Source organism: Bubalus kerabau, chromosome 8 (assembly GCF_029407905.1).
Source record: "Bubalus kerabau isolate K-KA32 ecotype Philippines breed swamp buffalo chromosome 8, PCC_UOA_SB_1v2, whole genome shotgun sequence".
Classification (NCBI taxonomy): domain Eukaryota; kingdom Metazoa; phylum Chordata; class Mammalia; order Artiodactyla; family Bovidae; genus Bubalus; species Bubalus kerabau.
The window spans coordinates 110,096,010-110,236,385 of record NC_073631.1 but is presented as its reverse complement, the minus strand read 5'-3'; the positions used below and the strand labels follow the sequence as shown (position 1 = coordinate 110,236,385).

The 140,376-nt window shown below is 47.2% G+C and overlaps 6 protein-coding genes and 2 long non-coding RNA genes across 17 annotated transcripts in view; 3 read left to right on the top strand and 5 right to left on the bottom strand.

The window, feature by feature from the left end:
• Positions 1-24,494: 24,494 nt before the first annotated feature.
• FAM131B (family with sequence similarity 131 member B) lies at positions 24,495-32,539 on the top strand. The gene is made up of 7 exons (XM_055591183.1): positions 24,495-24,674; positions 27,136-27,245; positions 27,559-27,594; positions 27,868-27,961; positions 28,557-28,754; positions 30,805-30,948; positions 31,129-32,539. The coding sequence occupies exons 1-7, from the start codon at positions 24,647-24,649 to the stop codon at positions 31,599-31,601; spliced, it is 1,083 nt and encodes a 360-aa protein (XP_055447158.1). The 5' UTR covers positions 24,495-24,646; the 3' UTR covers positions 31,602-32,539.
• Positions 32,540-34,074: 1,535 nt separating this feature from the next.
• On the bottom strand, positions 34,075-72,076 carry CLCN1 (chloride voltage-gated channel 1). Of its 3 annotated transcripts, XM_055591180.1 has the most exons (23): positions 71,877-72,076; positions 68,483-68,603; positions 67,960-68,091; positions 67,258-67,386; positions 66,837-66,970; positions 65,103-65,180; positions 63,984-64,062; positions 57,318-57,443; positions 56,794-56,878; positions 56,467-56,568; positions 56,071-56,155; positions 55,642-55,791; positions 49,223-49,292; positions 48,924-49,034; positions 46,704-46,917; positions 46,320-46,453; positions 42,251-42,495; positions 41,847-41,958; positions 41,432-41,511; positions 41,151-41,189; positions 37,127-37,231; positions 36,943-37,029; positions 34,077-36,424 (listed from the first exon to the last, which is right to left on the bottom strand). In XM_055591180.1, the coding sequence occupies exons 1-23, from the start codon at positions 72,054-72,056 to the stop codon at positions 36,053-36,055; spliced, it is 2,970 nt and encodes a 989-aa protein (XP_055447155.1). In that variant the 5' UTR covers positions 72,057-72,076; the 3' UTR covers positions 34,077-36,052. The 3 variants fall into 3 exon arrangements, with proteins under 3 accessions (XP_055447157.1, XP_055447156.1, XP_055447155.1); XM_055591181.1 differs by lacking the exon at positions 55,642-55,791 and having other exon boundaries at positions 34,076-36,424; XM_055591182.1 differs by lacking the exons at positions 46,320-46,453; positions 46,704-46,917 and having other exon boundaries at positions 34,075-36,424.
• Positions 72,077-73,825: 1,749 nt separating this feature from the next.
• On the bottom strand, positions 73,826-95,134 carry CASP2 (caspase 2). 5 transcript variants are annotated; one of them, XR_008718151.1, is made up of 14 exons: positions 94,931-95,134; positions 91,368-91,518; positions 90,908-91,075; positions 90,666-90,747; positions 90,002-90,096; positions 89,543-89,719; positions 83,568-83,696; positions 83,326-83,416; positions 79,409-79,558; positions 79,156-79,265; positions 78,245-79,009; positions 76,357-76,668; positions 75,320-75,457; positions 73,826-74,281 (listed from the first exon to the last, which is right to left on the bottom strand). XR_008718151.1 is itself a non-coding variant. In XM_055591173.1 (11 exons), exons 1-11 carry the CDS (start codon positions 95,002-95,004, stop codon positions 74,252-74,254), a joined length of 1,257 nt encoding a protein of 418 aa, XP_055447148.1. In that variant the 5' UTR covers positions 95,005-95,134; the 3' UTR covers positions 73,826-74,251. The 5 variants fall into 5 exon arrangements, 4 of the variants coding, with proteins under 4 accessions (XP_055447148.1, XP_055447147.1, XP_055447149.1 ...); XM_055591173.1 differs by lacking the exons at positions 75,320-75,457; positions 76,357-76,668; positions 78,245-79,009; XM_055591172.1 differs by lacking the exons at positions 73,826-74,281; positions 75,320-75,457; positions 76,357-76,668 and having other exon boundaries at positions 76,758-79,009.
• A 253-nt stretch (positions 95,135-95,387) lies between these two features.
• Positions 95,388-98,356, top strand: LOC129659615 (uncharacterized). Its single transcript, XR_008718152.1, has 3 exons — positions 95,388-95,633; positions 97,445-97,495; positions 98,219-98,356. It is a non-coding gene; the product is annotated as an uncharacterized LOC129659615 (long non-coding RNA).
• Positions 96,601-99,712, bottom strand: TMEM139 (transmembrane protein 139). Of its 3 annotated transcripts, XM_055591179.1 has the most exons (4): positions 99,544-99,712; positions 99,361-99,453; positions 98,347-98,596; positions 96,601-98,122 (listed from the first exon to the last, which is right to left on the bottom strand). In XM_055591179.1, the coding sequence occupies exons 3-4, from the start codon at positions 98,577-98,579 to the stop codon at positions 97,729-97,731; spliced, it is 627 nt and encodes a 208-aa protein (XP_055447154.1). In that variant the 5' UTR covers positions 98,580-98,596; positions 99,361-99,453; positions 99,544-99,712; the 3' UTR covers positions 96,601-97,728. The 3 variants fall into 3 exon arrangements, with proteins under 3 accessions (XP_055447154.1, XP_055447153.1, XP_055447151.1); XM_055591178.1 differs by lacking the exon at positions 99,361-99,453; XM_055591176.1 differs by lacking the exons at positions 99,361-99,453; positions 99,544-99,712 and having other exon boundaries at positions 98,347-99,042.
• Positions 99,713-103,150: 3,438 nt separating this feature from the next.
• On the top strand, positions 103,151-134,478 carry LOC129659612 (uncharacterized). Its single transcript, XR_008718150.1, has 5 exons — positions 103,151-103,492; positions 119,670-119,819; positions 122,819-122,897; positions 128,978-129,084; positions 134,127-134,478. It is a non-coding gene; the product is annotated as an uncharacterized LOC129659612 (long non-coding RNA).
• Positions 115,714-121,498, bottom strand: GSTK1 (glutathione S-transferase kappa 1). 2 transcript variants are annotated; one of them, XM_055591171.1, is made up of 8 exons: positions 121,262-121,494; positions 120,683-120,764; positions 120,354-120,482; positions 119,927-120,027; positions 119,717-119,752; positions 117,259-117,375; positions 116,828-116,921; positions 115,714-116,545 (listed from the first exon to the last, which is right to left on the bottom strand). In XM_055591171.1, the coding sequence occupies exons 1-8, from the start codon at positions 121,331-121,333 to the stop codon at positions 116,496-116,498; spliced, it is 681 nt and encodes a 226-aa protein (XP_055447146.1). In that variant the 5' UTR covers positions 121,334-121,494; the 3' UTR covers positions 115,714-116,495. The 2 variants fall into 2 exon arrangements, 1 of the variants encoding a protein (XP_055447146.1); XR_008718149.1 differs by having other exon boundaries at positions 116,517-116,545; positions 117,173-117,375; positions 121,262-121,498.
• A 5,024-nt stretch (positions 134,479-139,502) lies between the features above and the next one.
• TAS2R40 (taste 2 receptor member 40) overlaps positions 139,503-140,376 on the bottom strand; it is a 1,714-nt gene continuing 840 nt past the window's right edge. The window contains exon 1 of the mRNA XM_055589566.1: positions 139,503-140,376. This exon is cut by the window's right edge and continues 840 nt beyond it. Within this exon, the coding sequence (XP_055445541.1) occupies positions 139,861-140,376 (516 nt within the window). The 3' untranslated portion in view covers positions 139,503-139,860.

The following is a 140,376-nucleotide window of genomic DNA, read 5'->3' as shown; positions in this document are numbered from 1 at the left end:
CAGCAGCTTTCCCACTTCCTCCCAAACTTACTCCTCTCTTGGTCCCACTTGCATTTGCTTGTCAGGACAAAAGAATCCGTCATCCGTGGGGCTTCAGGCATGATGGAGGGTAGTAGGGTGGGAGGATGGGGGAGGGTGAAGCCCCCAGAAACACCCAGGATCTTTGTGGCACAGCCAAGGAAGAGCAGCTTCCTGCTGTGCCCAGGGGCACCCTCACCCCACATCCCCTACCCTACCCCCACCTTCCGCCACGGAAGGGATGAACTTAAAACCACAAATACCCCGCTTTTCCTCCTTTCTTCCGGACATCAGAACATCAGCCTCTGTGCACTTTTCTCTTCCATTCCCCAACTTCAGTTCAACCAACATTTACCAATAACATCTTTATTACAGGACACAGGATATAAAGATAAATAAGCCCAGTCCCTACCTTCAAGGCATTCTTCATTTAGAGTAGAAACACTTAAGTAGATATTTTAGCGTAATCAAGTGTTAAGATTAGATTACAAAGTTTTCATCCACCCATTTGCACCAGCTTCACGTGGCTACACCAATTGTAATAGCTGAGTGGCCACCTCACTGTTTAAACCTCATTGTTATTATTATCCCACCAGGTCTGAGCAGCAGGGAGGATTCCAGGACCAGGGAAGCCAAGCCTGCATAGGGTGTTTAGGGAACAGAGGTCAGAGGAGGCATGGAAGTCTCCATACATCCCCAGGTCTGAGCCAGATGGGCACCCAGAGACTCTGCAAGCATCAGCCAGCCAGAAATATGTGGTGGTTGTGGGGGGCAGAGCAAAGCAGATGGTCAGATGGTGAAGAGTCAGCAGCTGAGGGAGCTGGGAAGGGCAGACAGGAAAAGAGACTCAGGGCACCCATAGCAACACAGGCAGGTTGCTGGCACCGAGAACCCAGGGAGAGCCAACATTCAGAGAGAGCCAGGGTGAGAAGCTCGATTGTTTATCACTGAAAATAGCCGACGAAGTCACTACAGGAAATAAACATGTCAGCGAGTGGGAAGGTTAAATATAGATAGACAACCTTGCTGCTTGAGATGAGAAGTCCTTAGCTTTCTCCAGTGGCTCTGCCACCTGGCCGCACTCCCTTTAACACGGTGGTCCTAATGTAAAGAAACCCACCAGGCCGGCCTGACGCAGGAAGCGAGTGCCCTTGAGCCAACCCTCAGAGCTTGCAAGAGCTTCCTTGAGCACCTTCTTGGCCCCCATTTAGTTGTTACTGCCCTTGTCATCCAGACACGTGGTGAGTGTGCCAAATGGACCCTCAGTTTCAGAAAAAAAAGGGAAGGTGATCCACTTAGAGCAGCAGATGGCTTCCTACCAAAGCTTCCCAACATGCTTGAGAAAGCTGGAGACAGGCCTTTGTCGCCCAAGTGTGAGATGCTTCCAGAAGACATTCATGCCACAGAGAAACCTACTCAGTCCCAGCAGTTTAGGAGGTCTGGCAGATTGCCTACCACCAAGCCTGGACCTCATATACATTTTCTGACTGAAACAGATTTCCAGAACCATTGAAATCTCATATTAGATCAAGGGAGACCCTATATTTGGCAAAGTTTAAAGGCTTTTTTGGAAAAGGAAATGGCACCCCACTCCAGTACCGTTGCCTGGAAAATCCCATGGACAGAGGAGCCTCGTAGGCTACAGTCCATGGTGTCGCAAAGAGTCGGACACAACTGAGCGACTTCACTTTCTTTAAAGGCTTTTTAGAACATCTTGGATCATTCACTTGTTTACTCAACAAGTATTTATTGAGGATCTACTATGTGTGGGGACACTTTGTTAGGTGCTGGGGATAGAATACTGAGCAAAACCAGAATACAATCGTAATCTCTCATGAAGGGTCCATGCCCTTAGGGAGCTGACCAGGAGAGATGTTAACCAAATAATCACAGCAAAATGTAAAACTGCCAAGGCCCTCAGGGGAAAGATAGATGATGTAAGTGATAGAGCACATAACTGGGAGATGTGTCATGGTTAGGGAGCTCAAGGAAGGGATGTCCAAGCTGAGATCTGCAACATAAGGAAGAGCTGACCAGACAGAGGGGGAGGGGGCAGCACTTGAGAGCCCTGTGATGGCTGTGAGCACAACCTGCCCCGTGCTTACACAGAGGGAGGCAAGTGTGACCTGGGTGTCTGAGAATGAGGTACAAGCATGCGCTGCCAGAGAGCCGGAGGGGTGGCTGGCTATGCAGAGAAATGGGTCATGCTGAAGGATTTTGTCTTTGTTCTGAGAAGAGTGAGGCGCTGCTGCAGAGTTTCAGGTTGAAAAGAAATGGCATGAAAAGGTTTGAGAGCTTTGAAAACCTCCCAAGGCTGGATATCCTGGGACAATGTGGAAAATAACAGGAAGATCCAGTGCAGATGTGGACAGGCCAGTTAGGAGGCTATGGTAGAGCTCCAGGTGCAATGGGCAGGTTTGTGGAGATGGACAAGGTGGATAGATAGAGGGCTATTTAGGACATGAAATTATCGCTGAAATCTGGTGATACCTCAACCATGACCAGTAGAAATATAGTGTGAGCCCCATGTGAAGTGAAAGGCACTCAGTTGTGTCCGACTCTTTGCCACCCCATGGACTGTAGCCTGCCAGGCTCTTCTATCCATGGAATTCTCCAGGCCAGAATACTGGAGTGGGTTGCCGTGCCCTCTCCAGGGGATCTTCCCGACCCAGGGATTGAACCTGGGTCTCCTGCATTGTAGGTAGATTCTTTACCAGGGAGCCCCATATGTAATTTTAAAAGAAACTGAAAAAGAAACTATGAATTTTAATAGAATAGTTTAAGTCATGTATAGATTTGAGAGTTGGACTGTAAAAAAAGCTGGACTATAAAAAAAGCTGAGCTCGAAGAATTGATGCTTTTGAACTGTGGTGTTGGAGAAGACTCTTGAGAGTCCCTTGGACTGCAAGGAGATCCAACAAGTCCATCCTAAAGGAAATCAGTCCTGAATATTCACTGGAAGGACTGATGCTGAAGCTGAAACTCTAACACTCTGGTCACCTGATGCGAAGAGCCGACTCTTTGGTAAAGACCCTGATGTTGGGAAAGGTTGAAGGCAGGAGGAGAAGGGGATGACAGAGGATGAGATGGTTGGATGGCGTCACTGACTCAATGGATATGAGTTTGAGCAAGCTCTGGGAGTTGGTGATGGACAGGGAGGCTTGGCATACTGCAGTCCATAGGGTGGCAAAGAGTTGGACACAACTGAGTGACTGAACTGAACTCAATATATCCAAAATATTATCATTTTAATATATAATCAGTATCTTTAAATTATCGATAAAATACATCACTGTCTTTGGCACTAAGTCTTGAGAATTCAGTATGAACTTTACCATAAGTGCATCCCAGTTTGGATGAGTCACATGTTGCTAGTGGCTACTTGCACTGGTCCCAGTTCTAGACAGATTTCACACCACTCCTTCACAATCTTAACTTTAAGTAACCTTCTCCCCAACCAACTCCTTCTGTCTTTCCAGTTCACTGCCTTCCTTTACCTTAACCCTAATAACCTTTCGAGCCAGTGAGACCTACACTTCATATCACCTTCTCTCTCTCCCTGCCCCATCATGTTCTCCTTACCCAGTTTAAATTCCTTAGGCAGTCAGGAGACTCATCCCCCTACCCCTGCCTCCCTTGAATCTGTTCTAAGCTCCTTTTTGCCTCTCTCTCACTCTTTGGTACTTACTGGACCAAAGTCAAACCTGGGTTCAACTCCAGTCTACCAACCCCACACCTGCACCCAGGCAGCTCAACGGGCTGGAGGAAAACACACAGACCTCCTGACCAGGCTCATTTGAAATTCATGATGAGTTTCAGGTGCCACCCAGAAAGTCCACTTCCGGTAAACATACCAATTTCTCCTGTCCACCCATTTCCCACTCTTTCGAAAGACTTCTCTCTTTTCAACTTCTCCTTCTTCACACACAGCTGACGATCTTGCCTCCTGTCACATTGGAAAAATTGAAGGAATTGAGAAGACTGCCTGGGCTCCCCTGACATCCCCCCTCCCACCTGCCCTTTGTCTTTCTTCCTGTTAGTGCAGAATAAGGAACTGCCTATATTCCTATTTAAAGCCTTCCCTGCCACCCTTGTATTAGATTCTGTTCCTTCTCACCTGTTTTAGGAGGTTGCTCCAGCAATTAATGCACTGCTTTGAATTTCAGTCTTCCCTCTTTACTGGATCCTTCTCCTCAGTATACTGATAAACTATCTTTTTGTTGTTGTTCAGTCCCTAAGTTGTGTCCAACTCTTTGCAATCCAATGAACTGAAGCACACCAGGCCTCCCTGTCCTTCCCTATATCCCGGAATTGTCTCAGACCCATGTCCATTGAGTCAGTGATACCATCCAACAATCTCATCCTCTGTCATCTCCATCTCCTGCCTTCAGTCTTTCCCAGCATCAGGGTCTTTTCCAAAGAGTCGGCTCTTCGTATCAGGTGGCCAAAGTATTGGAGCTTCAGCTTCACTGTCAGTCTTTCCAATGAATATTCAGGGTTGATTTCCTTTAGGATGGACAGGTTGGATCTCCTTACTGTCCACGGGACTCTCAAGAGTCTTCTCCAGCAACACACTTTGAAAACATCAATTCTTCAGCACTCAGCCTTCTTTATGGTCCAGCTCTCACATGCACACATGAGTAGTAGAAAAACCATAGTTTTGACTGTACAGACCTTTGTTGGCAAAGTGATGCCTCTGCTTTTTAGTACACTGTCTAGGATTCATCACAGCTTTCCTTCCAAGGAGCAAGCATCTTTTAATTTTGTCTTTTAATATTCTTTTATTTTAAAAGTGTCGTTTAATTTAATACTATTGTTTGCCCCACCATAAAAAAAATTTCCTCTCCAGCTACCACTCCATTTCTCTGCTCATTTTTGCAGCAAAACTTCTTGAGTATTCTATACTTGCTACTTCTAATTTATCTTCTATTTTCTCTTAATCTACTGTGGTCATCTTTTACCCCTACTACTTCACCAGAATTACTCTTCTCAAGGTCAGCAGTGACCTCCATATTGCTAAACTCAATGGAAAACTCTCAGTTCTCACTTTTCTTGACATATCAACTGTATTTGATTCAGTTGTCTGCTCTCTCCTTTGTGAAACATTTGTTGCCTGACTTTCTGCATGTCTTATACTCATACTTTTTTTCTCAATCTCCTTGGTCCATATTTCTCAGTCTCTTTGCTTGACTCCAGCTTATCTGCTCAGGCTGATGCCCCTGGGCCCATCAGGACAGAACCCTGACCTGGCTTTTCTCATCAAGATGTTTGGATAGTACCCCGAATCTGAAGTGATTCTGTTTCAGACTTTCCCACAGTCCTGTTTCTCCAAGAAAGGACAGGGCAAATGCATTCCCTTGATAATCTAAAGAAGAGACCAGGAGAGTCACCAGGGAAACATTTGTTCAAGCATTCTTTTCCGCTGAATGGGAACCACAGGATCCTTCCTGTGTAACATAGATGCAGTCATGCTGACCTGCCCGTGGAAGCTTTGGCTCATGCACAGAGGTATGTGTCTGGGGACAGCACCAAGGTGGGCAGGAGTGAGTGGGGAGTTTGCCATCATTGCCCATGCTACTAAGCTTCTTTATTATCCTCCATGCCGGAATGAGCTCACCTTAAATCCCTAACACTTCGCAAAGGTTTCAAACCTCACCTAGAAATCAAACTCACAATGACCTGTGCTGGTGTTAAAGGTTTTATCTTTCTCGATGTCCAACAAAGCGGAGATTGGTCAAATAAGGCCTTTGGGCTCATTTGAAAGTAGAGCATTTCTGCTATGGACTATGTTATTATATATAACTAGCTGCCCTGAGAAGTCCTTCCTTCCTCAGCAAACTTACTCTGTCCAGGAAAACCCTGCCCCAGCACAACAGCCAGGAACCTCATCTACTGATGATACTGGCGATCCAGGGAGGGGGGCGTGAGAAAGAGAGTACCACTGACCACCAGCACAGATTCTGTGGCCACTTCCTACTCTGTGGAAACACAGCTAACACACTACCAACACTCCTTCCTGTTCACTGGGTCTTGAGGAAATTAATCCCTTTTAAATGAATCCAGAATTCCATGGATGTGAGAGCTGGACTATAAAGAAAGCTGAGCACTGAGGAATTGATGCTTCTGAACTGTGGTATTGCAGAAGACTCTTGAGAGTCCCTTGGATTGCAAGGAGATCCAACCAGTCCATCCTAAAGGAAATCAGTCCTGAATATTCATTGGAAGGACTGATGTTGAAGCTGAAACTCCAATACTTTGGCCACCTGATGTGAAGACTGACTCATTGGAAAAGACCCTGATGCTGGGAAAGATTGAGGGCAGGAAGAGAAGGGGTTGACAGAGAATGAGATGGTTGGATGGCATCACCAACTCAATGGACATGAGTTTGAGCAAGCTCCGGGAGTTGGTGATGGACAGGAAGGCCTGGTGTGCTGCAGTCCATGGGGTGGCAACGAGTCGGACACTACTGAGCAACTGAACTGACTGAGACTTCCATCACCTGCCTCAGAGTCTTTAGATTTCCACCCAGACCCCTTGCTATTCCAGGTAAGCTCTGCCAAACAATCCACCCCAGCCCTTTAACCAAGTTTTCCCAGAACCGGCATGCCTACATCTGGTGTCTTAAGCAAATAGGGCCTCCTGTGAGCCACTAAGGGCTGCCCTCAAGTTGAGTAAATTTGATGGTAGTTTGAATCACCTCCTTGTTGCCTCCAGATACAGACTCAGATGTGATACACAGGGGTAATAGGAACCGAGTTGCTCCTGTCACCACTACTTTGTGACAGTACCAAGACCTGTAGCAGGGGCTGCAAGGCACCCTGAGGAACACTCATTGCATTTTGCACCTTAGGAATGTAGATAAATGTATCCCTCTCTTTAGCTAATGGCCCCACCTTAAAAGAGAAAGATGAGTGAAAAAAATGTATATCAAATAAAAGTTCCAGAATCAAGTCACACTATCTATTTTTTAAAAAATGAGTAAACACATAGACAAACCTTTTTCCTATGGCCTCCAGGATGAATTTTCCATCCAAGATCAGATCAGATCAGATCAGTCACTCAGTCATGTCCAACTCTTTGTGACCCCATGAATCGCAGCACGCCAGGCCTCCCTGTCCATCACCAACTCCCGGAGTTCATGCAGACTCAAGTCCATCGAGTCAGTGATGCCATCCAACCATCTCATCCTCAGTCGTCCCCTTCTCCTCTTGCCCCCAATCCCTCCCAGCATGAGTCTTTTCCAATGAGTCAACTCTTCGCATGAGGCGGCCAAAGTACTGGAGTTTCAGCTTTAGCATCATTCCTTCCAAAGAAATCCCAGGGCTGATCTCTTTCAGAATGGACTGGTTGGATGTCCTTGCAGTCCAAGGGACTCTCAAGAGTACTTCTCCAACACCACAGTTCAAAAGCATCAATTCTTCGGCGCTCAGCCTTCTTCACAGTCCAACTCTCACATCCATACATGACCACAGGAAAAACCATAGCCTTGACTAGACGGACCTTTGTTGGCAAAGTAATGTCTCTGCTTTTGAATATGCTATCTAGGTTGGTCATAACTTTCCTTCCAAGGAGCAAGCGTCTTTTAATTTCATGGCTGCAGTCACCATCTGCAGTGATTTTGGAGCCCAGAAAAATAAAGTCTGACACTGTTTCCACTGTTTCCCCATCTATTTCCCATGAAGTGATGGGACCGGATCCCATGATCTTCGTTTTCTGAATGTTGAGCTTTAAGCCAACTTTTTCACTCTCCACTTTTACTTTCATCAAGAGGCTTTTTAGTTCCTCTTCACTTTCTGCCATAACGGTGGTGTCATCTGCATATCTGAGGTTATTGATATTTCTCCCGGCAATGTTGATTCCAGTTTGTGTTTCTTCCAGCCCAGCGTTTCTCATGATGTACTCTGCATATAAGTTAAATAAGCAGGGTGACAATATACAGCCTTGACGTCCTCCTTTTCCTATTTGGAACCAGTCTGTTGTTCCATGTCCAGTTCTAACTGTTGCTTCCTGACCTGCATACAAATTTCTCAAGAGGCAGATCAGGTGGTCTGGTATTCCCATCTCTTTCAGAATTTTCCACAGTTGATTGTGATCCACACAGTCAAAGGCTTTGGCATAGTCAATAAAGCAGAAATAGATGTTTTTCTGGAACTCTCTTGCTTTTTCCATGATCCAGCAGATGTTAGCAATTTGATCTCTGGTTCCTCTGCCTTTTCTAAAACCAGCTTGAACATCAGGAAGTTCACGGTTCACATATTGCTGAAGCCTGGCTTGGAAGGGGCTGAGTTTAAGCTCTAGATCCTTCCCTTTGCAGCTGGGTAATCCTGGGGAAAGAAAGTGGATTGGCCTCGAACCCCAGTTTTCTGAACTGCAAGACAAAGATAGTGGCTTCCTTATTGGACTGTTGTCATAAGAGACTGAAAACTCTTTGTCAACTGTAAAGTAATATTCATATATTATTGATTATTATTTTATTCTGTATCTCCTCCATCCCTAGATCCTACTTTCTATTTCTCAGAGTAAACAGACACCATCAGAGAGAGACCCCTCATTACCCAACATCAAACACACAACCTACCAGCATCTGCTTCAACCTTCTTTCCAGAAAAGAGCAGGACACCTCCATCTAAGCCTAATCTTTCTCCCTGAACTTTGCTTATATCCCTGTGGCTACCTTAGGAATTCTTGCTGAGTATCAATTAATCTTCCTCTCTGATATGTTGACCCTCTCCTCTTGCTCAGACCTCTTCATAATCCCTTAATTAGGATCTAATGTCTCCCATGAAAACGAAAGCAGCACTTTATTAAGCTGTAGAGTTTTAGAGCTGCCTCTCTGCATTTGTTGGGGGCAAGCATGTCTTTGATGTGTCTCAGTCCTGCAGATAAAAGGGACATATCTTTGTCTTGAAGACGTGGTCTTCAAAATGGGATCTCTAAGTATCTTGCTTGGTCCTTTAAGTTTTTTACTATTAACAGGACTGTTTAGCTCTGCAGGATTAGAGACCCCCACTGCCACTATCGGGCTTCCCTGGTGGCTCAGATGGTGAAGAGTCCACCTGCAATGCAGGAGACCCAGGTTTGATCCCCAGCTTGGGAAGATCCCAGAGAAGAGAATGGCTACCCACTCCGGTATTCTTGCCTGGAGAATTCCATGGACAGAGGAGCCTGGTGGGCTACAGCCCGTGAGGTCACAAAGAGCAGGACACGACTGAGTGACTAACACTTTCACTTTTACCACCACTATCACCACCACTTGTCTGAGGCTCAGACGCTAAAGAATCTGCTTGTGGGCTTCCCTGGTGGCTCAGTGGTGAAGAATCCACCTGCCAATGCAGGAGACTCTGGTTTGATTCCTTGTCTGAGAAGATCCCACATGCCTTGGAGCAACTAAGCCTTTGTGCAACAACTACTGAGTCTGTCCTCTAGAGCCCGGGAACCGCAACTGCTGAGCCCAATTGCCACAACTACTGAAGCCCGAGTGCCCTGGAGCATGTGCTCCATTACAAGAGTAGCTGCCACAATGAGAAGCCCACACACCACAACTGGAGACCAGCCTCGGCTGCCAAAACTAGAGAAAAGCCTGCACAGCAACAAAGACGCAGCACAGCCAAAACGAAATAAATGAAATTATAAAAGAATCTTCTTGCTTGCAATGCAGGAGACCTGAGTTGGATCCCTGGGTTGGGAAGAGCCCCTGGAAAAGGGAATGGCCACCCACTCCAGTATTCTTGCCTGGAGAATTCCATGGACAGAGGAGCCTGGTAGGCTACAGTCCATAAGATCGCAAAGCGTTGGACACGACTAAGTGACTTTCACTTTCATCACCACCAAACATGTATTTAGAGGCTCAGGAGTTCTTAAACATTTTTGTGCCCTGAATCCCTTGGCAATCTGGAAGAGACATGGTTTCAGTCTCAGAATAATATTAAATGTGTAAAACAAAATATAGATTACTAAGGGAACCACTTATATAAAACATAGTTATGATAAAATTGTGATATAATATAGTGAACGTGAAGTCGCTCAGTCATGTCCAACTCTTTGCAACCCCATGGACTGTAGCCTATCAGGCTCCTCTGTCCATGGGATTTTCCAGGCAAGAGTGCTGGAGTGGATTGCCATTTCCTTCTCCAGGGGATCTTCCCGACCCAGGAATCGAACCCAGGTCTCCCGCATTGCAGGCAGACACTTTTACCGTCTGAGCCAAGTATTAAATAAGGAAACACAGAGGCAGGTTCAATACTACTATAATTTCAAAGTAGTGATGAATGTAAAGGATATTGTAAAAAAAAAATCTGCAACAAGCATTGTATTATAGTGTCAACTGAAAAAGACGCACAATGTGAGAGTTTCAAGTTACTTGGGGCAAAATGGGGACTGCAGCCCAGGACACCACCTCAGATTGCTCTGAGAAACTGTTTCAAAAGATAGTTATACCCAGTGGGTATAACTGTTTCAAAATATATTTCAAAATCAATATATTTGATTTGGGGGAAGGGGGAGTTCACACAATCAAGTATATATCTTACAGAAGGTTTTCTGCTAATCACAAAGAGCTGATGTCACCATGAAGGGATTTAGTGCAAGGATTGGGATCATGAAATCAGTTCTTAAAATATCTAACTATCTAAGGACCTGTTCCACCAGTTTCCCTGGAGCACAGAGTGCCTCATTCTCCACCCGGAACTCCCTTCAGGGCGGGTCGAAGGTCAACAGCTGCAGCAGCACAGGGTTCAGTCTCCGTAGAGGCAGACGGCAAGTGCCCCTTGCATGCTTGCCTACTCAGTTGCGTCAGGCGTTGTCTGACTCCGCGTGACCCCAAGGACTGTAGCCCACCAGGCTCCACTGTCCATGGGATATTTCTGGCAAGAATACTGAATTGGTTGCCATGCCTTCCTCCAGGGGATCTTCCCCACCCAGAATTAAACCTAGTCTCCTGCACTGCAGGAGGATTGTTTACCCCTGAGCCCCCGGGGAAGCCCCAGATGCCATTGGCAAGTGCCAATTTGTAGTTGACAGGGCCCCCTCATGGTTATAAATTTGACCATACACTGGAAAGCTTTTCATGACCATTCTGTCTGATACTGCTAGGAAGGCTCCTTCCTAGTTCTGGAGAAGATTTTGCCGATAGGTCATGCAATGTGCTATTACTAGACTACGTTTTAATAACCAGAGATCTCTGGACATCTGTCTTCTAGTTATGGGTCAGAAAAACATTCTCTATTATTGCATCTTCCCATATCTGCTGCTGCTGCTGCTAAGTCGCTAGAGTTACACTATTACAGTCATTGATTGTATACAGAACAATATATTTCATCAACTGCTCCAAGTCACCTAGTCATTATGTTCACTGGAGTCTCCATTACATATTTGGTAATTGAAATAAACAACAATCTTGTAAAACTGGCGAAAAAGTAACATAACTGACAGTATTATTAAAGTCATAAGTGAGAATTTAGCCAAGAACTTCCATTATGTGTAGCCCAGTATATCCTTAGATCATTTTACTTAGTGTATTCTGTACCAATCTTTATTGTTTTTAGGAAAATTATATATTGGCACTGTTCATAAGACACTCAGTTTAATTTCCTAGTGTTATTAGGCTGATTATCCTTAGTATAATTTAACTGTTCCCAAGATAAAGGGGGGGGGGTCTTAAAATTTAAACAACCACAGCCTGGTGTAAACCATATAGATCTATCCCATTATTATGGGAGTTTTCCTTTAAATAGATGAAAGGTTACAGTCTTTGACTGAGACTTAGGTCGTTGTTCTGATTGAGTTTGAGTGACCTTAAAAGAAAATATAAATCTATGGCCAGGGTCAGAGCAGGTATTATTAATTGGCCAGGTGGGAGGATCCCATTTAATAATATCATGAGTAGACAAAACAGGACGGAACAGTCTTTCTTCTAAAATAAATTTCCTAAGGGCTATCCAATAAGAGGCTGAGAGGAAAGAAATCCATCAAGGCAACCCAGAAGTACTAGACACAGGTAATTGGCCACAAACCCAACAATTGGGTTGATTTTTTAAAACTAACATAGGATCCTGTCCATGATAGAAAACATTTTATTTATGTGCAAAGGTCAAAAAAGTCAAGAAAACATTATAAATGATCATAAAAATCAGGTCCAGCATCTTGGCTAAGCTGTCTACTTCTGATGTCATCTTCTTCTCTTCCTAGTATAGCGCAGTTTCTTCTGTTTAAGTGTCATTTTAAGGTGAGTTTGAGGTCAGCAGTCCTCTCTATAGACCAGTCCGGTGCAGGGGCCTTTAGAAGTAAGAATTAATGCAACAGTCAAATTCCCTTCAATTTCACTGTGCATGAGCTAGTTAAGAGTAGATATAAAGGTCTTTCCATCCTGGTTGGAGTTTTGGTTGCAGGTCGTGAGGCACCTGATCTTCATCCAAAGATTACTGAGATAAGCTTCAGAAACAAACTTAGAGTGTCCTTTAATAATTTAATCAAAAATTTACATTAATATACAATAACAGGGCTTCCCCAGTGGCTCAGCAGTTTAAAAATATGCCTACAATGCGGGAGACCCGGGTTCTATCCCTGACCTGGGAAGATCCCCTGGAGAAGGAAATGGCAACCCATTCCAGTATTCTTGCCTGGAGAATCCCAGGGACGGGGGAGCCTGTTGGGCTGCCATCTATGGGGTCGCACAGAGTCGGACATGACTGACGGGACTTAACAGCAGCAGCACAATGCAGGAGACCCAGGTTGATCCCTGGGTTGGGAAGATCCTCTGGAGGAGGGCATGGCAACCCACTTCAGTATTCTTGTTTGAAGAATCCCACGGACAGAGGAGTCTGGCTGGCTACAGTTCCTAGGGTCACAGAGTCAGACATGACTAATGTGACTGAGCACACACATACCATAAGAGCAAAGAACTACCCAGGAAATGAGTCTTAGTAGATACACACCTCCATTAACAAACTGGGATTTAACATTCTTTAAAACATCTTTTCTTCCTAAAATTACCCTTGTTTTTACCAAATATCACCAAATTAAGACTAGTTTGTGTGCTATATGTCTGGTTTCAATAAACTCAACCTGATGATTTACATAACTATATTTGATCATAGACCTTTTTTTTCTTTGCTTTGCTGAAACTTTTATAAAGAAGTTCGGACTAAACTTAAAAAAAAAAAAAAGAAAACTCTCAGAGCTGGGAAAATAATGCCAAGGGCTTTTGTCTAACAGATCTAGGTGAACGCCTCCCTTCTCAAGGTCTCCAAAATTCCTTGAGATTTCTGTGGCTGTTAGTGAAATGGCCTTCCTAACTTATAGATATCCTAACTTAAAGCTACTGGAAACCTAACAGTTTTCAATCTCTGGACAGATAAGGTAGAGAGAAAAGATAAATGTTTCAATTTTGCTTACAAAAGTATAAGTTACCAAATTTCTATAAGTTATAATTAAATTGAGAAGACTTTATTACACTTGAAAAACACAGATTCAAACCAGTAATTTTTCAGATAGAAACTATGAAAGTTATAAGCATATTCACCAGTTCATTCAGTCCTTTTGTTAATCTTTGTGAAGCCATCAGGTTTTCCATTAATTTTTTATTTCTTACCTAGTTCAGCATTATGGTCTGAAAGTCAGAAACCTGTATTTATCCAAAGGTCCTTTCTATAAATCTTCTAAAAGAGGGAGCATTTTTGCAAAAACATCAGAACAAAACCATAATTGTCAATAATGACAAAAGACTTAAGAAGGCATGTTTTAAAAATCTGATTACAATGCAATTGACAAAGAAACTTGATTATGACTGTGATAACAGTTTAAGATAGTAACTAGAATTATGACTGATAACATTTTACCAGGATATGTTAGAATTCTAGGAATTCCATATGATTTCTAGGGTATCTATATTAGTAACATTTATCATACTATATAACCTGAGGAGATTTATTACTCATTTCACAATACTCCCATGCAATTCAACATACCAAATGAACCTAATTAGTTTAATATCTCTCTTTGGGATGTTTCAGAGGCCCTTTGAAGCATAGCAATCTTAGCTAGAGGTCAAAAGTACTTCATTAGAATTTGATTAAGGAAGTTTTGTCAATAAATATCAAAAGGGTTTAGGACACTCAGATAGGAGCATGGGTCATTGTGAGAAATAGTTATTCATTTAACCAAAGTAACAATAAATGATTTCAAAGGCAAATACAGAACAGATCATTTAAGAGGTAAAGAAACTTAAAAACCTGTTATCAGTGGCAATTTAAAATTTTGTCTCTTTTTAACAGAGAGAAAAGCCAAATTGAAGTTTTGTACCAGCTTACTTTTAAAGTTCATTTACTCAATTAAACTTATTTTAAACTTATCACTTAATTAGACCAATTTTAACTTTCAATTTGTTGAATATTTGGAGAGATCCTAAAATGTAATTATTTATAAAAGTTCACTTAAAGCTCTTATTTGTATTTTCTTTCCTTAAAGCTTCCTTATCTTAAAAAAAAATTTTTTTTATTTCATTTACATTTCTTTATCTAAAAGTTTCTTTACATTGAATTGTGCCACCACCTACTTGGGGTCACTTAGTCTGCTGATGTGTTACAAAGAGCGTATACTGAGGCTCAAGGTCTAGTGGAAGTCGACTAGGCCACCTATTTTGCTTCTAATCAGCCTATGTAATGTCCTTGGGTTATGTCATACTTACAAAGGTTGTGGCTTGCCCCGTTTCCTCCTTAAAGGCAAAGAAACTCATATAATCTGTTATCAAAAATGGCATTCAAAGAAAACTTTTCTATGAACAGAAAGAAAAAACTAAATCTAAGTCTCAGCTTACTCTCAACAAGATTCATTTACCCTTATAGAGAACAGAATGGAGGTTCCTTAAAAAACTAAAAATACAGCTACTATATGACCCTACAATCCCGCTCCCGGACATGTATCTGAAGAAAAACATGATCCGAAATGACATGTGCACCCGTGTTCATTGCAGCACTGTTTCCAATACCAAGACATGGAAGCAGCCTAAACGTCTATCAACAGAGGAATGGATAAAGACGGGGCACGTATATGCATGTGTGTGTGCTCAGTCCCTTCAGTCATGTCTGACTCTTTGCAACCCTGTGGACTGTAGCCCACCAGGCTCCTCTGTCCATGGGATTCTCCAGGCAAGAATACTGGAGTGGGTTGCCACGCCCTCCTCCAGGGGATTTTCCTGACCCAGGGATTGAACTTGCGCCTCCTGTGGCTCCTGCATTGCAGGCAGATTCTTTACCACTGAGCCACTGGGAAATCCCTGTGGTACATATATGGAAGGGAATATTGGTCGGCCATGAAAAAGAAAGAAATAATGCCATTTGCAGCAACATGGACAGACCTAGAAAATGTCATCAGAGAAAAGAAATATCACATGATATCCTTTATATGTGGAATCTAAAAGAAATGATACGAATGAATACAAATTACTTATAAAACAATAGAGACTCATACTCTTAGTGAGAACCACAAACTTACAGTTGCCAGGGAGAAGGGATAGTTAGTGACTTTGGGAAGGTCATGTACACACTGCTATAGGTAAAATGGATAGCCAACAGGATATATTGTATAGCACATGGAACTCTGCTGAATGTTATGTGGCAACCTGGATGGGACAGTGGAGAAGGCAATGGCACCCCACTCCAGTACTCTTGCCTGGAGAATCCCAGGGATGGAGGAGCCTGGTGGGCTGCCGTCTATGGGGTCCCACAGAGTCGGACACGACTGAAGCGACTTAGCAGGATGGAACAGGGGGGTTGAGAGAGAATGGATACATGTATATGTATGGCTGAGTCCACTTGCTGTTCACCTGAAAGTTCCACAACATTGTCAGTCAGTTATACCCCAATATAAAATCAAAAGCTTAAGGTTTAAAAAAAAAAGAAAAAAATCATATCGGGGGAAAAAAGTTCATTTATCCAACTAAATTCAATCCAGTCTCAGGAAATCCTGATATGCATAACTCTTTTCAGTATATATATATATATATATATATATATATATATATATATTCTTCACCCAGTGTCTCACTGGGTATATATATTCTTCATATCTTCTTTTACTGAAAACACATATCTTAGGTTCCTTAAAGCTTTTCCAACACTGAATTACTTTTTTGTTGACAAATTCATAACAGAATGAGGTCTTATTTGACCTCTAGTAAACTTATGTACAACAGAAATATTATACTTAGTATGGATAACTCTAGACATGTCTATATTATCAAACCAACACTCTTAAGACACCTTCAATAGCAGATATCAATTCAGTACTGAATATTTCCCATATGATGGGTCCTAAAGTTTATCTTGGCCAATTTTCTATATATTTAGATTTAATTTGTAAGCACGTACTTTCAAGTCCATTAAATCTCAACCCATTTTCCACCACAGGCAGAGCCTGAGGCAATAAGGAAGCATTCTCTGGTGTCACATGTGAGCTCTGTCCTGTTAGTTACCAAAGACATCTCAACTGTCAGTGTGAGTACCGACACATATACATCAACAAACATTAATACCAAGTGTCAATTTGATACTGAATATTTCCCAGTTCACATGAACCTGAAATCCAAATTTAGCTTAATTTCTCTTGCACTTAGAATTATTTGCTTTTAAGCGTCGACTTTTCTTTAAGCCAGTTAAATAGAACTCATTTACGAATTAACCTCAGTAACAATATCCAAAATAAAGACACATACTGAGACATGTTGTTCAGTCACCAAGTCACATCGGACTCCTCAAGACCCCATGGACTGTAGCACACCTTGCTTCTCTGACCCTCACATCCCAGAGTTTGCCCAAGTTCATGTCCAGTGAATCGATGATACCATCCAACTATCTCATCCTCTGTTGCCCTCTTCTCCTTCTGCCTTCAAATTTTCCCAGCATCAGGATCTTTTCCAACAAGTCAGCTATTCACATCAGGTGGCCAAAGTATTGAATCTTCAGCTTCATAATCAGTTCTTCCAATGAATATTCAGAGTTGATTTCCTTTAAGATTGGTTTGATCTTGCTTTCCAAGGGACTCTCAAGAGACTTCTCCAGCATCTCAGTTCAAAAGCATCAGTTCTTTGGCACTCTGCCTTCTTTACTGTCCAGCTCTCTTACATGACTACTGGAAAGACCATAGCCTCAACTATACGGACATTTGTCGGCAAAGTGATGTCTTTGCTTTTTAATACACTGTCTAGGTTTGTCATATCTTTCCTGCCAAGAAACAATTGTCTTCTAATTTCATGGCCGCAGTCACCATCCACAGTAATTTTAGAGCCCAAGAAGAGGAAATCTGTCACTGTCCACCGTAATCCCTTCTATTTGTCATGAAGTGATAGGACCAGATACCATGATCTTAGTTTTTTTAATATTGAGTTTTAAGCCAGCTTTTTCACTCTTCTCCTTCACCCTCATCAAGAGGCTTTTTAGTTCCTCTGCGCTTTCTGCCATTAGAGTGGTATCATCAGCATATCTGAGGTTGTTGATATTTCTCCCACCATACATATATCCAAACAGAAACAACAAGAGATCTCATAGCTTTGTTTTCTAAACTTAGCCATGAATTAGATATCACAATACAAAGCTCACTAGTTTACAACAGTTGGAATAAGACAAATTTTTAAAGGCTTCTTTTCCTTCTTTTTTCCCCTTCAGATTCAGGAATTAGAGATGGTCTAGATAAGTGTCCCTGAAAGTCAAGGTCTCAAGGCATAGGGAGAGAAAACCATCTTCTCCTAGTAGGACAACTTCGAAAAAGTTTTAATCAACTTTCTCTGGATCCTAAAGAATATTGTGACCACACTGTCAAAAATCATCTTTATTTTCCTGTGGTCATAGTTTCATAGCCAAAATTTTAGACCAGATAGTGCTCAATAGGCCCTGATAACAAAGGCAGAGTGGTTCCAGCAGGGATTGTCCCTCTGGGGAGGTGGGAGTGTTAGTTTGATTAGCCCCAAACTGTTGATTACAGGAGAAGAGTCCTGGACATAAGAGAACTTCAATCTATTTTCCCATACTGTGGCAATAGAGATCTAATATTTTCAAGCCATTTTTCTTTATCATTGGATCATAGCTATAGGTTGACCAGTCATTTAGGATTTTTCCCAAGAGGCTTCCAGGTGGGGTGTAGAACTTTAGAGGAAGCACTTCTCATTCTTAACTCATATAGTTTGGACCAGATGTCTGTGTGCTCAAACCAATCTGTGTGCTCAAATCAAAGTAGCCAAACCAAACCAAACAAGCCAGATCCTCACCAGCTGGAAGTCACACTCCAAATGAAACAAATGGCAAAGAGATGCCCAGAAATCAAAAGCCAAATGGCAAAAATCCCCCAAACATAACTTCCCAGTAAGTCCTCCTAGACCTGTGACCTGGCAGAGTCAGTGCCAGTGGCCATTTTTAGTTCTGATATATTTTCAAGTAACTTCTTGTTGGTTTCCTGCAAAGAAGTTACTCTATCATTTCCTCCTTTAGGATCTTCTAGATATCAAAGTACGCATTCCGTTCAGTCAATCTTACTGCTGGCTTTTTGTAACTGTGCATGCAAAAATATCAATTTTGGAATATCAAAAAGACCCCAAATTTGGATCCTTTAGGTTGCGATCTCCTTTAGTATAATTTCCTCAATGAAATAGGTACTTGCAAGTACTAATTTTGTACATACATAGCCCTGGCTGGAGTTAATAGCTGCTTGCTAATGCCTCTTGCTTCTGTGTTTGTGGGCCGAACTGAGGAAAAGCATCCAATCAGCCTCTTACCTAACTACTCAGCACAGCCCACTCAGTCTCCTGCAACTGAGCACCGTGATATCTTTCAACCAAGCCCCACTCAGTATCTAGATAATGAGTAGGTATGCCCCAGTATCTTTCAACTGGAAGGTGGCACGTAACCTGCTCCACTGCCAAGTAAAACTCAGGATCATCAACTAAAACAGAAGATCTGAGAACCAGGAGACACTTACCCAAATTCATCTGGTCTCCCTCCCCGAGCAGGCAGATGGATGCAAGGGGCTGCTGTTTTGGGTCACTTCATCAGTCACCATAACTCTTGACCAAAAAATGATACACAATGTGAGAGTTCTGAGTTAAGTTTTATCTGGGGCAAAATGAGGACTGCAGTCTGGGAGACAGCACCTCAAATAGTTCTAAGAAACTGTTTCAAAGAGGTACTGGGGGAAGGTCAATATATGTGATTTTGGGGAAGGGGGAGTTCACACAATCAAGCACATATGTTACAAAAGGTTTTCTACTAGTCACAAGAAGCTGATGTCACCATGAATGGATTTAGTGTTTTTCTAGATATAAGGAGATGTGAAGATTGGGATTATGAAATCAGTTCCTAAAATATCTAACTATCCAAAGACCTGTTCCACCAGTTTCCCTAGAGCACAGAGTGCTTCTTTTTCCACCCTGAACTCCCTTCAGGGCTGCAGCAGCGTAGGACTCAGTCTCCACAGAGGCAGACAGCAAATGTCCTTGGCAAGCACCAATTTGTAGTTGACAATCTCTTCAAGAAAACTGGAGACACCAAGGGAACACTTCATGCTAAGGCGGGCACAATAAAGAGCAGAAATAGCAAGGACGTAACAGAGGTAGAAGAGATTAAGAAGAGGTGGAAAGAATACACAGAAGAACAATACAAAGAAGATCTTAGTGACCTGGATAACCGTGATGTGTGGTCGCTGACCTAGGGCCAGACATCCTGGAGTATGATGTCAAGTGGGCTTTAGGAAGCATTACTACAAACAGAGCTAGTGGAGGTATTGGAATTCCAGCTGAGTTATTTAAAATCTTAAAAGATGATGCTGTGAAAGTGCTGCACTCAATACGCCAGCAAATCTGGAAAACTCAGCCATAGCCACAGGACTGGAAAAAAATCAGTTTTCATTCCATCTCAAAGAAAGGCAGTGCCAAAGAATGTTCAAATTATGGTACAATTGTGCTCATCTCACATGCTAGCAAAGTAATCCTCAAAATCCTTCAAGCTAGGCTTCTACAGTATACGAACCAAGAACTTCTATATGTACAAGCTGGATTTAGAAAAGGCAGAGGATCCAGAGATCAAATTGACAACATTTGTTGGATCACAGAAAAAGCAAGGAAATTCCAGAAAAACATATACTTCTGCTTCATCAACTAAGCTAAAGCCTTTGACTGTGTGGATCACAACTAACTATGGAAAATTCTTAAAGAGATGGGAATACTAGACCACCTTGCCTGTCTCCTGAGAAACCTGTATGCGGGTTAAGAAGCAACAGTTAAAACCAGAAATGGAACAAAAAACTGGTTCAAAATTGGGAAAGGAGTGAGTCAAGGCTGTATACTGTCACCCTGCTTATTTAACTTATATGCAGAGTATATCATGCAAAATGCTGGGCTGGATGAATCACAAGCTGGAATCAAGATTGCCAGGAGAAACATCAACAACCTCAGTTATGCAGATGATACCACTCTAATGGCAGAAAGTGAAGAGAAAGTAAAAAGCCTCTTAATAGAGGTGAAAGAAGAGAGTGAAAAAGCTGGCTTAAAACTCAACATTCAAAAAAACTAAGATCATGGCATCTGGTCCCATCACTTCAAGGCAAATAGATAGGGAAAGAGTAGAAGCAGTGACAGATTTTATTTTCTTGAATGCCAAAATCACTGCAGAAGGTGACTGCAGCCACAGAATTAAAAGATGCTTGCTTCTTGGAAGAAAAACTATGACAAACCTAGATACTGTATTAAAAAGCAGAGGTATCACTTTGCTAACATTTAATCAAAGGTCTCTATAGTCAAAGCTATGACTTTTCCAGTAGTCATATATGGATGTGAGAGTTAGACCATAAAGAAGGCTGAGCACTGAAGAACTGATGCTTTTAAATTATGGTGGTAGAAAAGACCCTTAAGAGTCCCTTGGACTGCAAGGAGATCAAACCAGTCAATCCTAAAGGAAATCAACCTTGAATATTCATTGGAAGGACTGATGCTGAAGCTGAAGCTCCAATACTTTGTCCACCTTTGGCCAGCTGACTCATTGGAATAGACTCTGATGCTGGGAAAGATTGAAGGCAGGAGGAGAAGGGGGCAACAGAGGATGAGATGGTTGGATGGCATTACCGATGCCATCCAATGGACATGAGTTTGAGCAAACTCCAGGAGACAGTGAAGGATGGGGAAGGCTGGTGTGCTGCAGTCCATGGGGTCACAAAAAGTCAGACAGGACTCAGCGACTGTGCAACAACATAGACGCATCTGCACTTTTCACGGCTGATACAGACACAGTGCAGCACTTCTAATACTACCACGATTTGCTGCCTACAACCCTAACAAGCACAGAGAATTTCTATGACAAGTTAGTGAACATAACACCTTTTTTTCCCATCCAAGGTTATGGACTGTGGATTCTGTCCATGGATCCTGGGGCAAGAGTCCCCATTTTCAGCAGTACTGTCTCTAAAATTGGTTTGTTCCTTCCGTCCAAGTTCTGTCCACAAGAGATTAGGAGCACAAAGCAGCAACCACAGTGAAGACAGAAACATAACTTCACCTTGGGGTTGTGCCCCAAAGGGAACCAATAAGGACGTGCCAGTGTCTTACTGGGGCATTCTGCCAAAGTCCTATATTTTTAGACTTTGGAAATGGACTGATTAATATTGTAATTTCATTGAGAGTCAAACTGTAACTGATGAGTGGAATTGGACATTTGTAAAACATAGGCTTTCTTCAAGGAATCCCATAAATTATTCGGGATGGAAATCCTGACAAAAGGCAGGAGAAGAATCTGTGTGTGTATGTGTATGTGTATGTGTGTGATTTTCAAACAAAAATTGATATCCTGTCATTATTATAGCCTGCTTTTTTATAATATCACAATAGATCATGAGAAATTTTCAACAAATACAATTATAAGATAGTATTAATGGCTGCATAATATTCTATTATAGGCATATAGCATGATTTATTTAATTTATCCCTACATTTCAACATGTGTGCTGCGTACAGTCTTTATAATTATTATGAAATTGTGCTCTGATGGGTGTTGTAAATCTTTGTCCACATTCTATTTTTGTTTTCTTAGACTATTTCTATAAATGGAATTGCTGTGTCACAATTTAGTAAGAATAGTAATGCATATTTTAAAGATTTTTTTTGATCTGCACTGTCAAATTGCCCTCCAGAAAGGTTGTTCCTGTTCATAACAGAACTAGAGTCTTTGACCTTGGCTCAGAAGATGGCAAAGAGACTGGGAAAATGTCTTTAAATGGTGAGAAGTAAGATGATTCAGTACAAGAAGAAGGAAGGAAGCGTATTAGTGTTGTGCCTCTGATAGATTCCTTCTCTCTGATGCTTGAAACACCTTTAAGACAGAATATAGGATGGGACTAAATCTTCAAGACTTGGAGTTGACTTGATTTAAATAATCAACTCTGAATATTCATTGGAAGGACTGATGCTCAAGCTGAAGCTCCAATACTTTGGCCACCTGCTGCAAAGAGCCAACTCATTGGAAAAGACCTTGATGCTGGGAACCATTGAAGGCAAAAAGAGAAGGGAGTGGCAGAGGACAAGATGGTTAGATAGCATCACCAACTCAATGCGCATGAGTTTGAGCAAACTCCAGGAGATAGTGAAGGACAGGGAAACCTGGCATGCTGCAGTCCATGAGGTTGAGAAGGGTCAAATATGACTTAGTGACTGAACAACAGCAACCTTATGCAATTGTGCTACGGGCACCCAGGGAAGGGCTTGTATCCATGTTTGGACCAGAGGACTCATGAGAATAGTAGAATCAGAAAGCACTCCAAGGGAAGGACAGCTTCAGGTGAGAAGGCGAAAGCAGAGCTGGCCACCTGGTTCATGACTTCTGACCTGGAGAGTCAGTGCTTTCTTTGCTCAAACAACAGGAGTTTGCGAGCATTACTACAGTAATGGAGGCTGTTTCTTCATCTTTTTTTTTTTTTTTTTTTTTTAAACTATCTTTCTATTTTCTTTCTTTGCAGCTAGACATTATACTTCAGGAGGGCAAAATCCACTTTGTCCTTCTTGTGTATAACCAACAAAAGCTGACCAGGGGGGAAATACTTTCTAATTCCCTCCACTGACAAACTGAGATAGCAAATCTTGCCACAAAATACACAAGGCGATTAAAATCTAAGCCTACTGACCACTGTTCTGTCTTCTCTTTTGTGGTTCTAGAGATGTAGATCTGGTTTATTTCTTCATGCACAGAGACCAAAGATCATTTCCGTCTCCATCATCCTATCTCCCAGATCTGCAATTAAATTATTAGTATCTTTCCCCATATCTCTCATCTGGGATTCCACAGCATGTAGTGGTTATCACACTAACGTTTCGCTTCTGATTCATAGTTAAAGCTTTAAAGATTGTCCCCATGAACCTTGGTCTCTCTCCCTGTCCCGTGCCCACACCAGAGTCCCCTGGTCCACTGCCCTGCTCCCTGTTCAACCTCAGGAGGCACGTGAAAGCCGAGCCTGGGTTAGCATTTGCTTCTGACATTTGTGCTCACCGAGCTGGGCTTACATAAACGGGTCTCTCCTTCCTTTCTCCTGTGACTTTTCTGGACTCCACTTCTTCCCTGCTGTAACTATAGTGCCCACTGACCCTTGTCACCCAGGAAGCCCTCAGTACCTACTTCACCCGACCCCACCAGCCAGACCTCAGTCCTCCGGGCTCTTGACCGCCTCTGACACGGTTGTGCTCATCTGTCAGAGAAGACCATGGCTCAGAAAAGTTACATTGTATATAAAACTGTCTTCTAGCTAGCCTCGAGTCCTGACATTTTTATTTCCCTGGAGATGGGACTGAAGAATCTTCTATTTCCCACTCCCCAGTCAGACCTGGAGTTAGGTCATCTGCACCGTCCCCGCATGCCCGACTTTCCCGCGAGCGCCGAGCCCTGGGAAGTCTAACACGCGATCCGCTAGCAAAGACTTAGCGATCTGTTCGGGCGCATAAAACAGCGAACAGGAAGCTCCAACCGCGTCCAACCACGCTCCCATTTGTCCCCGAGGCCACCCCGGGAAGAAAACAAGTGTTTGCAGAATTTGGCGGCCAAGGCCCAATAAATCCAGGCTTTATTCTCATTCCACTTTCTCTCTAGGCATCCCCAAGCTCGACCCTCAAAATCAATCCCCCAGATCCGAAGGGTGGGCCCGGGGCTCTCCACCCGGCTCGTGAGACCCCAGGCGGGCATCCTCCCGGTTTCCATCAGCCTCCCCACTCCACCCCGCCCCGAGCCCAGCGGGAACCGGGCGAGCAGTCCCCCGCGCGGGGCTGGAGAAGGGCGAGGGAGGGAAGCGGCGGCGAGGCTCCCCCAGGGAGCGCGGCGGGGAGTGCAGCGGCGGGGTCGGGGGAAGGGCCAGGAGGCGCCGGCGCAGCCAATCCCCGGGCCGCCCCCTCCCCGCCGCCGCGAGCCGAGCCGGGGCGGGGGAGCCAGGCGGCGGCGGCGGCGGCGGCGGCGGCGACGGAGGCTGCCGCGGGGAGGGATGGAGAGGGGAGGGGGGAGCGGAGCCGATCGGAGACGGCCGCGGCGCTGCAGAGCGGCTGGGGCGGCGGCGCGGCTCCCGGTGCTCCCCCCGGCGCCCGCCCCGCGTCGGTGAGGGCCCGGCCTGGAGGCCCGGAGCCATGGGCTGCATCGGCTCCCGGACCGTGGGTGGGTACCGCGGCGGCGCGGGCGCGGGCGGAGGCAGGGCTCGGCCTGGCCCGGTCCTCCGGCCCCCTCCCCCACCGCGCCCCGCGCCCCTCCCCGGGATCCCTCTCTCCGCACCCGCCCGGTCCGGCCTCGCTTCCTCACTTTCCCTCCGAACCCTCGCGGTCCCTGCCTTCATCTCTCCCCGCTCTCCTCGCGCGCGCCTCCTGGGCTTGCATCCCTCAGGGCTCTTTGCATCCGTCTCCCTCTAGCTTCCTTCCGTCGCCCTCCTCCAGGCGCGGTCCCTCTCCATCATACCCCCACCGGTATCCTCTCCGTGACTCTCCCCTACTCTCCCGTCCCTGCACCCTCCACCTCCAGGCCCTGCCTTCCCCAGCGCCTCCTCGCCCCACTCCCTGTCCGGAGCAGCCCCCCCTTGGAAGGACCCCCCAGCCTCAGTCTCAGCCCCGAGTCTCCTTCGCACGCGCCCCCAACCCATCCACCCACCGCACCCCGCCTCCATCCGGCTTGGATGTTTTGCCCCCATCTCTTTCCTTCTCTGTTGCCTTTTTCTGTCGTCCCTGCCTCCCCCGATTTGCTTTGTTCACGTGCATTTTCCCTCCGGGGCGGGGGCGGGTTGAGCCTGGTGCCTCCGGGAGGACGACGGGTTCCACGCCCGGAGGGAATGGGGCCGCGCTGGGCTGGGATAGAGGGGACGAGCCGGGGACATCGGAGGAGGCGGGGGGCTGTTAGAGGGCCGGAGAGGGGTCGGAAGCTGGCTCCCCGGAGGGTGGGGCCGGCGGCGGAGGGAACCGGGGACCCGAGTGCACCTGTCGGCGGGGCTGGCGGGGCGGGGCCGGCTCTTTATTTACCTTTGGCTTGAGGAAGGAAGCGCGGCGCCTCCTAAGACTTCTCCCCTCTGCCTTGCTACCACCCCTTCTCCCCCACCCCGTGCACCCACTCCGCTCTCACAGCTCAACAGATTGATCCAACCCTGTCCCCAACCCCCTAATTTTTGCAACTCCCAATTTCTCCCGCCTGCATGCCCCAGTGACCTTAGGCTGAGAGAATAATTCGTATTATTATTGCAAACGAACTCACTCTCCAAAAGCCTGATTTCTCTGAGACCGGATATATTCCCTTGGATTACCACCACCCCCCGCCCCGCTCTGCTTTCACCTCTGCTCGGGGTTCTTTCCCTCCCCCTCCCTGCCCCCCGCGGCTCTGACTCAGCTCTCCCTCTCTTGCAAAGGCCACCTCCCCCCACCCCTCTCTCCCACTCTGTCCTCCCCATCTCCCTTCCCCTCAGAGGTGGTTCCCTGGCAGCCCCATTCCCGCTCTGTTCGCCCAGATGTCCGTCTTTCCCGTTCCCTCCCAGCCACCTCCTCTGCTCTGACCCATGGCACCATTCGCCTGTAGCCCCAGGGAGAAAGTGCCCACTTTGTAGGGGTCCTTCCTCTCTCAGACCTGTCAACCACAGTCCTTCGGCTTGCAGCATCTGTGTCATCCTTACACGCCCAGTACCTCCTGCTGCCGCCCAAGATCACATTCAATTCCCCGCTTCTCAAGTCTGGACCCCTAATCCTAAACGCCGATTTTATGCCTGAATGCCCAGCGTCTACCACCCAAGTGATTCTTCCCCAAGCCTTCCAGGAGGCACACCCTGCCCTCACACCAGCAGCCTCCATGTACTAGGAGCTCTGGCCTGAGCTGAACAATGACTGTCCCCCTAGGCCCTTCAGTTTCCCCATCAGCCCTCAAACCCCATCCACTCCCTCCCATTGTCTTTTGTCTTCTCTCGGACCTGAATTCCTGTTCCCTTAGTTTCTGTTTTTCAAAGTCCCCTGCTCTCTCTCCTCTTTCATTTAGCCTGTGTCTCCCACAGTCAGGTAGAATGATCCCATCTCTTTGCTTCTCTGCTCTCATTGTTTCTAGGTGAACACACCCAGCTCTCACCTCTATCCCCACCAAATCTCCTTCCTCTTATACAAATCCACCCGCTCCCATTGAGGGTCCACCAGGGAAGATGCAGTCCTTCCACCTCACACGTAATAAAGCCAACATGGAGGGAAGCTTGGCCTCGGAAAAGTTCTGCCATTGTTTGTAGAGACCTAATAGAGGAAAAGTACAGAACCCAGGCACTCCCATAAAGAAACCCTCAGAGATCCCTTGGGACAGAATGGAGGACTGTTTTCTGGCTAAAACCTAGCCACTGGCCCTTCCATTTAAACAAGAGCAACAAATAAGCTCATGGGACCCTTTTCCTAAGTGTGCTGTTCTTGACTGAGCTCAGCGTGCCAAAAACTGGGGGTGAAGGGAGATGTAGAGGGGACTAGGCAATTGGAAGAGAGAGTGGTTGTGGGAGGGGAGGGGGGGCTGGCCCCCCACTTGTGGCATCAGAATTCTGGAGGAAGAGAATAATGAGGGGCCATCGAGGTGGGCACAGGGGGTGAAAGGGACCCAACTCACCATTTGGCCATCGCAGGAAATGAGGTGATTGCTGTGGACTGGAAGGGCCTGAAGGATGTGGACCAAATCAACATGGACAGCACCAGCTCGCTGCACGGTAGCAGCCTTCACCGGCCATCTACCGAGGTGAGCGCCTCCCCCAATTCCCGTGCTCAGCTGCCTTCCCGAAAGAGCTCAAAAAGACCCCAGAACCACCATGCATAAACACGGTCCTTCAGCCATCTTCCTGAATTCCAGGATAACATCCCAGACCCGCTCCCAGACTGACCCTTTCACAGAATGTTCCTCCTCTGTTCCTCAAATACAAGCCCAATGCTCCATACTGAGACCCCAAGTTCCCGGTGTGACTCTCAGAAAAGCCCTCCCTACTTCACACACTTCCGGAAGGCCCTCTGAGGAAGTGCCTGGGTACCCACCCCCTCTCCTCTTCTCCTTGCAGCAAACCCGGACAGACTTCTCCTGGGATGGCATCAATGTGAGTGCAGCTCCCTCCACCCCTGACCTCCTCCTCCCCCATAACTCCTCTCCCATAGGCCTGCCATAGAACACAGAGCTCCCTGGTTCCAATGGGCCCTGGAAGCCCTCACGTTCTTTACGTACCCCCAAACTTCCAAGAGTGGTTGGGAGGTGGGCTTCCTGGGTATCAGGGTTTCCTATCACCCGTCCTAGCTCAGATCCTTCCTCCTGAACATACAAGCATCCCATACTTTCTTATCCCTCTGCCCCATCTCCCACGTCCCCCTCCCAGCTCTCCATGGAGGACACCACTTCCATCCTTCCGAAGCTTAAGCGAAACTCGAACGCCTATGGCATTGGGGCCCTGGCCAAGTCATCGTTCTCAGGTGAGACTCCCCACCTGGGGATGCTTTCAGACAGAACACTACCTGTGGGCTCCTGGCCTCAGGCTCCCTGCCGCTTCAGGCCTGGAAAACACACCCTTATCCCCATATTCCGGGCCTGTTTGCCTTTTCTGTCAAGCCCCTCCAACCCTCCAGACCCCCCCTCATATACGGTGTCCTGGGGCATAACCTCGGAGAAGGCAATGGCACTCCACTCCAGTACTCTTGCCTGGAAAATCCCATGGACAGAGGAGCCTGGTAGGCGGCAGTCCATGGGGTTGCACAGAGTCGGACACGACTGAGCAACTTCACTTTCACTTTTCACTTTCATGCATTGGAGAAGGAAATGGCAACCCACTCCAGTGTTCTTGCCTGGAGAATCCCAGGGACGGGGGAGCCTGGTGGGCTGCCGTCTATGGGGTCGCACAGAGTCGGACACAACTGAAGTGACTTAGCAGCAGTAGCAGCAAGGCATCACCTGCCCTTTTCATGAGACAGCATCCCATGGGGCCAGGGTGGGGATAACAGGGTTCGGAAGGAATCTGGTATGGCTATTGTGTGATGTTCTGGAGGATGTGGGGAATGTCTGGCCCCTCAGGGATTTCGAGAAGCATGAAGGACCACGTGACAAAGCCCACAGCCATGGGGCAGGGCCGGGTGGCCCACATGATTGAGTGGCAAGGCTGGGGGAAGACACCAGCCATTCAGCCGCAGCACAGCCACGAGGCCGTCCGCAGGGACACAGATGCCTACTCCGACCTCAGCGACGGCGAGAAGGAGGCCCGTTTCCTCGCAGGTACTTATTCCCCAGCCCCTCGAGAGACACATTTTCAGGATGGCCAAGACCCACTCTTCAACCTGGTCCCCTGTGGTAGGACTGACTCTGTCCATATGATGACCATCAGACTTCATTTCCCAGCTAGCTCAAATTTCAAGGACTCTGACTTGTTCATTCTGATAAGGGCTCTCAAACTTTTTCTTTAATATTTGTTTATTTATTTGGCTGCACTGGGTCTTAGGTTGTGGCATGTGGGATTTTAGTTCCCAGAGATTGAACCCTGGACCCCTGCATTGGGAGTGCGGAGTCTTAGCCACTGGACTACCAGGGAAGTCCCTCAAACTTATCTTTTATTATCATCTCAGAAGTTGAGGGAAATTAACATGAGATTGTGGGTCCACCTGATGCCATCTCTCCCACATGGTAGGACTGTCCAATCTCTGGATTCCCTCTTACAGGGGGAAAAATAAAGCAGGGGCCTTAGACTTCAATAGTCTCTGTCTCTACTTATGTTTTATGATGAAAAAGAAAGAAAAGCCTTGGGGTTCTCTTCTAGCCTTTGCCCATCAGCACTTTGCTGTCATGGATTCACTTACAGACAACTTACTTGTTCAACAACCAGAAGATCAAGGGACCTAGGTGAGGAGAGGGTGTGTACAGAAGAGCTTTTATTCAGGAGAGGTAGGAGGCAGGCATATGATGTACTTACAACACTCAGCAGGGGCATCCCTGGTGGCTCAGAGGTAAAGAATCCTGCCTTTGCAGGAGACATGGGTTCAATTGCTAGATGGGGAAGAGCCCCCATAGAGGAGGAAATGGCAATCCACTCCAGTGTTTTTACCTGGGAAATCTCATGGACAGAGGAGCCTGGTGGGCTATAGTCCATGGGATCGCAAAAGAGTTGGACACAACTTAGCAACTAAATAACATCAATATTGGCCAAGCCTTGGTGGCAGATCTCAATGAGATACTTCAGAAAAAGCTCTGGTCGTGTGCGTGGCAGATGAAATACCAGTGGGGAGGGGACATGAACAGGTAGGGGGTAATGCAGGGCAGCTAGCAAAGTAAGCTTCAACTTACTCATGGCTTTGACTAGCATGGGAACCCCAAATCTATGCACCTTCATTACTCTGTCCCTGCTCCCTTGCCATCCCAGACCTTAAACTTTCAGCCTGATAGCACTGTAGACCTACAATCCCTCCCATTTAGATTCCTCTGGCCTTGACTACCTAGCACTAGCTACCATTCCTAAAAAATTCTGAAGATAAACTTCTGGAAATCCTCAATTTTAATCCCTTATGATACCTCACCAGAAGACCCCCCAACTTTTTCCCCTAGGAATTCTAAGTATGACCTGGGAAGTCACCCATGATTTTTCCTTGTTTTAGGGCATATACAAAAACTGTGCTGTCCGATACAGTAGCTGCTGGCCATATGTGGCTGAGAATTGAAATGTGGCTAGTCCAAACGGAGACGTGCCATAAGTGCAGAATATCGACTGGATTTCAAAGACTTTGTATGAATAAAAGAACGTAAAATATCTCAATAATTTGTATATGGATTATACATTGAAATGACAGTTTTATATAGATTAGGTTAAAGATGTATTATTAAAATTCATTTTACCTGTTTCTCTTTCATTTTAACACGACTACTAGACAGTTTTAAGGGAGAAGGCAATGGCACCCCACTCCAGTACTCTTGCCTGGAAAATCCCATGGACAGAGGAGCCTGGTAGGCTGCAGTCCATGTGGTCACTAAGAGTTGGACACGACTGAGCATCTTTACTTTCACTTTTTACTTTCATGCATTGGAGAAGGAAATGGCAACCCACTCCAGTGTTCTTGCCTGGAGACTCCCAGGGATGGGGGAGCCTGGTGGGCTGCCGTCTATGGGGTCACACAGAGACGGACACGACTGAAGCGACTTAGCAGCCGCAGTAATTTTAAATTGCACAAATGACTCGTGCTATATTCCTGTTGAACAGCACCGCACTGATGCTCCCTCCCCAGGCATGTGTCTAAGGCTTCCTGGAGGTGTCTTGTGCTAACTACCTTTCTTCTCCCAGGTGTCATGGAACAGTTTGCTATCTCCGAGGCCACTCTCATGGCCTGGTCTTCCATGGATGGTGAGGACATGAGTGTCAACTCCACCCAGGAAACACTGGGCTGCAACTACAGTGACAACTACCAGGAGCTGATGGAGAGTCAGGGTGAGGACCGGTTCCAGAATCCAACCCCAGAGGCCACCTCCATTCATCTCTAAGGCTTTGTGTTCACATCAGCTTTCCTATTGCCTGCCACATCCCACCCCCATCTCAATTCTCTGTGCTGCTGTCGCTGCCTTTGATGATGTTCTGGGACCCCACCAACCTTCCTGATTCTCTTTCCAGATGCCCTCGCTCAAGCCCCGATGGATGGCTGGCCTCATTCCTATGTGTCCCAGGGCATGTACTGTCTGGGGTCATCGGATGCCTGGGAAGCGAGCGACCAGTCCCTCATTGCCTCTCCGGCCACAGGATCCTATCTCGGGCCTGCATTTGATGACTCACAGCCTAGCCTGCATGAAATGGGACCTTCCCAACCTGCTTCGGGATACTCTGCTCAGGAGCCGTCGTCTTTGCTGGGGGGAGACACTGACTGGGCTCCAGGGGTGGGCGGGGTGGACCTGGCCAGGGGCCCCGCCGAGGAGGAGAAGAGGCCGCTGGCCCCTGAAGAGGAAGACGATGCGGGGTGCCGGGACCTGGAGTCCCTCTCCCCACGCGAGGACCCCGAGATGTCCACCGCTCTCAGCCGGAAGGTGTCTGACGTCACATCCTCAGGCGTGCAGTCCTTTGATGAGGAGGAAGGCGAGGCCAACAACTAGCTTCCTCCCACTCCTCACCCAGCCGTCCACTCCCGCCTGAGAGGTCTGGCTGCAACCACACCTTCCTCCTTCCCCCAGCAGCGCGCCTGAAACCTGGGCAAGAAGACCCTGATGAGCCCAGGCGTCCTCGCCAGCAAAACGGAGGGCCGAGGTGGAATTTTATCCGGGCTTATGCTGTAGAGACCACAGGTCCAGGAATTGAGGCCCGGGCAACCGAGATGGCCCGGAACTTCGCTTGCCTGCGGGCTTCTGGGTCTGCGGCAGCGGAGCCCCCGTGTGCATCCCGAGCACAGGAGCGCCGTCCCCTGGATCGCCGTTCTTTGCTCCCTGATCTCGTCTTCCAGAAGCCTCCACTGTGGCTGTCTGAAGGCCTCCTTTCTCCACGTCACTCTTGCTCTTCCCGACCCTTTTCTCTGGCTGTGGCCCAGGCTCAGCCCTCCTATGAGGCACGGACCTGCGGGGCTGTTGGATGTGGTTCGATGGACCTGGGGCGGGGGGGAAGCAACGTACAGACCACGTCTCCTTGGAGGCTGGAGAGTCTACCCTCAGAGGTAACTTGGCTTCTGAGATGAGGGGTCGCAGAGGAGGTGGACATGGCAGCTGGGACGCACAGGGGCCCGGTGGTCACTGGTGAGACCAGGGACAAGCACGGGCCGCGTGCTTTGAGATCTTGAGTATATCCAGTAGGTGAACAGAGGACCCCACGGACCTGGGAAAGGACCCCCACAAGGGCTGGCTGCTCCAGCTCTTCTTCCCTTTTTCTGCCTTCTTCCATCCCCTGCTCTGGGAGCCCCGGCCCGCCCCCCACCCAAGGGGAGACGCGGAATGCTGGTGTCCTGGCCAGACAGGAAGCATGAAGCTGCCTCCCTCCATCCAGCCCTAATTCTCTGGAGCTGTTTACACTTTTCTCTTTGCCTTTTCTACATTTTTATAACTTCTTGGGGACTCAGGGTTGAGTGGGGGTGGAGGGAGGGGTCTGGTGCTGTCAGGCACCCCCCTGATTGGGGCGGGGGAGGGGGTTGGTGTTGGCTGAGGAGCAGTGAGGGTGCTTGGCTCCCTTTGCCCCTCCTCACCTCCTCCCAGGACTCCCAGGAGGACCTCACAGGTGTCCCCCCTCCCTCCCCAGACCTGCGGAGGAAGAGAGGAGGACGAGGTATTCTTCCTTCCAGTATGGTTTACAATGAGGCATAAGCCCCTGAAACTGCTTGCCCTCCCACACTGACTCGCCATTCTGGGGTGGGGGTGGGGGTTGGGGGGGGACCTCTGGGCTGCCGGTGAAGCCCCAGGACTAATGTCACAGAGCCTGATGACAGGGGTTGGGTTGAGGGTAGAGTGGAGAGTCCACCCCCGCCCCGGCTGCAGAATGAGGCAGCTGAGCGCTGGGGTGGCTCCATCCATGTATGACCCCGCCCCCCATCAAGCCCCCACTGTCATACACACGTGCCCCTGAAATGCAACCGAGGCCACGTCCCACGTCTTCTGGGGGAGGGGAGGATGGCCACCCTCCGAGGGCGTGGTTCTTGGAGGAAACGGGTGGGCAGGGTGAGCCCAGGTAGGTGATCACACCTCACCCAAAGCGGTTACGGGTTGTGTGTGATCATGTGACCGGACATTGCTGGCCCCACCCTGCACCCACTGCTGCAGATCCTTGGGGTTTTGAGGGTCACGGTTTCCTCCTCTCAAGGGGTCCCTGTCTCCTCACCTTGTGCACCCTGCCCTCTCTCTAAGGCATCATCCTTTTCTCTTCACTCTCACCCGCTTCGTGCCCCATCTTCCACCCCCAGACCGCAGAGGACATCCAGTCCAGGGAGCGGGTTCATTCATCGACAGTTCCTTTTCCGCTCAGGGCCCTGCGGAGTCAGGAAAGGTCATCTAAAGCAGCGTTCTCTCCTTCCTCCTTCCCCGAGGAAGCCCAGCGGTCCCTGCCAGTCCTGCCAAAAGATGGCTAAAACTCTGAAGGATTCTAGCAGGGTTCAGATGTGAGCGTGAGCAGGGGTGGGGCTCTGCCTCTGCGGGGCGTTGGCAACACTGCAGACCAGAGGTCTCGTGGGGCGGGGTCTGCACTTTGCAAGCAGCTCCCCCTCTGCTCTGAAGAGGGAGAAAACCCGAGGAGCCGGCCTGGGACCCTCTTAAGATTCTTCCAAGGGAGGGACTGCCTCTCTGGTGCTGGGGGCCAGGGTGCATGGGGTTTGCTTGTAGCCTATTTTAGGGGGAGGGGAGGGGCATGTGCCGGAAGAGGCTGCTGGGGGTGGGGGAGGGTTGCTTTTTCTTTGGGGTTAAAGGCTGTGCAGCACGTTTTAGGACAGCCCCCAGAATGGGGCTGTCTTTATATCATTGTGAATGAAACTGCTCTTGCTAAATTATTTTCTTCTGGTGGGAGGGGTGCACTTTCATTTTCAATTCACTTTATTAAAGGAAAATCGCAATCTTCCATTCCTCCCCTCCCCCCATCGCCTCCCACCCCACCCCCACACCTTCCTCTTAAGGAGGGAATCTTGGTGAATGAGTTATTACCTCTCCTCACGCCCCCACCTGTACATCCCATACTCCGTCTTCCAGGTCTGGGAAATATCCATTTTTATGGCCAGTCTTAGCATGTTTTCTTAATGTGACATTTCCACCCCAGGCCCAAGAGAGATTCTATGACATATATTACAGAGAGAATTATATATAAATATATATATAAATACTATAGATTATACACACAGGAGCAGGGGCTCCAGGGCCCACGGCTAGGCCCCTCCCCAGCTGCAGCCTCTCTCTCTCGGCCCTGGGGAGACGGAAGGGGTGTCCTGCTGGAGATGGTTCCAGGCTGTGTTCAATGGCACTAAACACTGTGGTGGCACCTTCGGCTATGAGTGTCTTATTTGGGAGGCGGTGGAGGCTGGGCATGGGGCGGGAAGGAGGAGGATGCCAGGGATGGGCACAACTAAAGAATTAAAGGAGGCATAACAGTAGGCTCCGAGAGTTGGTGATGGACAGGGAAGCCTGGCATGCTGCATGCAGTCCATGGGGTCGCAGAGTCCGACACGACTGAGCGGCTGAACTCAACTGAAAAGAAGGGAGCGACGAAAGCCTTGGGGATGGATTCAAGAGCACCTGGGACCACTTGCAGAGAAGGCAGGGTAATGGCAGGCTCCCTGTCACTGGCTTGGGGAGGATAAGGGTCTCTGACTTCCCAAGTGCCTGAGGCATCAAAGAGCTGGGCCATTTCAACACTGAACCTCTAGGAGAGGAATACAAAGGACCAGCCCCGAAGAAGCGTGGGGGTGAACCAGTGGCCCAGCTGCCCTGAGCCTTGGCTCTGGGCAGGAGAAGCCCAGGCTAGATCAGCTCAAGAACAGAGCTGACCCTTGGGCAGGACAGATCAAGGACGACAGTGGGAGAGGGAGTGACCTGGAAACCGGAGGGTGAGGAAGCTGTAATTCGAGATGCCAGAGGGAGTAAAATAAATCCATCAGGGCTGGTGACTGTTGAGCCATAAGGTACCGCCCCTTCCACACAGAGCCTTCCCGTGACCGTGACCATCCCTCTTCTAGGTTCTTCCCCGAATAGGCTCTGTGTGCATGTCTCACTGCCTAAATGGAGGACGGAGGGGGAAGTAGGAATGGCCTTTTCCTGCCGGAGAAATTGAGGCCAGACCCTGGGAGCTCAGATGGTAAAGCATCTGCCTGCAGTGTGGAAGACCCAGGTTCGATCCCTGGGTTGGGAAGATCCCCTGGAGAAGGAAATGGCAACCAACTCCAGTACTCTCACCTGGAAAATTCCATGGACAGAGGAGCCTGGTAGGGCTACAGTCCATGGGGTTGCAAAGAGTCAGACGCAACTGAGCAACTTCACTTTCTAGTAGGAGCCAGAATAGAGTCTGGAGGCAAATTTCAGGGAGTGGCTGCGGGCAAGTGGAGGGCAGGGTGGAGGACTCTGAGAGAAGGCGCTGTGGACGGTTTGCGAGTACATTCAAGGGCCATCAGTCCACAAGGCCATGAGGTGGTCCCGTCTCCTCCTCCAGCATGCCACAGGCAGGACCGCAGTCATCTTGGGTCTCCCTTAACCCACCCCCTGGGGAACTGATGGGAGGATGGGCAAGGCCGGGGAGGCACTGGGACAAGAACACTGGGGGCAGGGGGAGGGCGGGTTGTGGGGGGTGCACGGGAGAGGCAGGTATTCCCCACCCACACACGGGCAAACTCAGGAAGCCCATGGAATATCAGGGGCCCTTCACACAGATCCACCGCCTATCTGGGGTTGGGAGGGCATGGCCCAAATGACTGACCAAGGCTACCCCCTGCCCAAATTCCAGTTCATCCTCCAAGGATCACATTTTTAAAAACTCCCAGGAGAGGCCGTGTATTGATGTGATGCCCACCAGCTTTAGGAAGCACACTTTCCCACACGTGCACCCTGTGCGCACTCTCCTGGGTCCCTGAACAGTCTTCGTGAGGAAGTGCGGGTCAAAGAATCAGTTCGTCCCCATCCTCCTCGTCCGTGGAGCGCAGACTGGGGCCCTGCAGGATGTCGGCCAGCTCCTCCTCGGGCCCTGGCCCCTCCACCAGCTCCAGCTCCTCCAGCTCGCTCTCTGCCTTGGCCAGAGCCCCAGAGAGGGGGCGCTCTGGGAAGGGGGATGGCACGGGGGTCTCTGGGGAGGCAGGGGTCACGTCCCCTGCTCTAGTGGCCCCAGCTCCGTCCTCAGGCAGGCTCCAGCCCTCTGCAGGAGGGAGCGGGACCCCGGTGTTCTTCCGAGTGGAAGTTGTACTCCGGAAGCTGGCAAGAGGGGGGCGGAGCTGCACCCCAGACTTGGTGTGCCCCTCAATGGCCTTCTGCAGCTGGGGAGCACAGGGAAGGGGAGAGAGGGTAGGACACGGGGAAGGAAAGAAGACAAGACAGGAGCAGTGGAGAAATGAACAATCAAAGGAAAAGGAATGGGAAAGGTATGGCGGGGCAGGGATGAATCGAAGGGAGAAGACAGAAAAAGGAAAACGGGGGCATAATGGACAAAGAGCCTCACCTGCAGAGCAGTGAAATCTCAAGAGCCCTGACCCAGGATCTCTTTCGCCGGGTCCCCAACCCCCAGGCCGCCTTTAGCCACGTCACATCTGCCCGCTCTTTCATGTCCCTCCACAGCGGCACACCCATGAGACCGTGATTCAGGCCCTGTGCCCCCATTCCAAGCCCATGCCATCCTGAGAATATCGGGGGGCTGCCACCCCCTACCCCTTCCAGTATCTGCATGAGAAACATGCGGTGGGCAATCCGGACCACCTCCTGGATGTTAGAACCAGCCCCTCCCCACCTCACCCCTTCCTCCCACTGCTACTCCAACAGGGAGACACATTGCTCTTACCTCCTCCAGGGCCAGCACGCCCCTCAGCTTCCCCATGCTGGTCACGTAAGCAAGATGGAGGCCCAGGAGGGAGAAGAGGGTGTGGGTCTACGAGGACAGAGTGCTAGGTAAGGTCAGCATGGTGGCCCCGCCCCTTCCCGTCCTCCTGGAAGCCCTGCTGGGTGGGCGTTGGGCGAGGACTTGCCTTGTGCAGAGTCGTCTGCTCCACCAGCTGGAAGGGGGACTGGTCAATACAGCAAGAGTCAAAACAGACAGGCTGGCCCAGCTGCTCCTGCTCCCAGGCCTCAATCTGCCAGAGAGGAGAGCCGTCACCCAATATTGGAGCCCCCTTAAACCCCAGATCCTTGATCCCAAACTGCCCTCCAATCCCTGGCCCAGAAACCTGAAATAGGCTGTGAAACTATCAATCACAGCTCCTCCAGGTCGCTGGCCCGCCTCCCTTTGCCCCAATAAATTCTCCTCCCTCCTCCAGCCCCAAATCAACCTTCAGCTTCAGGTGCTCAAAACACACCCCCTTCTTCCTGGTGCCCCAAACGTTTGTTATTCCCCATCCATCTTTCCAGTCTTGTTTTCTACTACTCCTGTAATTTTCTTGGGCTCCAAAATCACTGAGGATGGTGGCTGCAGCCATGAAATTAAAAGACACTTACTCCTTACAAGAAAAAGTATGACAAACCTAAACAGCATATCAAAAAGCAGAGACATCCCTTTGCCAACAAAGTCCATCTAGTCAAAGCTATGGTTTTTCTAGTAGTCACCTACGGCTGTGAGAGCTTGACCACAGAGAAGGCTGAGCACCGAAGAACTGATGCTTATGAACTGTGGTGCTGGGAGAAGGCTCTTGAGAGTCCACTGCACTACAAGGAGATCAAACCAGTCAGTCTTAAAGGAAATCAACCCTGAATATTCACTGAAAGGACTGATGCTGAAGCTCCAATGTTTTGGCTACCTGATGCAAAGAGCCAACTCCTTGGAAAAGACTCTGATGCTGGGAAAGATAGAAGGCAGGAGGAGAAGGGGGCGACAGAGGATGAGATGGTTGGATGGCATCACTGACTCAATGGACATGAGCCTGAGCAAACTCGGAGAGAACCAGTGAGGGTCTTGCTCCATCTTAGACTTGCCTTAGCTCTGGACTGAACTCCTCCAGAGTGCTGTGAAGCATCCATCGTTGTGTGTCATGAATAAACCTGCAGGCTGACCTTTTACAAATCAGATCTTGGTGAAACTTTATTGGATTTAAAGAGCTGTTCTGGGTCACATGGCACTTTGTTGACTCAAACAAGCCGCTTTTGTGTGTGTGTTTGGTTGGTTTGTTCTACATTGTATTGCTTTGTCTGTGACCAAAGCAATAAGGCAAAAGTCCAACTGTGCTTTGAATTTTAGATTTGCATGCCCAAATCCCCAAGGTTCCAAATAATCCAGTATCACTGTGGGTCTCATAAACAAATTTTAAATTTTCTGTAACCTCTTCTCAGTTCCCTCCTAATGTGCTAAAGAAAGCTTTCAGGAGTCCCTTGGACAGAAAAGAGATCAAACCAGTCAATCCTAAAAGAAATCAACCCTGAATATTCCCTGGAAGGACTGATGCTGAAGCTGAAGCTCCAATACTTTGGCCACTGGATGCAAAGAACTGGAAAAGACCCTTAGCAGGTATGTTGCAGACAAGGTTTACTTATATGACAGGGAGCGAGACCCTTGCCGATGCTGGTTTGGTTGGTGCTGCCGTTCTGCAGTGTGCTCTGATCATTCCTGGCTTCCCTGGTTCCATTTTCCCTGTCCTTAGGGAACAACAGTAGCAGAACCATTTCCTGTGCACACGCACCAAGCACTTCTCTGCGCCAAGCATCATGCTAATTGCTTCACTCCTTGAGTCCTTTGCCCTATGGTTATCTCTATTTTACAGATGAGGAAAAACAGAGGAACAGAGTGCCTAAGTGTTTGTCCTTAAATGCTTAAGATTACACAGAGGTGGGCATCCAACCTTGCCCATCATGTCCCAGGAACCCAGTTTTCATCTGCTCTAGGTTTGATGTGATTCCACGACTTTAAAAAGCTCAGCATCAGTTACAAACCGAGGCTCTAATGGGTGTGTATTCCTAACAGAGCGGCGGAATTAGACAAGTCATAGCAAAGACTTCTGGTGACCTAGAACTGAATTCTTTGACTATTCCCAAAGGTGTCATCTTGATATTGTCAAGGGTGTCATCTGTATCCAGCCTGAAAATACATTCAAAATATCCTGAAGTTTGACTCCTATTGTATCTTATCCTTCGAAAGAGTCATAGTGGGTCCCATGGGAGATGAGAGCTGCTTAAAGTCTTCCCTGAGACAGATATCAGCTAAAAATGTATCATCTATCTTCTTTTTATCCCTAGTTGCACTTTATTTCCTGTGGTTATTAAATAACCTCACTGATCAACTAGGTGGCTTTCTTTGGTGCATTAAAAAAAAAAGTATTATTGGTTTCAGCAGCCTAGTAAAGCACTCCTTCATTGTAGTTAAGACCCATCTGATTCCTGCTTGTGGATAGAAGGAATAGTTCAATTTTTTTCATCTGTGATTATCCATTTGATTTTTCAGGTCATTTATCCAGAAATGTTGTGTGTCTTGAGGGGTGCAAAGGGGAGAAGGGGAAGACCTGCCTTTCTTTCCTGTCACTAACCACCCTCTCCTCCAATCTTGAGTACTTTTAATTTTTAGCACATATATATTCTGGATGGGATTTTCCAGGTGGTTCAGTGGTAAAGAATGCAGGAGATTCAGGAGACTCAGGTTGATCCCTGGGTCGGGAAGATCCCCTGGAGGAAGAAATGGCAATCCACTCCGGCTTTCTTGCCTTGGAAATCCCATGGAGAGAGGAGCCTGGTGGGCTACAGTCCATAGAGTTCCAAAGAGTCAGACACAACTGAGCAAATAAGCACGCATGGATGCATATATTCTGGACATCCAGTAGATATTTCTTTGAAGATAATATACATTATGGTATTTTATCAGCTACATACTTTTTGTTGTTTGCTCATTTTGCATATCTAATTTTATATTTTAATATCAAGATAAATTTCCCATGAAAATTACTATTTGAACCATTTTAAGTGTACAATTAAGTGGCTTTTAGTACATTCGAAATGTTCAACCATTGGCAACGTCAAATTTCAGAGAGAGAGAGAGAGGGGTGGATGGTTGAATAGGAATTAGGGAACTGGCTTACATAGTTGTGAAGGCTAAAATGTCTGATATTTCAGCCACATACTTTTAAAGCTCTACCTTTCAGCCTTTGCAGCAAGCTTGCCTTCTCTTTTACTAAATGGAATGGTTGCTAATGGATTTTATTGGCGTCTTTCCACACCCCAGGGTAGTTCTGATCTGCACAGCTCAGCCATGTGTTCCCAATCTGTTCCGTGTGCCATGTTCTGGTCACTCAGCACAACCTGCTCCACCCAAGTGCTTGATTTTCTCTCTCATGGACTCAACAGCCACCTCTTTGCAGAAATAGGCATTTGTCCCAAGGAGGCACCACTGTCGGAATTTGCCCTCAGTCTGTGGTTCTTCCCAGTCTCGCTTCCTGGAATCTTCCCATTGTCCACCGTCTCAGGGCCCAGATCAACCTAGCATAGTAACCTCACCAGGCACTGATTTCCCCATTTTAGTTTTGATGCTGTTCTTCCACCTCCATTTGTATAAGAGTTGGCTGCCCGGTGCCATTTTCCTGCAGGTAAGTGTCATCCTTCCCACATAGCGTCTGCCTGGTCCAGAACACCCCTAACGTCTCAAAGCTCTAAGGCTCATCCTATCACCATTGGCCCATCTACACACAGAGGCTCAAAACTTCCTTCTCCTGAAATGACACTGGTCCCCATGAGGACACTGCCATGTTTCCCCACCTCCAAGCAATGTGCCCAGCACCACTCCGTAGTCAGACCTCACTAACAACCTCTCAAAGTGTTCTTCTGCCTAGCTTCACATCTTATTCTTACAACAACACAATGAAGAAGATTGAAAAAAAAAAAAAAGAGCAATATCTTCACTTAACAAGACAGGGAATTCCCTGGTGGTCCAGTGGTTAAGACTCCACACTTTCAATGCAGGTGGCATGAGTTCTATCCCTGGTCAAGGAACTAAGATTTGTGCATGACACACAGCATAGCCAGCAAAACCAAACAAAACAGAAAAATGATTCACCCCAGCTTCCTGTTTCCTTTACTTACCTCTTCAGGAGACATGTTATCCACTAAATCCGTTGAATCCTAGAGAAGAAAGACATAGGTCCAAGTTCCTTCCCTTTTCTTCCTCATAGAACCATAACCGCCTCTCCCTGGCCAAGCCACAGATGCCTCTTTCCATCCCATCACCCCTTCCATATGATGAAGCTTCTCTTCCCTGGCAGGACCTCTTCTCTCCCACCTAAGGATCATGGGTTTCTCACTCCTCAAAGACAAGTTCCCTTTCCCAGACTCCCCCTTGCTGACTCCAACACATCTTCTCTCACCTGGGTCATTTTCTTCTTTTTGGGGCGAGCTCTGCCTAGCAAGCAGCGAAGCAGGGACCGAAAGATGGAGGGTCTTGGACCTGAGAGGAGTGGTGAGTGGATGGAAATGGAGACCAAGCAATATCATCCTGGGAGGAAAGGGTTAGGGGCCCCAAGCGGTCCTGATACTTTGTCACAACAGGTCTGCATTTCTAGGTGCCTCACCTCCACAGAACCTCCCCTCTCCCACTCTCCTAATCCAGCCCTTGCCCTCCCACTTTGGGACAGTAACATTGGACTCAAAGAACAGAAATCCCCTCCCACCATCCCCTGGCCTAATCCCTCCTCATAATAGCAGCCCTTAGGTTGAGGAGCACGCAGAGACAACCCACAAGGTGTGAGGCAAGGGTGAGGTGCATGATGGGAGAATCTTTACTTGTAGACTCCAGTGCTTCCAGCTGCTGTTTGTGGCTGGGCAGGGGCCCATTGGGCTCTTCGGGGGGCAGTGGATCAGTAGGAAGCGGGTGAGAAGGATGCAGAGGAGGCATCTGTAGAGAAAAGTAAAAATTCTCAGTCCTAGAGAAGAGGCTACCTTGTCCTGCCTGTACCAGCTGGTGTCCTGGGAAACCTATCTAACACTCTTGTTCTTTCCAGTTCAGAAGTCCTCAAAGCTCTTTGGGTTCTCGTGGCTCCAAAATTTGCAACCTCATCTCCTTCAGTCCCTGGACGCAGGGGCACTGATCTCTTAGATTTTGTCAATGATCATCATCAATCCTGTCTCTTCCTGTTTTCCCTTTGCCCCATCTGTCCCGCTCCCCTGACCCTTCCCAGCCCACTTACCTCGGGCTTCCCATAGAGATCCTCATCTGCATCTTCATCCACAAAGACAAAGGACTCGGGTCGACCCTGGGGCCAGACACCAGAGCGCCCCAGCCCCGCCGGCCGCACCTTCCCGTCAAAGGGCAGCTCAGACAGCTTCCTTGCCATGTCCTGGGCCAACCGCAGCCTCCGCTCGGGACACAGGTGACGCTGCAGGAGGGACTGAAGTTCTGACCGCTCCACGGAGCCCAGCAGGATCATTGAATCTGGGGGAGACCCAGGCTTGGCCTGAGGGCAGCTCGATCACCCCCGCGGCCCCTCTCTCCACAGGATGGAGTCAGGGACTCAGCCCAGCTCCCGTCTCTTTTCAGCTCTTACCCTCTCTTCCTAAAAACTCATTTTCAAAGTCTTTCAGGATTGACCTCACTCAGTCCTTTTTATTTCACCCATTTAGCACTTAGGGACCCAATTGAGAGTACATTATTGCTGTTTAGTCACTTAGTCGTGTCCGACTCTTTGGGACCCCATGGACTATAGCCCACCAGGCTCCCCTGTCCGTGGGATTTCCCAGGCAAGAATAATGGAGTGGGTTGCTATTTCCTTCTCCATGAGAGTATATTAACTGGTGCTAATTTGTACTTATTTTGATGCAGCCCTTACATAGACAGTTTGCAAACAGGTGAACTAGGTATTAAAATAGGCTCATCAACCCTGTCTCCAAAAGAAGACATGTTAAAAGCCATTCACACTGAGATGGGACTATATTGCGCTGGTCAAAAAGTTTGTTTGGGTTTTCTTTTTTGTTTGTTTGTTTGGGTTTTCTGTATCATCCTATGTGCTGTGTGCTATGCTTAGTCGCTCAGTTGTGTCCGACTCTTTGTGACCACATGGACTGTAGCCTGCCAGACTCCTCTGTCCATGGGAGTCTCCAGGCAAGAATACTGGAGTGGGATGCCAGGCCCTCCTCCGGGAGATCTTCCCAATCTAGGGATTGAACCCAGGCCTCCAGAATTGCAGGCAGATTCTTACCATCTGTGTCACTAGGGAAGCCCGTATCATCTTATGGAAAAACCCAAATGAACTTTTTGGCCAACCCAATACTTTGAAAAAAGGCTACAAGGATATCTGATGTTTAATCACTAAAATACTCTGGGTCCTTCTAGGCATAGACATAATGCTTCCTTTTCCAGGAAAAGTTCTTTTATATTTATTAGAATTCTGTTACTATCATTAACATTTTCATTGCATTCTAAGGCCATAAGATTGTATGCATGCTAAGTCACTTCAGACTCTTTGCAACTCTGTGAACTGTAGCCTGCCAAGATCCTCTGTCCATGGGATTTCCAGGGCAAGAATACTGGAGTGGGTTGCCATGCGTTCTCCTCCAGGGCATCTTCCTGACCCAGGGATCAAACCCACATCTCTTGGATAGACCCCCACGTCTCTTACATCTCCTGCATTGGCAGGCTGGTTCTTTACCACTAGCACTACCTGAGAAGCCCACGATTAAGGCAGTGTTATTGAGATAAGTCTTACTGTTAGTCTCGTGCTGTGTGCTGTGCTGAGTTGCTTCAGTCCTGTCTGACTGTGAGATCCTAAGGACTGTAGCCCACCAGGCTCTTCTGTCCATGGAATTCTCCAGACAAGAATACTAGAGTGGGTTGCTGTGCCCTCCTCCAGGGGTTCTTCCTGACCCAGGGATAGAACCTGAATCTCTTATGTCTCCTGCATTGGCAGGCAGGTTCTTTACCACTGTTAAGAATTAGTCATTACTATTAAAACCCTGCAACCCACCAGCCGTACCCCTGTTCCAATGAGGAGCCCACTGCTTTAGAGGCCACTGAAAGGCATTTGGGATTTGGGAAAATATTAAAACTAAGGTAATTTGGATATTCTAATCATCTAAAATTAGAACTGACAATTTAAATGGCTTCAAACGGCCCTATGATTCCATTACACTAATTCAAACATTAGACAACTATTTATTTAACATCTGGTAAATACCTATAAGGAAGAAGTCTGAGGGAGACAGATGTTATAGTCTCAGCCCTCAAAGGATACCGAATCTAGTGAAGAACATAAGACATGGATATAGAAACCACAGTAAGAAGTAATATGAAGCAAGATTAAGTGTCAGAGGTGGGCAGAAAGGATGGTGAAGGAGGTGAAATCACTACTTATCAAAGATGTTTACTCTTTCGCATGGAACAGTCTCATCTGCTCCTTAAATTGGGTATTAAAGAACAGCTGTCATTTAGCTATGGGGCAAAGAGAGCCACCTCAGGGGGTATAAGATTTACAGCTGAGCCTCATTATTCACAGATTCCCTATTTGTGAAGGCTTCCCTGATGGCTCAGTCAGTAAAGGATCCACCTACAGTGCAGGAGACCCAGGTTCAATCCCTGGGTCAGGAAGATTCCCTGGAGAAGGAAATGGCAACCCACTCCAGTATTCTTGCCTGGAGAATCCCAGGGACAGAGGAGTCTGGTGAGCTACAGCCTATGAGGTTGCAAGAGCCAGACACGATTTAGCAACTAAACCACTACCATTACCTATTTGTGAATTCACCCACTGGCTCAAGTATATTTGTAACCCAAAATCAATACATGCTGTGCTTTCCCCATCATTCACAGCACGTGTAAAGCAGCAAAAGATCTGAGCTGCCCCACGCACATGTTCCCAGTTGAGTCTGAACAGAGTGACACGCTGCCTTTTTTTTTTCTCTAGCTTCATATTATAAACAAGTGTTCCTTTCATGATCCATTGAATGCCATGATTTTTGTATTTTTGTGTTTCATGATGGTGATTTTGTTGTTTACAATTGACCCCAAGCAAGAAGGCTTTGATGTGCCTTATGGAGAAAATACATGTGTTAGATAAGCTTTATTTAGCCCTGAGCTATCGTGCTGTTGGTCGTGGTGAGTTCCAAGTTAATGAATTAACAACAGATATTAAATAAGTTATCTTTAAGGAGAAACACAGGGCTTCCCAAGTGGCACTAGTGGTAAAGAACTCGCCTGCCAATGCAGGAGACGTAAGAGACATGGGTTCAATCCCTGGGTCAGGAAGATCCCCTGGAGGAGGGCATGGCAACCCACTCCAGTATTCTTGCCTGGAGCATCCCATGGACAGAGGAGCCTGGCGGGCTACAGTCCACAGGGTCACAAAGAGTCAGACATGACTGAAGCAACTTAGCACACATGCAAGGAGAAACCCATTTAAGACAAGTGTATGCTGCTTTGACTGCTGCTGCTGCTAAGTCGCTTCAGTCGTATCTGACTCTGTGTGACCCCATAGACGGCAGCCCACCAGGCTCCCCCGTCCCTGGGATTCTCCAGGCAAGAACACTGGAGTGGGTTGCCATTTCCTTCTCCAATGCATGAAAGTCAAAAGTGAAAGTGAAGTCGCTCAGTCGTGTCTGACTCTTTGCGACCCCATGGACTGCAGCCCACCAGGCTCCTCCGTCCATGGGATTTTCCAGGCAAGAGTACTGGAGTGGGGTGCCATTGCCTTTGCCGGCTGCTTTGACTACTTGAAGAAACTGTGACCAGAGGCTTGCAGGAACTTCACCTTGAATTTCCTTTGGGAGCAATGGTTCAGTGGAGTGAAAGTCGCTCAGTTGTGTCCGACTGTTTACGACCCCATGGATTATACAGTCCATGGCATTCTCCAGGCCAGAGTACTGGAGTGGGTAGCCTTTCCCTTCTCCAGGGGATCTTCCCAAGCCAGGGATTGAACGCAGGTCTCCCGCACTGAGGGCAGATTCTTTGCCAGCTGAACTACAAGGTTCATAATTACAGTATCCCTAATTCAGTGTTCATGGCAAGTTTTTAGACCATAACTACAAGGAATAATGAGAATCAACTGTATTTCTTTCAGTGGATTTTTAACTGTCTTCCTGCACTTGTGGCCTGTGCTTTTCCTTCCTTGAAGATGATGGATCATGTTCGCTAAGGAGCAGAGGCCGGGGGGCCTGTAGCGGACTGGGTAGCCCCTACAGACAAGCGCTCACCCCAGTGCTGCCTGCACTTCTGTGGCACCTTTGTTCAGGTCACTAGCCCAGGAATCTGCTTCCTTCCCTCCCACTGACCTTTTGATTCAACCAGTGGTAAAGTCTTGACTGTGGTGGTCTGGAGCAGGTTTCGCAACTCCCCGTATGTGCAGGAAGCTGAAACAAACTTCACATCCCGTACCATGATGTCCTCAACAAAGATTGTAAATTTGCTATGGAGGGAGAAAGCACCAGGGAGGTTAGCCCCACCATATGTGCCTGTCCCTGGCTGTCCCTTCCACTCCTCCCATGAGGTTTTCACCATGCATTTGATCACTCTTAAAATTATTAAGTACACGGGAATATAAAAACAAGTAAAAAAAAGCAGTGCATCCAGACATCGACCCTAACCTCATTCTCAATCTCAGAACCTCCCACCCCCACCCCATCAGATCTGAACTAATTCCAGCTGGTGCCCCTGACCTGAGCTGGTTCCAACCAAGGTCAGGCAAGTAGGGTAGCTTCTTGACCTGGATGATGCTGTCGTACAGGGAGGGCTGCAGGCTCTGAGCCACCATGTTGGCCAAGATAACAGCCACCATCATGGGTAGGATGTGCGCAATCTGACCCGTTAGTTCGAAGCAAATCACGGCCGTGGAGACTGTGTGGGACACGGCGCCAGTCAGAGCTGCTGCTCCTGGAATCAGACACAGACGTGCACCCTGTGTTAGGGCTGCTTCCCTGGCATGGCGGCTACGTAGAGGGGCCGGTGATGGGTGTGGCCCAGGGTGGGGGGATGTGACCCCGGGCAGTGCCAGCACTCCTGAGATGACCCTGTGTCAAGTAGGGGCTAGAATGCTGAGCTGTTAGAAAATCATTTTGATCTCATTCTATGACCTTTGGCAACTTAAAAAATTTTGTGTGTCCAAATTTTCATGTATAAAATATAGTGATGTGCTATCTGTTCCTTGCTTTTAAACAATTGGATCACTCTTAACTGAGCATTTTTAAAAACCCATTTGCAGCATTTATTTTGGGCCTTAGGTTCTGATGCCAACAATTTATGAGCAGACTCAAAACCCAAGAATTGTGCTGTGGGCTTGGAGCAATGAGATCCTGATTCTATCTCTCAACGGTATGAGAAGAACTTAATCCTTCTGGAACCCCATGCTCTCATCTCTAAGGCAAAAGAGGTCATTAGATAAGTTCTAAGGCCCTTGCAGGTATAAAACATTATGATTCCATAAGCTCTTTGAAGATAGAATCTGTCTTACTTGGTTTTGGTTATGATTTCCCATCAGCCAAAGAGTCCCATTAACTTTATTTCTTATTTAAACATGGGAAGATATGCTATGAGAAAAGATGCTGGGGAAGCCATACATGAAAATAGAATAAGAAAAAGTCACGAAAGATAAAGATTGGGAGGAATGGTTTTACTGGATGGTGCATGCAATATACTACAGAACATTAACACAGCCAGAGGATGCGATGGCTGGATAGCATCACTGACTCGATGGACTTGAGTCTGAGTGAACTCCGGGAGTTGGTGATGGACAGGGAGGCCTGGCGTGCTGCGATTCATGGGGTCACAAAGTGTCAGACACAACTGAGCAACTGAACTGAACTGATATATATATCCAATATAGAAGCCTATATATATATATATGGGCTTCCCAGGTAGCTCAGTGGTAAAGAATTCACCTGCCAATGCAGGAACCACAGAATACATAGGTTTGATCCCTGGGTCAGAAAGACCCCCTAGAGGAGGGCATGGCAACCCACTCCAGTATTCTTGCCTGGTGAATCCTATGGACACAGGAGCCTGGTGGGCTACTCATAGGATCACAAAGAGTCGGACGTGGCTGAAGTGACATAGCATGCATGCACGCTAAGGGAAATGTCTACCAGAGAGGTTGAAGGGATATGAGAGGCATGAAGATAGGTAATAATAGCAGATGCAAGAAGTTTTTGTACAAAACTGTGATGGGGGACTAAGGTCACCGTATGTTCTATAAAGCTGATTAGTTCTATATCAAAGGGAAGTGTGGCCTTAGATGCCATGGGAGTTTGATAAACAGGAGAGTGAAGGAGGAAGCATAATAATTCTAGGGAATATGCTAGTCATTTTGTTAGACATGGTTTTTGGGTGGAAGGGACTATACGTGTAGTGGAAAAAGATAATCTCAGACTCTCAAAATGTTAGACATCTCAGAAGTCATTTTGGAATAAAGAAATTAAAGTGCAGAAAGGCAGGTAATCCACCCCATGGTCATCTAGTGACAAGAGGTGGGGATGAGACCAGAGCCCACATTTCTTAGCTCTTAGTCATGTGCTCCTAAGTCTCGTCAACGTGAGCACACCAGGAGGTAGGAGTATTCGAGCCAGTCACAAGCACTGTTTTTTCCATGATTCTTTGGAGAAAAAGAAAAAGCCCTTACCAAACACTCAGAGGCAATCCTAGGTGTTCTCATCCTTATTATCTCATTTAATCCCTAAAATCCCTATTCTGTGTGAAGAAATAGGGAGGCTCAGAGATGTTTAATGAGAGCTAATTAGAGTCAGAGCCAAGGGCTGATTATTTAAATAAAAGTTGAATTAAATAGCATTAAATGAAGACTGTTATTGGATAGCCTGGAATGCAGATGTCATGGGAGAGTCTGAGTGTGGGTGCCCAGGGTTACAGGAGGGTGGAATGTGGCTTACCAATAACTGCGTAGCCCCCAGGTAGGATCTTGTAGATGATGTCATCAAATAAGATACCATCTGGGAAAAGCATGGCCATGATCTCTCCTACTAGCCTTCCGAATGCAGCTCCTAGGGAGAGACCAAAGAAAGGAAGGTGTTGAGAGATCCAAGTTCTTTATCCTCCATTTTTTAAGAGCCAATGCGTCCTTGGGTGCTAACACTGAACACAAGCCCCCAGCATTCCAGGCCTTTCCTTATTTTCACAGTACCCTAGCCTGAACCACCAGTAAGGTCCCAGGCTTCTCATCAGAACTTACCGAGCACGAACACAGGCATGAAACCTCCGCAGGGTATGGGCATGGTGGTGGCCACGATGGACATCCAGAACTGGGGTAAAAAGAGGCGTCAGGGCACCCTCTAGACTGTGCCCAACACACACACACACTCACAACCCCCTTCTTTCCTGCTTCTTGTTCCAAGAGGTACAGAAATCCTGGGAGAGCTAATCCTTCTGGAAGTCATCTTGTCTGTCACCTTCCCCCAGAACCAAAAAAAGCACGGAGCACTGAGGCTAAGATATCACCAAAGACAACATTATAAGAAGGTTCCTCCAGGCAGTTAACCCAAATTGCTCCTACTTGGAGTGACAATATTTGCCTTTAGATAATCAAAACAAGGATTGGGGCCCCAGGGGACTCCTCTGTCACTGCCCCCAAAGGGTCCTAGCCCCTTGTATCCTCTTAACCCCAAAAGGTCACCTCAGCAGAGCAGCCTGAAGCTCTTGAACCTGGAGGATATCTTTTCCTGGCCAGACTATGTTTCCGAAAAAGAGCCTCATTTCCAAGTGGCAGACACCTTCAAGTCATAGTGATTTACTGTGTGACTGACTTAGCTTCAGGAGGGTCATTTACAAAGCCATCTACATTGTAAACCTCACAAGGGAGCCTGGAGTGAAGATGGTCCTGCCTGAGCCATTTGCTTTAACATTTTCCTTTAACATCAAATCACCTTCAACAAAGATCAGAAAATCAGATCTGTCCAGACCAACCTGCAAGAGTACATTGTGAGAGCCAGCTAAGCCAGCCAGTGTCATAGAAAAGAACTCCAAGGCCAAGGTAGTATTCCAAAAGGAATTGGGATGATTTTAGCAGAAGTAATATGTATAACTGCTTTATGATGTTGTGTTGGTTTCTGCCGTACATTTATTATTGTCTTTTGAGGTTAGCCCTGGCTCAAGGGAATCTCTCTAAGGTTCAGAAAATGAGACACTTTATTTCTCATTAGTTTACAATAAAGTTGGTGCAGTTTTAAGTTGTACATATTTTTATCCTGGTAATTTGTTTTGACCCTTAGCTGCTGTAATCTTTTACCAAATTCGTTTCAGACCTTTTTCTAAGATTGGTTTACTTATTTTGGAAGTCATATGTAAACCTGTTGCTTAATTTTTATATTATGTCACATATTTTTGTTTCTTTTATAGATATTTCAAAAGTTCAATCACTGGTCTTTTTCCCATTCTATTTATCAGTTCTTTTGCCTACTCTGCTGCGAATATGGGCTTCCCTTGTGGCTCAGCTGGTAAAGAATCCGCCTGCAATGTGGGAGACCTGGGTTCGATCCCTGAGTTGGGAAGATCCCTTGGAGAAGGAAAAGGCCACCCACTCCAGTATTTTGGCCTAGAGAATTTCATGGACTGTATAGCCCATGGGATCACAAAGATGAAAAACTGCACCAACTTTATTGTAAACTAATGAGAAATAAATTTTCTCAGTTTCTGAACCTTAGAGAGATTCCCTTGAGCCAGGGCTGACCTCAGAAGACAATGATAAATGTACAGCAGAAATCAACACAACATCGTAAAGCAATTTGTCCACAATTTAAAATAAATTAAAAAAAAAGACAATGATAAAGGCTCTGAGAAGCCTTTGTCCCAGAAGCTCTGAGATCAGGCAAAATACATATTTGTCAGAATGCACGTGTGCATGCTAAGTCGCTTCAGTCGTGTCCGACTCTTTGCCACCCTATAGACTATTGCCCTCTGCCCATGGGGTTCTCCAGGCAGGAATACCTGAATGAGTTGTCATTTCCTTCTACAATTGTCAGAACAGAACTGTTTAAAACAGCAAAGTTGAGAACAGCAGAGTTAGATGTACAAATGAAGAGGGTTGCAGATTGCAAATTCCTTGCATGTGTAACAAGAGTTCGCCTGTCTCTGCCTTCTCTCTGTACCAGCACCATGCTCAGTACATGCAGGTAGGATGTAGGTAGGTGGGAGATAGGTAGGTAGGAGGTAGAAAGGTAAGTTAAGTAGACAGGAAGGAAGGAAGGAAAGAAAGAAGAGTTAGGTCAAACAGTATTCATACAAAGCAGAAAAGCTTCTCAGAGCTAATATTTGCTTAAAACACCCACCAATAATGCTTGCAAGGGAACTTGTTTGAACTGTGATGAGCAGACATCACCGAAGACTACTCCACTGGACTGTCTGGAGACGGAGTTCTAGGTGCTGATAGTTTAAGCTTCTTAAGGGATCCTGACTCATAACATTTGGAGACCTCTTGAACCATTCTGTACTATCTCTTTGGAATAAGTACACGAAAGCCATAAGGGATTTTGTAGGCTCAGGTTAATCTGAAAGCTCCAGTAATACAGATAATAGGTGGCCAATGGGTCTGATTTCAGAGGATGAACTTTAGATTATCCTCCAAGATACGCGTAAGAAGAGGCTCAGCATCACAGGACGCTGAAAGTTATCAACTCCTGCAGCACAGAGGTGGACGCTTGAGACTAGCAAACTTTTTGAGTTGTTAGCACACAAAAGGGAAAATCCAAAAGCAGGGCAAGTGATCTGGAACACAGATTACTCCCAAGATTTTAAGCCCCCAGTTCTAGAGAAGTGGGAAACTAGAGACCTCTTCTCACAGATTGTGTTTTCTTTAGATGCTTCACAAGGAGGAAACGCAGGAAGATTCGGCAAGAATTCTCCAGAGCCTCGGGCTGTACTGAGAACTCAATGATGCTAGCTAATAACGTTAGACTCATTAAAAAGGAAATGGAGATGTTGTAATCATATTCATGCTCATTAGAGACACACCAGACTCACAACAAGACGATAACTTTCCATGTCTTAAAATTGGGAAGATGGAAGTTCCCTTCATCAGTGTTACAAAAGAGCTGAAATGAGAATCCTATCTGTGAACACGGATACTGCCAGAAGACCACATGGGCTAAATTTCAAATTAGACTGGAAAAATAGTTCTAGTCAATTTTATGTTTTAATGTGGCTAGGTACCTTTACTGTCCACATTTTGGAAATAAAAAGGGTATCGTTATATGTCCAGTGATAGGAGAGTAAAGATACTGGAAGCAGTGATAACTAGATAATATAGATTTATAGCAGCAGATGGTTTTATATTTAAAATATTATAGAATAGTACAGGTCTACTGAAAACTGTTGGGCTTGAAATATAGCCCAAGAAATGTGGGTTTCTTTTCTTTAAAAAAAAATTTTATTTATTGGCTGTGCTGGGTCTTTGTTGCTGCTCGGGCTTTTCTCTAGTGTGGCAAGCGAGGGCTACTCTCTCGTTGCGGTGTACGCGCTTCTCATCTCTCACTGTGGAGCACAGGTTCCAGGGCACTCGGACTTCAGTAGTTGTAGCTCCCAGGCTCTAGAACACAGGCTCAATAGTTGTGGTGCACGGGCCTATTTGCTCCATGGCATGTGGGATCTTTCCAGAGCAGGGATCAAACTCGTGTCTCCAGCATTGGCAGGCAGATTCTTTATCACTGAGCTGCCAGGGAAGCCCCAAGTTTCTTTTCTTGATTCTCTTATATGTAGACATTAATGAGGATGTAATTAAGTAAGAAATTAGTGAGTGACATACAGCTTAGTCCTTCTATATAATCCAAGTAGGTTTCTCAGAATAAACCTCAGTCTGCAAAGTGGGATCCAGAGATATGCTTGGGAATCTGGGGAAATGAGGCGAGGCATGAAGGAGATGTTGAAAATATATACAGAATTTTGTTTCCCCCAAAATTTTCAAATGCTTAATGTTTCAAAAATATATATGATCCCAAAGAAGCAGTTCAGTCTAGAGGAGTATCACAAAAACAGAATTATTATTATCGAACAAAAAATTCTGAGATGCCATCAAAACTTGGACTTGGTTACTGCAGATGGGTTTGTACGCTCAACAGCTAATTACAAGGAGCTGGGATTTATAAATGAGAGAAGATAAACTCTGTAATTAAAAATCATATCCCTAGCAAGACACTGAGAACTTTTATGATAAAAAAAAAAAAATCAAATCTATTGAAGGAAGAAATGAAAATGATCTAATTAATAAAGTGGATGTGTAAAATATGGATGGCATAGGCCCAATTAGCCCCTGTGGAATGGAATACGAAACAGAATGCATAAATACAGCTCCCAGAAGCCCACAGCAAATCCTGAAAATAAGTGACAGAGTTGGAACCTGGTATGTCAAGCGCTTGGTATCTCTAATCATAAGACCATTGACAAGCACATTAAATGAACAGCAAAAAAACTAAGAAGAAAATTTTAAATAACTTTTCCCAACCCCAAGCATTGGATACGCCAAAGATCAATAATCAAGTATCACATATTTGGCCCACAGTAGGTGCATTAGAACACTTATTGAATAAATGGATGAAAGAGCCCTCTATGGCTATTACCACGTAACTTAGTGACGCATATCCTATGGAAATAGAATTTCACAGTAAGTATGGAGAATAAATTGCACACTGCAATTAGACAGTAGCCTCCACTCGCTGCAACTAGAGAAACCCCACGTACAGCAACAAAGACCCAGCGCAGCCAAAAATAGTTACTTTTTAAAAAAAGATTCTCTTTAAAAAAGAATAACTTAATAAACATGAAAGTTCAATGTGGACAGAACTCTCTATAATTTGGCAAATTATATGCGAATGAAGAAACGAAGAACTGCCTTTTGTGGGTGAATTCTTAATAGGCAAGGTATTCAGTGATAACACCAACCAAAATACTCCTTATGCACGATTCTGAACATCTAGATGCCTCTTGCTTTATTGTGTATATTTTATTTTAAACATATCAACTTTTGTGGATTCATCTAAAGTCTGCCCCAAAGTACTGTCAAACCTACTAAAATGTATGTAAAAAATTGTGCTATAGACTAAAATAGAATTGTTACTTGGATTTGTTAAAAAAAAAAAATCAAATGAAAACCCTAATATATAGAGGAAAATCATGGGCTACTCAGACAAGGTTTAGTCGCTAAGTCATGTCTGACTCTGGTGATCCCATGGGCTGGAGCCCACCAGGCTCCTCTGTCCATGGGACTCTCCAGGTGAGAATACTGGAGTGGATTGCCATTTTCTCCTCCAAATATATACAGAAAAATCATGGGCTATTCAGACAAGACATACTATTAATGATGAGGCAATCATCAAAAAGAGAGAAAAAGACAAACAGCAATTATAACAGATGTCACAACCAGGGGTGGGAATAAAAATAACCTTGTACAGGCAGTAACTGAAAACTCTATAACCATGTGATCCTTGATGGGAAGACATGAGAAAAAACCAATGTAAGTAAAAGAGATCAGCTTTTGTTTCCTAGCTGAAGTTAGAAGAAAATGGCTTAAGAATGGCAAAATCCTCACAGTCTTGCTACCTCAATGCTAATGCTAATGCTAAGTCGCTTCAGTCGTGTCCAACTCTGTGTGACCCCATAGACGGCAGCCACCAGGCTCCCCAGTCCCTGGGATTCTCCAGGCAAGAACACTGGAGTGGGTTGCCATTTCCTTCTCCAATGCATGAAAGTGAAAAGTGAAAGCGAAGTTGCTCAGTCGTGTCCGACTCTTAGCAACCCCATGGATTGCAGCCTACCAGGCTCCTCCATCCATGGGATTTTCCAGGCAAAAGTACTGGAGTGGGGTGCCATTGCCTTCTCCGTGCTACCTCAATAGAGAATAATAATATTGTAAAAATTATTTATAGTCACTAATAAAATGGATTTAAATATTTTATCTCTTTTGTAATCCTAGAGAAGAGATTATCTACCAGACTGGGAGAAAAATGGATATGCAAATCATCTGAAAATGGATAATCAGATGCTGGAGATGAAGTACCTAATTATCTAATATGTGGAGAGATTTGGTTAATTTATCTGAGGTCTTCACACAGTTATTGTATTGCTTAAGCTCTGTCTTGTCCCTATTTACTCAGCGGCAGCAATGTCTCAGTAATTTAGCAAGTGAAACCTTTAGAAGGATTATAATAATTATGACATCATGAAGTTGACATGAATGGAACATTAACCCAGATATTGGTTCAGTTTTCTAGATGAGCAACTTATTAATACTTAGGCTCTGATTTCCAAGTTGTTTCTTTTTAGGCTGGACAAAGACAAGGCCAAGTTTTACCCTTCCCTACCTTATGCAAAGGGGCTTCCCTAGTGGCTCAGATGGTAAAGGGTTTCCCAGGTGGCACTAGTGGTAAAGAATCTGCCTACCGATGCAGGAGACTACAGATGCGGAGAAGGCAATGGCACCCCACTCCAGTACTCTTGCCTGGAAAATCCCATGGACAGAGGAGCCTGGTGGGCTACAGTCCATGGGGTCGCAAAGAGTCAGATACGAAGGAGTACACACACACACACACACACACCCGTTATGCAAACCCTGGTTCCTAGGTTGAAAACAGAAGCTCAGGGAGTCAGGGGTGTAGGGAGAGGTACCTTCATGATGAAGAAGAGGAGGAGGACAATAACAACACTGGCTTTGGGGTGGATCCACACAGCTGACCGGCCCAGGCTCTCAGGGTCCCCGATATGTTTTACCCACGTATTGTTGTCAAACAGGGTACTGATGGCTTCCCGAGGCATCAGCTATGAGAGGAGGAAGCAAAAGGGAGCAGTTCTGCAGGGATGTTCGGTGCTTCCATTTTTTTAAACAGAACCGATTCCCCGGTCTCATTTTTCATGGGTCCCTTTCCTCTTTTTTCTCAGGGAGAGATGGCATCCGTGGGCAAAAGCACGTATGCTCGAAGCCTGAGGGTCACTTCCGCATCTGTTTCCTCTTTTCCACATGGCCGCATCCTGGTTTAGTCTCAGTCATGTGCTTAGTGACCTGACCCCCCACCCTCAAAGGTCACCCTCGGAGCTGACCTCTCCGGCCATGAACTGCCCTATTCCTGGTGGAAAGGTGAAGGAAGCGATGACAAAGGTGACGATTCCAGGATAGAGCAGGCGGCTGGAAAAGAAACAGGATTAATTACTTAGAATTAATCCTCATCCTAATTGGGCCAACCCACAGTGGCTGCCACACCCTGGAAATCTGAAGTTTCCTAGTGTTCCCCTGTGGTCTCAGGCCATTAGACGGAGCATTCTCTCCACCAATAAGCCATCTTTAAAGGGGAAACCACACCGCTCGTCCCTAGTAGGGTATCCGGGCTTCTATATTTTATCACAAGCCACCGAAAGGCATTTAACGCCTTCTGCCAAGATTAAAAGGGAGGAACTCTTGGAGAAACCAGAGAGTAAACGGGTAGGGCGGTGACTCACTGCTTAGCCAGAAACTGGCTGAGGACCTTGTGCTTTCGGACACCGAGCATGACTTGGCGATGAAGATACACAAACACAGCTCCCAGGAACCCACAGCAAATCCTGAGGGTGTAAGCCATGCAGAAATGAAACCCTCATCTCTCGGCCCTGGCCACTGCAGGGAAGCAAATATCAGGCCTCCACCTGCCCTTTCTACCCACCTCCCCCCCAAGAATTTCCACCTTACTCATGCCCACGCCAATTTCCCAGCTTGGGTCCTTTCCAATCCAAAGCTTTGTCCCAGCCCTGCCCCACCCCCCCAACCCCACTCCCAGAGCAGCCACTGACCCGATAACCGCAAAGGCTGGGAGTTCCTGCAGGTCAAAGGGGAAGTCCATTCGGAAGTTGGTTCTGAAGAGGGCTGTGATGGTGACTACAGGATGGAAAGGCCAAGGTCATGGTGGGAGTGTCACAGAAGCCATCGAGGAGGACCCAAGGTCATCAGCCTTAAGGATTAAAGTTTCCTCCAAACCTACTATCCCCTCTTCTATTTCTTTTTTCTAACACTACTGGCAGAAACGGGCTTCCTTGGTGGCTCAGCAGTAAAGAATCCGCCTGCCAAGGCAGGAGATGCAGATTCGATGCCTAGATCAGGAAGATCCCCTGGAGAAGGAAATGGCAGCCCACTCCAGTATTCTTGCCTGGAAAATTCCACGGACAGAAGAGCCTGGTGGGCTACAGTCCATGGGGTTGCAGAAGAGTCAGACACGACTTGGCAACTAAACAACAACCCTACTCTACGACCTGTACCTTTGCCCTCTATATACCCTTGGGCCTTGGTCCCACTTCCCAAATGATGCTTCCCATGTTACCAGCATCCTTGTTCCACACGGCCAGCACTCGGAAAACAAAGGCGCTGAATGTGGCTGCAAAGAATCCTCGCCAGTAGTTCCTCACAGCGAAGTAGGTAGAGGTGACCTCGATGCTAAACAGCACTCCTACAGGGCAAGGAAGTCAGGTCAGGTGCAGGCCAGGGGTGAGGCTCTCTCCCACACCCCCACCCCGGGGACCCCAGGAGCTTTGGCTCCTTGAGCCACGAGGGGGGAGCAGTAGTGGGAATGGATGGTCTCTTGGAGTGTGCCATGCTCTAAACCATATACCTGCCCATGCTAGCAGTTTTTGCTGACTAGAGAGATGGTTCAACAAGACACAGAGAAATGGGCAACCAGGGGGGTGTAACCCACAACACATGATGGTTGTGCCTGCTCCACCCCTTTGAAATCAGGGCTGGGTGGAATTCACGGTTGTCTGATATCCACAGGGATCTGAAAATTTTCTGCAGAAAAGTTACAAGAGGGAAAGCTTCCAAAGTGAGTGCTCATCAGAGTACCAAGCAGAGCTCAAGATTTACCCCATAACGCCCCCACCCCTGCAATCTCTCCTCCCTTCTCCCATGCATCATGTACCCTGCAACTTTTAGGGAAGAAATAAGAAAAACAAAAAGGAAGGGACTTTGTAAGAGCTGACAGTACTCAGTATTCCAAGAGAGGGTTCATTAATATTTTTTTCTAATTAAAATGTAAAAAACCTGACTTAAAAGGACCAGATCCAGGGGGGAGGATACCAAGAAGCTCAAAAAAGTTACAAACCATTATGCTCAAGAAAGGAGGGTGATACTAACGCATATATATGGAATTTAGAAAGATGGTAACAATAACCCTGTGTACGAGACAGCAAAAGAGACACTGATGTATAGAACAGTCCTATGGACTCTGTGAGAGAGGGAGAGGGTGGGAAGATTTGGGAGAATGGCATTGAAACATGTAAAATATCATGTATGAAACGAGTTGCCAGTCTAGGTTCGATGCACGATACTGGATGCTTGGGGCTGGTGCACTGGGACGACCCAGAGGGATGGAATGGGGAGGGAGGAGGGAGGAGGGTTCAGGATGGGGAACACATGTATACCTGTGGCGGATTCATTTTGATATTTGGCAAAACTAATACAGTTATGTAAAGTTTAAAAATAAAATAAAATTAAAAAAAAAAAGAAAGAAAGAAAGGAGGGTGAGGTAGAAGGCAAGCTAATTGAGAGTCCTAAGTTGCCCTGTTTCTGAGAGTAGATGCTGGAGCAGAAATGAGAAGGTAAATAAACAGAAAAATAGCAAGAGCTGGTGGAAACAAAGGAAGGAAGCTAACAAGGGCATAAAGGACTAAGAGATGCAAAGAAAATAATCTTTACACATACCACGAATCGGGGAGAAGACTGTGATTAGATGCAAACTGGAAACTGACAACAGAATTACCTAACACCTGGCTAAGCCTCATCTTTATCAGAGCTGAAGACGGAAAACAAGAAATGCAGCCTATAACTGCCTGAGTGGAAAGAGCCCTGGCCCCAGGAAAGCCTGTGAACTAGGTCAGGTTCCTGTCCCTTGCTCTCTGTGGCTACTGGTCGGCCAAGAACAGCCCTCCCCACCCCCCGCAACCATGCCACCTGCTTCCCATTTCTGGTGGCCTCTCACATCCGAGCCATTTCCTTCCCCCTGTTCTAGGTTCCAAAAGTCACGTCTCTTGATTTCTCAGGATTCCAGCCCTTTCTGCTGCAGGTGACAGTCAATGGCGATAGGAAGTCATTTAAGCCACAGCGAGGGTGGCCTAATGGTTGCTCCCATGTGCAACAGCTGCTGGACTTGGGCAGAGGATACCTTGTGGTTCCCCTTCTCTGGGAACCAGTCCCCCCTCTCTGGGATCCCCAGTCCCCCTCTGCAGGTAAAAACAGTCCCTCCCTTTTCTTGTTTTCTGGGAATTTGGGCCATCACAGCACGTGTTAGCACTTTCAGAGGTAGTTCTCTTTTTACATCTCTGCGGTCCCCCTGGGACTGAAGGTTCTTTGGATTCCCAACACCTAACACCTATGTGCCTGGTACATCACCAGGGTTCAAAGCCTTGTCCTGTGGATGAGAGGAGAAGAGAGAGGAGGGGAGGGGAAGGAGGGCAGATGGGGGACAGGGGAAGGAAGAAAAAGAGCAAGGGATCATAGATGGGTGGAAATTCAGAAGATGGGGAATCTGAGGGACAGCCCTTTGCCAACCACCCCTGGCCCCACCCTGCTCCCCAAATCTCATCAGGTTTGGCAGCTGCTCTCTTGGCCTAGAAGGAGGATTTGGGGAGTCGGGGGTAGGGGGCATCAGGCAGAACAAACTGCTCCTTTTCTTCACCAGTAACAAAGAGTCAGAGACGACTGAGCAACTGAACTGAACTGAACAAAACCAAAGTTGGCTCTGATTTGTCGAAATGTAAACTATCCAACTTACGAATATTTGACGACCAGCTTTTGAAATCCTAGGCTAGATTTCCCTTCCCGAGTTCTGGGACACGTTCTGTAACAGTCTGTCACTGTGTACTTCGGAGCGAGAGTGAATTTTCATATTTGCCTGAGCCAAACAGAAAATGTGCCGCTAAAAGGAAACAAAGCATTAAAAAACACAAACAGCATTTGGAAACTCTCTGGTCTCCTAGGTTCCGTAACGTCGCTCTCTTTCCCACCCTGGAGGCTCCTCTCTGTCTCCTCCTCTGGCACCACGGGCCTTGGTCTCTGACTCTTGTGACTCGTAGATCCACTTTTTCAACTTCATTTATGCCAATGGCTTTAACTACCACCCCCTTGCTAACCGACGGGTTGACAAAGCTATGCTTTCTGCTCAGCATGAAGCTGAGCTTTCCTGGACTCCAGACTCAGCAAGCCAGCTGCCTATTTGACGTCACTTGGAGATGTTGCAGGAACTTCAAACTCAATGTATTCAAAGCGAAATTTATCAACTGTCTTAGACCTGTTTCACTTCCTATATTCCCTATCTTGCTTGCAATACCACTATCCACCGCATGTTCCTCCTTATAAAACTGAAAGTTAGCCTAGATTCCTCCTCCTTTCTTATCTTTCATATAACCTCACATAAATCAGCCACCAGGTCCCATTCATTTTCTTTTCTATCACCCTTATATGTCATCCTGTTCTCTATCCCCTCTGCCTCTGCCCAGTTCAGTCTCTCACCATCTAGCATCATCAGGACTACGACAATAGTCTTCTTGTTAATCCTGGATAAATCCTGTTAATCCACAGGCCAGTTCTGTCTGGCCAAAGCTGGCCGTGTCACTATCTTGTTTGAAACTCTTCCCCGACTCCCCTTCACCCACGACAGCATTTCCCAAAGTCGGGTCCATGAGATACTACGAGTTCCCTAAAAAGGGTCCTTGCAAAAAGGATTCTGCGGGAAATACTGTCTTTGAGCCACACATGGGATATTCACAGGGTATGTCAGTATATTGAACGTTCTGAGAACTCTTCCTGTTTAAAAAACTATCTATTAAACACAGTACTTTCCAACGTATCTGATCTTGGAACACTGTTTATATGTTATGTCTACTAACACCATGAACTGTGTTCTGTACAACACATTCAGGCAAACTCCAGCCTCGAGAATGAAACTGACATTATTGAGCATTTCCTAAGATGACCTTCATGAATCACCCCCCAGGTACCTGTCCAGACTCATTTCCTGTCATTTCTTCCCCTGTGTCCTCTAGCAATGCTAACGTATTGACATTCTATTCCTGAATGTCTTGACTGTGCAATGCTGTTTCTTCTCTCCAGAATATTCTTTGCACTTTGCCCAGGCTGCCACTTGGATGCTTCTCTGAGTGGGCTGTGATGGTCTGCTGGCCTTCCTGTCTACCCTTTCTGCTGTGGGTACTTGCAAGCATAGTAACCAGCATAGCACCCAGAGGTGCTGCCTCTGCTCACGGCAGAGGGCATATATGGAGTCGTTTCAGCCAAATGTTGAAGTAGATTTCATCAGTGTAAGGCATTAAGAGTTGACTACAGAGTGAATAAATTACTCTAATACTATTTTTTTTTCTTTTAGAATTAATCCATATTTGTAAAATATAGCTATCAAATAAGGTTATCTGCAAGTTCATTTAATATTTGCCACTTACTACTAATATCCTAAAAACAAAACATTTTAACTTTTCAATGCTTAACATTTTCTTATGTCAACTTATGTCAAGAGCCATGTTTAATCTGTAACTTAGCTATTTGCCTCTCCCAGTGTCTAGACAGGATCATGAAGAACCTTCCTCATTCAACCCAGAAGTTCTAGTTTTATGCAAAAAAAAAAAAAAAAAAAAAATTCATATTCTCTTCACTTTAAAAGAATCTGGATTAAAAACAAAACAACAAAAAATGCTACCTTCTAAAAGTGTTCTTCAGACCTTTTGGATTTATAAGGCAAAAGACTCAATAAAGGTGAGAGTGGGTATAAATGTAGTGTGAACATGTAAACTTGTGCAGAAATTCCAACAGGCTAGCCTTCACTGCTGGGGACATTGACTTTAATGACAAGAGCTGACCACAGTAGTGCAAGCAGGATGCCAGCTAGCTCATTTGCCAACCTATCTCCCTGATGCTGTGTGCGTTGCTTTAGCATCAGTTCAAGTGAGCATGGTACATTTTCATTAACTGTTAATGTTTATACATGTATCATTCCTGAGCCAAGTCATCTTGGTTTCCCGAAGACTCTTCTATGAAAGGACTGATTACATTTTCATAATTGAAAGATACCTCTAACAGCTGGTGCATTTATGAAGCAGATGCTTTTCCTGCAATTCTGCTTCTCCAATTGTTAACATGGTATCTTTTTTTATCACCAATGAATCCAACCAGTGATCTATATAATCCTTGCTCTGTAAATCTGGTTACAACTGTTACCAATGAGTAAATAAACAGATACAGCAGCTGTCTCTGACCATGCACACTTGTTAGTCATCCAGGACAAGGAAAAGTCTGAAAAGTTGCCCTTGGTTAAACAGTAGGAAAGTGCTAAACTCAACTTTACATTGCAGTCAAGAAAAAATAAGCCTTTAATTCTCATCTGTAGTCCTCATCTAAAGCTGACTGTTGGCACTTGCTTGGTGGTTCAGTGGTTCAGATTCTGCACTGCCAATGAGGCGGCCGGGTTCAATCCCTGGTCTGAGAACTAAGATCCTGCATGCTGTGCAGCATGCCCAAAATAAAAATAAAGCTGACTATTCATCTAAATGTCTTTCCAGGTGGTGCTAGTGGTAAAGAAATAGGATATTTGCCTATCACTTCATGGCAAATAGATGGAGAAACAGTGGAAACAGTGGCAGACTTTATTTTTTTGTGCTCCAAAATCACTGCAGATGGCGACTGCAGCCATGAAATGAAAAGACACTTGCTCCTTGGAAGAAAAGCTATGACCAACCTAGACAGCATATTAAAAAGCAGAGACATTACTTTGCCAACAAAGCTCCGTCTACTCAAAGTTATAGTTTTTCCAGTAGTCATGTATGAATGTACGAGTTGGACTATAAAGAAAGCTGAGCACCAAAGAATTGATGCTTTTGAACTGTGGTGTTGGAGAAGACTCTTGAGAGTCCCTTGGACAGCAAGGAGATCCAATCAGTCTATCCTAAAGGAAATCAGTCCTGAATATTCATTGGAAAGACTGATGCTGAAGCTGAAATACCAATACTTTGGTCAACTGATGTGAAGAACTGACTCATTTGAAAAGACCCTGATGCTGGTAAAAGATTGAAGGTGGGAGGAGAAGGGGATGACAGAGGATGAGATGGCTGGATGGCATCACCAAATCTATGGACATGAGTCTGAGTAAGCTCCAGGAATTGGTGATGGACAGGGAGGGCTGGAGTGCTGCCGTCCATGGGGTGACAAAGAGTCAGACACACCTGAGCGACTGAATTGAATTGAAACTCCCATGCCCTTAACAAGATACAAGCAAAGGTAAGTCTTCTTCTGGAGAAGAAAATACATACAGATGTCAACTATATAGAGATGTCAATTACACTTCAATTTAAAAAATGACAACCAAAAAAATGAATGATTAAAGAGCAAAAAAGGAAAAAAAAATGTACACAGAAGTCCCCTGTTAGAAGATGTAATAAGTGAAGGGCAAAAATATCCAACAATACAAAAGGCTGTCTAGCTTCCCGGGTGGCACAGTGGTAAAGAATCCGCCTGCCCATGCTGGAGACACAGAGACGCGGGTGGATTCAGTCCCTGGGTCCAGAAGAGCCCCAGGAGGAGGGAATGGCAATGGAAACCCATGCCAGTTTTCCTGCCTGGGAAATCCCATGGACAGAAGAGCCTGGAGGGCTACAGTCCATGGGGTCGCAAAGAGTCGGACACAACTGAGCACTCACAAACACAATATAAGTAGGGGTCCCACAGAGGCCACCTCGGTTTTCCTTCCTGGCTCTCCCACTTACTAACAGCAAGTCACTTTCTCTCTTTAATATCAACCTCATACAGCTCTGGGCGGGAAGGGATGTAAAGTCTTTAGAACACTGCGGGCACATAGTAAATGCTCACTAAAAGCTATCTGGCTTTACTCTTGTTTAAACTGGTAATACTCAAACTTGGGGATGCTGGCAGTAACCATTTTGGAAGCAAGGACAGGCAAGTGCACTGATGCAGGAGCAGGTCCATCACTTGCCTCCAAGAGGTGTCCCAAAACAGCAGCCGACTCCCACGGCACAGCCCACCGTCAGCATGTCAGTGTAATAGTATGGCTGCTACTAGGGGACAGACAGACGGGGAGAGACAGACAGAGGGCGAGAGGCAGGGAGAGGAAGGCGGGCAGGAGAGGAAGGAGAACAGGCAAGGAGGGGGGACAGAGAAGGAGAGACTTGAGTCACAGGGAATCCATCACAGGGACCCCATCTCCCCAGTGCCATCCCAGGCCAAGAGAAACTCAGTTAGTTTGGCAAACAGGAATTGATCTCATAGCGCAAAGCCAGACATAGAAAATGAACCGGTTAGGTAAATTTACAGAAGGCAGGTAAGCCTAAATGGTCACCAGAGAGGGGGGCTGGGGACAATCAGGGCCAGAAGTATTAACAGGAAAGGGCTTTGGCAAATGGCAAGAAAGAGCCAGCTGCTTCTAAAAGAACACACAGCTCTCTGGTTTAAGAAAGTGAATGATTCGGGATGTGATTCGGGGTCAGTCCTTGAAAGGCCCACCCCCATCCCCCTTCCGCGATCAGTCCCTCACCCCCACCCCACCCCAAAGCTTATGAGAGCACCCCCCTCCACAACCCCTCAGGCCAACTGGGATAGGGAGGAAGTGAAACTTGCCTCCGACGGGGGCTGCGAAGCAGCAGCCCACGCCCACAGCGCAGGCCGACACCAGGAGGTCAAGCTGCCCAGGCACGGTCTGCAACAGAGGAGCGCGGGGACGAGGCGGTGGAGGGCTAGGGCGCGGCTGGAGCGCACGAGACGCGGGGTGGAGGACCAGGAACTACAAAGGGACGGGGCGGCCCCCGAGGGAATCGCGGAGGGTAACTGACATGGTGGCCGGCGCGGAGCGGACCATGTGCGACCTCCCCCAACCCCGAGGCAGGGGCCGGATAGGGGAGGGAGGGCGTCAAGGGACCAGCAAGGGCTTAAACAGCGGCATCGTGTGGCTGGAAGAGGCGGGCCGGGGGCACGTGGATGCAGGCTGCGGAGGGAGCGGGGGTTAGCGCAGTGCCCGGCTCAGCATCGCGGCCAAGGCAGCCCAGCCCCGAGCCGCCAGCTTGCACAGCCCCACCTCCTTTGCCCTTCTCAGCCTTACCTCATACACCCCACAGAACACCGACATGAATTTGCTGAGGATGGCCGCGCAGATGCTGGCAATGTGAACAAAAGGGCCCTGGGAGAGAGGAGGGGGACGAGGGGTCAGGGGCAGGGGTCGGGTGGGGGGGCTTGGTGGCATTCTTGGAAAGACATCGGTTGCTCCCGACACTACCAGGGACTAGAAATACAGCTAAGATAGAAGTTGTGCCTTCGCAGAGGTTCAACCCAGGGAGAAAGGGAGGTGATGCCCAGCACATTATCATTTCAGAAAATTCTAGAGGCTGTGAAGAAACTGACTAGTCAAAACTATGGTTTTTCCTGTGGTCATGTATGGATGTGAGAGTTGGGCATAAAGAAGGCTGAGTGCTGAAGAACTGATGCTTTCGAACTGGTGTTGGAGAAGACTCTTGAGAGTCCTCTGCACTGCAAGGAGATCCAACCAGTCCATCCTAAAGGAAATCAGTCCTGAATATTCACTGGAAGGACTGAGGCTGAAGCTGAAGCTCCAATATGTTGGCCACCTGATGTGAAGAAGTGACTCATTTGAAAAGACCCTGATGCTGGGAAAGATTGAAGGCAGGAGAAGGGGACGACAGAGGATGAGATAGTTGGATGGCATCACCGACTCAATGGACATGAGTTTGAGAAAACTCTGGGAGATAGGGAAGGACAGGAAAGCCTGGCATGCTGCAGTCCATGGGGTTGCAAAGAGTCAGACACGACTGAGTGGCTGAACACCAGAAGAGAAAGAGAAAAGACAAGGGTGGGGTAGGGAAGGTCACAGCCGAGTAGGGCCTTGATGGACGTGAAGGCAGAAGCCACGGGGTTCTCAGTAGAAGAATGCTCCAGGCTGAGGGCACAGCAAGTACAAGAACCTGGAGGGGGGCAGACTTGGTGGCTGAGTGGCAGAAACTGCCATGTCATTCCAGCACCGGAAGGAGGAGTAGCCCCGGAGGACAGAGAGGTGCCTAATCATCACAGGCTCCGGGAAATAAGTTTAGACTTCATTTTGAAAGGAATGGAGGGACTTCTTGGGGTGGTCCAGTGGTTAAGACCCTGTGTTTCCACCACAGGGGGTATAGGATTGATCCGTGGTCAGGGAACTAAGATCCCATATGTCGAATGGCCAAAAGAAAAACAAAAAAAGAAGTGAAAAATTATTTAAAGTTCCTAACCAGAGGGCAGTTATTTCTGATACCATTTCTAAAAGATAACTCTGGTTGCAGCAGGGCAAGAAGTTATATGTAACTTCTTACAAGGTTACAAGTAACCTTGAAAAAAAAAGCACAGCCTCTTTTAGGTCTCAGTTTTCACAGGGTTTGTCTGGATTGTCTCTAAGGCAGTGGTTCTCAGCTGGGGGAGATTCTGCCCCCAGGGGACATCTGGCGATGTCTGGAGACTTTCTGATTGTCACAACGCGTGGCTGCTGCAGGCTTGTAGGAGGGACAGGCTGGGGAGGTTGCTAATCATCCTACAAATGCACAGGACGGCCCCCTAGAACCAAGAATTACTCAGATGCCAGTAGTGATTGCCCTAAAGGTGACTCTGCTCTAAGCTATTCCCAGCTCTGATGTTTTTTGTCATTGTGCTCCAGGGTGAGGACCCTCCCTGTTACCCTAGGAATTCCAATGGTCCCAACCTCCCCGACCCCACCAGCTCCCTCTAGGCTCTGTGGCGCCCTCTGCTGGAGGGCCTGCCCAGCTCACCCCGCAGGAACTGGATGGAGTCTTACCTCTTTCCCTACAGGAATGCCACTGCCCAGTCCTGCGGTCAGGGCCACTACCTTGGCCACGAAGGCCTTGAGGGTGAGATACTCCTTCAGGACCACCCCGCGAAGAATTGTCTTCATTTCAGGGATTCCAGAGCCTAAAAGCGTGTTGTTGTTTTGTTGTTGTTGTTGTTTTAAGTGATTATGTGCAAGTTTAAGCTGGAGGTTAAAATATGGACATCCAGACAGTGGACATGGGGATGGAGCGAAAGGTCTTGTGGTGGCGGGGGGAGTTGGGGGTTGGTGAGCGGGGAGAGCGGGACGGTGGCAAAGCGGAGAACAGGCTTGGGAGGGAGGGGAGGAGGGGCGTGCGAGGTCTACAGACCCCTGAGATGCTGTGGGTTATGGTGATAGTGTGCCGCGGTGGGATCTGGGAAATTCTCACCGACAGCCTGGGGAGAGATGAGCTGGCAGAAGAGGGCGCTGAAGAGGATGAGGATTAGGGGGAAGCCGACCCAGACCAGGAACTGCAGAGGCAGGCTGGGCTGCATCTGGTAGTAGGACCACTTGTAGGCTGCGGAGACAGGCGTCCGGGCTCAGTATTACGAGGATGGACCGCGTGTCCGTGCGCCCCGATGCCCGCAGCGGGGAGAGCCGTGCTAAGAGCATGCTCGAGTGGCCACTGTCCCCATTGGACCTCAGAAGTGGCTCTATTCTCATTGGTCTCGTGGGGGGATCTGAGCCGGGGGAAGTGACATAACCCATTTGAGTTCCCACCACCTGTGGGAGGTCGAGTGGACCGCAGTGCAGCAAACCACAGTGAGGGCACCTCCTTAGAGTCTGTGAGCACCCAGCCACTTGTTACCCTGGCACGAGGGGCTCCTGGGACTCCACATGTTTCCAGTTGCCCGAACTGCAAAGCCCTCGGAAAACTAGCACAAGCTGGTCACCCTATGAGAGAGGCGCCCACAGCCTGGCTGATAGAAAGGGACAGGGAAAATGGATCTGGGTCTGGTGTCCCTGGACTAGTGTCACACCTGTTCTTTGAGCACCATCCCGAAGCTCCCCCAGCTTACCCTAGGTGGAAACTCTAGAACAACTGCAGTGTGGGGAGGGCTAGGGGGGCAAAGGGCCACGTTACACCTACCCTGAAGCGTTTTGGCACTGACATAATCCATGCACCAGCTAACCAGAGCCATTAGGAGCCCCAGAAGCACCAGAAAGATCCAGTCTTCCCCTAACTTTCTTCTCACCACAAGTCCCAGGCGGTGCATACAATCTAGGAAAAGAAAGAACAGAGAAGCAGGTAACCAGTCGCTGCTCTGGGTGTGCGGCTTAGGGCTGGGAACTGAGGGCCTCTAGGGCTCCGGTCTGTACATCTCATTCCCTGAGTTCCTTCTCACCTCTCTGCCCTTCAGAAAGCACCAGAGTCCAATTCCTCTCTGGCTACTTGATTCCCTTCTAAACTCTGGTTTCTTGGGGCTATGTGGGAGGGATGGTGGGAAGGTAGTGTGAGAAGGACACGGGAGCCGTGTCTTTTCCTTGGAGAAGGGCTTTGGTGTGCAGATGGGGACCGTGAGTCAGAAATACACAACGAGTCTTCAGAGTTACTAACCTAATCCCTGTACCTCTTTCCTCTCCAGACACCTCCATTCCCCTGTCCCCGTCACCTTGACATTTAGAATAGTGATCCTCGTCCTTGCTGTCCATGGAAGCGCTGGAGCCCATCGTCATGGGCATCTCGTTGTCCTGCTCCTTGCCTGAGAACTGCCCTTTGTGATGGCCATAGATCTGGATAGAGGGAGATGGGAAAGGTCTGTCTCGTTGAAGAGTCAAAAGAAATAGGAGGAAGTATATAGAAGGAAATGGCAACCTACTCCAGTACTCTTGCCTGGAAAATCCCATGAACGGAGGAGCCTGGTGGGCTACAGTCCATGGGGTCGCAAAGAATCGGACACGACTGAGCGACTTCACTTCACTTCACTTCATATAGACCCACAGATAAATCGAACAAACAGCTTTTTAAAATCCTGGGTGTTTGGTGCCCTGTGACAACCTAGAGGGGTGGGATGGGCTGGGAAGTGGAAGGGAGGTTCAAGACAGAGGGGACCTATGTACACCTATGGCTGATTCATGTTGATGTACGGTAGAAGCCAGCACAACATTGTAAAGCAGTGATCCTCCAATCAAAAATATATAGATTTTTAAAAATCCTGGGTGTTGACGGCCTCATGCAGGGTCACTTGGGTCATCAATGCCCTCTACTCTCCACCATCCATCCACACAGTTCCCACTCCTCACCCTTGTCCATCCATCCACACTCCTGCCCATCTGTACTCATCTCTCTCAACAGCAGCCTTCAGCAAGGGAACCAATTCCTACTCTGAAGCAGGGATACGAGAACTGTGCTAAGACTGGGCATCTGCGTCAATGACATGTTTTGTGTGTCACTGCTTCCTGCTTCTTGGCCCCTCTGTCGCTTCCCTGGAGCCCCCTCACACTGACATGGACGGGGTGAGGACAGGCTAGCAAGTACTCCTGGTGGCTCTTGGCCTTGGGTATCTAGCTTTAATGAGGCTCCTCAGATGCCCTGCCAGGCTTAGAGAAGACCCATCCACGTCCCCTCCCCGTGCTTATAGGCACAAACTGGACCCAGCCTCCAAAAGGCAGGTCAGTCTACTTCTTCCCAAAGTAGAGCATGTGTGTTTGGGGTGTTGTATATGTGCAAGGTATACTAACTCTTTTTAGCCTGCCCCACCTCCACCACACTAACTCTGTCCTCTGGGGCCAGGGTCAGGCCAGGCCACGTTGCTGGTTCTCGGAGAGCCTGAGTGGAGGAGATCTGATTTCACAATACGAGCAGTTGAGTTTATGCCTGAATCCTGAGCAGGAGGCACTAATACCCTGCTCTGGGATGAGGTTAGTGACTGAAGGGAGCCATGTTTTCCTCCATGCCCTCCCCAGACCTGAGAGAAGACACTTCCCATGGGGGCCAGCACATGGACTACCTCAAGCCACCTCAGGTCCCAGGCTGAAGGAGATGAGAAGTGGGTGCTACACACCAAACCTGGGCTGGGAAACACTAAAAGAGTCCAATCTGGGGACTTCCCCGGTGGTCCAGTGGTGAAGAAGCCACTTGCAATGCAGGGGACTCAGGTTCAACCCCTGGTCAGGGAACCAAGATCCCACATGCTAAGCACAGCTACTGAGCCTGAAGGTGCTCTGGAGCCCAAGCCACAGCTAGAGAGTCCATGTGCCACAACGAGAGATCCGTGTGCCGCAGCTAAGACCCAATGAGGTCAAATACATAAATAAATTTATAAAATAAAAATAAAAGAGCCAAATCTGTGCTGGCTGGACTAGGACTCACCATCTGAGTAGGGCTGGGAGGGGGAAGAGAAGTCAAGGCTGAAAGGGACATATTGTCTGGATTCATGAGTGTAGGGCCAGGGATGGGAGGATGGATGCAAAGATGCCAACAATTGATAATTAATCATTGGGCAAGGGGTACTTGGGGATTCATTACACCACTCTTTCTATTTTTGTATAAGTGTGAAATTTCCATAATAAGATTTCAGCAGAGAAAACGGAAGTCCGAGCTCCCCCTCTTTGCACCTCCCCAGCCTGACTTCCCGAGTCCCTTCAGCTTCGTGCTGGTGTGCTCACTTTGCTCGCCATCACCAGAAGGCACCGTAGCTGCATCTTTACTAAGCTGACATCCTACTCAGACCACGTACCCGGTGACAGACAGCCCAGGACCACAAGTGTGGGGTCTTCCTGTCCAACCCCGCACTGTGTTCCAGGCTACCTTCTCCAGGAAGCCTGCTCTGACTCACCACTGGAGCCTCCCCTGGCTTTTGTGCCCTCGCCCCCCAGCTGATTCTCCAGGAACTGCCCCCACCCACCATCCTCAGGCCAGGTCAGGATTGAGATGTGGATTCTCTGGACCCCCAGCACGGAGATCCCCAGCCTAGCCCTCAGCTCCCCTGCCCTGCCCACAGTCTACCTCTCATCAGCTAAAACATTTTTAAATCCTGATTTCCTGGTCCCCTCCTCTGACAGGTTCCATCCTGTCCCTCTACAGGCACGTTCATGCTGAACTTAACCTGGGTATTTATCTGCAACAAGTTCCCAATCTGTCCTTCAGGGATGCCCCCACCATCACTGCCCTTTCCTCAATGTCTACACCTGAAGGATATTTACCCTGGACTCATTGGAAAAGACCCTGATGCTGGGAAAGATTGAAGGCAGCGGGAGAAGAGAGCAACAGAGGAGAGATGGTTGGATGGCATCATCGACTCAATGAACATGAGTCTGAGCAAACTCCAGGAAGCAGCGAAGGACCGGGAAGCCTGGCGGGCTGCCGTCCATGGGGTCACACAGAGTTGGACACGACTGAGAGACTGAACAACAACAAACCCCTAGTTAGTTCACCAGCACCACCCCCCCCACCCCCACCTCACCGAGATCAGAGCTCTGTATCTCTCCAGGTGCTACCACCTCATGGGACCTCACTTGATGAATCTTCCCACCTGCAAGTTTGATTACATTTCCTCTGCTCATTTGACACTGGTCTGTCTTGGATCACTGAGCACGCTCTTCTGTCCATTTTCTCCCCTTATCCCCACCTTTCTGCCTCTGCAGAAGTGTGGATGTGTGTGTTCTGCTGAGGGTGGGAAGGGAGAATCTGGTGGTGCCTGTGTGCAGGGTGAGGGCGTGAGGACGGCTCGGGCACACAGAGGTGTGGGCTCCTCTGCCAGTCCCCTCATGTAGCTTATGTAAGCACGGGCTCGGCACCCACGTGTGGCTCTGCCTTCTCCCCCACCCCAGATTCGGGGGGTTCAGTTAGTAAAGCTTGTGTTCAGGTGCACGTGTATCTCTGTAGAAGGTGCCCACCAGGCTGAACCCAGACCTTTAAAGAATGTTCATATTTGGAACACATGACCATGTACTATAAGTTAGAAAGATCATGCTGCCCCCTCTCGCCACCTGCCTCTCCATTTCCCCCGATCTGTGGCTCCTCTGGTTCCTGGACCCCACCGCCCCCTCCTCTGAGGACTTTACCTGTGTGGGGTGGGCGGTGGCACGGGGGCCCGCGTCCCTCCGGAGCCTGCGCTGCAGACCCCCGTCCTCGGAGGGCAGTCCGTAGCTGGTGCAGTGCTCAAAGGGCATGTACTGGTATTGGGGGGCGCTGCCCCACCAGCTGGGCTCGCCCCCACGCTGCTGGGCCCCCGACGGCTCCATGCCCCCACCCCCGGCCAGGCCTCGGCCTGCCGGCCCCCACCCTCCCCCCAGAACAGCTCCTTAAGCCTCTCCTCCTGCCTGTCCCCAAGGCGTCTGGGGCAGCATGCCCACCCCCGGCTATTTATAGCCATCTCTCCGTCACATGACCCCCCCACTGCCACATCTGATCTGCTTGGGGTCGAAGCAGGTGTGAGAGCCGTGCGGGGGAGGGGTGGGGACAAGAACCTGGGGGGCAGCCCCACAGGGAATTCCCCCAGCAGGACAGGCACCGGCCCCCTCCTGCGTCAGGAAGAGGATTCCAGCCCTGGGCCACTGGTCTGGCTATAAATACCGTCCAGATCAGGGTGGAAGACTGCTTTGAGGCTTTTGGACCTGCGTGCTCCCCGAGTCTGCACCCTCTAAGCAGTCCCCCTCTTTCTTTCCGTCAGTCCATCCTTCCGTAGGGAGGTAGCAGTTGGGAGCTGGGTGGAGTGATTCTAGGGTCCAGAAACACTGGGGAGTGGCTCACCTGGGCGATTAAGCGGTGCCTCTCTGCCGTCTTCCCCTGTGGGCTCGTCTCCAGCTCTGGGTGCCCCCCAGGTTTAGTCCTCATCTGTCGGACCAGCTCTCCCAACCCAAGCGATGTTCAGCTTTCTCCTCCAGCTCTGCCTTTTCTTGTCTGCCAGAGGCCACTAGTGATGCTTTGGGGTCATACCCTTGACCCCACCTTTATCAGCACTGGGTGTGGGGCGCAGGGGTAATAGCCTTGGGTTCTGGCATTTCTCCTACTTCCCGGACTGATACAGGACAGCCACACCAGCAGCCTGGATGTTCAGGGAGGGACTGAGCTTCCATTTAGAGCACAGAGCATCCCTGGGAGGGCTGTCAGGGCAGGTGAGATAACAGGGGGAGAAGTGGAAGTGGGGCGAGGGATTGGGGGAGCCCAAGAAGAGACAGGAGTGGGAGTTTCTCATGATGAGCCCGACAGACATAAGAGATGACAGGGAAGTACCCTGCTATTCTTCCCTTTTCAGGTCAATAAATAATTTTTGGCCAAGGCCAAACTACTCTATCTGGCATTATGCTTTTTTTTTTTTTTAAGACCAATTTTCCTAGTACAGTCCTTCCCTTGTGAACTATTCACTATTGAAGGAAAGCTATAAACATGAGCCAATGTGTGGTTTGGGATCCATCACCAAGCAAGGTCTGTCCCAGGGACTGCAGGGTAGGGACACTGAAGGTCTGGTCTACAACTGAAATTTGTCCCAGGCTAAATGGGACTGTCCAAAGCAGGTGGAAAGATGAATACCATTAAGAGCACCTTTTCTAACATAAATCTGAAGACCTGTAATCTACCCACAAAGATGACAAATGTGTGATATGAGGCCCTGGATGTTCTGTAACATCTCCCTTCACCCCAGGCAGAAGATAAAAGAAATCTAATGGGTTGGTGTGAGATGAAAGAAACACTTTTAAGATTTTTTTTTTTTTAAATATTTGTCTATTTATTTGGCAGTGTCGAGTGTTGGTTGCTGCATGTGGGATCTTCATGGGGACATGCAGGATCTTCTGTTGTGGCACACAATCTCCAGTTGTGGCACACACATTCTCTAGTTGTTGCACACACATTCTCTAGTTGAGGCACACAGATTCTCCAGTTGTGGCACACAGGCTCAGTTGTGGTGAATGGGCTCAACTGCCCTGTGGCATGTGGAATCTTAGTTCCCTAACCAGGGATCAAACCCATGTCCCCAGCATTGAAAGGCGATTCTTAATCACTGGACCATTAGGACAGTCCCAAAAGAAAAACTTTAATAAGGAAAACAGATCGCTAAGAAGAAAGAAAATAGATTGCCAAAGTGAAATTATTTTCTTGCAGGGAGGGGACTTCAGAAACAAGAGATTTCCACCCCTTTGTGGAGGTGGCTCCCCTGAAAGTAGTCAGTTTTTCCAGGAACTTGATAATTCCAAGAAACAAGTATCTAACACAATTGTTTATTTCTCCAGTGTTCCTGAGACAATCAGGTCCTGGTTGTGGATCCCAGAATTTGAAGGCAAGATCATGGGCATTAAGAAAACCCTCCCAGTCCCCAGGCCACCTGGAAGCACCAGCTGCAATTCTAAAAACCAGACTCTGAAATCAGGAGGGTCAAGGAGCTCTCCAGCTGCTAGCTCTGAAGGGTAAGCATTTGAGAGTAAGGATCTTCAGTCTCCGCTCAAAGATTAAAATCTCCTGGGTTATCATCCTGCAAGAAAACAATAAAATATAAACTGTGCCCATCCCACCCCCAACACCCCATGGGCTCAGTGCTTTTATCTGGAAGGCCAGTGATGGGTTTCTGGCGAGTCCTTTGAAAAGCTCCTAAAGCAAATTCACAACCATGCATTTACCTATGATATGTATACTGAATAAAATATGTATTCTTTGGGGTTTTAATAGATTTTCTTGAGGTCCAAGCTTAAAACCTATAAACCTATAGGCTTATGGAACTGCTATTTGAAGGAAGGTTGCTGAAATGACCGTCCGGGACACAGGTGTGTGGGAGTGTGTTGGGGTATAGAAGGTTGTGAACGACCCAGCTCCTTGGGATCCCCGTATCAATTTAAGCAGGAACTTTCTCCCAGGGTGACACCCTTGTTTTCAGATTCCCACCTCTTGAAGTCTGGGCTTTCCAACTGCTGGACAATACACCATATTCTTAAGGGGCTTGCCCGTTCCATATCAAGCCTAGCATGGGACCCATGACCACCAACTTTCTGAAATTTCCCCCAGGCAACTATAACTTCCTCTGAACACCCTTCTTTGTAGTTGTCCTCACTGGTAGTCATTTCCTCTATGCTCACTGAACCTTGCCTCCCAGATCTTTCAAAAAGGCCTGGTCCCTTCCCTCCCCTGCATATGACACCTTTCCAACACTGGACAGGGCTCTTTCTCCCTCTTCTGGATTTTTGAACATGGTACACTTTTCCCCCTGTTCTCTACCCAACAAGGGCTAAGATGGAATAGTCTTTCTTTTGGTCTCAGGCTCCTTCTCACAACTCAGTGGGGGAAATCTATAGCCCCAAAAAGTAAGGAGGGAGGAAAAAAAAAAAAAACCTTTTGCTAAGAAAAAAAGTCACAGAAGCAAAATTGTTGAACTCAAGCTGACAGATTGTTACCCATCCTGGCCTCTGTTTCCTTAGACATTAAAAGTCAGTGTCTGCAGATTGTTATCCATCCTGGCCTCTGTTTCCTTAGACATTAAAAGTCAGTGTCTGCCCCAAAGTGAGCGCCAAATGTTAACTTGTGTCGTTAAACTGAAGTTCATGCTCAGAAATGGTAACAGCGTCTGTAATTCGTTAACCCCAAGTGATCCACCACGCATCCTCCCGCTTCATCCTCACAGGGTAGCATCCTTCCTTCTTTTAAGGCAACGATTTACCTGTGTTTAAATAAGGGCGAAGTTAGGCACCTTAGCCAAGGTCTCTGATATATTAAAAGGACAAGCCAGTATTCAAAATCTATTTAATTCTGGAGTCTGTGTCCCTAAAGCTACAGCTTTTTCTTCTGTATAAATTGAAGTTTCTGAGCCTCAATTTCCTCTTCTGAAGAACCGGGGTGATGACACCCTCCTGACTTGTGGGAGGATGGTGTAAAGCTGCAAGCATAGGGCCTAGGAGACGCACTGTGTTGAGGCAGCTGGAGCTGCTAACATCTTTGCCTCAGACCACTTTCTCCTTCTACCAGAATATCCCACTTGCTCCATTTCTTCCTGTTATTCTCTTCGTTATCACGGGAGATAGGATGGGGGGAGGGCAGCAAAGAACCGCCCCCAGTTCTAGAAGGGGGATAATTTTAGAAGAGAATCCCCTGGCAGAGGACACGGAGCTGTGAAATTCAACCTGACGCCCTTATCCAAGGGCGGGGCGGGGAGGACAGGGAGTCCAGCTCAGCAGATGCTGCTCTGTAAGCCCTGAACACACCCAGCTCCCACAGGCTGTACTCCCACTCATTGCTCCAGGGCCCTTCCCTCCAGAGGTACCTGGGGCCAGCCTGCTCCTACGGCCTTTGCCCTCAGTGTTCTTCAGCCAGTTCCTCTTTTTACCCGGTGATGCTTCAGCTCAACTTCATCCCTCTTTGCTCTTCCTCCTCTAGGTTCATAGACAAGCTTCCCTCCCCCAGGGTCCTCATCAGCTATCCCACCACAAAGCTCCTACAGAACTTCCCATCTCTAACCCTCTGTAGCCCACTTGCACAGGTACACCTGCCTCTCCAGGTGCAGACACATCACACCTGAGAACTCCCCAGGTTACACAGTCCACTGCCCGAGAATTCTCTTACCATCTACACCCAGCCAGGAAAACCTTCAATCCAAAATGGACCATGCGACATGGGGAATTCTACGATCCTTGGCATCTCCTCCCATTCCAACTCAATGTGTTTCTCTAGCCTCCCTCTCGTCATCTAAACAATCCAGGACCGACGCTACTTGACTCTTCCATCTCTTGTGACCATAAGGAATCCCAGTGCGGAAAGCTGTGTTTGGGGCCGCTGCCTGTGGCCACAATGGAGGTGGGGCCGTCCGAGATGCGGACCTGGTGGCATTAAAAAGACCTTGCGGCCAAACAAGATGTGCCCCGCTCTGGGTGTGCCCTGTGAGGAGGTGGGAAAAAGCAGCTCTAAGAAGTCAAGGAATTAAGTGGGCTTCCCAACATGATTTCTCTACAGACATCAGGCACACATCGGTAATAAATACGAGCATTTATTTGGCACCAGATGGCAATACAAAATCCTGGCAGTGGGAACTGGAAAGGTTCTATCACCTAAGTACTTCCAGCTGACACTGAGCCAAGGGCAGGACTTGGCAACAAGTCTCCGAGCCCCCGGCTCACAGAATGAGTGTTTACTGAGCACCTGAACTACCAGAGCCTGGGCACTGCGCCCGGCACCACGGGAGACACAGAGGAAGTCGCCCTGCACGTGACTTCCGCCCTCAGGAGCTAATAATACCAGTGGATGAAACAAAACACGTGGGAGGACACAGAGTACAAACACTAAACTGGGCATTTTTACCAAAAGGGAAATCTCGTCAAAGGGTAGGATTCTGGCTAGGGTTGCTTCCTTTCTTCAGCAAACATTTACTGAAGACCTATGACGTGCCAGGCACTGGGTCCGTATTAGTGAACGAGAGAGACAAGGTTTCCACCCTCATGGAGTTTAAAGGGGAGATGCGAATGAACACGTGAAGCACGCACGCATATAATGAGTGATTATACAGTGTGATAAGTGCAATGAAGGGATTAAACAGAAGACAGAAATAAAGTTAAAAACAACACTCTATTTTTAATAGAATGGCTTGGGAAGGCCTCCACAAAAAGGTGGCCTTTGAGCTCTGACTTGAAGGATAAAGAAGCCACCAGGGCCAAGAGTGGCGAGGCGTAGGGCTCAGCGGACCCAGGAACAGTATCTGACGGTCTAGGCCAGGAAAGACCTCAGAATGTTTGAGAAACCCAGGACACCATTGAGCTGTCGCTTACAGGGAAATCAGCACTTATGAGGCCCTACAGGCCAATGGAAGGAGTCTGGATTTGATTAGAGGTGTTACAGGAAACCAAAGGGTTCCAAGCAGGGGAGTGAGAGGATCAGATTTATACTTAAAAACAAATCTGTCATACAGAGATTAGATTGTCGTACGGCAAAAAAGGCCTTTAAGAATAGAAGGCTTCATGTAAGTGCATATAAAGGTGGCTTCTAGGGTAAATAAATAACATGTATAGAGCAGTGACCTCCCTGAAATGGACAGTCACAATGGGAAGGGGAAATAACACATAAAATCCAGAGAGGATTTAATACAGAAGAAGAAAGCCGGAACAAAGTACTATACTACATCCTCAAGCAGCCAAACGATCCAATTAAGCTGTATTTTAGACGATTTCGTGGCTGCCGTAAACAGAATGAGACAAAGGTAAAGAGGGGAGAAACAGAAAGCAGAGAGATAACAGCCAGGAAGCTCTTCTAGGAGGGGCACTTCATGGGAAGGAAAACAAGGATAAGGTGGCAGACTGCCAAGCATGAGCAAGCACAGCACCCTTGTCTCCTCCGCTGACACTCCCTACAAGGCTCACTTCAGGAACAAAGCTCGGGGCACCCACAACCCATGAAAAGGTCTTGGAAGCTTCCATGGGCAAAGATCAACAAGTTAACAGACACAAGGCATCCAAATTCTGACCTCTGCTGAAGGCTGAATTCCCAGAGCCCCAAGGAGCCAAGAGCTGAGCTGAGAAGACGGTCCTTCCTGGGGGAGACCCTCTGGAATCGAAGGGGACAAACGCACAGGTCCGGGCCCGCCCACAGTGGCAGAGGGTGCTTGGCCTTTTGAAATCAAATGAAAACTGTCTGCATTGAACTGAAACTCCCACTTTGGGACAAATGGGGCCGGGACATGAAAGGAGACAGGAGGTGTGACCTCTGGGACATCTCAGCTCCTGGAACAAAAGTGATTACCAGGGTGCTTCCTCCAAGAGTGCTGGGGGCAGGAGCTGAACACAAACATCGAGGAAACCCACAAGATACTGCGTGCACAGTGTCATTCGCCAGGTCCCTCAACGGAGGCCACATGCTCCTGGCAACGAGTCCAGCCAGAGCCGGCTCTCCAGGAGAGGTGCGTACAGGAGGAGCTGGTGGTCCGAGGTCACCAGTGGAGACAGTGGGCGTGAGAAAGGAGCCTGGGGGAGTCCCAATCCCTGAGGGGAGGCACAGAAGCTGCGCATCCTGGAGAGAGAGGCTCCACCTCGCCTCCTGAGGCCCAGCGGCCTCCACGTGGCCCGGTGACGAGGTGGGATGCGGGGTTGGGGGGCTGGCATCACGTGGGGGGGTGGCCCGGGAAGAGGTAGAGGTGGCGGCACAGGGTGCTACAGTACTCGGACATCTCCTTGCAGCGGTGGAACTCCGTGCCTGGGGCGTAGCCTTCTCGCTCCTTGATGAGCGCGTTCACCTGCCAAGGCAGAAACCCAGCGGCCGGGGTCTGAGAATCGGATGTTTTCAGAATCCCAGCACAAGCGGAAGGGTGGTGGAAGACTGAAAACCAGTGCAAGGGAGCAGGAGGGTGGAACACTGCGCGGCTGGGCGGAGCCCACTCACCTTCACCAGCATGTCAGCCACGTGCATGTCACAGGCCCTCTCGGAGAACACCTGGGTGAGGGCCTCCACGTACCAGGAGCCCCGCTTGGTGTTGCGCATGGCAGCAGTCCCTGCAACCAGAGCAGCAGCGGGCGCCGGCTGAAGGCCACGGGCACCCTCCCCAGCGGACGGACCTCCCCCACACCCGCCCTGGTCAGAGCCCTGAGTGACAGAGCCTGCCACCTCTGGAATCACTCCTCGGGACACACAGTACCTCTGAGGCAGGCGTAGCCACAAATCATGTCTGAGCGGGTGGGCAGCCGCGTCTTCAGCAGCTCCTCTCCGCTGGCATCGCTCTCCTCGCACTTGGGGGATCGGTCATGGTTCTTCCCGTCTTGCAGGTCGACCCCACGATCTGTTTCATCTGTAGAAAAGCAAATAAGAGTGGACAAAGACGTTATTTCCTCCCACCTCTCCCGGGCTTGTCACTGGCAAGCCCAAGTTCCCTGCAACTGGGATGGGAAGAGCCATTTCCAGCTGTTGCCTCCAAACTCTGGCTGATGAATTAATTTAAAAAAAAGGAAAACAAACACCATTACTCCCGCTCCTCTGCCAGCGTGCACCGATCAGGCGGAGGGTGCCCACGCACACGCACGTATATGTGGTCTGAGCTTTGTCCACTCTGTGTAACACCGGGAAAGTGCTCAATCAAATACTCCTTGTAAACAGAATGAAAAGCCATCTGCGTCCACGATTCACTCGTCCAATTATTAGTATACCTGGAAGTCAAAGTGCTCCTTATTGCAATACACGATAAAATACTGATAGAGTTATACTACATAAAAAAGAGAAACCAGTTAATAAACCAAAAATATAATTACTACAAGTATGCTGTGTGAAAACCACAACCACAATTTCTATGTTTTTGATAAACACATTATAAAACTAAGCATGATCAGGTGTTTCCATGGTGTTTTTGATATTTTTAAACCACTTATTATTTATTAATTTCATAAGCCAAATTGTAGCTGGCACACAAAATTTAAGAGACACTTAAAATTGGGATAATCAACTGTTTTCTCTTAACAATGTAAAAAGGACACTATTATTCAATTATTAGCAGTAGATCCTCAACATCCCCTGAGCACACGCCCAGCCTTCTGACCGGGGCCTTATCTAGCCCCAGACATGTTCTTTCTCTGACACTGTTGTTTGGGAGTGCTGGGACAGCTTGTCAAGCCAAAGGTAACACAGTGTGTAAGCTTTCTTTTTCTTTACATCTCCTGCTCCAAGTAACACCCAAGAGAGCCTTAAAGGGGAGCGAAACTTGAAGGTCTATGCAGAAAATGACCAAGATTCACTAATCTGACAAAAATTTACTATGCAACTGCCATGTGCCAGGCACTGTTTTTGTTTTAAGCCCCAGGGATACAGTGAAGAGAAAGTCCCCATCCTCATGGAGCTTACACTCCAGTTTAGGAGCCAGTCAACCAGGGCAGGGTCCTTTTTCGAGGCATCAGTTATGTTAACTAAGTACAGCAGAAGACAGGTGAGCTCAGACTTTTAAAGGAACAGCTGGCTTACTGGTCATCCCTTGGAAGATTTGACTTTAGAGCAAAGATTCAGTTTAGCCCAGGAGGGCGCTATTTCCCTACCCAGGTCTGGTATTTGTATATAATCTCTGAACACAGGAGAAAATGATTGGGAACATGTTTACTTCACTTTGCCAGTGATGCCTCCTACAGGAAACAGGCCAAGCTGCATGCGTCCCTCAAGAGAAAGGAGACGCCTCTCCCGCCTTTGTCTCAGATCTATTGATCAACGAATGGCTCTTTTCTCACATCCCTGTATCTGTTTTCTGTATTATTGCTCCACTTTTTAGGCAGGCTAATTTCCATCCTAGACAGCGTATTAAAAAGCAGAGATATTACTTTGCCAACAAAGGTCCGTCTACTCAAGGCTATGGTTTTTCCTGTGGTCATGTATGGATGTGAGAGTTGGACTATAAAGAAAGCTGAGTGCCGAAGAATTGATGCTTTTGAACTGTGGTGTTGAAGAAGATTCTTCAGAGTCCCTTGGACTGCAAGGAGATCCAACCAGTCCATTCTAAAGGAGATCAGTCCTGGATGTTCATTGGAAGGACTGATGCTGAAGTAGAAACTCCAATACTTTGGCCACCTAATGCAAAGAGCTGACTCATTTGAAAAGACCCTGATGCTGGGAGAGATTGAGGGCAGGAGGAGAAGTGGATAACAGACGATGAGATGGTTCGATAGCATCACCGACTTGATGGACTTGAGTTTGAGCAAGCTCCAGGAGTTGGTGATGGACAGGGAGGCCTGGCGTGCTGCAATCCATGGGGTTGCAAAGAGTCAGACACGACTGAGTGACTGAACTGAACTGAATTTCCATCTATTGAGCCAGTATTTATGATGTGCTACTTAGTGTCAGGCAGTGCCCTGGGCCTGCGGATACAGCAGGGACATAAAAAGAGGAAGTTCCTGCTCACACATTCTCTTTTTCTCAGCACTGCTCCCTGTAATCATCCTAAAAAAAAATTATCCAATTGTTTATTTGTGCTCCCAATAGCTCTGTATTATTATCTTCTGTGAAAGCCCAAAATCTCAGCTGTGACTACAGGTTTATGATCACTAGGATCTGTCTCACGTGGTCAGCCACATCTCACTACACGTGACTGACGCAGATGGAGAACCAGGCATACCTGTGGCTCAGCCCACTGTGGGGCAGGGGAAGGGGTGTCCTTTTGATCTTGGTGTGCTTGTCACACTGCACTCCTCCTCTTTCCCTGAAAGGCTCTACCTGCTGTTCCACTGCTGCTCTGTGCTATGCATGCGTGCTAGGTCACTTCAGTTGTGTCTGATTCTTTGTGATCCTATGGTCTGTACCCACCAGGCTACTCTGTCCATGGGATTCTCCTGGCAAGAATACTGGAGTGAGTTGCTATGCCCTCCTCCAGGGGATCTTCCCCACCCAGGGATCGAACTTGTGTTTCCTGTGGCTCCTGCACTGCAGGTGGATTATTTACCTCTCTCTACTATGTGTTAGTTGCTGAGTTGTGTCCGACTCTTTGCAACCCCATGGACTGTAGCCTGCCAGGCTCCTCTGTCCATGGGATTCTCCAGACAAGAATACTGGAGTGGGTTGCCATTTCCTTCTCCATGATTCTCTGCTATACCCATGTAAAAAATATATTACTTGAATCTTTGGACAAAGGCACCTTTAAATCAAACTGTAAGTCTCTTAAGGGAACAGACCATGTTCTAACAGTCAGAGCTGGTATTCTGTGGCTTTACCATGAGCCAGGCACTGAGCTAATACGAACCACTTTCAGGTGAACCACGTCACCTAACCATCACAACAACACGACCTTAGGACGTGTGATTACCTACATTTTATACCGAGGACTAGGTGAAGGGACATGGAGTAACTGCTCTATAACTTCACACGACTAGTCAGTAGCAGAGGCAGAATCTGACTCCATGTTTAGCGCTTTCAATCACTACTCTTTTCCTTTGAGATGAGACGCACACCCGCATGTCTTCTGAGCGTAATCAGGGAGTCCTGGCTTTTCAAGGGATGAAAAAAGAGTGCATGCAAGAGGGATGGGAGGAGCTCACGGAAGAGCAGGAGCCCAAGGTGACGTGGGGCCTCCACACTGCTCTCCCGCATGACACAGGAGGGGCCCGGAGAGGAGAGGAGGCGAGAATGGGGTGTGGGGGAGAAGAGGAGGAGGAGGAGAAAGCGGAAAGGGGGAGGAGAGGTGGAGAAAGAAAAACAGGAAGAGGACCAAGTGAGAAGGTGAGGAAGCGGAGGCAGCTGGCAGACCCTGAACAGAAAGAGCGATGAGAAAAGCGCACCAGGGTTAATAATAAGCACAGGAAAAAATGAAGCGTCCTCAGCAAAGAAGGCGAAGGCACTGGCCGACAGCGTTCTGGGGGTGGACGCGGCGGCGCGCAGAGAGCTGACCACCTGGGAGCCAGGGGCGGCCCGAGTCCCAGCACACCCCATGCGTCGGGAGACACTTACAGAGCAAGAGAGGCGGTGGCAGCAGTGAACAGAAGGAGGTGCCCAAGGGATCCGCTAGCACCTGAGAGGAGCAAACAGGAAAGTGAGAGCGGGTGGAGGCTGCCCGGGGGCCACACCCAGGGGCCGGTCCGCCGGGGCACTCACCTCCACGGCAGGCCTGGATGAAGAACATTTTCGGTTTGTTCTGTAGGCTCGGGCAGTTGGCATTGTCAAAGAGCCGAAAAACCTCTTGTAGCTGTCGGAGAGAAATAAGGGAGAAGAGGAGGTTGGTGGTCAGTGGGACCCCTGAGTCCTGTACACATAAACAGCGGCCATCCCTGGAGAGACGGGCAGTGGGAGGTGGCGTGGCCCAGGCTCAGCAGCCGCAGCCACAGACCGGCACGCACCTGGAGCAGTTTGCCGTCCACGCCGTAGACGCCGCCCTCCACGCCGTGGGAGAGGAGCGCCACTATGCAGGAGTCAGTGACTCGGTGAGCCGGGAGCTGGGCAAAATTCTGCAGTTTCTCTTGCATTTCCTAGGAGAAAGATGCCTTTCAGGGTTGCTCACTAGAGTCAGCACCTATACAAGCTTCCTTTTGGTGTCTGAAGCCCTAGGCTATTAGAAAATCAAACGCGTTCTCTACCAAGTCAGAAGCTAAGTAAACACAAGAAAACTACACGACTTTAGCTCAGTCGGTAAAGAATCTGCCTGCAGTGCAGGAGACCCTGGTTCAATCCCTGGGTCGGGAAGATCTGCTGGAAAAGGAAATGGCAACCCACTCCAGTATCCAGAGTAGCCTTGTAGGCAACAGTCATGGCTGCCGTCCATGGGGTTGCAAAGAGTTGGGCACAATTGAGCAACTAACACTCACTTACTTAGACAAAACACTGAATATAATGATTCACAGGCTCATTATAAGCTCATGTGAAGAACTCCTGGAGTGAAGCCAAGTTATTAATGAAGCTAATCATGCAGATGCTAGTTAACTTTACCCATTCTTCAGGCATCAACCAGCTCTTTTTTCAGCGCATGTGCCCTTGTATGTTAATGGCACAAAGAGGACTGCCAGGTAAACTGTGAATGAGTAAGTAACACACTTACAAGAAAGTAACAGCCGTTAAGAACTGTTCTGTGATCACGGGCTCACAGGATCATGACAGCAGAGAACAGCAGTACTTCCATGCTGTTTTCTGTCTCAGAAATGAAGTTCCCAGAGACGATGATGACGTCTGTACAAAAATGCTTTTGCTCACAGAAGAACACACTCTATGGAGGACTCTGGACAGGGTCCTGACTAGCTACATGAGCCAGTGGGTTCATAAATTAGAACAGGTTCTAATATCCACTTTGTAAGAAGACAATTAATAGTAAATTTTCTCCAAGTTTGTAAAGATTAAATGAAACACTGCATTGCTGCTGTTGTTTAGTGGCTAAGTCACGTCCAACTCTTCTGTGATCCCAAGGATTGTAACCCGCCATGCTCCTCAGTCCATGGGATTTCTCAGGCAAGAACACTAGAATGGGTTGGCATTTCCTTCTCCAGGGGATCTTCCCAATCTAGGGATTGAACCCATGTTTCCTGCATTGGCAGGTGAGTTCTTTACCACTGAGCCACCAGGGAAGCCCCGAAATATTGCATAGAAAGGGCTTATCACTACGCCTGGCACATACTGCAAAGATCTGCCTTCATACTGTGCCATATTATTTTTCCAAAGAAACGCTGTAGTCCAGCTTAAGAATCTTTTTGATCTTGCACTAGACTGCCATATATGAGTAACACTCCACCTTAAGCATTTGCTCTATACAATGTAAAATTATAATACATCTAATAGCATAATTATACCAATGTGATACAAATCGTTAAAACCACGTCTCCCTCTACAACTCAAAATGTCTAGATTGTCTCTGAGGTGAGCAGGGAGAAAATGAGTTCATTTTGCTATGAATTTGACCAAAATATAACGAAGAATGCGCTATAAAGCAGAGCAGTTTCAGAACACATGTATCTAACAGCACCATACCCAGGTCCTACTTGTATTAACAGACTGCAGGGGCTCTCCAAGTGTGACCTCTCAAAGAGCAGCATCAGCCTCACCTGGGAATCTGCAGGAAATGCAGTCTTTGCTCCCGGCAAGCTGAGCCTCCACAAGCCCTCCATATGAGTCTGATGTACTAACATGTGAGAACTTATCTGCTGTTTGGAACATATCTGTTTGCAGATAACTGAGATTTCATAAAAGACTTGAAAGTCTGCAGTTTCACTGGAAATGGAGAAACTGGCTGTGTTGAAAGGGCATGTATACTTTCTGAGCAAATAGAACCCAACCATAATTCTGGAGATCTTAAGGTAATAAAAGATATCCAAAATTCATCCAATAATATATAATCCCCAGAGAACACATATAAGTTATGACTGCTCCCCTGGAGTTGACTATAACAGAATTTAACACCTAACAGTGGAAGCTAATTTTGCTCCAAGGGAATAAAAGTATAGGTTTGGCACTCAGGAGCATTTCGAACTTAACTGAGGTTATTTTATCAGTAAACAGAAGACAACAAAGTCCAAAGTAAGAATAGACAGGCTCTGTAACTGAATTTAATAAGACTAAACCACTGAATAAATGGGGGTTAGTCATTTGGGGGAATTTTTCTGAAAGCAGCATAGCTTAAAATATGATCTTGAGATCTATTTTTGATAAAATTACAGTGCTTCTATAAATAGCAGGGTTCTTCACACTTGTATGTGTTTTTGGCTGGGGGACACAGAAGAAGGGAATAAATAACCTGTGAACTCCCTGAAACTACACACAAAATTCTATGGGCAGCTGCATTTTCCAGAGATGACCCATAGCGCTTGTCACTATACTCTCAAAGCCATCTGTGACCAAATGCAAGCTATAAACCAATACCTGGCGAAAAGAAATCTGCCACTTTAAAGGTTATCTCATTGCCTAACATACAATAAACTGTAATTCTAGAACTAGTAATCTCATGAGGTGGAAGCAATGAGAACAGACTCTGATGAAGAACAGAAGCACTGAACACCTCCATGGGCAGGGAAGATACCAGCATGCTTGCCAGCACCATCAGCATAAGACAATTTAAGATTACACCATCTCAGATTTTTAAGTGACATTATCTCTAAAGCAAAAAAAAGGATAATAGGGGGAGAAAAAGAGGATCTAAATTTTCTTGGTTCTGTCTCTGGCCTGCTGAGGACATTCGATCAGGAAGAGGTCACACCCACTGCCGTCATCTGGTTTCAACCATGCCTGCAAGCCTGCCTGGCCACCGTCAGAAACTGGCCCTGCACTGTCCCGTTCTGCACCTCCAGAGCTGCTGAGGCCCAGATACGTGGGGAGGGCAATACCCTCAAGGTTCAATCCTAGCCCTTTGGCTCCTTCTCGAAGATCATAGGCTCTCATTACTTAAGTCTTTTCCCTACACAAGTAGCTCCCAAATTCACGTCTTTGGTCCTGACTTCCTTGGAGGCTCTCAATTCCTTACGTTTTCCTCCTTCTTCCATATGTAGTTATTCAGTCACAAAGCACTGACGGTACAATCATGCCATTATACTATTTTTCACATGTGTTCTTTTCCTTTTAGTCCGCTATCCTGTTCAGAACCCCTGCCATCTCATCACAGCATGTGGGGTCTCAGCTCCCCAGCCAGGGATCAAACCTGTACCCCGTGTGTTGGAAGCATGAAGTCTTAACCACTGGACTGCCAGGGAAGCCCTCTACCTCATTCTTTACAATGGTGTCATATTAATCTTTCTGAATCATCACTGTGAATGCATCACCTTTCTATTCAAAAACTACTAATGATGTTGGAGTGTCAACACAAGGAAGTCCAGTTCCTTTGGGAAGATGTTCAAGGCCCTGGGCACTCTGGTCCCTTGATCTCCAATCTTGTTTTTGGCACTCCTGGGCCCCAGACACTTGGTTCACCACCAGGTCCTGAACATCACACACAGCTCTAACCAGTATGCTGTGCCCCCTGTGTAGGACCCCTTCACCCCTTCTCTCTCCTCAGCAGCTTCCACCCTCCAAGGACAGCTGAAATCTCACACCCTCCTGACCTCTCATTTACCCTCTTGACCACATCTACCCAGGTGGTAGCTTCTTCCTCTTCACTACTGCAGAAGACACTGTCTCTAATCTTTTCTTGTCTCAGGAACATTAGGGGACATGCTGCTTTTTTTTTTTTTTTTTTAAACTGAAATCAAGACTCTCATCTAACTGAAGTGCCTTGAATTCAAGGTTCACATTTTAAAAAATCTCTGAGAGCTCACACAGTTCCCCATTATAAGGGTCTCAAAATTTAGAGTGAAAGTCGCTCAGTCGTGTCCAGCTCTTTGGACCCCATGGGCTATATATAGTCCATGGAATTCTCCAGGCCAGAATACTGGAGTGGGTAGCCTTTCCCTTCTCCAGGGAATCTTTCTAACCCAGGGATCAAATCCAGGTCACCCGCATTGCAGGCGGATTCTTCACCAGCTAAGCCACAGGGAAGCCCGAGAATACTGGAGTGGGTAGCCTATCCCTTCTCCAGGGGATCTTCCTGACCCAGGAACTGAACCAAGGTCCTACACTCAAGGCAGGTTCTTCACCTACTGAGCCATCAGGGAATCTCTGGCAGTTCACATAGTTCCCCGTTATAAGGGGCTCAAAATTGAACTCTGCTGCAATTCAAGTCATGGAACAATGTAATCAGAGAATCAGAACCCAACAGGTCCTTGAATCTGTATCAGGGAATGAGATCTGTGAAGTGGGCTCATAGGCCCATCACGTCACCAAGAAGCAGGAGCCCATAGCTGATGTGGTGATTAGGGATGTATCTTTTAACTATCAGGCACATAAAATCCTTTATCAGCTGCATAAAATTTGGACAACAGAGTTAATCCCTAGTAAAAGGAATGATTAGACCAAAACCACTAAAGAAACGTAAACAGCATTCATTTTGTTAAATGACCTTCTGATAGGACTCCCTCTGAAAGAATTACTGTTGTCCCACCCTTACTCCAAGCCCAGGAGACTCTCAGGAAAGTACCTGATGATCAAAGAACCTGTTCTAGCCATGGCTTTGAAGCAAGGGTGAGTTTACTCCTTTGCAGGAGCTGCTATCACTGAGAAGCTGGCAACAGCATGTAAAGGACAACATTCAGGTATAAACCACTGAAACTGGCCTTACCCAAAGTTTAGCAGATATAATCTATTTCATACAAGTAAGACAACTGAGAAACAAATGAAATCCACAGGCAATGCTCAAGACAGACACGGACTACCCTACCTCAACAGATCAGAGAATCTCCTAGAAACCTTAATTTTACCATGGACATTCCCAAGTTTAGGAGAGTACTGTTTTCCTGGAATCAAATGGAAGAATTAGTATCGATTTACCAATGGACTATTTTCAGTTTCAAAACAGAACTCCCTAAAGGTAAAAAAGTCAGTGGTACAGCCAATAATTGAGGCTAACGGAGACTGACTGATCACAAAAATGCCGATGACCTGCAGGAATCTAGTTCAGAAGTTATCTACCCGAAGATCTGTCTTGTGGTCACACAACTTATAACAGGTCATGTTAATTCATGAAACAGCAACAAAACAGTATTTTACAAGCACAATTCTAGCAAACTTTTATCGGCCAACGTCATCGTGAGAACAATAGCTGGAACCCTAAGCAGCAGTATCAATCAAGAAGTCACTGTCCTGTGTAGTCCTGACTTATATGTACCTTTCCTTGGTTGGCTGGGTGCATATTGGTGTCTCCTCACCTCCTGAGTGCTTGGGAAACAAGTTGCTTAGCTGGGAGAACCCGCTCCTGGACCATTCTTACTCAGGGAGCACAGCCACCCTGGGAGGTCAACACTGCAGCAGCTGGCTGGCCCCAGACCTTTCTCTCTCTCCTTTTAAAACTTCAGGTATTTATTTTGGCTGTGCTGGGTCTTCCTGGGAGGGCTTTTCTCTAATTTAGGAGAACAGGGGGCTACTCTCTTGTTGTGAAACACAGGCTCCAGGGCCCTCGGGCTCAGTGGCTGTGGCTCCCAGGCTCTAGAGCACAGGCTCTGAGGTTGTGACGCGTGGGCTTAGTTGCTCTGAGACACATGGGATCTTCCCAGATGAGGGATCAGACTCACGTCTCCTGCATTGGCAGGTGGACTCTTTACCACTGGGCCACCAGGAAAGTCCCTGTTTCCTTTTTTTAAAAACTAAACTGCAAGGTAGGAGACACAATACAATAAGTAAAAAGTAGGGAGAGAGAATAACTCTAGTAAAGCCCAGCCCGCCTGGCATAGGAGCACGGACATGTCTGGCCCCCACGTGTAACCAGCTCTCTGATGCACACATCAGCATGCCCCACACCTCAGGTACCTACCTGTGCGGTCTGGTCAAGAAGAACGTGAACTTTGTAGCCCAAGAGCTTGAAGAGGGTGACGAGAGTGCTGTGGTCCACATCCCCTCCAGAGCGGAACTCCAGGTCTTTCTCTCCAGTGAAGTGTACATTGCTCAGCACCAGTGCCAGGCCACGGGGCCGAGACTGCAGCCGGTAGGCCTGGGGAGGGGCACCCGATGAGACCATCAGCTTCGTGAGGACAGAAACTATGCCTCCCCCTCCAAAATGAGACATTTCAAGAAAACTAAGATGTCACGTTCTTCTTCGTAGTCCCACCAGGTCAAAATATAGAAATGCCCACAAAAGACAGTCAACAGGCAATGCTTTTAGGACTAAGAAGGCAAGAAGGAAATTATGTACACACAAGCTAGCTATGTTCAGATGCCCAGGAAGGGGATCTCATTTCCCAGTGCCTTTCCTCTTGCCATTTCCAAGACTCACCAGGTGGTGGTGTGTTTGATAAAACTCAGGCGTGCAGGGCTTCACCTGAAGGCAGGGAGGACCATCTCCGTGGTCTAGGGAGTGCTCCACTGCATCTGGGGCACACAAAGCAGAAAAACTAGCTTATAGTCTACCTGACAATCTTAGTATCTTCATGTAACTTCAGGTACCCTTTGGTCTCGCTCACTCCCCTGGTTCGTAAGCACTACGGAGACAGAGATCCTGTTTGCTTTTGCTCATTACAGGATCCTCTGCACTTGACCTGCATATAGTAGTAGATGCTCAACCCACTGAATGACTGAATGGGGTATCTGATACAAGTCTTATTCTAATCAGTACGCTATCACTGTGAAGTAACTCAGCTGTATACAAACACACACCAATCACGTAAAGGAATCTTTTACCTTCACCAGTTGCTCCAAGGGCCAATCACCATTAAAAAAATCATCTGTGATGGAAAGGAAACAGGTCCAACCTACACCCCACCTAAACTGTCCTGCTGGTCCCTAACAAATGCACTGAGGAAACTGTGCCAGTTATAAACAAAAATAGGTATCACACTATGCAAAGTGAGATACCAGTCAAGGAAATGGAAATCAATCTGCAACAGGGGACTGGTTGGGGCGGAGATGGGGTTGTGCTATTTTACATCATCAGTTCTTACCTGGAGACAGGTGGAGCCGCTTGTGGCGGGCACAGGACTCACACACCGGGAAAGGGAGACTCAGGTCATAGTCACAGCTCAACTGTAAAAAAGCAGGACCCACCAAGCCAGGCTCAGGGGAGCTGGTTCAGATCAAGTAACACAGAACCCTAGTTCCCCACCCCAACCCATCCCCAATGTCTCAAAGATGCCCTTCCCACCAAACTAGCCTTTCTCAACACACACAGCCTAGGGCTCCATACCGGTGGGACTACAGGCTGAAGACCAGACAGGGTTCTGAGCAGCAGCTCCTCCAGGTGACTCTGCTTGGTCTCCCTCAGGGCCACACAGAAGGCATCAAAAGCCTGGGGGCCTCTCTTGGGCAGCAAGTTGAGGAGTTCCACGTTCTGGCCGAAACTGCCAGTCTTGGCCTACAAGAATAAAACACGACGTCACCTTCACTCACCCAGCTGTAATCCTATTTCTCCAGGTGAGAGTCCCACTAACATCATCCGTCTCAAGAAGTCCTTTTCACAGAAAGAAATGGATGTGTGAACTCCTTTCCGTTACTCGTGGATTCTGTCTTTTCTGTCAAATGCTTGAGGGCAGAAATGCATTTTCACTGCTTTAGGGAATCATGACATCCTTCCCCCGCTGTATCGTGCTCTGTTCTTGCTCTGACCACCCATGTATTTCCTTGGCTTTCCTCTTTTGCCTCGATACCTGAATGTGCTCTCTCATTTCCAAGGTGATAATGTCCTTCTCTAGGAGGTGTTCCAACAGTTCGCTTAGCAGCAGCTCTTTGGCCAACACCACTCGGTTCTTTTTGAGAGCTTCCTGATGGTCAGGATGCATGCCACAGCCTCTCAACATCCTGCAGATAAAAGGCGGACAGAAAAGCCGTCAATACAAGATCTGGCGCAGAGGAGTGGGGTGCAAGAGGCGTCGGTAGGAAAAACATAAAGAACAGGGCTTCCAATAACTAAGACATACTTTATTCAATCTGCTTAAAATCACAGAAGTATTGTTATTAGGCAGTAACACTGATTATAAGCAAATGATATACAATCCTTTATAGAGCACGTTCAGCTGAGATCATCTTCTGTGTTCCAACTAGAATAACAAATGTCTATCGTGACAAAAATCACACACACACAAGTACACATCTTCACAATAAGGAATACTCCTCTGACAGACCAATTTTAATTAGGGAGTACTTCAGAAAACATTTCACATTACTTATCTAAGTTGCTGACAGTGACTGAATTTAAAATAATCCTCTGTGAGAAATAAAATAATTTAATACAATGGCAAAAACTCAATGGACAACTTTAACAGCAAATAAATCACACACACACACACCTTCTCAAGCCTGTATTTTGCTGTGTGCTGTGCTTATCTGCTTCAGTCGTGTCCGACTCTTCGTAACCCTAAGGACCGTACCCTGCCAAGCTCCTCTGTCCACGGGAGTCTCCAGGCAATAATACTGCAGTGGCTTGCTGTGTCCTCCTCCAGGGGATCTTCCCGACCCAGGGATTGAACCCGTGTCTCTTACATCTCCTGCATTGGCAGGCAGGTTCTTTACCACTAGCGCCACCTGGGAAGCCCACTTCTACCAACTAAAACTATGGTTTTTTAAAACGGTTAGCTCCTGTGACAAAATGACACCAGAAATGACGAGAATCCTGTAAGAACCGCATTAAGTAGAAAGTCTGACAGTGACAGCAGATAAATGTCAACGACAGCAACAATCAACGTTAACCTGAAATCACTTATAGGGTTAATCCCTGTAAAGGCTAAATTATTTTGGTAATTTAGTTTATGAGGGATGCCTTCACTTCAAGGACTCCTTCATTTTGCTATGCATTTGGAAAGAGATGCGCTTCTGTTGATGAACTAAAAGAATCATATTTCCAATATATACCATCTATACGCCTGCTGCTGCTGCTGCTGCTGCTGCTAAGTCACTTCAGTCGTGTCCGACTCTGTGTGACCCCATAGACGGCAGCCCACCAGGCTCCTCCATCCCTGGGATTCTCCAGGCAAGAACACTGGAGTGGGCTGCCATTTCCCTCTCCAATGCATGAAAGTGAAAAGTGAAAGTGAAGTTGCTCAGTCGCGTCTGACTTAGCGAACCCATGCACTTGCCAGCCTGCTCAGTTTCCAAATACATAACAACACTGAGGATATGATGGCAGTAAGAAAGGTAACAGCTTCAGTTTGCAACGTAAAAATCTATTTTAAAATGCATCCTGATTTCAAAGATGTTAAAATGTGTTTGTGTGGGGGTTGAGGGTGAGTGAAGTGAAGTCTCTCAGTCGTGTCCAACTCTTTGGGACCCATGGACTGTAGCCTACCAGGCTCCTCCATCCATCCATGGGATTTTCCAGGCAAGAGTACTGGAGTGAGGGGGACATACATTTCAGAATCAGTGAAATACCATGCATTTGTAGAATGTCCATGGTTTAATTCTAGAATGGAGGAGGGAAAAGCAGCTTTGGAAGAGCTTCTGAGGCACAAGAAATCCAAAGGCAGAGGAACCAGCCAGTAAAACACTCCCAGAGTTGTGTTGTTTAGTCATTGTGTCCAACTCTTTTGTGACCCCATCGACTGTAGCTGCTGGGCTCCTCTGTCCATGGGATTTCCCAGGATAGAATACTGGAGTGGGCTGCCATTTCCTTCTCCAGGGCCCAGGGTTACAGGTAGCCAACTTTCATTGATTTTGGGGTTTGGGACAGTGATGTTTGAAACTTCGCTTTAACTTCTTGTTTCTATCATAATACTCCTATTACCCCATATATTCATTAAAAACCTGCTACAACAATACAATCTAGAGAGAATCAGAATCATTAAGAATCACCTTGGCACCTGCCAATGCAGGAAACACGGTTCGATTCCTGGTCCAGGTAGATTCCACATGCAGCAGAGCTACTAAGCCTGTATACCAAAACTACTTCGCATGTGCTTTAGAGCCTAGGAGCCACAACTGCTGAAGTCAGCGCACCCTAAAGCCTGTGCTCCTCAATAAGAGAGAGTACTACAATGACAAGTCCAGCAACTAGAGAAAGCCCCAATGCAGCAACGAAGACTCAGCATGGCCATAAGTAAATAAATACTTTAAAAAAAAAAAAGAATCACCTTGGAACATACACCAAAGCAGACATGCATGAACTCTGATAAAAATAAGTGTTAATAGGTCAGTCGCAAGATAACATCGCAGCTGGATACTGGGTATTTCCTCAGGATACATACCAATAGTGGGGCAGTTTACTCAACTTTTTTCTCTTAATTTACTGGTATTTTCTCCTTGAAACTTTATCCTCCCTTGGTTTCCATGCCACCATTCTCTCCAGTTTCCCTCTCTCCCTACAAGGTCCCTATTTTCCTTCACAGGACCTTTGGTCTGCCCTTAAACGTTGACAATCCCTCTCAAAGTCTCTCCCCATTCTCTCTCATTCACACAATTCACTAATCGACACTCAGTTCTTAACTCCAAGTTCTGGACTTAAATTTTCCATCAGTAACTCATTAGGGTTTAATTTGAAGCACCATCCATTCTCCACACACCTGCTCCTTCCAGTCTTTCCATATCTTGGGCAGTTTCAAACATGGACTTTTCAGAAGTAACCACAACCACTTAGAACTTTAAGACAGAGGAGGCAGTGGAGAAAACTGACGCAAAGGCGAGTCTTAAAAGTCCTGATTCTGTGTCCTTCTGCAGGTCTGGTTCGAAAGCCCTCCGTTAATCTTCTGGGTCTGCCATGAAAGGATTTACCTAGGGCAGAGACCGAGGCACACTCACCTCCTTGTCTCAAAGTACTCAAATCCCAACACCTCTGTGGAATGCTTTGAAAATCTGGTCATTACACCCAATGCAATACAGATCATGATTTATTCGACCTAAAACAAATGCACACCAGGCAGAGGTCTACAGGTCTCACATGTTTTTAAGAGAGCAGTTTAGTTCCTAAAAAGGGAGTCAAGAAACAGAAAAGATAAAGAATCATTTAAGAGAAGCCGAGATTTGGCGAGGCTGAAAAGAGCTCCTCTGGTTCAGAGACCCGTGCGTTGGAAGTAATGGAGGCTGGGGAGTCTGTGCACGAGGCGGACAAGGCCCAGAAGAGATTCACCCGCCTGCGCTCCCCTCGGTCATTGCTTCCCTGGCTGGAAGCGCGGATATAGCTGCTTCCAGGGGCTCCGAGGTGAAGAGGCGCCAGGACCACACGCCAGAAATCTGCGTTCCTCCCCTCGGACCCACTAAGGACCCCCGGATTCTCCCCACTCACCTGCGCCCCCTATCAGCGGCCATCTGCTCCTTTGGCTGGAGGGGGGACTGGAAGCCCGCGCTCGGCTCCGCCATTTCCCACTTTTCCCGGGCTGTGCGCGCACCCCCCACAGCCCAAACAAACCGCGAGCCTGGTCCCCAGCATCCCTCCCCCGTCTTCCTGCGCGCAACGCGCCTGCGCACTGCCTCCTCTAGCTCCGCCCCCCACCCCCCCCAACGCGAGGCCGACCCCGCCGGAGCGGTCGCCGCAGCGCGCGCAGGCGCAGAACCCGCACGGTGGGCGCGCTGACCAATAGGGCGAGCGAGCGCGCTAGGCGGAAGGGGAAGCGAGGGGGCCGCCCCGCCCTACATGGCCATCCGATTGGTCGACGGTTCCCGCGGAAATCACAGCTCCCTCCCCCGCACCGCCCACTTCTCCTTACCCGCCTATTGCAAGAACTCTGTGGAGATGGGTGTGGCCGGACTTTTCAATTTATTGAACTGTTGGGACCAGGGTAGGGAGATCAGGGAAAGCACTAGAAGGCGCTGCACAGATTCCTTGCGCAAAGACTGAGAAGAGTGGGTCAGCGATGGTTGAGCAGCTCCCTCGGGCTCAAACCTGTGTTACATGCTCAGACCGTGATTACGGAGAAGCTGGCGTTCTGTTTGGATCTGAGGAAGCCGGTCAGGGAGCCTGGGGTAAAACCCAGCGTCACAGCGCAGGGGTGAGGCTGAAGCAATCGGAGACAGCGCTCAAGTAGCTCCAGTGCCTCATTTAATAGATGATTTATGGGGGAATCCTTAGATATTCGAATTCCTTGGTGGCCCAGACGGTAAAAGCGTCTGCCTACAATGCGGGAGACCTGGGTTCAATCCCTGGGTCAGAAAGATCCTTTGGAGAAGGAAATGGCAACCCACTCCAGTACTCTTGCCTGGAAAATCCCATGGGCGGAGAAGCCTGGTAGACTACAGTCCATGGGGTCACAAAGAGTCGGACACGATTGAGCGACGTAACTTTGACTTTCTTTCTTACATATTCCACCACCTCTCTCCAAGAACGTCGGGTGGATCATCATATCCACCCATCCTGAAAATCCCAAGTGCCACCCCCTGGGGCAGTTTAACTCGCTGCTTCCCCATCAGATGGGGACCCTGCATTGGGAACTGCTCTCCAGCTCCCCCGCCCTGATAGCTCAGTTGTTAAAGAATCCGCCTGCAATGCAGGAGACCGGGGTTTGATTCCTGGGTCAGGAGGATCCACTGGAGAAGGGATAGGATACCCACTCCAGTATTCTTGGGCTTCTCTTGTGGCTCAGCTGGTAAACAATCTGCTACAGGATGGAAGACTTGGGTTCAGTCCCTTGGTTGGGAAGATCCCCTGGAGAAGGGAAAGGCTACCCACTCCAGTATTCTGGCCTGGAGAATTCCATGGACTGTATGGTCCATGGGGTCGCAGACTCTGACACGACTGAGCGACTTTAACTTTCACTTTCACTCCAGCCCCCCAGCCCCCCAGCCCCCCAGTCCCACCGTGCAGGAACTGCTCCCTTTCTAGAACAGGGACCGTCCCAGTTGCAATTCCCTCTGCTCCTCTACTACTGGTACACTCAGCCCACCCTGTCTGCAGACACAAGTGGTCCCCCGTTCTGTATACAGAAAGTCCTCCACCCCCTCACCATCCATTGACCAAGCTGGGAACAGAGATGCTTGGGTGAACTGGCTTCTGTTGGCTTGTACTGAAAATACAAACTGAGGTAGATGAACCTAGAGCCTGTTACACAGAGTGAAGTAAATCAGAAAGAGAAAAACAAATACTGTATATTAATGCACGTTTGTGCACGCTAAGTAGTTTCAGTTGTGTCTGACTCTGCAACTCTATGGACTGTAGCCTGCCAGGATCCCGTCCATGGGATTCCCCAGGCAAGAATACTGCAGTGGGTTGTCATACCTTCCTCCAGGGGAATCTTCCCCACCCAGAGATTGAACCTGCATCTCTTGTGCTCCAGTGTTCTTGCCTGGAGAATCCCAGGGACGGGGGAGCCTGGTGGGCTGCCGTCTCTGGGGTCACACTGAGTCGAACACGACTGAAGTGATGCAGCAGCAGCAGCAGCAGGACTAATTCACGTTGTATGGCAGAAACCAACACAACATTGTTAAGCAATTAACCTCAAACTTTTTTTTTTTATATATATACTGACCTTCTCCCCCTACCTCTTTGGAGCAGTTTCTCAGAACTATTTGAAATGCTATCTCCTGGACTATATGCCTCATTTTGTCTCAAATAAAACAACTCAAAAAAGAGAAAGAAAAAAGAAAAGAGGCAATGAGATCTGAAGAGCAAAGTTCAAGACTTTGTGTCATTTACTAGCAGAGTGCTCCTGTGCAAATTACCAATATTTTTTTTTCTGACCACTAGGGTCCTCATTTCACAAATGAGGGCAATAACACCTCATTTTTGTGATCTAATAGAGCCAAAGCACCTGGAATGTCAGAGCATCAGAATGTCACTCAGATATTGTTTTTCTTCTTTCCCTAGATTCTCTGGATCACCTCCTCATGTTGCTCTCAGTCTAACTCTGGATATGGGGTAGGTTGCTAAATAATGCCTCAAGACTCAAATTTTGCCGCCTGCATCTCTGGGATGGGCCACCTCAAAACCGGGCAGGGCTCACCACAGCCCGACTCCACTCTAGGTCAAAGTTTGCATTTGTGATGTCCAGGTGGGGACACAGTTCCTGACACATGACAGGCACTGGGAAGCGATGGTCCAACGAATGAGTGGGTCTGGTGCCAAAAGATCATATATCCTCGGAAAGTCCTTTAGGGGGGTGTCCAGTTGTTTCCATAGAAAACATCATCATCAGAGTGATCACAGCTGACTTCATAGGCAGGGGGTGGAGTCAGAGGTTCCAATCTGGGGGGCGTCCACAAGGTCTGCAAATCAGGAACAGTGGATGCAGCCCGTGACCACCGAAGTCGCAGGCTGACTGGAGGTCTTCTAGGACTTCCTGAGGTCACAGACCCCTCTGAGCCCACTCGCCTGTCCAGTCTGGCTCTCCTGGGCTCCTCTGGATGGTTAGGCTGTCCCTCCTCAAGTCCTGAGGGGATTACAATGCTGCTGTAAGAGGGTGGTTGGTCCAACTCTTGGGGGTGGGGCTGCGGGTCCATCACTGTGGCTTCGACGTAGGTTGGCACCTCAAAGGCTTCATTGTCCCTGAGTGGGGTGGGTGGGGGGGGGGGGCGGGGAGGAAATAAGGAAATTAGTGGCTTCCTAAAAGGAGCCTTTTTTCCCTTTTCTGTCTTCTACCAGCAAAAGACCCCTCCACTCCCTGCTACCAGTGACCAGGGAAAGCAGAATCTGTATGCCTGGAGGCCAGAAGTACAAAGGAAGAATGGGTCCACGTGTACTCTTCCAGTCCTGCCCAGCCCTCAACTCACCGTGCATTGCTGGAGGCCCCTGGGCTCTCGGTCTGCACTGATCGAGACCCCCATTCCAAAAAACAGGCCAGGAGGCAGCCCAACAAAAAGAAGCCACCCAAGCTGAGAAAGAAATAAGCCACAGGGCTGATGTCCGGCCGTATCCCCAGCAAAGCCAGCCCCAGGAGGAAGGAGGTGCAGCACAGGAAGAGAAGCGGCTTCTCCAGTTTCCCCCACAGCTGGCCTGGCACCATGGCCCCTCCCCAGGCTCCTGCAAAAAGACACACAGCTGTTGTGTCCAAACTAGCAGTTGGCATCATGGCTGGGTCAGATTTCAAAGTAAGCCTATCAGACACCTCTGTCTGGCTTTGTTCTTTCCATCTCAAATCAAAATAAATGGCCCAAAGAAATGATCTGCAGGGTCCCCCCACCCCCAGCTCTGGAGTTTTCTCTAGGATCACCTAGGAGTATGATCCTGGGGTATCAATATATGTGGAACAGCCAGGAAACCAGCCCAGGAGTTCTGACTCCCAGCCCCTGTGTAAGTGTATTTGCTGTGCTATGACCTCTAGTTCCTTCCTTTTTCTTCTTCCCTGTGACCTCTCTTCCAGCTCCACATTTCTATGGCTTCCAGGTCCCAGTAGTGGGCAGGCCCTGCCTGGGGCCTCTCCGTGCTCCCGGCATCTCAGGAATCCAGGTGATGGGCAGGCCACGCCCCTTACTTTTGCTGGCTCTAAATCTCCCCCACTCCCCACCTCCCCAGTCCCAAGCCCTCCGTCTGACCTCAGCCTTACCCTATTTGACCCCCGTCTTCCCATTTCCTCCAGTCAGCCCATGCTCCAGTCGGAGGGAGAAAAGTGTACACAGACACAGGCCACAACTGCCTGAGAGTCTTACAGACCAGGGTCTTGAGCGAGGGACCTCGGCCCGCTAATTCTTGACCTCTCCCCGTCCCATGTCTGTCAGGGTCCACCACCCTCTATGGGCCCTAACTCGGTAAACTCAGACTTCAAGTGTCTTGCCTGAAGTTATTACCGAAGGGGTTCCGAGGCTGGTGAGAAGAAGCCTTTTCTTTGCTCTTCAACACAGCAGCAACCCCCAGGCAGCCTGTCAGGAGTCCCCTGAACTCTGCACAGGAAGGAGTCACAGGTTCTAGAAAGGAGCCAGACGCCCTCCTTACACCCCAGCCCCAAAGGCACGACCCTCCCACCCTCTTACCCGCGCTAGGACCTCCACACCTGTCTCAGCGCACTCGGCAGTAAGTAGGTTGGGACAGGGGGAGGAGGAGGGAGGAGGAAACAGGGCGGAGCCCACTGGTTCCACCCACTTTTGTGCCCAGATCCCTACATTCCTGCGCAGGCTTCCTCCTTCCTTTCTGCTCAAGGCTGAACTCCTACTTTTGCCCCACCTGGAATTTTTCTGGCTTAGTTACTCTATCCCCAACCCCCACAGAGCCCTAGAGAGAGTACTCCCCAACCTCACCCCCAGTGATCTTTGTACTTTGGATCAGAGTTAAATTCATCTTTCTCCCTTCTTCTCAAGGCACTTGGTATTCCCAGCAGTTTGCATTATATTTAGCTAATAATGTTTTGTGCCTGGGAGCAAGGTGTTAAGCTGGGCCCTGCGGGGCTCCTGGGCACAGAGGTCTTTTTGTCCCTCATTTCTTAGAGTCAAAACTCCAGCCTCCATGACCTTCTCTGAGTTCCAAAGAGCAGAACAGTGGCTAATCGAGGAAGGAACAGTCAGGAAACCACCTGAGGCAAGATTAAAGGGACCAGAGAGGCTCAAGGTTAGGAGCCCCAACCACCTAAGACCCTGAATACAACCTCACCCTTTTGAAACTTTGCAGAAGAAAGAATGCAAGACTTACTGCCTAGACCCTTATCACACACCCTTGCCCAACTATATAACCTCTCCCTACTTACCCCTGAGTGGGGCACATTTCCTGAGACCCCACTGTTTCTTTGTGGCCAGCCATTCTTTCTTTCTTCTCCATAACTGTCTCCATATTTATGTTTGGCATTGGTGCACAGAGAGCCAAGATTTTGGCAACAAGCAGAGCAGAGACCGTGGTTTATTTAATCTCCGTGTATCACATAGTGCTTTGCACACTGATGTGTCCTGCTTCCCCTACCAAAGTATCATTTCTATAAATTCCTTGTTTTCTGCAGACCTGTAAGATGTGTTCATATGTATGCTGCTTTGCTCAGTTAACTTGTTTTTTGTTTTAAATTTTAATGCTATAAATTTTATTGAGGATGATGGGATAGTACTTTATGTGCTGTGTAAGTATGTGCATGCTCAGTCGTGTCTGACTCTGTGGCCCCATGGACTGTAGCCCCCCAAGTTCCTCTGTCCATGGGTATTGTCCAGGCAAGAATACTGGAGTGGATTGCCACTTCCTCCCCCAGGGATTTTCCCAACCCAGGGAGCTGACTGGTGTATCCTTCATTGCAGGCAGATTCTGTTGAGGAAGCCCCTACTTTGTTACCAAGTCCAAGCTCACTGTGCATTGGCACAACAGACCAATGAATCTGGAAGACAAGATGTTGAGGTAAGGAATATGACTTTATTTGGAAAGCTGGCTTACCGAGACAATGGCAGACTACCTTCCCTAAATTTCAAAGGGCATTTCAAAGAGTTTCTAATTAGGGAAGTAAAGGAATGTAGAAACAAAGGAAGAGCAGTCAAGAAACAATAGTTCCATGATTAAGCCGAGTCCTGGTTCCTCCTCAAGGGATGTAGTAACAATATATCTGGGACTTTTTATTGGAACTAAGGCCCCCACCTAGGTGGAGGATGGTAACTTTAGACCAAGCACAAGTTTGGCCACCTAATGCGAAGAGTCAACTCATTGGAAACGACCCTGATGCTGGGAAAGATTGAGGGCAGGAGGATGCTGGGAAAGATTGAGGGCAGGAGGAAAAGGGGATCACAGAGGATGAGGTGGTTGGATGGCATCACTGACTCAATGAACATGAGTTTGAGCAAACTCCGGGAGACAGTGAAGGATAGGGAAGCCTGGTGTGCTGCGGTCCATGGGGTTGCGAAGAGTTCAACACTACTGAGCGACTGAACAACAACAAAGATTGAAGACAAAAGGTGAAGGGGGCTGAAGAGAATGAGACAGTTAGATGAGCATCACTGACTCAGTGGACGTGAATTTAAGGAAACTCAGGGAGATAGTGCAGAAGACCTTGGCTTGCTGCAGTCTGAGAGGGTAACAGATAGAAAGGCCAGAGATCCCCAAGCAGCAGGAGGAAATAAACTGAAAGTGGCAGACGTTTTTTTTCCTTCTCTACATAAAATTAAAAGAGGCTTCTTTTAATTATGTGTTGATAACAACTGGTTTTGCCTTGAGCTAACCAATGCGTTTTTCTTATGGAAATGTTTTTCTTAAGCTATGGTAATGAAATTATGTATTTGCTTTGGAATCTACTTTTCTTCAGAATGGTTCCGCCTAAGACTAACCTTCACTTTGTGGGAAATAGATGGGGAAACAGGGGAAACAGTGCCAGACTTTATTTTTTGGGGCTCCAAAATCACTGCAGGTGGTGATTGCAGCCACGAAATTAAAAGACGCTTACTCCTTGGAAGAAAAGTTATAACCAACCTAGATAGCATATTCAAAAGCAGAGATATTACTTTGCCAACAAAGGTCCGTCTAGTCAAGGCTATGGTTTTTCCAGTGGTCATGTATGGATGTGAGAGTTGGACTGTGAAGACAGCTGAGCGCCGAAGAATTGATGCTTTTGAACTGTGGTGTTGGAGAAGACTCTTGAGAGTCCCTTGGACTGCAAGGAGATCCAACCAGTCCATTCTAAAGGAGATCAGCCCTGGGTGTTCTTTGGAAGGAATGATGCTAAAGCTGAAACTCCAGTACTTTGGCCACCTGATGTGAAGAACTGACTCATTTGAAAAGACCCTGATGCTGGGAAAGGTTGAAGGCGGGAGGAGACGGGGACGACAGAGGATGAGATGGTTGGATGACATCACTGACTTGAAAGACATGAGTTTGAGTGAACTTCAGGAGTTTGTGATGGACAGGGAAGCGTGGCGTGCTGCAGTCATGGGGTCGCCAAGAGTCAGACACGACTGAGCGGCTGAACTGAACTGAAGACTAACCTTGTTTTCTTTTCTCAAACCATGGGCTGATAATGGCTCAACAAACCAGTATTCATGTCAATTGTTTTATGGCCAGGATGACACACCTTGTGCCATTCTATCTCAAAAATGCATATTGTAGGAGACAGGACTGGTGAACTCCTGCGGCCTGGAGGTGTCTCTCTTTTCTGATTAAGAGCTTGCTAACAGACAGAAAACACCTTGCTAAAGACTAGCAAGGGGGCATTCTTTCTGCTCCCTTCTGATGTCTATGTTAGAAATTTTCTCTCTCTCTCTTATACTTTAATAAAATTCTGTTACACAAAAAGCTCTCGTGGTCAAGCCTGGTCTTTGGCCCTGGACAAATCCTCTCCTCCAGAGGTCACAAATCCCAGCATAGCACACGGCTCGCAGGAGCAACCTTAAAGTCCCTGGGGTTGCAAAAAGCTGAACATGACTTAGGGACTGAACAACAAAAATGAAATCAAAAGATTAGACAATTGTAATTGTAGGTTTGCAGAAGAGAAAAAGCTAAAAGATTGGTAAATAGCTCTAGGGTTTTTCTGGTGGCTCAGTGGTAAAGAATCTGCCTATCAATGCAGGAGACACGGGTTCCATCCCTGAAAGGAGAAGATATCCTGGAGAAGGAAGTGGCAACCCACTCCAGTATTCTTGCCTGGAAAATCTCGTGGACAGAGGAGCCTGGAATGCTACAGTCCATGGGGTCGCAGAGAGTCTGAAACATGTACAGTACAGACTTGTGTACTGATCAACAATGACAACAAAATTCCTGGAGCACCGCCCTGTTACCTCACCACCAACCAATTAGAAGGAAGTCACACACCCTACAAAATTCACTGCTTATTTTGCCTTTAAAAACTCTTTCCCCAAACCATCAAAAAACCACTGGGTCTTTTGACTATGGGCCGCCCACTCTCTTTGCATGGCCCTTGTAATAAGCCTTTCTCTGTCCCAGATTCCCACGTTGCAGTTTGTCTGGCCTCACTGTGGGTCAGGCAAATGAACCAGTGTTGGGCAACACTTGCACCGTGAGTGTCTCAAGGTGAGTGATCAGTTTCAACCATCTCTGAATCTCTGAATCTAACACAGTTCCTGACACACGGTAGGTGCTCACTGAGCACAGTTGAACGTTCTCGTTAGAAGGCTACCGATCCAGCTGGCCTCGCCACAGCCTGGAGATCTGGGATCCATTCTTTTCTGTTTGGGATCTGGTGGTAAGTCAGGGTGAGGCAGGTGCTGGGAGGCGCAGAGTGGCTAGAGGAGTACTTTGCTCTGGAGGCAAGGTTGGACTCTGAGCCTTCAGAGTATTGATTGTGGACCAACCAGAGGAGTAGCAGTCCTGGGGCACGGCCAGGGCTACCACAGCAGAGGATGTGTGGAGTGTGTGGGCGGGAGGTGGGGAGAAAAGGAGAACAAGAAGGAGATTATGGATAGAGAGTGAGTGTGTCTGGGGTTGTGTGTGTATGTGTGTGTAGTGGTGGGGTGTCAGTGTTGGTTCTGTGTTCCTGGTTGAAAGAGAAGAGAGGGAGGTGATTGATGTAACAGGAAGGTTGTGGTAGTCTAAAAGAACTGTCTCTCTAGCAAGTGGGAATATAGGGTGGGAAGAGACCTGCTTGTTAAAATTGGCTCTCTGTGTCCTTAGGTTCTGTGTTCACTCAGATCCATCCCAACTAGCGTAGAAAATATTCAGAAAAGAAATGTAGAAGGTTCCAACAAGCGAAACTTGAATTTGTTGAGTACTGGCAACTATTTATATAGCATTTATTGGGTATTATAAGTAATATAGAGATGATTTAAAGTATATAGCAGGATTACCCAGTTATATGCACATTACTACATCATTTTATATAAGAGACTTGAGTATCCTCCGACTCAGTGTTTATAGGGTTTCACACCAGTGTGTACTCTATGATATCTAATGAGATGTAAGCTTTCTTTTTTTTTTTTTTTTAAATCTTTTAAAGATTTTATTTATTTATTACTTTTGGCTGTGCCGAGTCTTCGCTGCTGCAGGGGCTTTTCTCTAGTTGTGCTGAGCGGGGGCTACTCTTTAGTTGCAGTTCGTGGACTTCTCTTGTTGCAGACCACGGGCCCTAGGGAGTTTCAGTATGTGCGGCTCTCGGGCTCTAGAGCAAAGGCTCAGTAGTTGTGGCTCAAGGGCTTAGTTGCTCTGTGGCATGTAGGATCTTCCCAGATCAGGGCTCAAGCCTGTGTCTCCTGCATTGGCAGGCGGATTCCTTAACACTGAGTTTCCAGGAAGCTCCCGAGATACGCTTCGAATGAAGGCTTTTCCACATTCATAGCATTTGGGGGTGATTAACCAATACCCTACCAATAAATACTGTTGTTGCTGTTGTTGTCCAGTCACTAAGTTGTGTCTGACTCTTTGCAACTTCATGGACTGCAGCACTCCAGGCCTCCCTGTCCTTTACCATCTCCCGGAATTTGCTGAGAGATGACTATTTTGTTTCCGCTGATTTTCTTACTGTTCATCTCCTAAGGAGAATGTACAGTGGTTGGGATCAGAAGGACTTGGATCCACAGAAAATATGTTAATAGCAGGAAATTGGCTGAGTCATTGGGATGTGTGATAAGTAAGGACTGAGTTAAGGACTGAGTTCTGGATTGGAGGGTACAGGAAGGGTTGGCTGACAGGCAAAAGGTGAAGGCCTGAATGTCTGCAGTGTGAAAGGTCAGACAGTCCTGGTGAGGTGGGACTTCTGTGGCCTAGGGCTCTTAGTTGCTAGTGGGAACGTATGCTAGCAAGATTTGTTAGGTAAGAACTGGATCCAATTCATGGGGCTGGCCTGCTGTCTGGCTGTACCCTACAGTATGTTATCTATTCCAATCATTTTAAATAGATTTTCTAAAAATTCCATTTGTTAAAAAATATAAAATGTCAGAGAATATTTAAAGACTGAAGAAAAAGTATCCACAATCTAAGTATCCTAACATGGTCACTTAAATTTCTGCACATTTCTACCAATCTGTTCACACACAAACCAGAATATACTCTAGTTGAGATCGGAGAATGTTCACCATTTTGTTATCTTTAAAAAAATTTTTTTTTAAATGTTGTAAAAGAGAGTTTGCCTTTTGATATAGTCTTTATTGTAATGATTTCTAATAGCTATATAATATTTTACTGAATGGATATATCATAATTTAACATACCTTTATATTATTCAATAACATCAAGTATATTTTATTCAATTTTTCTTTTGGTCATCAAAAATAATGCTTTAGGAGACAAAAAAAAAAGTAGATTAATGGTTGCTAGGGTCTGGAGAGAGGGAGGATTTATTTTGGGGAGTTAATGAAAATGTCTTCAAATTAGGTAGTAGTGATGCTTGTACAACTCTGTGAATATATATATTAAAAAAACCCACTAAATTATACACTTTAAAAAGGTGATTTATATGTCTATAAAGCTGTTTAAAAATATAATGCTATCTTCTTAGGTATAGTTTTTCTTTGTTTTTGGATTATTTCCTCCAGTTGAATTCTAAGGAACAACATTATTGAGATGAGCCAGGTGAAAGTTTTTATTGCCCTGAACACATGAAGCCAAACTCCTTTCCAGAGGTTTTACTTTCTTTTTTTCTTTATCTACTTAGTTTATCAACTGAGCTTATCACTTAATTCAGTTGTCTTTCTACTTTCTACTTGCCTACTTGCTGCAAACCACCTTGCTGGAGGTTGGAGCACCCTTCTTGGTTGGCCCACTTTGTGGCCTTGTTTTGGAGGGTGTGGGTGCAGGAAAGTGGGCGATCAGGGGAAGAGGGAGAAGGGGAGAAAATGCACAGACTCCTGGGAAGGGTCATGGGTGTCTACTGCTGTGTGCTTCTGCGTCCCCAGGTTTCTGTGGTCTTGTATTTCTGAACCTGGGTCTGCTTGGTGCTTATGGCCAACCCGTGTGGAGTGTTTTGTACCTACTGCTCTCTGTACTTTTGCACATATGCTCTCTTTTGTACATACAAAATAAGGTACTTTAAAAATATAATGGAATAAGGGGGAATTACTATCATTATATCATTTTGTAGGTGAGGTGGGAGCAAGATTTGAACCCGCCATCCCAGTCCAGAACCCTGGCTCTTAACTGCTGTCATCCAGCTCCAAACACTTTTTTTTTTGGCTGCTTGATAATAATTTAACAAAACTCCTATGACTTTCTAAGGTCATTACCCTGGTCCTCCCTGGAGGAGTAGGTATATGCTGTTTTCCCCATTGTTTGGTGTCTTGGGAAAAGACTGATTTTTCAGATAGCAAAGGCAGCAAAAGAGAATATCAGGAGATAAATAAGGTTATCAAGCTATAAAGCAAGATTGGGAAGTTAAGACTGTAGGCACTATCGGGATGCTCATCTTTTATGAGCTAATTAAGCCCGATTATAAAAAGTAACACTTTAACTGAAGAGCTGTTAGAAGCCTGATGTGCAGGTGACTTCTTAAAAAGTGTTGATGGTAGAAACAACAAATATTGTGGAAGCAAATCGCAATGTCATTTGATCCTTAGTAACAGTTGTGGGGTAGATCTGATTATTATTTTCATGTTACAGAGGAGGAAACCAGCTCAGAGAAAGTCCATGATTTCTTTAGTTAGAATCAAACTCAGAATCCTTTTTTAAAAAAATAATTGTATTTATTTATTTATGGCTGAGCTGGGTCTTCGTTGCTGTGAGGACTTTTCTCTAGCTGCAGCAAGCAGGGGTTCGTCTCATTGCGGAGCACAGGCTCTAGGGCACATGGGCTTCAGTAGTGGTGGCAGGTGGGCTCGGTAGTTTCGGCTCCTGGGCTTTAGAGCACAGGCTCAACAGTTTTGGCACATGGGCTTAGTTGCTCTGTGGCATGTGGGATTCCCCCCAGATCAGGAATCGAACCCATGACTCCGGAGTCTCCTGCATTGGCAGGTGGATTCTTTAGTACTGAGCCACCACGGAAGCCCCGGTTAAATGATATAACAGGAAGTAAATCAGAAACATTGATATTTGGGGGGGCGGAAATGCTTTCAAAGAAGCCTCAAGTATGTCAGGATAAATATTACGCTCACTAGCTAATTGTCACGTAGTATGAAGCTCGCTGGCAATGAACTGAGCGAACAGTGGGATTCAGTGCTGTCGCGTGATCAGACCGAGCCACAAAAAGCGATACTGGCATTTGAGAAACTGAGTGTGGTGGTTGCCGAGTGACACAAGAAAGCACTGTGTTGACTAGAAATGTCTACAGGTAGTGGCAACAGTGTCCCGTGTGATATGTCTCCACACCCTGAGTAAACAAGGACGGCTGCTGCTGCTACGTCACCTCAGTCGTGTCCAGTTCTTTGCAACCCTGTGGGCCGTAGCCCACCAGGCTCCTCTGTTCATGGGATCCTGCAAGGCAAGTATACTGGAGTGGGACACATTGTCGTTGATCATGCATTTTGTGGAGATAGCCAAACCAGGTTCCAGATCTAAGTTCTGCCATTTAATGTGTGATCTTGGGTAAGTACTTTACCTTTCGGGGCTTCAGTTTCTTATTTGTAAAGGTGAAAATAAGCCCAAGCTTATCACTCCTTTCCCATCCTGCTCCTCCAGCCTGGCTTTGACCCAGAGACCCACCTCAGGGCCACCATCCTGTCGCAGGGCCTGGATTTCTTTCACTGTGGAGCATCTGTTTGTAACTTAGATTGTACATCACCCTCTGTTAATCTCTAAAGTTATCTAAAGTAATATCTAAAGTAATCTCTAAAGTTATTACTCAGGAAATGTAACACTTAAAACATTTCTTTATTTGTTATTTTTGGTTGCACTGGATCTTTGTTGCTGCTCACGTGCTTTCTCCAGTTGCAGCAAACAAGGGCTCCTCTTTGTTGTGGTATATGGGCTTCTCATCACAGTGGCCTCTCTTGTAGAGCATGGGTTCTAGGGCACACGGGCTTCAGTAATTTCAGTTCTCGGGCTCAGCAGTTGCGATTCCCAGGCTCTAGAGCGTAGGCTCAGTAGTTGTGGCACACGGGCTTCGTTGCTCCGAGGCATGTGGGATCTTCCCAAATCAAGGATTGAACCTGTGTCCCCTGCTGGCAGGTGGATTGTTATCCACTGTGCCACCAGAGAAGTCCCGATATATCTTATTTTTTTATTCATTTCAAAGTAGGCTGCAGAGCCATCAGCACATTTCCACCTAGCTACTTCAGCATGCATAAAAGTACCTAGAGTCAAATATTACCTAACAGTTAACCATTTTTTTTAAAGTAAAATTTGCATGCAATGAATTGCACAGATTTTAAGTGGACCATTCCAGAAGTCTGGCTAAAACTTACATTGGTATAACCTACCTCCAATAAAAATAATAAACATTATTAATGCCCAGAAAGTTCCATCATTCCCCTTCCTGGTCAACCCTACAAGCAAAAAGATACTTCACATTATTAGCCCTTGTGTGTGTGTGTGTGTGTTAGTCGCTCAGTTGTGTCCAACTCGTTGCAACCCGGTGGACCAAAGCCCACCAGGATCCTCTGTCCATGGGATTTTCCAGGCAAGAACACTGGACTGGGTGCCATTCTCTCCCCCAGGGGAATCTTCCTGACCCAGGTTTAGAACCTGGGTCTCCTGCATTGCAGGCAGATTCTTTACCATCTGAGTTACTAGGGAAGCCCCTATTAGTCCTTAGAGAAATGCAAGTTAAAATCACAATGACTTACCATTACACACCAATCAGAAAAGGTAAAATAAGAAATTGTAATAACAAAAAATGCTGGTGAAGATGTGGAGAAACTGTACTGCTCATGAATTGCTGGTGTGAAGGTAAAATGGTAAGGCCACTCTGGAAAAATATAGCAGTTTCTTTACAGAACTAAACATTCACGTACCACATCACTCAGCAATTGTACTTCTGGGCATTTACCCTGGAGAAATGAAAACGTGCACATAAAAACCTGTATGTACATATTCATAGCAACTTTACTTGTAGTAGCCCCTGTGATATTGTGATTGATAATATATATATATGGTTTCCCAAGTGTCTCAGTGGTAAAGAATCTGCCTACCAGTGCAGGAGACACAGGAAATGTGGGTTTGATCCCTGGGTTGTGAAGATTCCCTGGAGGAGGAAGTGGTGACCCACTCCATTATTCTTGCCTGGAAAATTCCATGGACAGAGGAGCTTGGCAGGCTACAGTCTATGGGGTCTCAAAGAGTCAGATAGGACTGAGCCCGATATATATATATATATATATATATATATATATATATATATATATATTCAGATGACCAAAATGTTTCTCATATATATGTGGCTTTCGTCCATAGTCCCTGGGTCACAGCTTCCAAAAGCCTTGAAACTGTGTAACCATTGCTAGTGATAAACATGTCTTTTGTGAATGAAGTGACTTTTAGAAGCACCTAAAGGTGGGGGTTTTCAACCTCAGGCTCCTCTCTCCTCCCCAGAATTCAGGGGGTAGAACTGAGAATTACAACTCACTGATCACTTGGTTGGTTCTTCTGGCAACCAGACCCACCAGCTTTAGGTGCTTATAAAAGTCACTTCATTCACAAAAAGACACCTTTATCATTCTCAATGCTTAGACAAAGTAATGTCTTTGCTTAGCATATTAAAAAACAGAGATATTACTTTGCTGACAAAGGTCCATATAGTCAAAGCTATGACTTTCCCAGTAGTCATATATGGATGTGAGAGTTGGACCATATAGCAGTCTGAACATTGAAGAATCAATGCTTTCGAATTGCGGTAGTATAGAAGACTCTTGAGAGTCCCTTGGACAGTAAGGAGATCAAACCAGTGAATCCTAAAGGAAATCAACCCTGAATATTCATTGGAAGGACTGATGCTGAAGCTAAAGCTCCAATACTTTGGCCACCTGATGAGAAGATCTGACTCATTGGAAAAGACCTTGATGCTGGGAAAGACTGAGGGCAGGAGGAGAAGGGGACGCCAGAGGATGAGATGGTTGGATGGCATCACCGACTCAATGGACATGAGTTTGGGCAATCTCCAAGAGCTGGTGAAGGACTGGGAAGCCTGGCATGCTGCAGTTCATGGGATCACAAAGAGTTGGACGTGATTGAGTGCCTGAACAACAGAGATTTGGTCAATCATGACTATGTAATGAAGTCTCCATAAAAACCCCATTTTCTGAGAGCTTCTACATTGGGCTTCCTTGATAGCTCAGTTGGTAAAGAATCTGCCTCCAATGCAGGAGACCCTGGTTCGATTCCTGGGTCAGGAAGATCTACTGGAGAATGGATAGGCTACCCACTCCAGTTTTCTTTGGCTTCCCTTGTGGCTCAGCTGGTAAAGAATCTGCCTGCAATGTGGGAGACCTAAGTTTGGTTGGGAAGATCCCCTGGAGAAGGGAAAGGCTACCCACTCCAGTATTCTGGCCTGGAAAATTCCATGGACTTTATAGTTCATGGGGTTGCAAAGAGTCGGGCACAACTGAGGGACTTTCACTTCATTCTACATCTGGAAGCTGGGAGGCTTCCACCTGCCTTTGGGCTGGTTCCCAAGCTCCGTGAGGACAAAAGCTTGTTCAGGACTTTGTCCTATGTATCTCTTCATCTGGCTTTTGAATCATATCCTCTAATATACTTTTATAATAAATTGGCAATCTAGTAAGTAAACAGGTTTTATTGAGTTCTGTGAGCTGTTCTAGCAAATTAATCAAACCCAAAGAGGGGGTCATGGGTTATATAACCAGTCTGTCAGAAGAACCAGTGACAACCTGGACTTGCAGCTAGCGTCTGAAGTGGAGGGTGGTCTTACATATGGAATGTGATGCTATTTCTGGGTAGTGTTAGAATTGAGTTGAATTCTTGGACACCTTGCTGGCATCTGAAAATTGCCGGTTGGTGTAGGAAGCTTACACACACACACACACACACACACACACACACACACACACACACACAGTGGAATTTGGTCCATAAACTGATTTTCAGCCCCAAACTAGAAACAACCAAAATGTCCTTCAATGGGTTAAACAAACTGGCACATCCATACCAAGGAACATGATGACTTGGCAGTAAAAAGAACAAACTACAAACTACAGATACATAAAACACCATGGGTGGATCTCAGGGAGTTAGGCTAAATGAAAACAAGCCATTCTGATTCCATTCATACAGCCCTTGTAAAACAAGAACTATATGAGCAGATTAGTGGTTTCCAGGGGTTAGGGAAGTGGGGAGATAGAGAGGTAGCTGTAGCTATGAAAAGCGCATTGAGGGATCCTTAAGTTTGGAAGCATTCAGTATCTAGACTAGACTGTGGTGTGGTCACACGGATCTGCATGCATGCTAAGTCACTTCAGTCATATCTGACTCTGCGACCCCATGGACTGTAGTCCACCAGGCTGCTCTGTCCATAGGATTCTACAGGCAAGAATACTGGAGAGGGTTGCCATGTTCTTCTCCAGCCCATGTGCCTACAGGTGATAAAATTATATGGAACTAAACTCAGACACAGAAATGAGTGCATGCAAAACTGGTGGAATCTGAATGAGGTTGATGGACTGTAACAATGCTAGTTTTCTGGTTGTATTATTGTTCCGGATATGCCAGATGTTGCCATTGGGGAAACTGGATGAAGGGTATATGGAATCTCTGTATTATGCCTGACATTTGGGTTAAAAGACATGGGCATTTTTAAAAAAAACTTTTTATTTTGTATTGGAGTATAGCTAATTAACAAACAATATTGTGATAGCATCAGCTGAACAGGGAAGGGCCTCGGCCATACATGTACCTATATCCATTCTCCCCCAACTCCCCTCCCAGACATAGGCATTTCTGGAAGCATATACAGAAAAGTGGAAAGTAGGAAAGGGATGACTTCACTTTTCACAGTCAATAGTTTTCTGGGTGTTTTTGTTTTACCACATGCATGCCATACTTTGTTGTTTTTAATTACCACTTGTATTTTGGTTCTATAAACAAAATATCCCTTTTAAGAACTTTACCTAAAAACGTTGCATTTTGGAAGCATACCACTATTTAGTAAGCTTGGAATTTGAATTACAACACAAGGAAGTGGTTCAGTATTTAATTCTGAGCACTGACCTAATTGCAAATTTTGTATGTCAACCGTTGATCAGATGTGGAAAGAAGTAACTAGGTATGAAACTGCTTCAATTAGAAGTGTTCCTTTATTGGGGAAAAAAAAAAATAGGTGCATTTGGAGACTTTTCCTTTTCTCCCTGTGATAGTTATTTCACTTGTTAACTGCGCTAACAGATTGCTATGAGTTGACTCATTGGAAAAGACCCTGATGCTGGGAGGGATTGGGGGCAGGAGAAGGGGACAACAGAGGATGAGATGGCTGGATGGCATCATCGACTCAATGCACATGAGTTTGGGTGAACTCTGGGAGTTGGTGATGGACGGGGAGGCCTGGCGTGCTGCGATTCATGGGGTCGCAAAGAGTCGGACACGACTGAGCGACTGAACTGAACTGAACAGATCGCCAACTCAATGGACATGAGTTTGAGGAAACTCTGAGTGACAGTGAAGGGCAGGGAAGCCTGGCGTGCTGTAGTCCACTGGGTGGCAAAGAGTCAGACACAATTTAGCGACTGAACAACAACAGATGCCAGAGAGCTGATAAAACATAATTTCTGGGTGTGCCTGTGAGAGTGTTTCCAGAAGAGATTAGTTTGACCAGTGCTGGCTCACATGATTATGGGAGCTGAGAAATCCCATAGTCTGCCATCTGCAAACTGGAGGCCCAGGAAAGGTGGTGGGGTCAGTTCCAGTCTAAGTTCAAAGGCCTGAGAGTCCAAGTTCAATATCCTATTGATCCTGTTTTTATTCTCTGACAACCTTCACTAATACAATCAGTTTTTATTCTATTTGCCATAAATTCAGACATTGTAATCTAGATCACATGTGAAAGGATTAGTCTAGAAATTGTCTCATTCCTTCCGAGAAGATTAAATTCGGCTATTGGATTAGAAAAATAGGATTCTAGACCCTTTGAAGGAGGAGTGGCCAGGGCTGCAAAATCTACCTCTAAAGTAAGAGATTATCCTACATTACACTGAGATAAGATTTAGGATTAAGTTAAACAATTGATGCTTCCCAGGTGGCTCAGTGGGAAAGAATCTGCCTGCGATACAGAAGCTACAAGAGATGTGGGTTTGATCCCTGGGTCAGGAAGATCCCCTGGAGGAGGATATGGCAATCCACTCCAGTATTTTTACCAGAGTAGTCAATGGACGTAATCCCATGGACAGAGGAGCCTGGTGGGCTACAGTCCATGAGGTCGCAGTCGGACTCGACTGAGCATTCAGCATTAAGCAACTGATACAAATTTAGAGAACAATGAGAAGGGTACACAATTGTATACAAATGTGAATCTATAAATTCTTGAAGTTTTTTTTCTTTTACTGGAATAAACAGTCTTTTAAAAAACTACAAATAAGGGGGCTTCCCTGGTGGTTTCAGTTCAGTTCAGTTCAGTCGCTCAGTCCTGTCTGACTCTTTGCAACCCCATGGACTGCAGCATGCCAGGCCTCCCTGTCCATCACCAACTCCCAGAGCTTACTCAAACTCATGTCCATTGAGTTGGTGATGCCATCCAACCATCTCATCTTCTGTCATCCCCTTCTCTGCCTTCAATCTTCCCCAGCATCAGGGTCTTTTCAAACGAGTTAGTTCTTTGCATCAGGTGGCCAAAGTATTGGAGTTTCAGCTTCAGCATCAGTCCTACCAATGAATACTCAGGACTGAGCTCCTTTAGGATGGACTGGTTGAATCTCCTTGTGGTCCAAGGGACTCCCAAGAGTCTTCTCCAACACCACAGTTCAAAAGCATCAATTCTTCAGCGCTCAGCTTTCTTTATAGTCCAACTCTCACATCCATACAGGACTACTGGAAAAACCATAGCCTTGACTAGACGGACCTTTGTTGGCAAAGTAATGTCTCTGCTTTTTAATATGCTGTCTAGGTTGGTCATAACTTTCCTTCCAGGGAGTAAGGGTCTTAATTTCATGGCTGCTGTCACCATCCCTGGTGGTTTAGTGGTTAGGAATCCACCTGCCAATGCAGGGGACACGAGTTCAATCCCTGGCTGGGGAAGATCACAAATGCTGTGGAGCAACTGAGCCTGTGTGCCACGGCTGCTAGCCAGAGCTCTAGAGCCTGTGAGCCCCAGCTGCTGAATCCCACGCATCTAGAGCCCATACTCTGCAATAAGAGAAGCCATGGCAACGAGAATCCTGCATATCCCTACAAAGAGTGGCCTCCTATTGCAGCAACGAAGGCCCAGCTCAGGCAAAAATAAATAAATAAATCTTCTAAAAACGTATACAAATAAAATGGAAACATTTTTATATATTTTATTGCAGATTAATAGTTCAGATTTATTCCATATTAATGTCCTCTGTAATATATCTTTATGCAAGACATAATTGACATACTATGCAGTTTCATCATTTTTTCCAATCAATATTATATCCTAAGAATTTCCAAAGTTCTGGTAAGTTGCTAAAATTATTCAAAAATCCTCCTGGTGGACATTTATTTGATACAACAAGCAGTGGTGAGACAAGCATCTTTATTCACAAAGCTTTGTCTCTACTCACCCTCAACATGTATGAGAACTTCAATATAGTTGATTATATTTAACTTCAATATATGGAAAGTTCCATTTAAAAAAAATTTTAAGTTTTACTCTTTGGCCACCGCATTTGGCATGTTGCATTTTAGTTCCCCAACCAGGGATTGAACCTCCACCCACTGTGTTGGGAGTTCGGAGTCTTAACCACTGGACTTTCAGGGAAGCCCCTCTTTTTTGTTTTAATTTGCCCTTATGGCTCTCATATTTTTATTTTGCATTAGTTGCACATTGTCACAGGTCTCCTTTGGAGAAACAGAGTGCTTATTTGGGGATATACTTGTGACATTACATTACAGGTATGCATGGTCAGGATGAGTTGAAGTCCTGGAGTGTGCTGGAATAATGGAAAAAAGAGAGGAGGAAGACTGAAAGTGATGGGAGAAAAGAGGGGAACATGGGATAGGAGATGAGGAAGCCAGAAATACGAGATGAGAAGACAACAAAGGGAAGAGGCATCTAAACTCCAAAAGCCCTCTGAGCCATGGAAGTCACCACACAGGCATCCAAGTGTGGTTTCAGCATCCGAAGAGTCTTCTCAAAGAAGTCCAGACCCTACTGAAACACAAGGCATTCTGATGATCTCACAGTGTGCATAGAAAGAGTAGGGGTTCTCAGTGATTAACTGGAGGGAGTGGGAAAGCTATAGGTTTGTTGGGGAGGGAACAGGGATCATAGTGGGCCAGGGAGAGAGGCCTGGCCTTTCCTTGGGATCTGCTTTGTGGGCGAGGGGAAGGCACCCCGAGGGGATGAGCAACTTCTTCAGGCCCTGGCAGCTCTGGCCAGTCTCCCGGCACGGCCTCTCCCAGCCCCTGCTGGTCAGAGTAGCCGGACCCCATTTAAACATCTGGATGCAAGCTCAGCCATGCTGGGGTTCTCGCTAGCCTCCACTTCCCTGGGCTTGCGGCCCCAGCCTGTGTCTCAGGCACCATGGCTGGTCAGAAGACAGTGCCCAACCGGTTAGTTGCAGAATCCATCTGGCTTAGCTTTCTGTCTCTGACAGACTTAAGAAGCTTCTGTAGAAGAGAAAGAGGGACTATTTCCTGCTCCCTTCACATAAGCTGCCCCAAAGTGGGGCAGAGGGCTGGGGGCACACAAAGAACTGTTCTTCTCAAACACCTAGAGTGGCCAGGATGTGGCTGTAGGAACAAGAACAGATAAACACCAGGGAGGACACAGACTGAGAAATATGATGCCTAATGGCATTAGGTTTATTCTGTGGAAAGCAGAGTTGGAGATTCTCAGAGGCACTTGGTGAGACTAACGGCAGATGGTGTATTATCCTGCCCACCGCCCCCCGCCCCCAGCACACTCCAGGGCCGGACAAGAACCTCTGTCAGATAGGAAACCAGAATCCCAGGGCCCCACAGTGGAGGAGGCCTAAGCAGATGGTCTGCTTTTTAATACCAATCGTCTTGCTTCCTCTGGGCTTTGGGCTTAAAGTTTGGCGTTTACAGCTGGAGGCACAGGGCCCATCCACTTTTCTCCTGAATAGAAAAGATCATGAGTCAGAGGGTCCACAAGCCCTTAGGGATTCTCTCCAGGAAGAGCTCCTGGGTGCTGGGTCTGGAAGGCTTCCTTCTCTCCTGCAGAAGAAGGTGGCCACTCCCCACTCCATCTCAAGCACACCTACCTCTGTATGAGGTTCCATTATTGGAAGTGCCTAGAACATTTTTTTTTTTTTTTTTATTCTTGAATCCATCCTTCTGGGCAACTGATATAATGCAGGGGTGGGCTCAAGGGCAGGTCAGTATGAACGTGTAACTTACCCAGCAGGTGCGCCAGCAACTCCATTCGGTCGGAGCCAAAGAGCATGTGGGTTTCATCATGCAGGTGGGCCACAGTGACGGGCAGCCCAAAAGCCTGGAGAAGTAACAGGGCAGAAGGGTGATGGAGCAGGTGGTGGTTTCAGGGCTGCGGTTGAAGGCTGCAAGTCAATACTGGTCTGAGGTCATAGACACAAAGTAGCCAGAGGTATTCAATGAGAGGTTCCAGGGTTCTAAGGAGAGTTTTCTGTCTCCTCTCTCACCATCTAGCGCTCTCCCTCCTTTCTTTGGGCCCAGGGAAAGGAAGGAAGAGGATGAGGGTGATCTTGGAGATTTCGGAGGACTCACAGTTGGGGAGTAACTTTTGCTCAGGAGCTTGGGAACCCAGTCAAGATTCTCTGTCTCAGCACAGGGTTGGGGACAGAATTGCTCACACCATATTTGCAGGCTGCCTCAGTGGTCTCCTTGAGCTGGTTCTTCACTTGTGGTGTTGAGACCTTTTCTAGAAGTTCCTGGGCTTGTTCCATGGACATGCCAGCCTTCTCTGCAGCCTGAAGGGATGTGGTAGGGAAAATAAGTGTGTCTGCATTAGCGCAGGTGGGAATATCAGGAGAAAACTGTGGTCATTTTATTTTCTGCCCCCGCATTATCCACAGCACTTTTACCTACACATGAGTGGAGGTCTATCTTTGCCAAGAAGGGCTATGTTTTTTGCCTTCAAAATCATGAGATTGGTAGAAAGAGCGGGTGGCAAAGAGGCATAAATGTAGAAATTTAACGCCAGAGGAATTGATACTTTTGAACTGTGGTGTTGGAGAAGACTCTTGAGAGTCCCTTGGACTGCAAGGAGATCCAACCAGTCCATTCTGAAGGAGATCAGCCCTGGGTATTCTTTGGAAGGAATGATGCTAAAACTGAAGCTCCAGTACTTTGGCCACCTCATGCGAAGAGTTGACTCATTGGAAAAGACTCTGATGCTGGGAGGGATTGGGGGCAGGAAGAGAAGGGAACACCAGAGGATGAGATGGCTGAATGGCATCACTGACTCGATGGACGTGAGTTTGAGTGAACTCCGGGAGATGGTGATGGACAGGGTTCATGGGGTTGCAAAGAGTCGGACACAACTGAGCGACTGAACTGAACTGAATGCCAGAGGGCATCTTGAGAGGCCAGCTTCCAAACCACTTCATTAACAGGTCAGGAAAGACTTCCTTGGTGGTCCAGTGGTTGAAGACTCTGTGCTCCCAGTGCAGGGGGCCTGGGTTCAATCTCTGGTCAGGGAACCAGAACCCATATGCTGCAACTAAGAGTTCACGTGTCACAACTAAGACCTGGTGCAGCCAAATAAATAAACATTAAAAAAGCCGAAACAAAACAGGCAGGGGGCCTCCAGTCCAGAAACGGTGCGTATTTTGGTCAGTGTTGAAGAGCTGGGAGTAGCAGAGCCGATGCTAGAATCCAAGTCCCCTGACATTAAGCTGGGGGCTCGTGCCTTCCTACTTCTCAGAATTCCTGAGTCCAAGGGCTGGGCTCAAGAATTTCCTGAGGACTCTGGACAGGGCACATGGCTGCAGCCACCAGTGTCTGGCTTCAAGAGAATGTTAAAGGTTTCACTCTGGGGTTTGCTGGGATCAGTGATTCTCAACTTTGGCTGCACATTAATAGAATATCCTGGGGGAGCTTTTTTGAAAATCTCAGTTTGGATGTCATCCTCGAGAACAAATTACATGGGAATTTCTGGGTGGTGGTGTCCGGGTGCTGCAAGTGATTTTAATACACAGCTGGGGTTGACAAGTATTGCAACCTGACCCCCTTGACCTGGAGTGGGAAATATGAAGTCAGGCATGACTTCTTGTCTTTGACCCGGTTACATCAGAGAAGTGTATTTTGGCCAAGTGCTCAACAACAGGGAACTGGTTCAGTAAACAAGTACACCCACTGAATGGAATGCTATGTGGAACCTAACAATCATTCTCTGCAACAGTTTTAAATGACATGGGAAATGATTATTAAATATTAAGTGAAAAAGCAAGCCAATGCATAGACTTTGCAGGAATGAAAACTCAGGAGGATATACTGGCCATGCTTTACACATTTAACTTTTTTTGTGACTTGTCATTTTATATATTACATTTGAATATGCTTCAGCTATCTTTTGTAAACTTAAAGTGAAAGTGAAAGTCACTCAGTCATGTCCGACACTTTGCGACTCCATGGATTACAGTCTATGGAATTCTCTAAGCCAGAATACTGGAGTGGGTAGCCTTTCCCTTCTCCAGGAGATCTTCCCAACCCAGGAATTGAACCCAGGTCTCCTGCATTGCAGGCGGTTTCTTTATCAGCTGAGCCACAAGGGAAACCCTTGTGGCTTAAGGGGGGAAAAAACTTATGGGGAAAAAATGTGGTGTTGAATTTCCTGATTTAATCCTGAAGAAAAACTTTTTTATATCTAAATATGGCTGGCACACATTTTGACATTTGGAGCTATTTCCACTTTTCTCACTCGGACTTTCTGAATACCTTTGGCTTGAGTCAGTTATCTCTCTTTGTCTTTTCAAAGCCTGTTTTTTATGTCTCTTAGATGTGACAGTGAGGTTTGTGTTGCAGTTTTTAGGGCCAAGACTTGCCACTACTTCAAGTCTCCCCATCTGCAGGCACCCACATGTACCACCTCTCTCCTACTGACTTCTTTCATCAAATACATGTTTCCTTTTTCACTCATGATACATTCTTTCGAGAATCTTAGTTCCAACTGTTTAGTAATTTGGCCTCTCAAACATCCTTTCTCCCCCGGTAACTATGACCTCTTCCACCCAATAATAAACAATGTCCTCTCTGCCCCCAGAGGTCAACTGTCCTCAGATTCCCCAGGAGAGGAGTGGGAACACTCACAGCCAGGATGCTCGGGGGCTCCGTGATGTCTTCATCCTGGGAAGAGGACAGTCAGTACGAGAGGTTGGCATGGTGAGGGGTGAGATGGAGGCCAGTGAACCAGGTCAGTGAACAAGGAGGAGGGCAGGACCTGGGACTCTAGGCCTAGAGGAGGGTCACCAAGTCATCCTGGGTCTCCCTGAAAGTGGGTGCCCAGAGCCCAACCCTCACCCGTGACCAGACGCGCATCCACAGTTCTCTGGACACTTTCTCCAGTAGCTCCGGGTGCTCCATCTTCACCGCAGTGAGGAAGCGCATGGCTGTCAAACTTCCTGTGGGGCAGAGGCACTCGGAGGGGGGCCTCCTCTAGCTTGTTTCCCATGAAGACCAGGTTTTTCCTCCTTCTCATCTCCCCCCCAGCCCCCCACCCAGCAGTGCTCCATCGCCCTCAGCCTTCCATTTGCATTTCTGATCACTGATCCATCCTGCTCTCCCTCCCCTTCTGTCTCTACAACCTTCTGCATGATCAGCTCTGATGCTGAGCTTTCCCAAAGTTTCCTTCACTTAACGAAATCAACGGAACCCCTCCTTTCTGGCCCTGCAATCTCCAAATCCACTGCTGAAACCTTATGCTCCATCCATATCCCACTCTCTTCACCTTTCTTAAGAATCACAGAGAAGAAATCCTTGGGGAAGTGGATGGGAACCTGGTGATGCTGGCTCAGGAGCCTAACGTCACTTCTCAAGTATACGGCTTTGCGGGGAAGCATAGCTGGCGGCTGGTTTCCTGCAAGGGGAAAGTTGGGCTTACTGATGAGAGATCACTTGAGGGTCCCAGACCGGGGATGCACCTACCTGGGTTTCAGGCAGCAGGCATATTACTAGCTGCTGCCGCCAATAAGGAGACCCAGTGGAAGGGCCGCATCCCTGGACGTTTGAAATTAGCCTTCCCTCAAATCCCCGCCAAAAACGCTGCTGCCTTCGTACCGCTGTCTCTCATGATCCCTCCAATTAACGTCGGCTGCAGCTGCAGGCTGATGTTCCAGATATTCTTATATCGGCACAGGACCTGGGGAGGGGCGGAGACGGAGAGTGAAGAGGGCTGAGGGAGAGAAGGGTGTTTCATGGCACTGATCAGCCAGGCTATAGGCTCGAAGAAAGGGTTAGGAGGACACCCTAAATCTGGTTTGAAAAGGCAAAACTCTCTCAATTCCTAGTTATCGATTCCAGGATCTCTGCTCCTGTGGACAGTTTTTATCTGTTCTGCACCCCATCCCCCAAAGCTGACATCGGAGGGCTTATATTCTGGATTCTTTGGAGCTGCTCATCTTCCAAGCCAGTGTGGGAAACCCCAACCTTAAGACATAAAGGTTCCACCTGGAGCCAGCGATCATATCCCGTTTATCAACAAAGTGACCTTCAGTCCTGGCTCTTTACCTGCTTGCCCGAAACCGCGTAGGGCACTGCCAGGAAATTCACGAGACCGAGGTCCCCGCGCTCTTTCCTGACCCCTCCCTCTGCCTCTGTCTCCCCAAGCCCCGGGCGAAGCTGCTTCCCCGGCGTCACCTCGAAGGCCAGCCAGGAGTAGGGGGACAGGACATCGTAGAACAGCTCGAGCGTTCGGGGAACGGGCTGCATGCTGCAGACGCGCGATCGCGAAGCGAACTCAGCCCCCGGAAGCCCGCGGCGCCAGCGTCCTTCCTGCAGCGCGCGGCGGCCCCGCCCCCGCTCCCCGCCTCCGAGGAGGACCGCCCGCGACCCACCCGGGCCGCGCCTCCTCCCGGGGGAACCCGCCCCCGGGACAGAGTCCGGTGGGCGGTTAGTGTGTGCGTGGGTTCCCTGAGGGCACCCGTGGGGGGCGAGGGTGGGGGGGGGTCCCCTGGGGAGCTCGCAGGTGTGCTCACCTGCTGTGCTCGGGGGGATGGGGGGCGTGGCTACCCTGCCCTGGGGAGGAGTGTGGGGCAAAGGGGCGAGGTGTGAAATGCTCGCCTCTACTCTTAGCTGTGCACCTCTGGCAAGCATGTTGACTTCTCTGAACCAGAGAAGGCTTGTTACTGACCGGAGTTCTTGGCCTCCTTCGAACTTCTGCGTGGGAGCGTGCGATTCTTTGTGACCCCATGGACTGTAGCCTATCAGGCTTCAATGTCCGTGGTATTTCGCAGGCAGGAATACTGGAGTGGGTTGCCATTTCCTACTCCAGGGGATCTTCCCCGCCCAGGGATGGAGCCGCCTCTTTGGTCTCCTGCAGTGGCAGGCGGTTCTTGACTACTGGTGCTTCTTATGCAATAGAAATGGATCAGAGGCCTGATAAAAAAATTCAGGAAAGGCGTTATTGGGTCTCCTGCTGGCGGGGTGGGGGGAGGGGGTGTTCCAGAACAAAACATAGGTTCCCTTGCTCACTTCCCAAGTGTGCCCCCCCCGCCCACCGCCCCCAACACACACACACCAAGCTGGCTCCTTATATGGGATGAAGTAGGGATGTGAAGAAAGCTGAGCGCCGAAGAATTGATGCTTTTGAACTGTGGTGTTGGAGAAGACTCTTGAGAGTCCCTTGGACTGCAAGGAGATCCAACCAGTCCATTCTAAAGATCAGCCCTGGGATTTCTTTGGAAGGAATGATGCTGAAGCTGAAACTCCAGTACTTTGGCCACCTCATGGGAAGAGTTGACTCATTGGAAAAGACTCTGATGCTGGGAGGGATTGGGGGCAGGAGGAGAAGGGGACGACAGAGGATGAGATGGATGGATGGCATCAGTGACTCGATGGACGTGAGTCTGAGTGAACTCCGGGAGTTGGTGATGGACAGGGAGGCCTGGCGTGCTGCAATTCATGGGGTCGCAAAGAGTCGGACACAACTGAGCGACTGAACTGAACTGAGGGATGTATCCAGGGATCAGGGCGGAGGGGTAGCGTAGGTGGTTTGTCCACCCTTTAGGTGGTGTTGTGTGCAGGGGGCATGCTCAGACTCAGCTCTTGGTTCCAAACTCCAGCTTTTGCTCCAGGCCCTTTAGAAGTGGCAGTTGGGTTTTTTTGGTCTCTTTGTATCTTTTGTCCAGAATTTGCCCTGTGCATACATGCAGTTATGTTTAGTTCCATATAGTTTCTTTGTATTTTTTGCTCCAGGAGAGGTGTGTCCAAGTGCAAGCATTGCAGCACTTCAGTGAACGATTCCAGGTCCCAGCCTGTCTCATCCTCGTCTCTGGTAAAAACAAAACACTTAATACAATTACATAAAATAAAAAAAAAAATCTGGCAAAATCCAGCCAGTCAAAAAATGACTGGGAAAAATATTTGGGTTCGTTTTGCAGTCAAAAAGCTAGTTATCCTAGTGTATAAAGAGTTGAAAAAAATCAACAAAGTAAAAGAACAGAAGTTCCTGGGAAAGCAGGCAAATCATATGAACAGAGCTTTCACAGAAATGGACAAATAGATGGCTCTCAAACACAAACCTGCATGTCTACATGAAAATTGCAAGTTAAAATTACACTATGCTATGTTTTCATCTATCAAGTTGGCAGTGATCAAAAAGGCTTATGACTCAGGGTGTTGGCAGGGATCTGTGGAAAACCATTGTCTTATGTAAGTGGTGGGAGTGTAAGTCAGTTTAGCAGTACCTTTCTGTTTTAAACATGCACACACCCTTTGACCTAGTAATTCCCTTTTTAAGAATTTATACTATAAACATGTTTACTTACATGCAATGTAATGAGCTGTGAGGTTATTTATTACAGCATTGTTTATAGTAACAAAGATTGGAAAACTACCTAAATGTTCATCCATACGGGGCTAATTCATTAAACCAATATTTATAATATTTTCAACTACAAAAGAATTTGGAAATTCTTTGCGTGTTAATATTGGAAGATATACTATATATTAAAAAGGGAAAAACTAGGTGTAAAACAAGCAAATAATTTATCTTTTTTTTGAAGGGTGTAAATAATCTCTAGGTCTGTGAATATACCATACACACATATATGTTCATTGATACTGACAGAAAAAAACCCGATAAAACCAGTTGCTTTTGAGGAGGGAAGCTAGGTGCCTGGGAGCAGGGCAAGGGGAGAGTTTTTGTTGTATCTGATGTAGTTTTTGTTGTAGCTAATGTTTAACACTTTTTGATTTTTGACCCATGTGAGTATATTATCTACCCCCAAAGGAAGACAATCAGGAAAGAAGGACAGAGCGATGGAGTCAGGAAGAAAAATTTAAAAAAGGAAGGAATTTGCCTTTAGGAACTTGTACTGGCCGAAGAGGGGAGATTTATTTATATGATTTATGAGCATTTGTATATTTTATTTTGATTTAAGGAAAATGTCAATTAGGAAGGCCATTGTATTTGCCAAGATACAACAGAGTATTTACATCACTGGTTCTCAGTGCCCGACATTTTCCTAAGGATTTGCCAAGGATGATGTGAAATTCTGTGTGCTAGCTTCCACACATAAGAAACCACATCCAAATGCAAGAGACTCAAGTTGACATTATTGTGGTTCTAATCTTGGCTATGCTGTACTATATTAAAAGAAGTAGATCTTGGCAAACTGGGTATTTTCAACATGATTTAATAACAAATTTAGTTGGAACATCTTGCAGGTCATCAGGACAAACCAGTGTGACAACATCGTAGCTGAGAACAGCTAATATATACTGTCATTATCACTTTGTAAGTAAAATCCCTGGAGAAGGAAATGGCAACCCACTCCAGTATTCTTGCCTGGAGAATCCCATGGATAGAGGAGCCTGCTGCTGCTGCTGCTAAGTCGCTTCAGTCGTGTCCGACTCTGTGCGACCCCATAGACGGCAGCCCACCAGGCTCTGCCGTCCCTGGGATTCTCCAGGCAAGAACACTGGAGTGGGTTGCCATTGCCTTCTCCATTGTGTGAAAGTGAAAAGTGAAAGTGAAGTCTCTCAGTCGCGTCCCATTTGTAGCGACCCCATGGACTGCAGACTACCAGGCTCCTCCATCCATGGGATTTTCTAGGCAAGAGTACTGGAGTGGCTTGCCATTGCCTTCTCCGACAGAGGAGCCTAGTGGGCTACAATGCATAAGGTGGCAAAGAGCTGGACACGCCTGAAGCAACTTAACCTGCACATACCTGCATAAAATACATACATTTTGGACATGGATAAAAGCAAAAACCAGTGGAAAAACTGAAAATATCTGTAGTAGAGATTATACATACTTTTCTTAATTTTTCAGAGTCCCTCTCAGGCTTTGATCATTTCTTTCTTCCCCCCTTCTTTCTAAAACAGCTTTATATTGAGGTACAACTGACATATGATAAATTGTACATGTGTGTGTACATGCTAAGTCACTTCAGTTGAAGTTGAAGCCCTATGGGCTGTAGCCTGCCAGGCTCCTCTGTCCATGGGGTTCTCCAGGCAAGAATACTGGAGTGGGTTACCAGGCCCTCCTCCAGGGAATCTTCCTGACCCAGGGATCGAACCCGAATCTCTTATATCTCCTGTATTGGCAGGTGGGTTCTTTACCACTAGTGCCACCTGGGAAGCCCCAAACTGCACATATTTCAAGTATAATCTTTGATGAGCTTTGACATATGCATGTACCTGTGAAACCATCACCATTGAGAGTAAATACACCTGTCACCCCCAGAATGCCTTGTGTCTCTTGGCAATTCCCCACCGCTCCCCCCACCTCTATCCTGAAATAACCAGTGGTGTCTTTCTGTCACTAGAGGTTAGTATGCAGGAATTTTTCTGTCACTGTTGGATTAGACTTTTTTTATATACATTAAATTTTCTTCATGTTTCAAAATAAATTTTAGAAGCCAGAGTCACTGTTTCCGGGTATCACAGTTGGAAAGTTGACTCTTGGAGATTAGAAAGGAGGAACTTCATTGGGGATAGACTTTATGATTGTCCCCTTTGGAAAGGAAGGGATGAGAGGGGGAGGAGAGAAAGACCCTGTGCTGTGATGCTGTCTGAACAAAGGCCCAGCCAACCTCCAAGAATTCTGAAGCTAGGATGGTCCTTCAGAGTTGCTCTTTACTTGCCATCTCCTGCCCGCTGCCCCCCAACCCTGCAATAAAGCTGTCATAGGATGTGAGCTGCCCTCAGAAGAGGGCTTGACCTTGACTGAGGTGTAGCTGTCTGCTGGCAACACCCCATGAGCTGGGGGTTGGTCATGTCTGAAAGGGAATCTGTGCAGAGCATCACAGGGCCTCTGATGTAATAATTGTGATATTTCTCCCATCCCAGGGACTTCTTTAAAAATATCATTGCTAGAGAGACCAATTTCAAATTGTGCAGGTGTGGAAATACTTTTAGAGATTTTTCTCAGAATTTGAAAGGACAATCCTTAAATTCAAGTCTAGAGAACGATTCGTTGGTTCATCGATTCACACTTCCCAGTAGTGCAGAATTTCTCAACCTCAGCACTACTGACATTTTGGACCAGACGATTCTTACTGTGTGTGTGTGTGTCGGGGGGATGTGGGGGGGTTGAGGGGTGGGGGCTGGGGGGCTGGGGGGGCAGGCTTCTCGTACACTGTAGGCTGTTTAGTAACATCCCTGACTTTTACCCACTAGATGCCAGAGGCATATTCCAACTCCAGTTGTGACAAAAGATAGGCCCAGTGAAAGAAAACAGATGAAAGGACTCCATATCGTGTGATTTCATTTATGTGAAGTTGTCAGAGAAGGCAGAAAACAGAGCAGTGGTTTCTCCTGGAGGCTGGGAGCAGAAGTGGGAACTGTCTGAAAACTGGGGCACTTTCTGAGGTCACACAACCACTAGATGTCTCCTGAGGGCTTTGAATCACCCCATTGCATGGATATACCACATGCTGTTTATCCATTCACCATTTGATGGGCGTTTGGAATATTTGCAGTTGTTGGCCTTTGCAAAGAATGCTGCCAGGAATATTTACATGTTTTAGTATGAGAAAGCTTTTATTTCTCATGGGTAGATGCCTGGCAATGAAATAATTGGGTCTAACAATCAGTTTATGTTCAACTCTTTGAGAAACTGACAAAACTGTCCTCTAAAATGGCTGTTCAGGTAGGTACTATTACCACCATGGTCCCTGTTTTATTGATGGGGAAACTGAGGCATGGAGAGATTCAGAAACTTGCTTACGGTCATGAAGCTTATAAGTGGTGGAGGTGGGAATTGAACCTGTGGAAATTGGAGCTATGATTTCTAAACCCTTCAGTGGTTGAATGCCTTTCTTGGATCCAGGACCAGCTCCTTAGGACAAAATAACATTCTAGCTCCTGACCTCTGTGAACTTAACGCTAAACTGTGGTGGCCGCGTCCTGGGTTGGAAATTACTCTCAAAGAGGGCACCTGATCACCTTTCCCTGACCAGATTTCAGTTTCAACACTGCTAGAGAACTTGTTATTCAGCTCTGTCCGTGGGAACTGTGCCTGAAAGAATGTCTGTGATGTCCTTTTCCTTCTTTACTTCCAAGGTCATTCCCTAAGCACATTTCAGGCCACTCAAGTATTTTTATCTTTGTGTTCCTCCCGTGAGAAAAATGAACAAACCTAGTGAGCATTTTGCAACTGGGATTTCTAAACTCTCCAGCGGTCGAGTCCCTTTCTTGGACCCAGAACCACCTCCTTAAAACAAAATAACATTCTAGCTTCTGATTCGACATGTGTGCCTGGTGGATTTTTTTATTTTTATTTTTAATGCAGCCTGTGGTAGCCAGCAGTGCACAAGTCTATGGTGGCATATGTTTGCCGACTGGCAGCCACTCAGGGCTTCCCTGATAGCTCAGTTTGTAAAGAATCCGCCTGCAATGCAGGAGACCCTGGTTCAACTTCTGGGTCGGGAAGATCTGCTGGAGAACATATAGGCTACCCATTCCAGTTTTCTTGGGCTTCCCTTGTGGCTCAGCTGGTAAAGAATCCGCCTGCAATGTGGGTGACCTGGGTTCGATCCCTGGGTTGGGAAGATCCCCTGGAGAAGGGAAGGGCTACCCACTCCAGTATTCTGGCCTGGATAATTCCATGGACTGTATGTTCATGAGGTCACAAAGAGTAGGATATGATTGAGCGACTTTAACTGCCCAACTGCTCAAATGACCGTTTGCATCTGCCTGGTTATTCCTCCTGATTTTAAAGGCCTGCACAGTCTTCACTCCCTTCTGTTGTCTATTCTGTTCCTTTGCTAAGAATTGCAAAAGAGCACCACACGCTCCAAACAAACCAGTGAGGAAATGTATTTTCAGGCTTTTAGGTTAATGTGCACATACTTGACAATACACAATTTGGGGAATTGTTTTTAAAGAGACCTTTTTTTCCCCAGAAGTTAGAGCTTGAGGGATCTTAGTTCCCCCAACCAGGGACTGAAACCACACCCCCAACAGTGAAAACTCAGAGTCCTACCTCCAGAAACCATGCTGTGAGGAACATCCTCATCTCTGTTCCCCCTGAATCTGTGCTACAGTTTCTCTTGGGAACGTCCCCAGGAGTGCGACTCTGAGCCAAAGCATATGTGAATCTTTTATTTCACCAAGTCCTGATAGATTGCTCTCCAGGATGATGGTACAGCTTCACACTCCAGCTGGCGACACCAAGCTTTCCTTCCTCCGCTTCCTCGCCAACATTTGGTGATTTGGGGCCATTCTGATGAATGCAGAATAGTATATTATTGTTGGGCCTTTCTGGTTATAAATGAGAGTGAGGGCCTCTCCTGATGCCCACTGAGTCTCCTCTGCCTCTGTGTGTGTGTGTACCCTGGTTTTCCTTGTATAGTCTAGCCAGTGGTCTGGTATGTTGTGAACGTCTTCTTGACAATAATCTGTGCTTTTCATTGACTGGAACTCCAACCAATTTTTGAGCTTTTGGCCCACCCATTCGTCGCAAAATTATTCTATATTTTCTTCTATGATTTTGTAATTTTACCTTCCATATTTAGGTCTTTTATCCATTTGGATACCTTTGTATAAAGTAAGAGGAAGGAAGCCAACTTTATTTTCTTTATTTTCTGTGAGCCTCATCCGCAGTATCATTTAATGAATAACCTATCCTTTGCCCACTTATAGGTGGTTCACATTTTATCATATCTTACGTTCCAGTGGATAAATGAGTCCATTTTCATGCTTTATTAGTCTGACTATAACTTAGCAGTATGTCTTCATATCTGGGAGAGGTAAGTATGCCTTACTGTCTAGTGCTCAGACACTCAGTTGTGTCCGACTCTTTGTGACCCCATAGATTGTAGTCCACTAAGCTCCTCTGTCCATGGGATTCTTCAGGCAAGAATACTGGATTGATACTGAATAATGGGTTGCCATTTCCTCCCCCAGGAACCTGGAGACTGAAACCGTGTCTCCTATGTCTCCTGCTCTGGCAGGTGGATTCTTTACCGCTAGTGCCACCATAGATGCTTGTATTCTTCTATGGAAGTTTTAAAGTAAGTTGTTGGGTTCATTAAAAATTGATATTTTATTTCTACAAATATTTAGTAAATTTGTGATAGGTAGGTTCCTTTCTATATGGTTCTTATTCACCTTATATTGTTACTGCTTGCCATAGTATCTCACATATACAGTAGCTCAGTAAATTGTTCAAGTGATTTAGGTCAGTCTCGTTTCTGGGAGAGCGTTTCAGGTAATCGAGTGATGTGATAAGTGGAGTCACATTTGAAGCCATCTTGTCTTCTTTTGAGTGAGAGGAGAGAGGCGAGGAAAGCAAGTATCGGGGGCTGACCCTTCTCTAACAGGAACTACTGTAAGTTTAGTTTTATTTCTTATAAGATTGAAAATAACTTCTGCCTGGAGTTTTACAGATGGCTGCACTCAAGGATCACTAACTGGGTTCCTAATGGATTTTCAAAGGAAAATATGAAGCTTAAACTGGGAGATGAAAGGGGGAAAATGTCAGTTCTCTCCTATGATTGAATTAATGACTTCTTGTGTATTGAGTAGCAAATAACTCTGCAGAAAGGGTTTGTGCTGCGGAAATGAGGAGGTTGCCACCTAGTGGCGGTAAGCCTATATAACACCATTTGATTTTCTGTCGCGAATATAACATGCTAAGGTATGCAAGGCACTATTCTAAGAATTTTGCTTGTTACAACAGTAGCCCCATGAGACAGAGATGTTTATTACCTCTAGTTTAAAGATGAGGACATCGAGCCTCCCGGGAGTTAAGCAACTTGCCCAAGGTCACAGAGCTAGTATTGTGTTGAAATATGGGTTGTGTAGCTCTGGAATCATTAAATTCAATCTTTCTTCTGTTTTGCCCGAGAAGACAGAGTATGCAGGTGTAGTTGATTCCTACAGCAGGAGGGGGTGGATGGCATGCATTTCTTCCCCCAACTTCCGGTCCAGTGACATCTCCTTCTTAGTTCAAATTCCATCATGGTGGGTGAATTTACACAATGGAAATAAAAAAAATTCTACACATAGGGATTTCTTTTCTTTGTCTCCTTCTTCCTTCCCACTTCCCTTCCTCCTAATATCCCTTCCTTCCTTCCTCCCTTTATTTTCCAGAGAAAGACTTTGCCAATATACCCTGGGTGAGAATGTCTAATAATTCAGAGATACAGTCCTAAGCTTTCTTTAGGAAGGCTGGAGGAGAGATTTGGAAAGTAATTAAAACCTAGTTTTGAGAGAAAAAAATGGACAAAGGGATCTTAAGATTTTCCTTCTTGATATTTTTATATGAGAACAGAAACAGGTAGGTTAGGACTAATGTAGAACTCCTTAAAATAAAGAATAATGTGAAATTACCCAACTGCTTTATGAGAAAACAGAACAATTGCAGGGTCTGTGTTGCTGAGCACTCATTACAAATGGCCAAAGAGACAGAGGAATCAGGAAAAATAAGCAGAACCATTTTTAGAGGGAGTTTAGCTAAGTTTAGGCTTCCCAGGTGGCTCAGTGGGTAAAGACTACGCCTGCAATGCCGGAGACACAGGTTTGATCCCTGGATAGGGAAGATCCCCTGGAGCAGGGCATGGCAATCCACTTCAGTGTTCTTGCCTGGAGAATCCCATGGACAGAGGAGCCTGGTGAGCAACAGTCCATAAAGTCAAAAAGAATCGAACATGACCAAAGCAACTGAGCAGAGAAGGCAATGGCACCCCACTCCACTACTCTTGCCTGGAAAATCCCACGGATGGAGGAGCCTGGTAGGCTGCAGTCCATGGGGTCACTAAGAGTTGGACACGACTGAGTGACTTCACTTTGACTTTTCACTTTCATGCATTGGAGAAGGAAATGGCAACCCACTCCAGTGTTCTTGCCTGGAGAATCCCAGGGACGGGGGAGCCTGGTGGGCTGCTGTCTATGGGGTCGCACAGAGTCAGACACGACTGAAGCGGCTTAGCAGCAGCAGCAGCAGCATAAGCAACTGAGCAAGTTAAGTGCAGCAGAGCCTACATAACCATTGTTGACATTGGCAAAGTAGAACTGGAAGACCCAAAATTCATAGGACAAACACACAAATGGCAATTTGAAGGCAATCAAAACACAGACTGAGAATGGCCCTGGCATTTAGGGGAAACGACACAAAGTTGCTACAGTTGCCTACTTTAGGACCCACAGAATCTTTTGGGTTAAGGCTACTGGAAATATTTGAGTCATAGAATAACCCTACTCATACTTTCAATAGACAGTACTGGTAAAATGTTGGTAGTGTTTGAGATTGTGAAACACAGAGGATCTTTGTACTGTTTCTCCTCTTTTCTGTATTTTGGAAATTTTCTGTAATTGAAGTTTAACAAGAGAACCAAGCTTTTAGGCCCTGTAGATGATTATACTCTGTAGACTGAAAAAAAAAAAAAAAAAAGCAGCAAGACCTGTCAGAAAAGGTAGGCCTGAGATGCAGTGTGCCGGGCTTTGTATGCCAGTCTGAAGATCTATAGTAAGAGGAGGCTTTTCGGCAGGTGCATGTGTGAAGTTCAAGTGTGTGTATATCTGCTTGTAAAAGAAGGAAGCAGAAGAGAATATCATGACTGCAATTGAAACCTGAATTTAGCCTCAGTCATTTGGATGGCTATGGTTTTTCCAGTGGTCATGTATGGGTGTGAGAGTTGGACTGTGAAGAAGGCTGAGCACCGAAGAATTGATGCTTTTGAACTGTGGTGTTGGAGAAGACTCTTGAGAGTCCCTTGGACTGTAAGGAGATCCAACCAGTCCATTCTGAAGGAGATCAGCCCTGGGATTTCTTTGGAAGGAATGATGCTAAAGCTGAAACTCCAGTACTTTGGCCACCTCATGGGAAGAGTTGACTGGTTGGAAAAGACTTTGATGCTGGGAGGGATTGGGAGCAGAAGGAGAAGGGGGTGGCAGAGGATAGGATGGCTGGATGGCATCACTGACTCGATGGACGTGGGTCTGAGTGAACTCTGGGAGATGGTGATGGACAGGGAGGCCTGGCATGCTGCAATTCATGGGGTCGCAGAGAGTCGGACACAACTGAGCAACTGAACTTAACTGAACTGAGGGTGACCAACTGCTCTGGTTTGCTCAGACACCAAGGTTTTTCTGAGATATGGGAATTTCAGCTTTGAAACCTGCCTGGTTGGTCACGTTAGTGATGATGGCAGATGAAGTGTACAAATGGTGACAAGTTCTGTGTTTGAAGGGTGCTTGATGGATAAGGAAACAGGAAAAAAACCAGGCAGCTGAACAGATTTGAAGTAGAAGATGGAGAATTTTAAAAGAGGGGGTGGTCACAAAGCCCTGTGCCATGGGGGACCCAAGAGGAAGGAGACTCAGGTGTAGGGTTTGACTTTGTGGAATGACCTTTTCAGATCAGGAATTGCCAGACACTTTCTTCAACTACTACTTAGCCTTTGAAATAAAAAAAAACAAAAATTTCTGCCATCAGGTACAATGAATATAATCAGTGCCAAAACATTAAGCTGTATTAGTAGTTTTTGATATTAGGATACAGATACAGAAATTAGTTAAATAATTCATGATAAGATAAACTGCAGAGGCAAAGGTGTTTTAGTTACTAACAATTTGATTAGTTCACTCAAAAGTTAAAACCATAGCTTGCAGTATTTGGAGATATTCGATTTTTGTTCATTAACCTAAATCTCACATAAAGTTGAACAAATCTTAGTCAAAAATAAAGATTATAAAACATAAACACACAGATAACTGAACACAGTCCAGGGCAAATCATTTTAGCCTCCTTGCTCATCTTCCTCACCATAATTAACTGATGGATGGAGTCCACTTAGCCTTCATTTTGCTGTGATGTGATGGAGGTCCTGGCCCAAGGTTTTAGAGAAGAGATAGATGAGTTAGTCTTTCAATATGACAGTGGCTAGTTTTCCTTTGTTAGCAGGCTGCCTCAGGCAGTGTGGAGAGTAGATCTGACTGTCTGTTTGCAGCTTGAACTTTGAGCTTCATCCACCAAGCTGTCTGGGTACTGATTCCCTGGAGCATTGTTCCATCATCTGCTCAACCACCACGTCACATGGCTTTTCTTTTCCTGTACCTCAGTCCCTCTGTGGCCAGAGCTTGCCTGTGACTTTATCTCCTTTCTGTTGCTGTCTCCACACTCTCCATGAGCACACCTCCACGAGGACTTCACCCAGTCCTACTTCCTGATGCTGCTGCCTATAAGGACCATCTCAGGTAGGGTGAGGGCTTCCATGGTGGCTCAGATGGTGAAGAATCTGCGCAATGCAGGAAAACCAAGTTCGATTCTTAGGTTGGGAAGATCCCCTGGAGAAGGGAATGGCAACCCACTCCAGTATTCTGGCCTGGAGAATTCCACAGACAGAGGAGCCTGGCAGACGATAGTCCAAGGGGTCCCAAAGAATAGGACATGACTGAGTGACTAACACAGGTGGGGTGGGGAGCCTGGAATAGGTCCCCTGCTCGGGCAGGTGATCAGAGGTGGCAGGCGAGGAGTGAGTGGTGAGGATAGGAGTTAAACCACGGTTCCTTCTGTCTGCAACCTCAGCAAAGGATCCAGAGTCCTTCTCTCGCCCACACCCCCACACCAGTCTCCTGACAGATACTCTGTTCTCCCTTGGGAAGCCATATTGTGACTAGGAGGAAGTGCTGGAGGGTGGCTGCAGGTCCCTGTAGAGGTGAGCACTCCACGTGGCTCGTCTGAGTTTTCCAAGGCATCTTTCCAGGCCTTTGAATCCATAGGCAAGCACATGTTTCTCCCTGTGTTGATAAGTAGAATGTGAGTTGAGGGCCTGTTCCACTAAGTGAGATGAGATTAGAAGCCAAACCGGGATCCCATGAGGTCTCCTGTCTTTCCCAAGAGTTGAATTCCATCCTCTCCCTGTGAAGTGTTTCTGTCACTCATGGTCCCAGGTGCACTCAGGGCTTCCAACCATGATATATTGTTGCATCTGGTTTGAATAAACCAGGGATTTATTTGCAGTCTCTGAGGGCTCTGGGGGAGGAAATGCAAACAGCAGCTTTCCCTAGTGAGGGCCGCAGATAACAGGACCCCTATGTTTTGCATCCTTAGGCACTGATGGGGATCTCCAAGGATGCTCAGCGGGACATTTCTTCTCTCCGCCCTCATCTTTCCTAACTGGCCAGTGAGACTGAGAGATAAGCGTTCTATTCTGAGTTCCTCTCTCTCCAGCCCGAAAGGAGATAATCAGGAAGACCAGGACTTGTAATATTTTGTAGAGAAGGGGTTTTAATTATGAACATTTGCAGTTTGAGGCACAGCGCTGACCCCGCAGTACACAGACCTCCTCTGAAGTGTTTTCCACATTGTAGTTTAACGAGTTGTTCTTTCCCAGCCTCTGGGCTCAGGGAGGTGAAAGTTTTGTCGCCTTAACCTTTGAGTTCTCAGCATCCAGTTCAGGGAGTAGCCTATACACAGTACACTTTTGTTGAATGAATAAATGCATTTACTTTCATATGGAGGTTTCTGGTTTATTATGCACAGATGTATTATTTCCTCTGAACCTCCAAACAACCCCTTGAAGTGAATATTCCCATCATCGCTGTTTCCTGGGCAGGGAAACTGAGGCTGAGAAAGGTTTAGTGACCTTCCAAAGATCACCCGAGTGGAGACTCAAGTCTAGATCTTTGACACCAAGGATCTTCCAGGTCCTTCTCCAGTGCCACACAGACGCTAGGCCTCTCCTGCTATCGTATAATAAACCAGCCAGTTACCTACCATCTGAAAGAATGCAAAGATGTAAACGCTGCCCCTGGATCAGATCCGCGAAGAGAAATGCAGCCAAGGGTCCAATCTGACAGCGGGAGTTTGTAGGAGTGTGATCATTTCAGAGTCGGAGACATAGCCTCCACAATATTCCCAGGGACTCTGTAGGAACCTGTCTGCCAGCCTTTACTCCTTGTTATCGACTGAATAGCTTCAGGGTGGTCCCTCTCAGAGCTTTAGATAAAAACTCACTTGGGACCTGTATGTCTGTCCTTAACAGCATTGTGGTGATGGGGGAAGGGGTAGGGGAGGAGGGACCAGCGCATTAGATGAGTCTTTATTTTTCACAAACAATTAAAGGGTTGTGTTTTAGGGATTGCAAAGCGGTGGATGAAAGCTGGAGAAATTAGAAGTGGCAAAAATATTCGGAAAGTTGCCGTGTTCGAAACATGGCAAAAGCTGTCATGAGGAGTGTCTCTGGTTTACAGTGAAGATAAGTGGAGTTTGGTGGTGGGTTTCGCTCCCCCCTTGGGTTGGAGAAAGTGCCAAGTGCCCGGTTGGCAAACTGGGGTTTGGGGGTCAAAACCGACCCACTGCCTATTTTTGTAGAGCTCATGAGCCAAGAATGCTTTTTGCATGTTTAAATGGTTGAAAAACGAGAATATTTCCTGACATGTGAAAAATTAAATGAAATTCACATTTCAGTGCCAGTAAATCAAATATTATTGGAGGACAGCCATACATGTTGCCTCTGGTGGGTTTTGTGCTACAGAAGAACCCGGAGGGCTTGTGACAGGGCCCACAGAGCCTCAGATAGTTACTGTGAGGCTCGACCAAGGGTTGCTGACCCCAACCCAGTGCCCTGCTTTGTTCCAGACAGAGACCTGAACCACTGCCAAGGCGCTAAACCCTGGAGTCTTTCTGATGTTGTCAGGAGTGGGTGCAGGAGCTGGAGCCTTCAGGGTGCCCCCTCTTCCTCCCTCCCCGCTGGGGTGGGTGAGCTGCTGCAGACTAAGCTGTGTTCTGCCGGAGTCCCTGGCTCGGGCCTGGTCCTCTGTGTGCATTCGGCTCAGTCTGGCTGTGGCCTTTTCTCACCTGACCTGCTGCTCTGAGAGTCCGCATTCTCCAACACCCTGCCTCTTAGCCTCCCGTCCCTCACCTTTAGACAGTGAATGGCCAATGGTCCCTGAGAGCTTACTCAGGCCAGTGTTTTCTCTCGCTCATTTCTGAGGCCGAGACAGAAAATCCTAGGCGGTCGATATTCTTATCGTTATTCCCATTTTACAGATACAGAAACCGAGTTTCAGAGACAGGCAGTAACAGGCCTGAGTCACACACCCATAAGTAGCCGAGCCAGGACCCCAGGCTTAAGTCATCTTCACTGTGGGGACCACAGGGTAGGAGAGAGGAAGGTGGGGCTTGGGAGACGGGTGCAGCTGCTGAGGTGAGATTTTTCCATGAATGTTCCACCTTGGGATTCTTTTTTAAAAATGTCTTGTTTTATGGCTGTTTCCTTTTTAAAAAAATATTTTAGTAATGTTTCTAAACTCTCTATTTTCTGCTGGAGTACCAGTGATGTGCAGTGTTGGTGGCAGCTTCAGGTGTACAGCAAAGTGATTCTGTCACACACATACATGCATTTATTCTTTTTCAAATTCTTTTCCCATTTAGGTTGTTACATAATACTGAGCAGAGTTCCCAGTGCTATACACTAGGTAAATGGGGGTTATCCGTTTTAAGTGTAGCAGTGTGTACGCGTCAGTCCCTAACCATCCCTCACCCCACACCCAACCACAGTTCCTTCTCTTAAGTCTATGGGTCTATTTCCTTCCTTGGTTCCCCTCTGACTGCTTCTGCCACACCCGAACCAAATCCGACCCAGGGGATTACTGGTTCTGTTTCGCCCTGGACTAACTTCAAAACCACTTTTCTCTTATTTTCTCCTGACGCAGCTGTGCGAGGGTGGAACATTCTTTAGACCCTTTACTAAAAGCAAGGAGGAAAACCAAATGAGAAACAAACCAAAAACTTAAAAACAACCCGTTTCCCCTCAGTGAGGCTGGTTGACAGGCTAGCTTTGCAGACAGAGCACCCCTACCATACCACACCCCACCCTGGGAAGGGTCTCGCCCAGGAAGTTCCTCTGGAAAGCTCTTGAAGACATTTTGCTCCCTGGTTTGTGGGAATACTCTCTGGAGGCCTGGGCAGGAGCTGTCAGTAGGGCCCTTCTCCCAAGGAGACCGGCCAAGTTTGTCTTCGGAGCTCAACGCCTTCACACCTTCCCTCCCGCAGTGCTTGCGGCTCTGTTCTCCACCCTCACCTCGGCACTGCTGTTTTCTTCCCTGAGTCTGCCCTGCCTGGGCCATCTGGGTCACGTCCCTGGCTCCAGAATCCATCCATCTTCCTTCTTAGAAATTTCTAATTGCCAGTAACCCATGACCTCCCTGCAGAGCACCCTGGAGCTGGCCATTTCCCCAACAACCATCACGTCTCCTGAAAAAGGCAGTGCCTCTCGGTCCAGAGAAGGGGTCCAGAGAGCCCCCCAGCTTTCACACATTGAGGACTGGCTCCCCACTTTGTCCTACCTCTTCCCACAAACCCACCTTTCTGAGTAAATTTCCATTCTCCACCTCCCTGTAAGGAGTGTGCTTCTCTCCACCGGGACTTTGGGTGGAGGGCCCTCTTCTCTCCTGGTGTCTCTTCCTGCCCTTCCCCGATGGCTTCTGATTTCTGCCCTTGGTTTCAGCCCCACCTCGCTCATCTCAAGACTTGTTACTGGTTGATTGAACTTCTGCTTTCTTGTCTCTTATTCAGTAGAGAGTGCTCCACGTGGTGGATAATGTGGGGGATGATTTTGTGGGTAAAGAAATCCTTTCTGCCATAACTTTCAACTGCTCCCAGGGGACAGGGGTGTTGTGCAGAGTTTGCAGAGTGGATCCCCTAGGAATGCTGGTTTCTGTCCAAAGCCAGCCAATTTGAAGACAGGGTAGTCTGGCCCATTGTGGAACTTTAGGTGCATTCTACAGAAAGCAAGAAAAAAGGGGGAGGGAGGGAGGAGTAGCCAGGAGAGAACTTGATCTGGTTAAAGTGGGGCAACATACAGTATCAATAAGGATGTCATCATCCTTAAAGCTCTTGTTAGCTCTCTGCCTCCTTCGGCTTTTGCAAATGAGATACTATTTCTTCTTAATAAGCACAGAGAGGGATTATACACTTTATTTTCTTGGCAATGTTCATATTAATGACATGATGACTTTGAATCTGTTTTCTGTTTTTCAGTAGATATTAGTGCTTGTATTATTTGGGAAAAATGTATATTTCTCTTTTCTTTAGGCATTGAAATGAAACTTCAAAATCTATTTTTTTTTTTACAATAACTGTCATGCCAACCTTAAACAGTTTTAAATAAATTTCACTTAGGAAAGCTATCAAAGGAGTGCGTTTTCTATAAACATTTTCCTTTCCAGTTAAGTAAGTACCAAGCTCTTTGAACTATAAAGGGATGAATGTGAGTGAATATGTGTGTGTGTATGTGTGATTTTTTTTTTGCCACTTAGGAGGTAAGGGACTCTCTGAAAAAAGTGCTCAAAGGTCCAGGAACTCAGAATTTAGCATTTGCCAATGACCTCACGTTTTCACTTAGCCTCTTAAGCTTGATATGATCAGTAGCATTTTTTCCCCCAGTTACCTTAGTAATTCTGATTTTAAAAATACCCAATGTAAGAAAACCCAACCCCCTAACTTCTGGTTCCAAGATATGTGGGAGGAGGGCTGTCTTACTCTGTGATCACCTTCGGAGGCTCTGCTGCGGGTCTCATTCTGGAGAGCGACAGTGAGTAGTAAGTAGTGTTTGCTTGTCCAGTAGCCCCTCCTAGATACCCTGCCCCACCCTGCTAGTTCCATCAGCTGACCCAGAACTGGTAAAGCCAGAGGCACTGGTGCGCGTATATTGTCACAGACCCAGAAGGGGAGCAAAAGAGATGATCCTCCAGTCTGGCCTCTTTCTATTTTCTACTTCCTGCTCACATCACTCTTTACACTGTTCTTCCTTTCCTTTCTTCTCGAGTTGTCCCTTATCATTTGGAAACATATGATCCAAGCATCCAGTTGACCAGCCACCACGACCCACCTGCCACCCTCTGCTTCATCTTTATCTCCAACCAGCCTCCTGAAAAGACTGGGCTTTACAAAATGCCTCACTGTTTTCATCTTTGCGTGATTTCTGGAAACTCCTGTGATCTGAGTGCCACCAGATCCTTAGCCTTTTGTTGTTGTTGTTTAGTCGCTCAGTTGTGTCTGACTCTTCTGCGACCCCAGGGACTATAGCCTGCCAGACTCCTCTGTCTGTGGGATTTTCCACGCAAGAATACTGGAGTGGGTTGCCTGCTATTTGAGTGGGTTTCCTTCTCCAGAGGGGTCTTCCTGACCTGCATCGGCAGGAGGATTCTTTACCACTGAGCCACCAGGGAAGCCCAACCTTCTTTCAGCCAAATCCAAAGGCTTTTTCTTCACTCTTCATTTTCCTTGAAACTTCTACACCACTTTAAAATTTGGGCCAGATTTTCTCTCCTGGATCCTCTTTATCTGTAGGCATTCAGATGTCCCTTCTACCCCTTGAGATGCACACCATGCTGTTCACTAGCCCTCCTTTTTCTTGACTGGGTTAGTGGGGTTCCTTAAGTAGGGTGACCATATAATTTTTCATCCAGACCAAGCTATCCTTGGAAATGAAAGGATGAAAACTGCCAACAGGCACAAACAGAGCTCATCCCAGGCAAACAGAAATATCTGGTCACCCTCTCCTTAAGGTTCAGTGGGGGAGGAAGTAGAGAAGAGCTAAGGACAGGATGCAAATGACCTTAGATTAAGGAGCTTTCATAAATCCATCTTAGAGTGGTTTAGCTACTTCTACTTAGAATCTCAAGTAAAAAAATTCAGCTTCACATTCATGAATGAATCCAGTTACCTGAGAAGTGTCAGAGCAGATTAGGGAAGAAAAGATGGGTGGGGAGAGAGGTCAAGGAGAGGAGAAGTCAGAGCTTGATTGGAGCAGGTCCTGTGGTCCCCTGTGGGTTTGCCCTTACAGGTAGAGACGAACTTGGTGCTGAAACCACTTCCATCCCCTTTTCAGCCCAGGGTTGCCCAAGATTAGTAGCACTGAGTGGCCAGCAGGGTAGGCAGCCATGATGATTTTGCACAAAATATTCCAGGAGCTGTTGGCGGCAAAGATGTTGGATATGGAAAGAAACAGAGCAACTGCATTGAGAATGTAGAAAATGAGAAAATAGCTGATGGCTCTGATGGCCCCCAGGTGAGCCTCCATGCTGGGGTCCCTGGAGCCAGTGGCGTTGCTCTTCATGTGGAAGGTGTGTCTTTTGAGAGAGATGATCAGCAGGGTGGCCGCCAGCATAAACATGATCAGAGGGATGAAGATCCCCAGGTAAAGGGTGGTAACCAAGTTGCCCATGTTGGTCTCGGAGAAGTACACCTTCTCAGTGGAGTTGGAGGAGGGGCCGGGGCCGGAATTGTTCACGTACACGTTGAAGATACCTTTAGAGAAGGGAAAGCTGGAGCAAAAGGAGAAGAACAAGGACAG

What these genes read in the sequence shown, in the direction of transcription:
- FAM131B (XM_055591183.1), top strand. Translation starts at nt 24,647, where the DNA reads ATGGGCTGCATCGGCTCCCGGACCGTGG. An exon ending in TCTCCTGGGATGGCATCAAT is followed by an intron (nt 27,595 to 27,867) that starts GTGAGTGCAGCT and finishes TCCCCCTCCCAG; the next exon opens with CTCTCCATGGAGGACACCAC. An exon ending in GGAGCTGATGGAGAGTCAGG is followed by an intron (nt 30,949 to 31,128) that starts GTGAGGACCGGT and finishes TTCTCTTTCCAG; the next exon opens with ATGCCCTCGCTCAAGCCCCG.
- CLCN1 (XM_055591180.1), bottom strand. Translation starts at nt 72,056, where the DNA reads ATGGAGCCGTCGGGGGCCCAGCAGCGTGGGGGCGAGCCCAGCTGGTGG. An exon ending in CATCTCTCCCCAGGCTGTCG is followed by an intron (nt 66,971 to 67,257) that starts GTGAGAATTTCC and finishes ACACGCTTTTAG; the next exon opens with GCTCTGGAATCCCTGAAATG. An exon ending in CCAGCCTTTGCGGTTATCGG is followed by an intron (nt 56,569 to 56,793) that starts GTCAGTGGCTGC and finishes TTACACCCTCAG; the next exon opens with GATTTGCTGTGGGTTCCTGG.
- CASP2 (XM_055591172.1), bottom strand. Translation starts at nt 95,004, where the DNA reads ATGGCGGAGCCGAGCGCGGGCTTCCAGTCCCCCCTCCAGCCAAAGGAG. An exon ending in ATCAAACACACCACCACCTG is followed by an intron (nt 89,720 to 90,001) that starts GTGAGTCTTGGA and finishes GCCCCTCCCCAG; the next exon opens with GCCTACCGGCTGCAGTCTCG. An exon ending in TGGACGGCAAACTGCTCCAG is followed by an intron (nt 83,417 to 83,567) that starts GTGCGTGCCGGT and finishes TCTCTCCGACAG; the next exon opens with CTACAAGAGGTTTTTCGGCT.
- TMEM139 (XM_055591176.1), bottom strand. Translation starts at nt 98,645, where the DNA reads ATGATGCCAACTGCTAGTTTGGACACAACAGCTGTGTGTCTTTTTGCA. An exon ending in GGGGCCTCCAGCAATGCACG is followed by an intron (nt 98,123 to 98,346) that starts GTGAGTTGAGGG and finishes CACCCCACTCAG; the next exon opens with GGACAATGAAGCCTTTGAGG.
- GSTK1 (XM_055591171.1), bottom strand. Translation starts at nt 121,333, where the DNA reads ATGCAGCCCGTTCCCCGAACGCTCGAGCTGTTCTACGATGTCCTGTCC. An exon ending in ACTCCTGGCTGGCCTTCGAG is followed by an intron (nt 120,765 to 121,261) that starts GTGACGCCGGGG and finishes GCCCCTCCCCAG; the next exon opens with GTCCTGTGCCGATATAAGAA. An exon ending in AGCCCCCGAGCATCCTGGCT is followed by an intron (nt 117,376 to 119,716) that starts GTGAGTGTTCCC and finishes ACATCCCTTCAG; the next exon opens with GCTGCAGAGAAGGCTGGCAT.